The sequence below is a fragment of the Aedes aegypti genome, chromosome 1 (genome assembly GCF_002204515.2).
Source record: "Aedes aegypti strain LVP_AGWG chromosome 1, AaegL5.0 Primary Assembly, whole genome shotgun sequence".
NCBI lineage: Eukaryota > Metazoa > Arthropoda > Insecta > Diptera > Culicidae > Aedes > Aedes aegypti.
The window spans coordinates 212,878,426-213,022,604 of record NC_035107.1 but is presented as its reverse complement, the minus strand read 5'-3'; the positions used below and the strand labels follow the sequence as shown (position 1 = coordinate 213,022,604).

The window sequence follows — 144,179 nt, the reverse complement described above, 5'->3', positions numbered from 1 at the left end:
AACAAAATTGATCCTTAAAGCAGGATCTTTTGACAGCGTTAAGGACGCCATTCGTAGAGTTCAAGAAAATGGTTCTTCACAAAACCAAACTGTTCTATCATTCTCTACTAACAATAAGCAAGGCCAAAGTGGAAATAGGTCTTTACAATCTCAGAGCCAGTCGCAAAACAGATTCAACAACACTGGCAATCGATTCAATGAGAACCCGCAAAATTCATTTAACCGTTCATGACAAAAACAAAATTTTTTCAAAGGTAATAGCAGAGGTCGGTACCAAGGTAGTGGTGGCCGATATCAAAGCAATGATCGACAATTTTATTACCGTCCGAACTTTAACCGAGGGGAAGGTAATAGAAACCAGGTATATGCATTTAACTCAATGCCGATGCCACCAGCGCATATGAATCATTTTGCTGCAGTAACACAACCGCAACCGTTTCCGTTAGGAAATGTGATGCTGCAATCAGCTGCGCCGAGAATGCAGCCACAGCAAAATGAATATTTTTTAGATCAAGTGTATGGGAGCCGAGTGCACCCGAACCTTCCTCAATTCTAGCTATTAATTTAAATGCTGTAAATTTTGTTACTATAGAAGTAAAAATGACTAATTCGAAATGCACGCTTATAATAGACAGCGGTGCTGATACTTCATTGTTTAAGATAGGAAAAACTTCGGCCCTTCAGAAAATAAATCCAGCTAGGAAGTTTAGGCTCACAGGTGTGACAGAAGGTTCTATGGAAACATAAGCTGAAACTACTACAAACCTTCGATTCCATAATGGTTTAATAGTCAATCATACATTTCAAATCGTCCCGAATGAATTTCCAATCCCGACCGATGGTATACTCGGTCGCGATTTTTTAATTAAGTATAGATTGAATTTAAATTATGATACGTGGATTCTTAATTTAAATTTTCAAAATCAATCTGTAGATATTCCAATAGAGGATAACCTTAATAATGCTTTCGTTATCCCGGCCAGATGCGAAGTAATAAGGCGTATTCCTCTGGTTAATTTCAAGGAAGATACTGTAGTACTTTCACAAGAAATCCAGCCAGGAGTTTTTTTGTGGAAATACTATCGTATCTCCGGCGTTAACCATTGTAAAATTTGTAAATACCACTAATAAGCAAGTTTTAGTTAATAATTTTATCGCTAAAACGGAACCTTTGAAAAATTTTCTCAAACTTGATAGTACTAAGAAAGAAGGTGTATCTAATAAGAATAAAAGAATCAATGAGATTCTAACGAACATAAAAATAGAAAATATTCCGACTGAAGCGCGGAAACCATTATCAAATCTAATAAGAAATTTCGAAGACATTTTCTGTCTTTCAGATGAACATCTTTCAAATAATAATTTTTATTCTCAAAATATTCCGTTGAGTGATAGTTCTCCAGTTTATATACCAAACTATCGCACGATTCACTCACAACACGACGAAATTAACATGCAGATTCAAAAGTTACAACGAGATGATATAATAGAACCTTCAATATCATCTTATAATTCTCCAATATTGCTTGTTCTTAAGAAGTCAGAGGGTCAAGATAAGGAATGGAGACTTGTTGTAGATTTTCGTCAGTTGAATAAAAAAATACTGGCTGACAAGTTCCCTTTACCTCGAATTGATGAAATATTAGATCAGCTGGGTAGAGCTAGATACTTTACTACTCTTGATTTAATGTCCCGTTTCCACCAGATACCATTAGATCCAAAGTCAAGAAAATGTTCAGCTTTTTCCACATCATCTGGTCACTTTCAATTTAAAAGATTACCATTTGCTTTGAACATCAGTCCAAACAGTTTTCAACGGATGATGAATATAGCCATGGCAGGTCTCACCCCTGAAATAGCATTTATTTACATCGATGATATTGTGATAGTTGGATGTTCAATTAATCACCATCTAAAAAAATTATTTGAAGTCTTCAGACGTTTAAGATTCTACAATCTTAAACTTAATCCGTTTAAATGCAAATAAACGGTCATAAGATCACGGACAAGGGTATTTTACCCGATAATTCCAAATTCCACACCTTGATAAATTACCCTATTCCAAAAAATTCTGATGATGTTAGAAGATTCGTAGCTTTCTGTAATTATTACAGAAAGTTCGTTGAAAATTTTGCAACAATAGCTTATCCCTTGAACCAACTTTTAAGAAAAAACACAAAATTTGTATGGTCCAATAAATGCCAGCAAGCATTCGATTATCTACGACATTAATTGATGTCACCAAATATTTTACAATATCTAGATTTCAGTAAAAAAAAAATATTTTTATTACGGACGCATCAGATATTGGATGTGGAGCTGTTTTATCTCAAATCACTGAAAAAGGCGATCTTCCAATTTCTTTTGCAAGCAAAACATTCACTCCGGGCGAGAAAAATAAATCAGTAATATTAAAGGAACTAACTGCTATACACTGGGCTATGAATTATTTTAGACCCTATTTGTATGGTAAACGATTTACAGTGAGGACTGATCACAGACCTCTTGTTTATTTATTCAAGATTGAAGACCCATCCTCAAAGCTAACAAGAATGCGTCTTGATCTTGAAGAATTTGATTTTGACGTCGTATATATCAGAGGAAAAGAAAATGTTGGAGCTGATGCGCTCTCACGTATTGAAATTACTTCTGAACATTTAAAATTAGGTAATATATTACCATACACGTTCTATGGTTAGAAAAGCGAAAAATGTTGTAAACAAATCAGTGATAAACGAGGAGAATGATCAACTTCAAGTTTATTCCACTGAAAATCCAAATGAAACTAAAAATATGCTAAAATTAGTTTCGACTGTGGATAATCATTATTTGACATTTACAATTTGAAAGAAAAATAAGCACGTGAAAATTGTCGCACAAGTGCAGCAATCACGTCACAATGGAAGTCAAACTTTAGAGTTTGCTCTCTCAAAGTTAGATAATCAAGCCAAGGCAATGAAAATAACACATAGGTCAAAAAAGATTGTAACTCCGAGAAATTTATGTTTGGAAAAACATGAAGAAAACTATTGCAGAATTTGTGAAGTCATGCGAATTATGCAAGAAAAATAAAGTCATTACGCATACTAAAGAAAAATTTAAGGTAACAACTACTCCTACTAAACCTTTTGAAGTGGTCTCAATAGATACAGTAGGACCTCTTCCTAGAAGTAATCATAATAATAGATACGCATTGACTTTACAGTGCGATCTTACTAAATATATTGTCCTTTACAAACGAAAGAAGCGAATGCAATAGCACGAGCTTTAGTCGATAACTTTATATTAATTTACGGAAACTTCTTAGAGTTAAAATTCGATCAAGGTACTGAGTTCAGGAATGAAGTCCTTGATCAAATTTGTCATTTACTACAGATTAAGCAGACATTCTCAACCGCATATCACCCACAAAAGATTGGATCGACCCCAAGAATTGCACAGTGGTAGAGTTGAACCTGTTTACAATTTAGAATCTTACAAAAATGAACTCCGATACATAATTCAAAAATCAAATTATTTAGCAAGAGAGAAATTAATTGCACAAAAGTTCTTTAGAAGTCAAAAATCAGAACATATATAGCAAATCCGATTGAAATAAAAATAGGAGATAAAGTTTATTTATCGAATGAAAACAGAAGAAAGTTAGATGCATTTTATATTGGTCCATATTTAGTAACGCAAGTAGACAACCAAAATTGTGAAATCCGAAATGAAATCACAAACAATTCAATGATAGTTCATAAGAATAGACTGATTACATAAAAAAAATATATTGTAATTGGAGTTTAGACTTGTCCAATATAACTTTGAATGCTTTCGTGGTACTACACCATTCTTTTAAAGAGGGGAGGTGTACTGTACCTAAAATTCATCATTAAAAATCTTTACCAAATTTCCTGAAAACTGACGTTTCCCGTAAGGTTAGATTCAAGTCTAGTCTGACGTTTCCCGTAAGACAATAAGTCCATAAATTTGCTGTGTTCTTCAAACACTTAAGTTTATACATTGTACTCAGCAGACCCGAATAGATATAAGGTCAAGTTACAGACCTCCACTGTTGCTGCGTGAACCAAAATGTGATATGCAGATGTTGCATATCTGTACAGTAAATATGCAGTACACACCGTTATCGTTATTGATTGGCCCGATCGAAGCTAAGCACCTCCTCCAGTCAGAATGACTATCAATGTATTAGTTTTGAAGACTTTAAGAAATAGGTTAGCTGTAAGATGGAATGCAATAAACGCGGGACTCTGATTTTGAACCTGAAACCGTTCGGGTGTTTCAATGCCAAATGTCCGAACGACACATGGCGACCGTGACAGGACAGACAATGAAAGTACCAAATAACGTGATAATTGTGTTAATAGTTTCGCTGTTAGGATTTTACTTGATAGTGTATATTTATTATCAACTACTGGTTGAACTAAAGGCAATCACAAGAAGTGCATCACTAATTAACCATGTAGCATGCATAGCAACAAACCCACATTGTGAGAGACACTTGAAGTCCAGATGATGTAACCATAATTCATTTACCCAACTTAATGAAACAACACAGAAGAATATAACCCATGAGCCAGTCAACCTGGCAGTGACTCAGACAACCGAGCGATATGAACTTCAGTTCTATCGCTGCCACGTGGAATCTCGTAGCGTTATGGGAAGGTGTGGGAAGTCAATTGACACAATCCACCATGCTGGATTGTTTTCAGAAATAGTTCGGATCGGGAGGCACGAATGCGACACCATGCATAAGAAGAAGGTCTTCCGTATTGTCAAGGACGGATCTTTTAGCGACATCCAGCTAAGCTCAAAGGGTCAGTCACTTCTGACGGGTCGTGTACTCCCGGGGCCGATATGGTACGGAATGGCCGAGAGTATGACCGTCCTCTCATCAATGAAGAACTCACCATAACTATCTCGTCCGGAACAGCAATTGTCTCGGTTGAGGAGAGCTTAATAAAGTTCCCAAACGGAAAGAACTGCAAACTTCAGGACGAAACCTGCTTTGACGCAGATTACGGAGATATCTTCTGGACTGTTCCAACCCCATCATGCGAAGGCTCTGAGTCTGAGAAGAGCCTTGTATATGAAGGCCCAGGTACACTGGTCAGATGTGTTGCAGGAATTACCTCTATTGAGTATATCCATGTACACTACTCGGGATATGACTTCCAGGTACTCCTAAAGAATAGGCAAGAAATAATCTGCGGATACAGATCGTATTACACAGAGCATCCAAGCTTGTTTGTGACATTGCTATCTTCCAACGGACCTAGATTTCCACTGCGTAGGAAAGTTACTGCTGTTGATGTTAGTCAACTCAACTTCCTCAATTCCAAATTAGTTTATTCCTTCCGGCATGTCCGGCAAGAAGTTAGCAAGCTCTTTGATTTATTTAACCACGACCGGTGCCAAGCCCACAATAGGATAACACAGAACCTATTTTCCATTGCGCTCTTGTCTCCCCAAGAGTTTGCATACACATATGGAGGGCCCGGTCGCACTGCAGTGGCTCGAGGGGAGGTTATCTACCTAGCTAAATGTAGGCCGGTTGCTGTGATCCCTGATCTTAACACAACCGGGTATCATAACGAGCTGCCCGTAGTCTATAATAATGGGACACTCTTAATGACTCCTCGCAGCAGGATTCTAATCAATGTAGGGACACCCTTGCAATGCTTACCTGACCTGCTACCAAAGTATTTCCTCAATGAAAACTGGTACGTCAAGACAGGCCACGGGCTTATCGAGACACGCCCACCCCAATCCATAGCACCTATGTAGCATATCAAATTACCCAATAACATTTTTAGTTAAACTTCTTAGAGTTTCCCACAGTCTAGAAATCTATAGCAACATATCAGAATTCCCAAAACCTCTATCATTCGCACATACTTGAATGTTAAGAGTTTCTCACAACCAAAATACTTGGTATGCATAACCAACGTTCCAATGAACGTTGTCAAGTGCAATCCACTTCAAGCAAATTAATTGCTAACCTTTCTATATTCAAACCAAAGACGATGACCCATTCCATCGACACCTATCCAAAATTCAAAAGCATTCCCATACCATCGATAAGTGCGAGACGTCATTCGATCTCACTAATTGTGTAGAGTTAGAAAATTTCATTGTAGACTTAAGGTATCTTGTAATCTAAATTTGGATCAATAAATGACTTTTGTTTTAGATTTCAATGAGTCGGTTTGTCAATTCTGATGACAAGCCAAGTAAGCCAAAGTTAGTAAGTATTAAACATATTAAATGGCGACCGGTGACTTATGAACAAAATGCAATGTTCGGTGAATAAAAATAGTGAAGTTTAAAAAAAAATTACCAAGTGGACTACGATCGAGATAACAAGTTTGGCAAAAACAGTGAAAAAGTTGAAGATTAAAATAGCCAAAAAGTGATGATGGGTCTGTTTCAAAAGACTCAACAGTTCATCAAAAAGGTGACCAACAAGTTATTATTGAAAATTCCCTAGAAAGTCATACGGAATTCCGCGAAGGACATAATGTAAAATTGTGGTTCATTATTGGTATAATAATATGTGTATTAATAGTTAACGTGATAAAAAAGATAAGAAAAAGTCTGCGAAACCAGGCAATACGCGCAGCACGCTCAGTAACCGTGCTTGACGCATGAGTGAAAAATAAAACACATCGATAAGACTAAGTCCCCTTAAACGACTAATGGACTTGTAACGCACCCGTTAACGCACTCAATTAGTGATCAAAGTTTAGTGAAAATTACAATTTAACTATTTCGCACTCGTTAACGCATTCAGTTAGTGATAAAAATTCAGTGCAAATGAACATGAACTAGCAAAAACAAAAAAAAAAACGATATAATTCAAAATTTCAATGGATGAACAAGAATGGGAAGATTTTTTCGAGTTTTTAATCGAAATTGAAAAGGGTAATGGGCCAGAACCATTTGCACCCTTCGAAAGAAATACAACTCCCCGAATGTGGGAGGAATTAATTATGAGAATCGAATATTTTCCAGGTGATGATCCTATAACATGGTTGCCCCTGAGTGCAAAACGAAATTAACATTAAAACTTTATGATTAACATAAAAAATTTCAGTTTAACAAAATTTCTTATTTTGTCATGATAAATGACATAGAAATAAGCATAAACAGATTACTACATATTCATTCTAATTTTAAAAAATCAATTAATACTAGATTCAAATATATGACATTAATTAATAAGAGAAAGAAAGTCGAGAATTTATATACTAAAATCGAAAAATTACTCGCAACCCATTTATCAGAAATTACTGATAATCAATTTAATAAGGCTGATACAAATATTAATTTTCTTTTATGTCACCCCCCCCCCCTTCAAAAATCCGAAAAATTTGAAGGGGAGGAAAAAAAAAGATTCATCATTTTTTTGACATCAGTTAGGTTTTTTTTTATTTTTAGAGTAAAAACCAGGTAAAATAATGATCCAGATGACGATTGGAAAAAGTTTAATATATATCATTAAAAATAAAAATTTGAAAGAAATAACTTTTTTTTATCGTTTTTATTTTTTTGTTCCTTATTTATTTTTATCCCCCCCCCCTTCGTACTTTCCAAGTGGTCTCGGACATAAAAGAAAATTATTATTTGTATCAGCCTAATTACATATCAATTATTTGATATGCTACACTAATGCACTGGAGTATGAATTCAGGGAACTGTCCGGCATATCCGGGGGCCGACATGATTCAAAAGTACCAGGCAGCACTCATATCGCCCATGGTAGAGTCGGTAATATCGACACGGGTTGTTGATTCTCTGAGGGGGGAGGTCCAGCTCCCATCTGGTTATCACTATACCTCCGCTTTCTCCCACCTGGACTATGAGAGTATCAGGGCCAAGGTTGGAGGTTTTTGGGATAGGTTCACAGAATCTGCTGTAAGAGCAGGTGGATGGTTCGGGTTTGTACTTATCGTTTTCGGTCTCTATAAGTTTGTCCTGTATGTAATGACCTCAATTATCAACTTCATGCACGTCCGGCATGAAGTCGGGGTATTATGGGCAATACCGATATGCCTATTTGATGTACTGTGCAACTTAGTATTTCACGGAAAAATATGGAAAACCAGTCCTTCAGAAGATGCTAATGAGCTGCAGGAATAGAGGATATATTCCTATCCGTTGGAAGAGGAGATAACTGCATCATCAGAAAGAAACGCGACCGACGGCTATCCGCCCTACCAAGAGGGTCTAGCTTGGGACGGCAAGACCATCGAGATAGAACCATTGTGGATAAGGGTGAGTGAAGACAAGTCTATCTATCGAAATAAAGAAGAGCCAAATTTATTTATATATATAAACACACGCACACACACAAACAAAATGGATATTATATTTAAATTCAATGAAAAAGGAAATTGTCGTCTTTGTCAGGACAAAGATGAAGTGTGTAAGCAAAGCTCGTTAGACAAACATTGAATTACTCATTTAATATTCATTCTACTCTCAAATTACAATTGCTACATATGCTAACCATGCACTCTTCAAGTGCCGGTCAATAAATCAATGCACCCTGCTGAGTACATTGTACTCAGCAGACCCGAATAGACAGAAGGTCAAGTTACAGACCTCCACTGTTGCTGCGTGAACCAAACCAAAATGTGATATGCAGATGTTGCATATCTGTACAGTAAATATGCAGTACATACCGATCGTCATTGATTGGCCCGATCGAAGCTAAGCACCTCCTCCAGTCAGAATGACTATCAATGTATTAGTTTTGTAGACTTTAAGAAATAGGTTAGCTGTAAGATGGAATGCAATAAACGCGGGACTCTGATTTTGAACCTGAAACCGTTCGGGTGTTTCAATGCCAAATGTCCGAACGACACATGGCGACCGTGACAGGACAGACAATGAAAGTACCAAATAACGTGATAATTGTGTTAATAGTTTCGCTGATAGGATTTTGCCTGATAGTGTATATTTATTATCAACTACTGGTTGAACTAAAGGCAATCACAAGAAGTGCATCACTAATTAACCATGTAGCATGCATAGCAACAAACCCACATTGTGAGAGACACTTGAAGTCCAGATGATGTAACCATAATTCATTTACCCAACCTAAATTCTTAGAAGACCACAATAGCAGTCAAGTACCCCGCGGAGACAATTCTCACGCGAAGGAAACGCATATGCAACAGTGCACAAATCAGTTCGATGGCACTGAACACATTATGCAATTCGAATATCTCAAATTACATTGCGACCCAAGCGCACATATCGTGCTGTTACCATGGCGCATCAAATTTGCCTTCTCCTTTACACACGGTTACTCACACATCAATACCGACTTCAAGTGCCTCCCGTAGGTCAACTGTAGATTAAGAATTCTACAATAAAATCATTATTAGTTTAACCACCAAACTGAGCGTTTCAGTTGGGTGAGAAAGAATGCCTCGGTGAAACATAACATAACTTGAAAAATGCGTTTCTTCGTCGTTGCTCTCATTACCCTTTGGGTATCATCTTTTATGCCATCGTTGACCTACGGACTCACTGCATTCGATTGCAAGTCCAAGTCCGTGAAACTGACAGCACTATCGCTAGTAACCACACCGAGCTGCGAAACAACACAGAAGAATATAACCTATGAGCCAGTCAACCTGGCAGTGACTCAGACAACCGAGCGATATGAACTTCAGTTCTATCGCTGCCACGTGGAATCTCGTAGCGTTATGGGAAGGTGTGGGAAGTCAATTGACACAATCCACCATGCTGGATTGTTCTCAGAAATAGTTCGGATCGGGAGGCACGAATGCGACACCATGCATAAGAAAAAGGTCTTCCGTATTGTCAAGGACGGATCTTTTAGCGACATCCAGCTAAGCTTACAGGGTCAAACAAGATACGCATACGTAAGCCGTGGGTCAGTCACTTCTGACGGGTCGTGTACTCCCGGGGCCGATATGGTACGGAATGACCGAGAGTATGACCGTTCTCTCATCAATACAGAACTCACCATAACTATCTCGTCTGGAACAGCAATTGTCTCGGTTCAGGAGAGCTTAATAAAGTTCCCAAACGGAAACAACCGCAAACTTCAGGACGAAACCTGCTTTGACGCAGACAACGGAGATGTCTTTTGGACTGTTCCAACCCCATCATGCGAAGGCTCTGAGCCTGAGAAGAGCCTTGTATATCAAGGCCCTGGTACACTGGTCAGAGATGTTGCAGGAAATACCTCTATTGAGTATATCCATGTACACTACTCAGGATATGACTTCCAGGTACTCCTAAAGAATCGGCAAGAAGTAATCTGCGGATACAGATCGTATTACACAGAGCATCCAAGCTTGTTTGTGACATTGCTATCTTCCAACGGACCTAGATTTCCACTGCGTAGGAAAGTTACTGCTGTTGATGTTAGTCCACTCAACTTCGTCAATTCCAAATTAGTTTATTCCTTCCAGCATGTCCGGCAAGAAGTTAGCAAGCTCTTTGATTTATTTTACCACGACCGGTGCCAAGCCCACAATAGGATAACACAGAACCTATTATCCATTGCGCTCTTGTCTCCCCAAGAGTTTGCATACACATATAAAGGGCCCGGTCACACTGCAGTGGCTCGAGGAGAGCTACCAAAGTATTTCCTCAATGGAAACTGGTATGTCAAGACAGACCACGGGTTTATCGAGACACGCCCACCCCAATCTATAGCACCTAATGTAGCATATCAAATTACCCAATAACATTTTTAGTTAAACTTCTTAGAGTTTCCCACAGTCTAGAAATCTATAGCAACATATCAGAATTCCCAAAACCTCTATCATTCGCACATACTTGAATGTTAAGAGTTTCTCACAACCAAAATACTTGGTATGCATAACCAGCGTTCCAATGAACGTTGTCAAGTACAATCCACTTCAAGCAAATTAATTGCTAACCTTTCTATATTCAAACCAAAGACGATGACCCATGTCATCGACACCTATCCAAAATTCAAATGCATTCCCATACCATCGATAAGTGCGAGACGTAATTCGATCTCACTAATTGTGCTAGGCGCATCGGTGAATTGGCGCATCGTTTCCTACGGCGCAAGTGGCGAGTTGATTTTTCCTGCTTACGCATCGATGTATAGGACAGCTGTATATGAACCGTGTTGTATACAAACTGTAAGAGGGTGAGGCTACTTTTCAATATATCCAAACATAATTAAACAAGTGGAACTCCAAGCACCTCCCACTAGGTTATATTTTGTGTAGAGTTAGAAAATTCCATTGTAGACTTAAGGTATCTTGTAATCTAAATTTGGATCAATAAATGATTTTTGTTTTAGACTTCAATGAGTCGGTTTGTCAATTCTGATGACAAGCCAAGTAAGCAAAAATTAGTAAGTATTAAACATATTAAATGGCGACCGGTGACTTATGAACAAAATGCAATGTTCGGTGCACAAAAATAGTGAAGTTTAAAAAAATTTACCAAGTGGACTACGATCGAGATGACAAGTTTGGCAAAAACAGTGAAAAAGTTGAAGATTAAAATAGCCAAAAAGTGATAATGGGTCTGTTTGTTAAAGACTCAACAGTTCATCAAAAAGGTGACCAACAAGTTATTATTGAAAATTCCCTAGAAAGTCATACGGAATTCCACGAAGGACATAATGTAAAATTGTGGTTCATCATTGGTATAATAATATGTGTATTAATAGTTTACGTGATAAAAAAGATAAGAAAAAGTCTGCGAAACCAGGCAATACACGCAGCACGCTCAGTAACCGTGCTTGACGCATGAGTGAAAAATAAAACACATCGATAAGACTAAGTCCCCTTAAACGACTAATTGACTTGTAACGCACCCGTTAACGCACTCAATTAGTGATCAAAGCTTAGTGAAAATGACAATTTAACTATTTCGCACCCGTTAACGCATTCAATTAGTGATCAAAGTTTCGGGAAAATTACAATTTAACTATTTCGCACTCGTTAACGCATTCAGTTAGTGATAAAAATTTAGTGCAAATGAACATGAACAAGTAAAAACAAAAAAAAAACGATATAATTCAAAATTACAATGGATGAACAAGAATGGGAAGATTTTTTCGAGTTTTTAATCGAAATTGAAAAGGGTAATGGGCCAGAACCATTTGCACCCTTCGAAAGAAATACAACTCCCCGAATGTGGGAAGAATTAATTATGAGAATCGAAAATTCGCCAGGTGATGATCCTATAACATGGTTGCCCCTGAGTGCAAAACGAAATTAACATTAAAACTTTATGATTAACATAAGGCGGCATCCACAAATTACGTAACGCTCTAGGGGGAGGGGGGGAGTAGGCTCAAGCGTTACGGTCCATACAAAAATTTGAAATTTTTCATACAAAAAGCGTTACGGAGGGGGGGGAGGGGTCAAAAATTTCAAATTTTAGCGTTACGTAATAAATGGATGCCGCCTAAAAAATGTCAGTTTAACAAAATTTCTTATTTTGTCATGATAAATGACATAGAAATAAGCATAAACAGATTACTACATATTCATTCTAATTTAAAAAAAATCAATTAATACTAGATTCAAATATATGACATTAATTAATAAGAGAAAGGAAGTCGAGAATTTATATACGAAAATCGAAAAATTGCTTGCAACCCATTTATCAGAAATTACAGATAATCAATTTAATTAGTACATATCAATTATTTGATATGCTACACTAATGCACTGGAGTATGAATTCAGGGAACTGTCCGGCATATCCGGGGGCCGACATGATTCAAAAGTACCAGGCAGCACTCATATCGCCCATGGTAGAATCGGTAATATCGACACGGGTTGTTGATTCCCTGAGGGGGGCAGCCCAGCTCCCATCTGGGTATCACTATACCTCCGCTTTCTCCCACCTGGACTATGAGAGTATCAGGGCCAAGGTTGGAGGTTTTTGGGATAGGTTCACAGAATCTGCTGTAAGAGCAGGTGGATGGTTCGGGTTTGTACTTATCGTTTTCGGTCTCTATAAGTTTGTCCTGTATGTAATGACCTCAATTATCAACTGCATGCACGTCCGGCATGATGTCGGGGTATTATGGGCAATACCGATATGCCTATTTGATGTACTGTGCAACTTAGTATTTCACGGAAAAATATGGAAAACCAGTCCTTCAGAAGATGCTAATGAGCTGCAGGAATAGAGGACATATTCCTCTCCGTTGGAAGAGGAGATATCATCAGAAAGAAACGCGACCGACGGCTATCCGCCCTACCAGGAGGGTCTAGCTTGGGACGGCAAGACCATCGAGATAGAACCATTGTGGATAAGGGTGAGTGAAGACAAGTCTATCTATCGAAATAAAGAAGAGCCAAATTTATATATATAAACACACGCACACACACAAACAAAATGGATATTATATTTAAATTCAATGAAAAAGAAAATTGACGTCTTTGTCAGGACAAAGATGAAGTGTGTAAGCAAATCTCGTTAGACAAACATTGAATTACTCATTTAATATTCATTCTACTCTCAAATTACAATTGCTACATATGCTAACCATGCACTCTTCAAGTGCCGGTCAACAAATCAATTCACCCTGCTGAGTACATTGTACTCAGCAGACCCGAATAGACAGAAGGTCAAGTTACAGACCTCCACTGTTGCTGCGTGAACCAAACCAAAATGTGATATGCAGATGTTGCATATCTGTACAGTAAATATGCAGTACATACCGATCGTCATTGATTGGCCCGATCGAAGCTAAGCACCTCCTCCAGTCAGAATGACTATCAATGTATTAGTTTTGTAGACTTTAAGATATAGGTTAGCTGTAAGATGGAATGCAATAAACGCGGGACTCTGATTTTGAACCTGAAACCGTTCGGGTGTTTCAATGCCAAATGTCCGAACGACACATGGCGACCGTGACAGGACAGACAATGAAAGTACCAAATAACGTGATAATTGTGTTAATAGTTTCGCTGATAGGATTTTGCCTGATAGTGTATATTTATTATCAACTACTGGTTGAACTAAAGGCAATCACAAGAAGTGCATCACTAATTAACCATGTAGCATGCATAGCAACAAACCCACATTGTGAGAGACACTTGAAGTCCAGATGATGTAACCATAATTCATTTACCCAACTTAAATTTTTAGAAGACCACAATAGCAGTCAAGTACCCCGCGGAGACAATTCTCACGTGAAGGAAACGCATATGCAACAGTGCACAAATCAGTTCGATGGCACTGAACACATTATGCAATTCGAATATCTCAAATTACATTGCGACCCAAGCGCACATATCGTGCTGTTACCAGGGCGCACCAAATTTGCCTTCTCCTTTACGGTTATCGATTACTCACACATCAATACCGACTTCAAGTGCCTCCCGTAGGTCAACTGTAGATTAAGAATTCTACAATAAAATCATTATTAGTTTAACCACCAAACTGAGCGTTTCAACGCATCGTACTTCGTGTAAGTTCTTTTAGTCACAAAGCCTTCTCCGGCACCATGCCACGATTTGGCGACCGTGAACAGTGAGCCCGAGTGAAAAACCAAAAGCCAAAAGTGTCTAACGATTTTAGACCGGTGAAGAGCGTAGCAATTTTAAGAAAAGTTACTAAGTGTTCTCACTAATAGTACTAATCAGTTCAGTGAAGAACTTTAATGTTCAGTGCCATAATTATGAGCTGGTTTTCAGACACTATTATCAACAAGACTGAAGTAAGCCTGAGCACGACGGAGGCGAGAATCATCGCCGGCACCATCGTATTTATTGCATCAGTGTTAGCCCTGTTCCTGTGCTTGCGTGCAAACAGTAAATTCGCGAAAGCAAAAATGCGGCAGACGGCACAGCGAGAAATTCGTTTAAACAACGTGAACAGCCAACGGTGAAGAAATCTGTGAAATCAACTCAAGATCTAGTGCACTTTAGTGCACAAAGAAAAAAAATACTAATCGATATCAACTGCAGGCGAGACCACTGCCGATAACCATCGGCAGGCGGGTTTGAAGGACGAAATAGTAGTGGAGGATGCAGTTCGACGACGAGGGTACTTACCAGGCCGCCGATGTTCAAAGCAAAAAAAAAAAAAAAGTAAGTGGAGTGCAATAATTTTAGTGCCCTAATTAATGGAAGTAATAGAGGCCAACATCGAACATTTGAGGAGAATTGAAAACAATTTCAAAAAGGCCCCAATAGAAGCTATTCAAACCCAGTTCTAAATCAAAAGTTAGACCGAGTTAGAGAGTTAAGGAACATAATTGTAGACGATCTTGCTACCCTAGAGGATGTTTTATCTCAAAAATACGTAGATTCCAAGTACGTTGAAGTAAGAACGGTAACTAGCCGAATTTTTCACTTTATCGAGTTACGTATTGGCAGTGCACGAAATACAAACTACACATTTAAAACCCTTGCTCGTCTTGCGATAATCTGTAAAAAAAACTTACAATCCAACACAATGGCAGAACAATTTGACATTAAAACAGCTACCGCTGTCGTACAGACGTACGACGGAAGCTCCGCCAATTTAAATACATTTATTGATGGAGCTAACCTCCTCAAAGAATTTACAAATCGTAATCATATGGAGATGGCAGTAAAATTTTTAAAGACACGCTTGACTGGTAAGGCAAGACAAGGCCTACCTGAGGATGTAAAAACAATTGATGATATTATTACAGATGTCAAAGCACGCTGTACCGAAACTATCACAGCACAAAATATCATGGCCAAACTTAAAGCAAGTAGCCAAACGAACGATCTAGAAAAATTTTGCACGGATGTTGATTCGCTAACCACTCAGCTCCAAAATATATATGTGTCCCAAAAAAATACCGACAGAAATTGCTAAATCAATGGCTGCTAAAGCAGGTATTGATACATTGATAAACGGTATCAAAAATGCCGAATCTAAAATAATCCTGAAAGCTGGCAATTACTCATCAGTAAGAGAAGCCATTCAGAAGGTGAACGAAAACAACAATCACAACAATAATAGGCAATATTCTGGAAACTACGGACGGGATCAAAATCGTTACAATCCAGAAAACCGATACCGTAACCGGTCATCGTCGTGAAATTTAAGTTAGCCCGATCCGGATAAATTAATATCAGAATGGGTTGGTTTTCGGCGGACGAGGTCGTCGCCGCGCCAACCAGCACTGTGTCGAACACGGAAGAACACCATACAACCCAGACAATAGCATTGTGCATTATTGCCGGAGTGGCTGGGAGTTATTTGGTCGTGAAAAACATAGTGCGATGCCACCATCAACAGACAGTGCGTGTTGCTGAGCGCACAGCCCGGTTGGCGAATTTACCGGCCTAAATGAATGAACAATAACTAACAAATGTGACAAGTGTAACAAACTAATTCGAACTAATCTACCTTATCCAAGCAGATAGAAGAACATTCCATCAGGACGTGTTAACATTCAACAGTTCTTGAAAAACAGCGGCGTACTTGCACAAGCCGTTTAACCAAATCCCACTGTGCAGTGCGCGTAAATGCAAAGCAGTCCATTATGGCTGAAGGAGTGACGGAGCCATCGGACGCGAAACGATGCGAAACATGAACTGTTCCGTCACGAGGAGCTACTAATGGCAATTACCAAATAACGAGTTGAACAGTACCGAGGAACCTAGTAGTTTATTTAAAAAAGGAAAGTATCTAAGTAAGTTCAAATAGAATAGACACTAAAGCTTGTCCTATTTTTTAGCGCAGTGAAGCCCAACAAACGGCTCAAGATCCAAAAGCCATTTATTAGAGAATGGTTTGAATTCCTCCAGATAGCGGATGCAATTAATAAATTACACATCAATCTCCAGAAATTCTGTAAGTACAAACCAGAAACTACAGAACGAAAGATTTTGGAACTACTCAAATTTAAAAGTGATGCTAAACTAATATTGTCCGACACAAGTTTAGGTAGACCAGTCAGTTTAACTTTGTTGAAGCGGTATAAAATTTTGAGACAAACAGTACATAGCTGTATAAATATTTTAAAAGGAGAGGTTTTAGAGGAATCAAATTTAGAAAGTTTATTTCTTGAAGAGGAAGAGAGTACTGAACGATCAAATCTTTTCGAATCTGATGCGGAGCTTGAAAACGAAATTACGATGGCAAAATTGGTTTTAAATTTGGCTATTAAACTTGTCGATAAGTTTGACGGAGATCAGTCAAAAATTTCTACTTTCCTTGAATCCATTGATTATTTACGATCAACTTACCCTAATGAGACGGAACAAAATATTGTTAATTTCCTTAAAATTCGATTGATTGGCCCTGCTCACGGAGCGATCAATACTGCCAACACAATAGTAGCAGCGAAGGACCTGCTCAAGCAAAAATTTCGAGTAAAAATCACACCACAAGCCATCCAGAATGAAATGCTCAACGCTAAACAGAAAAAAGAAAGCATTTCTGAATTCGGCGAGACTATTAATGCGCTTGCGAGTAAACTTGCAGCCGCATACGTCTCGCAAGGCACTTTTCAAAACGAATCCGCAGCATCGGCCATAGTTCAACCGATAGCTGTGAATGCTTTTACAGAGGTGGCTATGGAACCGGAGGTGGTAATGGGAACAGAAACGGTTATGGAAATAGAGGTGGTTACAATAACCAAAATAATTTCAACAATCAAGGGAATCAGAATCACTTTCGGGAAAATGATGGGAGTAACCGACATACAAGAGGAGCCAGGGGACATGCTAATTTAGCAGCTTCTCAACTCAAGCAGCTCCGGAAAACACATCAACCCAACCTGAAGATCAAGAAGCGAATCTTATCGATTTATTTCGTTAATTTTAACGATAGCATTATCAATTTATCCCCCAGAGTAACATTGAAGTTGTTCAATAGAAATTTAAATCTTATTGTGGATAGTGGCGCAACTTGTAGTTTAATTGATCAAAATTATCTACCTTCTGGAATTCGCATTGATGTGGGCGTGAAGATTGTCATACGTGGTGTAAATGGCACAACCAAATCATTAGGATATATTTTCACTAGCCTACAATATTTTAGCTATAAATTCTTTATATAGCTACATGTAGTTCAGAGCTTACCATCTCATGTAATAGGATTGGTAGGCACTGATCTATTGACGAAATATAAAGCAAACATAGATTTTGAACAATTATCATTAACTCTTAAACAGAAAAGTGATACTGTACATATTCCATTACTTTCTGGAAATATCAATACCACTCTTACATTACCTGCTAGAACTGAACTGGTAACGTTTGTAAAAACTAATTCCAATGAACCTTGTGTAGTTTTGAACCAACAACTAGCGACAAATGTTTTTGTAGCTAGTTCACTTGCAATTCCCACCAATGGAGAGGTACCAATTAGAATCATTAATGTGCGTAATCATCCTGTGAACATAAAATCTTTTACCCTCACTGCAATGTATTTGAATACGACGTTGATCCAAGAAATCCAAAGCGAGTTAAACAACTTGTATCCGAACTAAAACTGGATCATTTAGCAGAAGTTGAGCGAAAAACAATATCAAAAATCTGCGTCAAATATTCCGACATATTCTGTCTTAAGGGTGACAATTTAACAACGACACATATTTATAAACCTTCTATTAACGTCAAATTAAATACTTTTCCAAGTTATTCAAACCATACAAAATTCCGCAATTCCAAAAAGCTGAATTCACAAATCAACAAAATGCTTGCAAATAACATAATTCAAGAAGAACAATCGGAATGGAACAGCCCAGTGTTACTGGTGCCTACAAAATCTGCAAATGATAGTAAGAATTGGCGTTTACTGATTGACTATAGGAAAGTCAACGAAACTCTTCAAGATGACAAATTTCCTTTGCCAAATATTGAAGAAGTCATAAATTCTTTATCTGGAGCCAAGTATTTTTCTCATTTGGATTTATCTCAAGGCTATTATCAATGCGAGATAACACCTGAGGATAGGGCAATAACAGCATTTACAACAACCAACGGGTCAGTACCAGATGACCAGGCTACCGATGGGGCTGAAAATCAGCCCATCGTCTTTCTCAAGAATGATGACGATTGCCATGTCGGGATTGAACATGGAGAGATGTTTAGTGTACCTTGACGACTTGATAATTTTCGGAAGACTTAGAAAAGTTAATCTAAAACTTAATCCGGAAAAATGCATTTTTTTTTTTCAAAAAAGAGTTAGTATATTTAGGTCACTTAATTTCATCGCAAGTGTAGCATGATAGACTTGCATTACAAAGTTAATATTCAAAAAACATAAATAATTCATCTCAAGCATTAGAACATGTTCATGTTCCGATGTTCATAAAGAATATCAAATTACAGAACGTTCCCTAGCTCTCACAAATCCTTAAGAGTGTGAAAAGCATAAAACAGTAAAACTAAATTTCACATTAACTGGAATGCTGAACCTTCCCACGATCATAAAAACCTTACTTCACAATTCCCAAGCATTCATATCATGCTAACATTCAAACCAAATTATTGCCAACCTTTTCCAAATTACAACTCAGGCAATGACCCATGTCATTGTCACTACACTCTGCGCCAACGATCATTCCAGACAATCGATATATGCAATAGCGTAATTCGATCTCCTTGCCTACGCCAAGTGCATCGTTCTCACGATGCAAGAGGCCAATGGTTATATTTCTTTTCGCTTATAATGCATAGTGCTAAATTCTGATTGGCTTATATTTACATACCAAAAGTTAACTCCAAGTACCGCCTCTTTTAGAACACCACTTTTAGAACACAAGCAATTCAATGATTGTAAGACTTCTTGTAAGTTAAAAATGATTCTAAATAAACATTATCTTGTAGACGGCCGAGCAACCAACAAGACTAAATAATTCGTACAGTAAAACAGCATTCAGCTGTTGCTAAATGACCTGAAAGAAACAGTAAACAATTATAACGGTCAAATTAGTGTTAGTCAAGTCGTGTGACTCACGCATGCACTCCATAATTAATGAGTCCAACTTGGCGATGTCGGGTCCACCCCATCTGGAAAATGGTAATAATGCCATCGCTGCTCTATTTGCTGAACGTCGAGCAAAGTTTTCCAATTCAAATGCAGCAGCTCAACTAAAAATTAACACTTCTCGATCTGGTTGGCGTACCCTAGGAAACAAACGATGTTGCAGGCAGGATTGGTCTGCATACGACTTAAAGTAGACTAATCTACAGTTTCAGGAAAAAGCTGCCGAAAAAGCCAGACAAAGGAGAAAACGAAGAAAAGAACAGATCTCCCGAGTCAGTTATGAGCAAACCGTAGACAGTAGAGCTAAACCTAAACTACAAGAACGAAATCAGGGCTTGGTTTTAGACAAAGAACTACTGGCGATCGCCAAAGCCGAATTTTCCACTCCACCATCTGCCACCGACCATCCTATTTCCGGTCTATCCGTCCCAAAAGAAAATCAACTTCAGAAAGGGTGAAACTATAAACCCTTATCGGGCGGAAAAGCAGAGCCAGCGTCTAACTCAGCAATCTACGGAGGGTGATGGCCGCTTCCTAAAGGCAAGACTTCGTGATCCCAACATCATGAAGATCGTCCGGCTGTACCTGGCATACATGAAGGACCAGTCTGCAAATATCTGCATCGATGGCAACACACCAACTAGCATCAAGATGGTACTTGCGCCGGAAGGATTGCCAACGGATCCCGATCATCTTCTACGAATTTTCGCGGACGTACACCAGGAATATGGAGTTGGCCAGCTGAAGCAGCAGCGGATCTGGAGGCGTATCGTCGGTATCTATCGAGTGAGCGTACTAACCGACTTCAGCAATTGCGGGAGAATTCGCATAAATTCTTCTCTCCACCACCAGGACCATCAAATTTTCGCAATTAAAGACGCCCACTTCCACGGAAGAACATAGTATAATTTTATCAAACGACGTGCCTCCAAAAACTTCTTTGCGATGTAAACAGAGTGTGGCTGAAATCTTGATATGCAGTACACTTTTTTTTTTAATTGTTATTGCTTACGTTTCGTTTTTTTTTTGTACGTGCTAGATACCGGTGTAAAGTGTTTTGTGAAAATGAATTGCGAAATTTGCTTGTTGGACTCTGTTACCGACTCAATTATGTGGTCGTGCATTGGGGACTCACGTAAATTCCACCCTGCTTGCGTGGGAGTCAATATTCAAAGAGGATCTCTCCGGAAGAAAGATAGAAGAAAGGACACTTCATCTTATGTGTTACCATGCTGCAGTTCATGTCAAACCATGGTTACTGCAAGCTTTGAATTTAAGTCGCTTGCTGATCAACAGGCGCAACTAGCAGAACAAATCAACAAGAACACAGAGGTGATCCATCGTTCGATTCAACCGAACAGTTTGGGCGTGATCGATGAAGCCATTGACCGGTTGGAAGTTTTAGTGACCGATGTCAAAAATCAGCTCGCGACGGCAAAAAGCAGTTGTTTTGCTGGCAATGTAAATGCTGTTAAAAACCACATCACTGCGATGTTTGATGTTGCGCTTGAGTCGTTTAAATCAAGCATATCAACGGCAGTGCAGTCAATAGCAAACAATATCACTGACGAGGTGAAAGGTCTTAGCAAAGATGTAAGAGAATTAGCATCTTTGACTTTAGACATAACTTCGCTGGAGCCTATGAGAAACAACCCATTACTGGAAATAGATATTTTGAATGAGCTGAAAGCCATATCTGCAAATATTATGACGAACTCCAGTTACGAAGTTGAATCACTAGACCCCACCTTGGATTCACCTCCCAGTTTAAATACCGAATTCAATGCAACAAAAAGAAGAAAACTCTGGATGGCGACTTTTGGGTACGAGGAAAGTATGGAAAGCGAATTGGGAGGAATACGACAAACGCCAACTCCGCCGCTTGGATCAGCAAAAGCAGGCCGAGAAGGCTCGAAGGCAACGTAAGCGGAACGCAACACAAAATTCTACAACCAGCAGAAGCAGCCGTTTTGATAATAATGTAAACAACGATTGCAACAACAATTGCACCAATGCCCCGCGCCGCACCGTTTTGTTTTCGTCGAACTTGACGCTCTAAAACAATACTTCCGCACATTATCTTAAGAAGGAAAATTAGGTAATTGAATGTAGTAGTGTAACTAGCACATAAGAAACTCTCTGTAATGGTCTACAAACATGATTGAAAAGCCCAGCAAAACTGAAGGAAATCTATAAAAACATTTTAGGCTCATCCTTTTCGGTTATCCTGGCAACTGAAACAAGCTGGGATGAAAGCGAAGAAGTCTTTGGAAGCGGCTTCAACGTATTCAGAGGCGACCGGAATTTTTCTGAGTCCGGAAGAAAATCATGCGGGGGAGTACTCGTTGCTCTTTCAACTGATTTTGATTCTGAAATTATGAATACGCAAAATTTTAAAGAATTCGAACAGGTCTGGGTGAAGTCACACATAGCAGGTGAAACACACTTGTTTGCCTCAGTGTATTTTCCACCTGACCATGCACATAAAGGCACGTATGAAAATTTCTTACAATGTGCCGAACAAATTTTATCACAAATCTCCCCAGAGGTTAAAGTTCACATCTATGGTGATTTTAACCAACGCAATGCTGATTTCATTCGGGACTCTGAAAATGAATGTATTTTACTCCCAGTCGTCGGGGACAATGAAACATTTTGAAGTTTATTTTCTATAAAACCGCAAATTTAGGACTAAATCAAATTAATCACATTAAAAACAGACAAAACTGTTAACAAACATTTACGAAGATTTCTGTGTAACTGAGTCATTGAATCCATTATGGAAAAATGAAGCGTTTCACACAGCAATCGAATATTCCCTATTCATCCATAAGAATGCAAGACCCAACGACTATGAATACGAGGAAGCCTTTGAATACAAATCAGCAGACTATGAAAAAATTAAATGTAGATTAAATAGTGTTAATTGGCAATAAATAATCAGAAATGAAGGAAATATTGAAACTGCTGCATACATATTCAATGAGATTGTACTAGAAATCATAAAACAAGAAATTCATTCCAAAAAAATACGGCGAAACCTCAGTACAAAAAATCCAATATGGTATAACAACCACATAAAAAATCTGCAAAATCGGAAGCAAAAGGCACACAAAATTTATAAGAAACACCAGAAAGATGAAAATTTAGCAAAATATTTGGACATTTGCAATCAATTGAATCTTGCCATCAGTGATGCTTTTGAAGAATGCAATTCAAAAACTGAACTTGAAATAAAGTCCTGTCCAAAGAACTTCTTCAATTACTTAAAAACAAAACTAAAATCTGACAATATTCCATCTGTTATGCACCTTGATGAAAATGTGGGTGACAACTTTGCAATCTATATGCAATTTTTTTCCAAGAAATCTATACTACATTTTCGGAAGAAGACCGCGATCGCAATTAGTTTGCGTTTTATCCGGAATTTTCTAGAGATATTGGTGTAAATCAAATCCATGTGCGGGAAATTTCAGACGCTGAATTTGGACGCTTCAAAAGGTCCCGGCCCTGACACGATTCCACCAATATTTATGAAAAATTTAACAAAAGAATTTACAGCGCCATTGTTTTGGCTTTTTAATAAATCCCTTGAATCCGGAATCTTCCCAAAAATATGGAAAAGCTCCTTTTTAATGCCTATCTTTAAATCTGGCCGAAAATCTGACATACGTAATTATCGTGGCATTGCCATTATCTCTTGTATTCCTAAACTTTTCGAGTCAATTGTCAACGAAAAACTATTTCTTCAAATCAAATAAAGAATTACTGACACACAACATGGCTTCTTTGAAGGTCGCTAGACCTCAACAAATTTACTTCAATTTGTTGACTATTAATTGAATGCAATGGACAATGGAAACCACGTAGAAGCTCTTTATACGGACTTTAGCAAGGCATTTGATCGCATAGACATACCAATGCTACTTTTCAAACTAAAAAAAATTGGAATCGAGCCAAACTTGATTCTACAGTCGACTCTCCACATCTCGATGCTCTACATCTCAATATCTCTCCCTATGTCGATGATTTCATAAGTCCCTTCAGTCTGCATGCATTTTCACTTTCCATATCTCGATATCCTCCTTATCTCGATATCTGAAATGGCTTGAATCGTATTTAACTGACCGCCAACAAATAATAAAATTCAAAGGAAACAAATCAAAACCAATTCAAGTCACTTCGGGTGTCCCTCAAGGCTCTTATTTGGGACCTCTTCTTTTTATTATGTACACTCCCGTGCAAAAGTTTGGGTTCACCCCTCAAAAACATACAAAAGTGTTCTGTCCATATCTCTGTGATTATACGTCCAATTGAAACTCTTTAAGCCGCATTCGAAAGGCAAAGAGTTATTCTTACTTCGTATGTATTTTTCCAAAAACATTTTTTGAATTTTGTATACTATTGTTTTACTTAAAGTTGTGACATTTTTCAAAAAACACACTGAAAAATCATATTTAATTTCCTCAGCATTGGGTCGACCAAAATTTTAAATCAAAGTGTCATTAGAATCGTAATCTTATATTCTTTGAAGAGACCCCACGAAATTTTGGCGGACAAATCTGAAAAGTATTCAAAATCAATGAAACAGTCAGTCAAGTCATCGTGCAAAAGTTTGGGTTCACCCCTCAGTATGATGCAAATCGTGTAAAAGTTTGGGTTCACCTAAGCCGCACGCACATCATTTTTGTCAATATCTCTGCCATTTTTCAACCGATTTTAATAGTTTAAAGCTTTTTTGAGCGCAAATAATGGTGCGTACATGATTGGTTTGAGATTTCACAGATTTAAGTAAGTTCAGGTGAACCCAAACTTTTGCACGATACACCATACTGAGAGGTGACCCCAAACTTTTGCACGATGTCTTGACTGACTGTTTAATTGATTTTAAACACTTTTCAGATTTTTCCGCCAAAATTTCGTGGTGTCTCTTCAAAGAATATAAGTTTACGATTCTAATGACACTTTGATTTAAAATTTTGATCGACCCAATCCTGAGAAAATTAGATATGATTTTTCAGTGTGTTTTTTGAAAAATGTCACAACTTTAAGTAAAAATTTAGTATACAAAGTTCAAAGAATGGTTTTTGGAAAAATACATACGAAGTAAGAATAACACTTTGCCTTTCGAATGCGACTTAGAGAGTTTCAATTGGACGTGTAATCACAGAGATATGGACAGAACACTTTTGCATGTTTTTTAGGGGGTGAACCCAAACTTATGCACGGGAGTGTATGTAAACGACATTTCCTTCATTTTCAATAAACTCAGTGTTAATTTATGCCGATGACATGAAGCTCTACCTGGAAATAAGAAATGAAGAAGACATCAATGTATTCCGCAATGAAATAGAAAAATTCTACATATGGTGCAAAAAGAGCCTATTAGAACTGAATGTAAAAAACTGCAACCTAATATCATTTAGCAGAAAAAGAACAACACCACGAATTTCAATTTCATTAGGAAATCAAAATGTGAAAGAGTAAGGGACTTAGGAGTAATCTTAGACTCTAAGCTTTCTTTCGTAGACCACTACAATACAATAATTCGCAGGGCTAATAACATGCTAGGGTTCATAAAACGCTTCTGCTACAACTTTCATGACCCATACACAATTAAAACTCTATATATTGCATATGTAAGATCAATCATGGAATACTGCAGCATTGTATGGTCTCCTTTCTCAATGACACACGAAGAAAGATTAGAATCTGTACAAAAACAATTTCTAGTATATGCTCTTCGTAAATTAGGTTGGACATCATTTCCACTTCCACCCTACAGAGCACGCTGCATGCTTATTGACACACAAACTTTGAAAGAGCGGCGTGAAATCGCAAGAGTTTCATTTGTAAATGATATCGTTTCTACAGAAATCTTATCAAAATTAAATTTCTACGCTCCTTCTAGGCAACTACGAAATCGTAACTTATTTTTGACAAATCATCATCGAACAAATTATGCCAAAAACGGGCCTCTAAATCAATCTAATTCTGGTAATAGTGTATTTGAATGGTCTTCATGGATACCTTGTTTTCAATTTGCTTACAATACCACCTGTCATACTGAAACTGATAGAACTCCATTTGAACTCGTCTTCGGAAAACAATACCAATTACCATCAAATCTTACAGAATCGAATAGAATTGATCCTCTTAGTAACATATATGACTACAGTAAACTTTTGAAATTCAAATTACAAACCATCCAAACAGAAGTTAGAGACAAACTGTTAGCCTCTAAACGCAAAAGAACCGAAAAATACAATGCGAACAAAGTGTTTTCAAAATTTATACCATGCGAGCCCATATTAATAAAACAAGAAACAGGAACAAAATTAGATAATAAATATTTTGGACCTTACAATGTCATTTGTGACAAAGGACCGAACGTTGAAATTGATGTTAATGGAAAACCTGAGCTAGTACATAAAGATCGAGTGAAAAAATACATTAGATAGAGACGTGTGGTGGATCACACAGAAAAATGTAATACATAAATAAACAAAACCATTTTTAAATAACAAAAACATTTTTCAAAAACAGTAAATCAAAACATTTAACATTTTTATCTATAGGCAAAAATTTTAAAAGTTATAAATAGGGCGTGTGGTGGATGCGGCCCTGTCCATAGCACAGTCTACAAACAAAGCAAATTTATAAGATCAGCATAAATCGCTATCGCGCCACCGTCGTCAGTTGGACGATAAACAAGAGATTATTATTTATGCTGACGACAGCGAAAATGATCACGTAGGCACCACCATGCGAAGGAAGCTAGTTATAAGAACAAAACGGAAAATACATTCTACAGTCAACCACACTCGAGAGTACACGTCTTTCAGAGTAAGAGAAGAAGTCCCGAACCGTTATGGTATAACACCCCACCGGTAGTGGTATAGCAGTATGCTCGATGACCGGAGCGCAACATTCAGCAGATTATAGCGATGACATGTTCATTATGTCCTCGTATTTACGCATCAGATCTTCATTAAAGAGGGTCCGGACTCCGGACAAAATTGAAACTACGCACCCCTTTCCTGATTACACTAGAATAAGGATCTATTTGACCAACATTAACGAAAACTCTATTTTACAAATTCTAAAAGAGCACGTAAACAAAATATGTTAAAAATCCACTTCACTCAGAAAATGCTCACACTATCGAGCACACCGTGGCCTAGAGGAGAACAAAGCAAATTCTATTTCCCACAGCTGAATAGCAAACTTCATGAATTCACAAGAAATTGTCGATTGTGTCACGAAAACAAACACGATACTCGAGACACCTCCCATTAGACTAACAATATCAAAAAACATGGAAAAGATACAGTAGAACTAAGTTACCTTGCACGAAGTGCACACTAGACCATTCCCTTCCCTATCATCCAACTGCTTGAAATCTATGAAGGCGTCGGCGAGTCTCTGGCCTCTCTTTAGGTAGGTGTAATCATTATCCGTTCCTTTATTTAAAACAGAGCAAAAGGACGTGGCCGGCAATGGAAATTGTCATGTCCTATCATCCAAAATAGTTTTTCATAAGTAATTGGAATAAGAGTGGTAAAGTAAGTAACGATAACAGTTTTCAGTATGCAATCTACGAAACACAACGTTACCACGCTACGAGATGGGCTTCCAAATCCATACAACTAACCTTTTATCAGCCTAGCACTTAACTTAACTTCGACTTAACATTTTCAAATTCAACCATGAGAGAATGCATTCTTAAATTTATTGCTTTCATTCCATTCTCAGTAGGTCATAAAACAAGGTCGCCACGAACCTTCCTCGTTTACATTCTTTCTTTTGCTACATGTGCACAACAGCTTATGAACAACAGTCAACCTTTTGCCTTCCGCCATCTGGTTTACATTAACTATTTTGGAAACATCGTTGGTGGCTTGAGTTTGAGTCAACACTAGGAATAAGCTTCCGCGTACCAATGCAAAAGGGTACGATAGTCTATAAGTTATTTGGTAAGCGAAAATACACGAACAGTTCAGAACATCAACTCGAAGTGATCGCCGGTTTTTCTATCCGAATGAAACCCTCAGCAGCGGTCGTTATTTGGCGACCAGTGACAGTGTGGAACCAGGACGGAACCGAAAAAGTGAAATGAAAACTGTGCTGGCGATTACGTTAGCAGCAGTGATTGTGCTAATTTACCTGATCACTGTGATCAGAGATGAACTTATGAACATGTCTGTAGCGAAGTACGCTATTCTAACAAACTAGGAAAATGTTCCTGAACGCTTATTAATTTGAGAAACTAGTTAAGTGTTTTGTGAAGATTGGGGTAAAAGTGTACAACGAAAACTGAGTAGAAAGTGTCTTAACATTATTACAAACATGGGTAGCGAAGAATCCAAGACACAAATGAACCACCAGAGTGACGCTGAAGTGACGATTATTAATAATCAAAATGAGAATGCAGAGAAGTTGGAAAATCATGCATTCATACTATGGGTCATCCTTGCAATAGTGGCTACTCAATTAGCTATAACACTTGTGGGTGTAGTGAAACGTTACATGAGTAGGAAAACAATGAAAAAAGCCGAAGAACAATTTCGCAACAAACCCAATTTTAGTGCAGAAAATCAGAACAAATACATGTCACAAACGAAACCGTTAGTCGAAGAAAACGGTAACACATTTATTTTCGATGAAAAATCCCACATCAAAACTGACCAGGATGAGAGTAGATCTCGAAGAGTTTGACTTTGATGTACAATATGTACCCGGAAAGACCAACTTTGGAGCTGATGCTCTATCTAGAATCAAAATCAATACCGAAATCTTGAAAGACATGTCTGTTCAAAATCAGTCTGTCCTTATGGTACAAACCAGAGCAGCATCGAAGAAAAATCGAAATGACACCAGCAGCGACTTACAAGTGATTTCCAACGATGTAGAGACTGATCACCTCAATATCCGAAAATAACTCGAAGTGATCACCGGTTTTTCTATCCGAATGAAACCCTCAGCAGCGGTCGTTATTACATGGCGACCGTGACAGTGAAAATACAGAAATCCAAGTAATGAGCCCCTTATTTCTCTTGATCGATACAGTATAGCTTCGTAACATGCAAGGGCACGTTGTAAGTTTAATTCGTATTGTATTGAGTTCACTTTAGATTCGATTTTGAATGCCCAAAATCATTCTATACTTTGGTTTGATAATAATATCCCCAACATAAAATTAGAAACGTAAAATATTCTCATAATATTTAGAAGGGATTGTTCACAAACTATGGTGGTACATTTCTTACCACGTAGATTTTTGTCCATCTAAATGGGATATTCCCAGAAAAACTTGAATGACTAATCCGAAAAAACACTCAGATCATATTTCAAGCTGTTTCCCCAGTATTCGGTCTAGATTTTTAATAGATTGTGTAACGAAACATTTATCTGGCAAATATAAACCATATCCACTTGCATACTCAGCTTAACGTGTTACCATAATTGTTAAACATCCATCTTCGACACTGAAAGATGTTCAAGAAAGCACAACGGAATTGTTTGTTTGTTCTGAATATGATGACTACTAACAACATTCACCGTACAACGCCGTCATAAACCATCGCCTTGTTATACACAATTTATTTCAGAAACTCGACTTTGGCAGATCGGAGGACAATATTCTTGCATGTTTCATGGAGTTTTCCGGGAAAACTTTTTTCATCAAAAACTATGCGTCCATCTTGAACTCGATCGATAAACTAAAATGTAGCAAGTAACAGAATAAAAGTGTTTTTAACCGATTTGTTTTAAAACTAACTAAACTGGAAAGACGACGGAAAACGTTTGCGCTGAGAATCGCGTAGACACTTTTTCATAAACCCACACAATTGAATCGGGAATATAGAATCAAAACGTTTACGGAATAGCAAATAAAAATTGTTCGATAGACAGACAAGAACGTAAGCGAAATCAAGTATAGATTTAAAAATTGTACAACTGTAGACACTTCTAAGCTCCGAAAAATTAAAACTTTGGGATGGTACGTTTCGCAGTTCACGAAGCATCCGGTAAACTATGTTAAAATCCTTACAACCTAGGAGACGCAGTTTTACCTCAATGGTGTTGCGTTTCGTTTAGCAGAAGTAGCGTGTGCTCTAGGCATCCACGAGAGAAATGGAAATTCCGTCATCCGAAGCGGCAATCTTGGCCTCGATCAACGCTCCGTGAATGGAGTCCGGTTTGCCGTCCGTCATCATCGCCTTCAGCTTGGGGAGATCTATAAGAATGAAAATTGAAATGATTAGTGTATTGGTATTAACTTTTTGTCTCTGACCTGGGGTCAATATGACTCTAGAGCACGTTGAAGGCTAGTGAACCGATTTATTAACTACCGTAAAACGGGGTGAATAGAAAAAGTGGGGCGAATAGAAACAAAGTGACCTACAGGTAGAAATGCGTCTATTATGTAAAGATAAACTTAAAAAAACCTACTGAAATATATTTTTGCAATTCGATTGCGTATCGGCTTACTTTTTATCAAGGAAATGACCTACATAACAGCCTACTTTTCCTACCAATAAAAACAGTGCTGAAAAGTGTTACTTTTCAGCACTGATAACAGTATCGAAAAGTAGCACTTTTCTGTTCTGTTTTGGAAGTTACCGAATCGGCGTCGGATCACCTCCATACGTCATTTATTGAAATGCTGTGATTTTCTCAAACCATTTCTGATTCTAGGATCCGAATCCGATTCAATTCGGTTCGTCAAATGGATGTAGAATCAGAACTTAAGATGAAGATGAAGAATCAATCCATTTGACGAACCGAATTAAATCGGATTCCTAGAATCAGAAGCTGGTTGACCGTGGGGATTCTGAGTCTTGCGGAAGTATAGGATTTATGAGTTCACTATATAAAAGGACGGGAGCGTTATGGGGCGGTTCTTGTAATCTTGGCAATTCAGCATATACAATATGGTTGAAAATTCTAAACGGGGCGTCCTTACCTGTAGGCGAATTCCGGCGCGTATTTTCTTCGAAGAAAAGAAAATTTTCTTGCTAGTGAGTAATGAAAGAAAATTTCTTGTCTTCGAAGAAATTGTTCGCCGGAATTCACCTACTGGTCTGCCTTTAAAAGTAGAATTAGCAATGAAAGTGTGAAAATTTGGGACAGTCATTCCACAGCCTACCTGATTGAGAAACACTGAGTTGCTACAACGCATGGATGGCCATGTGGATATTCTTGAAATATCCCCAAAAATCCAACTTTACCGGCATTTTTCGTTATTGCAAAAAATGTTGTATGCAACTCGTTGCAAAACTCGATTTTTTCAGCACTCTTCGTATTTATCCAACTCGGCGAGCCTCGTTGGATAAATGTACGACTCGTGCTGAAAAAATCATCATTTTGCAACTTGTTGCATAAATAACTATTTTCCATTAGTTCAATAGTAACAGAGTATCGACAGACTATTTTCAAATCATAAATTTTGCTACATTTTGCTGGGGACGGACCTGGTGTAGTGGTTAGAACACTCGCCTCTCACGCCAAGGACCTGGGATCGAATCCCATCCCCGACATAGTCACTTATGACGTAAAAAGTTATAGTGACGACTTCCTTCGGAAGGGAAGTAAAGCCGTTGGTCCCGAGATGAACTAGCCCAGGGCTAAAAATCTCGTTAATAAAGTCAAACCAACCAACTACATTTTGCTTATACAAAATAAGAAGAAAATATTGAAATCTCAACCATTTTTGATAGCTTGAAACATCCGCCATTTTTGACGATTTGCAACATGATCAAAAATTGAAATTGTTTTTTTAATAATTTCAATTTTTTCTTCACTAGGTGAATTCGTTATGATATTTTTTTAAGATGCACTCGAACAAGTGTTTATTTTTCCATTTAAATGAAAAAATATTGATATTTACTGAACAGTGTTTCTATTCGCCCCATTGCGGGGTGAATAGAAACATACAACATTTTCACTAATATTTGTACGAAATAATTTTTGTTTTTTAACGGCAATTGGGGTCTCATACAGAACAGATTGGAAATATGACAACAAAAACAGCTGCTAAAATTAACGCGAACACTAGCGCACCTGGTGGCGGCGGGCAAGCTTTTTACACTGTAAAGTTTTCGAAAAATGTACTGAATTAGACAAGAAAACTCGTCTAAATATTTTTTTGAGATCTCTACTCCAAGGTTGTTGTGAAAGAAAGGTAATCTCCAGAAAAAGTGGAATTTTTTCATTTATAGTCCAAGTCTAACTCTAACGATAGATGGTTTTGAATTTCCTCCCTGTTTTAGTAATAAGATCGTACAATAGTTTATAGAATTGAATTTAAATACGAATGAGATAAATGTTCATTAAAATCATTTTTTAGATCTTTCAGGAATATCATTACCTTTAATTTAAGGGGGCAGGATCCGTCATTGATTTCGAAATTTTCGAAAGCAGTTTTTTCGTTCTAAAGCGTGATTTGCTGCTGACAAGTAATTTCTCGGCCTATCTTGATGCATGGAAAATTTCTGCAAGGAATCGATCAAGAATGCGCTTTTTTCTGATCGCAGTACGCAGTTGAAAAGAAATGTCAGTTCAAATGCACGATGTACAAATATTAAGGGGGCAGGATCCGTCATTGATTACGGAATTTTCAAGAGCAGTTTTTTCGCTCAAAATCAAGAAAATTTACAGGAAAATGTGTTCACTGTTTTCTATTCTCCAACCTAAACACAGTGAACAAATTTTCACCGAATAATTTTAAGTATTGAACAGAAAAACTGCTTTTGAAGTTTCGATGATGACGGTGATTACGATGACGGAGCGTTGAACGTTAAGAATGTGATATATTTCGAAAACTGACAGCTACTTGACGACGTCATTCCTATCCTCCTCGAACAAATTTCTCAAAAAAATGATCTAGTGGTCCGGAAGGTATATGGTACGTATCATAGGAGTGACGTCACATGTTTACAATCAAACTTGATATTTACATCAGTAAAGAGCCTGCTTTGTTAATGTTTATGCCGTGTTCAAATGGGAGTCGCTGTAGAAAAATTTCTTCAAGGAATCGGCGAGAAATTTCTTTAGCGATTCCTTTTCAGTAGCAAATCAGGCTTAAATCAAGAAAATTATCAGGAAAATGTGTTCACTGTATTCTATTCTCCAACCGAAATACAGTGAACACATTTTCATCGAATAATTTTTAGTTTTTAACAGAAAAACTGCTTTTGAAATTTCGATGATGGCGAAGATTTCGATGACGGAGACTTGAACTTTAATCTGCAATTTTTCCGAAATTTAAATTACAGTTACTAAGCACAAAATGGTCAAGTTTGGAAGCATAGACCTCGGCTTCTAGTGCTCCGATTAACTTAAAATTTTAATCGTAGCTCAGACATAACTTTTCCTGAAATAAAATTCACTATTTTTACACACATTTTTGTTCAGTTATTGCAAATATAACATTGAGCAAAAACGGCATATAATATTTTGAAAACATGCAATTTTACTGTAAAATTTTATTAACAAATTTGTAAGTATCAACAAATGTATCATATTTGCAGAGGAGGATTTATTGCCATTTTCGTCTTAATTTGTGTTTTGTTATAACTCAAAAGATTTTTTTTGTGAGATACTGTAAATTTCCAACTAAGCGATTGTCAAGTTATTTACAAGCTGTGGTGAAAACTTCAGGTCAAACAAAGCTCTAGTAGTCTTCAAACTTGACAATTGTGTAGTACTGTATTGAGAAAATAATACCATGCAAATTTCGCACAATATTCCAGATTTGGAATTTATTTTTCTTATACAACAATGTGTGTAGTAAGTTATTTTACAATTTGAACATAATTTTCGATAACATTTCCTCAACTTTTTCGGGTCTTTCTTTTCTTTGATGATCAGACTTAGAAGAGAGTAAAGGAAGATTTCTTTAAAACTTACATTTTTTAAATTAAATATAAATGGTAGGTGACCTAAACGCTTGGTGTATTTGTTCAAGAGTCTTCAGATTTTTTTTTGCGATTCAGAGGATTTTGAACAAAAAAAAAACTTCTCTTCATCAGGTCTATTGATTTTTAATTCGCCTAATTCGGCTAATATAGTGATACTTGGGATGTCGGGTCAGCGATTGTACGTAAATTCACCAAAAACTATATTCTAAACTTTTTCTTATATTGTCTCTTGACTCGAAACATTTTGACGATTGATCGGCCTGCTGGTTTACTGAACTAGGCTCATGTTCATCCATGTTAATATCAGTTATACAAACAATGATTATTCTGTACATATTGAGAAAAAAAAACAATGAAGCGGAGTTAGATTTAGAGTTGGCGACCATTATGATACAACCACAAATCATATTAGAAATATCGGATTAGTTTGGTATCTACACCACGCTTAATGCTCATATCACGCTCAATATTGCGGTTAAAGGCTGGTTTCCTACTGACAAGAAAAGGAATCGCCTATTTCGATGCGTGGAAAATTTCTTCCCCAGAAGTGGTCAAGAAAATCACATTTTTGATCCCAGTACGTAATTGAGAAAAGAAGTGCGATTTAAAAGGGAGCTCCCTGTAGGAAATTTCTAGACCCATTCAGTCAGGGAATTTCTTTACTTTTCTTGAGCGAAACAGCATACTTAGCTTAAGACGCCTAATCGGTTCGATATAATTCCGCACTTCGACAAATTAATCAACCTTGCACTCGTCTAAAAACTTGCACAACAGACTGACAGCTATTTTTTCTGCTTTACTTACATCATAGCAAACCTTTGATGGAAAACAATAAAGAAAACTCTACTCATAGGAATGAATGAATAATGTCAACCACATCCTTCACGAGAGTCTAAATGCGATCGTGATGGAAGTGCCGCTGCTTGTTTCATTGCACTACACATGAAATTTTAAATGCGTTCATAGATTTCCATGAAAATTGGCTTTAATTCGAACGAAATTTTGTTTGATGATTGCTCATGCTTGAATGGTTGGTGCTTGAGCATTGCACGATGGAAGAAAAAGGTACACATGATTGAATTTAACGTTTTTTTTATAACAAATTCATTCACCGTGTCGCAAGGGGCTGAAGAAGGTTGGTAGTTGTTAGTTCATGTCAAAAACTCCGAAAAAAGATGTGAAAGATTATCAGGGGAAAACTGTTTATATTTGTAATGCTTAAAGTTTCGGGCCTTTGTTGACAAATGTTCCGATTTAGGTTCAAGGCTTACTGTGATGGCAGATCAATAATGTTTATATAACGTCAAACAAATTATACGAGCGAAGGAAACCATTTTAGACGAAATTAACGTCAATATCCTGCACTCTAAATTCCGATGGGGCAAACAATGTTTTATTCGCCTACTCTGCTACGTATTCCTCGTATTCTAGCCGAAAATTGCTTTTTGTTCTAAGATGGCTATCTGGGTCTCAGCTAAGGAAGACGGGACCCATATTTGAGAGTAATAAAAATGGTTTTTATCTACACGGTTTAAGTTGTACACATTCAAACATGTCGGAGAGTGTTTCTATTCGCCCCATTTTACGGTATTGTTTTTTTTTATTTTCGCAAGATTTTTTTTAATATCTTGTAAAAAAGTTTTCTATAATAATTTTCTTGGAAATAGTACGTTATCTGTGCCTTAGGGTCATATTGACCCCAAATTTAAATCGCGGTAAATTATTAAGCTTGTTCTTAAGACAAAGTTTCGATTTTCTGTTATTAATCAGATACAGAAATTTTATATATTTGTTGCATTGAAAGCATTCAATTCATTTCTATCTAGCATGAGTCCTAGATACTTAACTTCATCTGACAAATTTATTGGAACCTCTCCATGTCTACTTGAACAATTTGAGTTTTTATAGCATTAGGAAAAATCTTCCATTTTTGCAAGTATGAAGAAAAAATATCCCAACTTTTTTGCAATCTATTACAAATGACACGCAGGCTTCGTCCTTGGGAAGAGAGACGTGTGTCATCCGCAAACAAAGATTTTTGACATCGAGAGGAACATCAGATTAATCAGATGCAAAAATATTGTATAATGTTAGTCTCAGACATCACTGCCCATAACTGCATATTTGTAACATTCGACAAAAGTAGGCATTGAGTAAATGGGATACCAAGTTTGCATTTTATTGCAGTATGGGAGGGAACTGATATTTCAAAAAATCACTACGAATTCAAAAGTGCTTATTAAATTTTGAGGCTGAAATTTTGTACAACTCATATCGCTTATTGAGTGAATAGTCAGAAAAAAATTCTGATAGAAATTTCGTTGCCACTGCATTATGAGGCTCATATATAATCTCAATGTGACTGTTATGCGGTTACAATTGCCAATGTGACAAAACAACTTGGTACTTTTTTTCGAATTTTCTAGAACAATCTCACAGATTTTAGTAAGTGGATCGAAAGGATTTGTTATTTGATGACTCTCCCCGGTATTAACTCTAAATTGTCAAAAATGTCGAATGTGACTGTTATGCAGTTATGGGCAGAGCAGTCTTGAGGAACACCAGCTCATACAGGAAGTCTTTCACACTTGGAGTTCTGATAATTAACCTGACGTGTATGATTTGTCAGATAACTTTGGATTATTATAACAATGTTTGTTTTTTAATTAATGTTTTTTAGTTATACAATCAAGCCAAACACTGCCGAATGCGTTTTCTATGTCTAGAAGAGCAATAGCCTTTAGATTTGTTGGACCGAATCAAATTTGTTACACGTACAAGTCCCTACCCCACTTGTTATGCAGTAAATCAAAACGCAATACTCACTTTCGACGAACACCTCATTGTTGTACACCATGTGGCTCAACTGCGGCGGGAATCGCCGAACGTTAGCCGCCGGAACGCTGGTAATGATGCCCACGTCCAACAGCATATAGCTACCGTCGGAGATGTCGTACAACGCCCGGGACCAATCATCCTGGTGGAAGACCAGGCAAACTTCACCCTCCTCGACCGGTTTGTAGACGTTAGAGTCCTTCGCCCCGGCAAAGCTACAATGCTCCAGGATGGCCGTGTACTTCCGCGCATTCTCAGCAGCCACCACCGAAATTATGCGTGTCTCCAGCACTTCACTGGCATCGATTATAAGCAGCTTCTTGGTTGTGCCACACGTTAGTTGACTGGTTTCCATTGATTCCTTTGGATAAAACATATATAATGTGATTAGTTTTATGGTTTAGTCATTGCTGTTAGCGACTGAGTGTCTTAAAAATAGAAAAAGATCATACGGAAACCAAAATGAGACCTAGATTTACTAAGATTTTCTTCAGTACCGTGGACATACCATATTTAACGCAGTTAAGGAAATTTATGAATTCAAATATTTGTTTGAGATCAAAACTTAAAAGTCAATAACCACGCTGGCCACGTCCTCACGATCATCGGGGAAGGGAATGAATGTTATTTAGACAGCTATCGTTAGTAGAGACCGCGTATACCTCTGCATCTCCACAGTTGTCATGGAAAGGATATTAAGTTAGTGGAATAAGGATCTAGCAGCCACCTTTGGTTGGTGATGCGATCCATTATATATTCACGCCTAACCGGATTCGCTATATTATTAGATAACCACATTGTACGCCGAAAAAGTGTTCATCTGGTTATCCTGATTCTGGAAATGATGTTATAATTCTTAAAACTAGTTTATTTGATAATTTTATTGCAAATTCAAACTTAGTAAGTCAGTATGATCAGTAGGGGCCCAGATAGCCGTAGCGGTAAACGCGCAGCTATTCAGCAAGACCAAGCTGAGGGTCGTGGGTTCGAATCCCACCGGTCGAGGATCTTTTCGGGTTGGAAATTTTCTCGACTTCCCAGGGCATAGAGTATCTTCGTACCTGCCACACGATATACGCATGTAAAAATGGTCATTGGCATAGTAAGCTCTCAGTTAATAACTGTGGAAGTGCTCATAAGAACACTAAGCTGAGAAGCAGGCTTTGTCCCAGTGGGGACGTAACGCCAGAAAGAAGAAGAAGAAGTCAGTATGATACGCCTATTAAGTCCATTTATTTTGAAATAAGCACGTTTTTCAAGAAATAAGGAGGTTTTATTGAGTGAAAACCTATGCTTGCAATGCTGTATGATTGCAATAATGAGTTCAGAACTTACTTAATATTTTAAACTCTCAAAGATTGCGTGCAGGCTTAGCACCAACGCACATTGGGGAATTCCGATCCCAAAGGTGGAAAAAATTGATAAATTTCACAATAGAAAGATAAAAAATAAGTTTTATAGCTCATTCGAAAGGAAATTTTCTCAGGAATCGATTGGTGATCGTTTCATGAATGTGGGGCCAATCTGGGATAAGCTATGGTGCCCGTTTTGCCCCAATTCCTTGATAATTTAAGATTTTCATGTTGTTTTGAGTAAAACTATTTTATTGTGAAGATTATTTCCCATGAAATCCATCATTTCTAGTCCATTTAACAATGTTTCACAGAGGACGTTATAAAAAGATGGAAATTTAGGGGATTATGGGGCCAAATGTTCAATGAAATATTTTTGAAGAGGAATTTTTGTTTTAAATTTTTTCAACGTGTTTTTTTATTGAAATAAATTCTAAAATAATCAAATAATCATGAATACAGCTTGCAGAAATAAGTTGTAGTAAAATTTGTAGAATATGTATGATCATTATTTATGCTCTATGCAACATATTGTGAATAATTTACCTTCTTATATCACAAATTCCAAACATTTCCAAACGATGTGCGATAGTTTGGGTAAACTATATTGATCTAAATGATCGATTGCCGTTAGCATTGATAGGAGATAGTGGGAGCATATAGTTTTTTGTCTATTTTTGCCCCAATTCCCCTAAACACGATTTCTTTCGTAATTAATTCAACTTTTTTTCCCAAATCAAAGTTATTGTGTACTGAATTGTTTATTCTGTATCTGATACAATATTTACACATAAACAAAAAAATAACCAAATAAAAAAAATCAAAAATGAATCTATCAAGAAATCATCAGCCGTTTTTTTCTGATTGCAAAAAATTACTCAGGATCAGGTTAGTTATTCAATCATTACTGAAGCAATTTCGTGAGAGTCAAAATGCATTTTACAAGAAATTATTCGGGAAATAATTTTGTCTTTTTATGGATATTTGGTATTCAATATTCACATTGCCATCATACACTACAGAAAAAGTTATCATAAAAGTGATAATGCAGTTGTTTATAATGCTCAATTCTAGTTTTTTCCAAAATCGATCATTCATTTCATTAGTATAATTTATAGTTACTATGTTTGTTATGTTGCCTCTACATTTGCTGTTAACAGATTGCTTGTTGGTTGACATCAATGTTCCTCATGGTGAACCATACTTTGTTAATATTGTAAACAGTAATTATGGTTACATCTGTTTGACTGAATTTCAAGCATGTTCAAGAGCCTTCTAAAATGCATAACATGAAGAAATTTATATTAATTAACTCATTACGCGTGGTAAAGATGGACAAATTATGAGTGGCAATATGAAAAAAATCCACGAGCTCGGCTGGGTTTAGAAGCCAAGACTTTTGTATACTAGACGAGCGCTTTACGGGCTCGGTAGCTTAGTTGGTAAAGCGCTCGTCTAGCATACAAGAGTCCTGGGTTCAAATCCCAGCCGAGCACGTGGATTTTTTTCATAATTTCGCCCATGATTTGTCCATCTTTACCACGCGTAATGAGTTAATTAATTTTATAACCATGCGGATTGGATTACTGAACAGCTCAATATAAGCGTCAATTTATTTTGAATTAAGCATTATTAACTACTACATCTTCAATAAAAATGTGCCATATTGAAATATATGGAAGATTTTGTTTGTTTATGATCACTTTTTCAGTAGTAGGGTGCAGGCAGAGCTACTTGCGCACTTCCATGCAATTTTATTCTTATGAAATTTCTTCAAAATGCAATTTTATTCTCATGAAATTTCTTCAGGTTTGATTGTGTAACTAATTTAATTCAGAGTGATTTGTTTCAATCAGAAAAAAAAACTGCAGATGATTACTTAATGGATCCATTTTTGAGTATTTTTATTCTTTTTTTTTATTTATGTGTAAAGATCCCCATAATCTCCTATGTTTTAGAATTTAAATACTGTATCAACTACTGAATAAACTATTTAGTACATAATAAATTTAATTCGGAGATATCTGTTCAATTAATTATGAAAGAAATCTTTTTTAGGGGAATTGGGGCAAAAATAGACAAAAAACTATATGCTCCCACTATCTCCTATCAATGAGGCTAACGGCAATCGATCATTTAGATCAATATAGTTTACCCAAACTATCGCACATCGTTTGGAAATGTTTGGAATTTGTGATATAAGAAGGTAAATTATTCACAATATGTTGCATAGAGCATAAATAATGATCATACATATTCTACAAATTTTACTACAACTTATTTCTGCAAGCTGTATTCATGATTATTTGATTATTTTAGAATTTATTTCAATAAAAAAACACGTTGAAAAAATTTAAAACAAAAATTCCTCTTCAAAAATATTTCATTGAACATTTGGCCCCATAATCCCCTAAATTTCCATCTTTTTATAACGTCCTCTGTGAAACATTGTTAAATGGACTAGAAATGAGGGATTTCATGGGAAATAATCTTCACAATAAAATAGTTTTACTCAAAACAACATGAAAATCTTAAATTATCAAGGAATTGGGGCAAAACGGGCACCATAGCTTATCCCAGATTGGCCCCACATTCATGAAACGATCACCAATCGATTCCTGAGAAAATGTTAAATTAAGGGCTAAATGCTGAGAAAATTGAGAGTATTCCTCACTGCTTGCTCTCTGTAACAATCATAATCCGCGAGAGGTTTCAGAAATTTCTTAAACAATACAATATCGCCCATTGTCCTCTATAAAAATTCTGAACACAATTCTCGATAGATATTTCTACGATGAACAACGGTGCCGAAGACCGCAAAGCAATCCGATGCTTGAGAAAAAAGATATTAAGCATATACTATTCGGAAATTTTGCCCGATTTTGTTATTATTGTTATTCCTTTACATGTTAATCAAAGTAGCCTTGCCAATAGGTTCACATTGAATTAACTTTTCAACAGGTGTTGAATTGTTTCGCGGTCTTCGGCAATATTCTTCATCGTAAAAATACCTATTGAGGACTGTGTTCAGAATTTTTATAGAGGTCAATGGGCGACCTCTGGCGATTTTTCTTTCCAAAAGTAAGTTTTCCCATAGTAAATCCCATACAAACTTTGAACGGCTGGCGCTAAAATATAGTTTCACCGATCGAGCTGAAATCTTGCACAGTTGTTATGGGACCTAAATGCAATCTAAAAAGTGGACTGGAGAGAGAATCTAAATTTTGTCCCACACTAGTATGCACACAGATCTTTTTTTTTTTTGACAGGGCGAGAAGTCTGTGTATTTGATTTATTGGATATTATAAACTTTTTAGATTAGCGGGCTTCAACAGTTTTATTCCAACTGGTATTTGCCATGGCCTTCTCCCAGTTCCTGAGTTACATTTTAATGGAGCATGGTGAGACTCCACAGAAAGGCTCTGGCCCTTGTAAATGTTGTAATCATCCAACTCTTGCCAATTCATCTGTTTTTTTTCATTTCCTTCTATTCCCTGATGCCCAGGCACCCAGTAAAGAACTATAGTATTATTTACCGACAATTTTCGAAGTAAGAGAGTACATTCCCAAACCAGTGAAGTACATGTGTATGATTTCGAAGCAGCGAGCGCTGCTTGGCTATCAGAAAAAATGCATATGTTGGAATGCTTGTATTTTCTTTTTAAGCAAATAGAAGCACATTCTAGTATAGCTTGTATTTCAACCTGGAAGACGGTTGGCCATCTACCCATTGAGACTGATAAACATACACCGGGACATGTAACACCAGCTCTCACTTGATCGTTTTGTTTGCAACCGTCAGTATAGAAGACTACCCAAGTGACAATTTCACAGCATTTTGGCATTCGTGTGGATTTATTAATGCTTTATGACAGTTACGTGAATGCTATGATAGCTAGAGGCGACATTTAACGTTGCTAGAAGATGATATTTTGTAAGTCGACTCTTAGTTGTTTTCAAAACATTTCAGAGACAAACTATAAAGTTAAAATTTTGTGGCTACAAAGCCAGCTTTATTGCAGCATATAATACCTCATTTAAACTGCATATGGTGGCTGCAGGGGCCCAGATAGCCGTAGCGGTAAACGCGCAGCTATTCAGCAAGACCAAGCTGAGGGTCGTGGGTTCGAATCCCACCGGTCGAGGATCTTTTCGGGTTGGAAATTTTCTCGACTTCCCAGGGCATAGAGTATCTTCGTACCTGCCACACGATATACGCATGCATTGGCACAGTAAGCTCTCAGTTAATAACTGCGGAAGTGCTCATAAGAACTCTAAGCTGAGAAGCAGGCTCTGTCCCAGTAGGGACGTAACGCCAGAAAGAAGAAGAAGATGGTGGCTGCATGAAAGCTATTTGTGACGGCTATGGTAAAAGATTGATATAATACACCTCGTTGTCATAAAAGCTGCTTTTAAACTGATTGACTTGCACTTGAATCTTGATAACTTACCTTATTTATACCTATTCAATGAGTATTTGGGCTCTTCAGATGCGTTGCAATGCATTCCGAACACTTATTCCTGACGAAAAAACGACAAACTTATGTCAATTTTCATTGTTTCTGCGTAAATTCTTCATAATAGCATACCCAAACTGTAAACTTTATTGAATGCTGACTTGGTTACCATGAAAAGCGAAAAAAGCTGCATCATCTTCAATCAGCATTTGTTATGGCAATTTTACATCCACAAATGCCGAATCATAACAATGTGCCCTTATTTGTGTATTTATGATGACAAAACAGCATTTGTCGATGACAATCAAAAAAATATGGTTGCGCCATATTAATTTCACTCTGATTGCCACAGTTTCACTTTTTCAAATCATATTATCTCCATGAATCCGCGCTTTTCATGCTATGGTGTGATGATTAAACTGACTGAATATAGTTTAAAGCTCAATTACTGCCCAATCAAACCAAGAATGGTTGAATATGTTTTATTCTTCACCTGGCGGTTTATTTTAGCAAATGCTAAATAACTCTTAATATACCACTTTCAGAGGAGGCACCCACAAATTCACTTCTTTCTTATCACATTTAACAGTAAATCTCACTTGGCACTAAATATTTGAGCACTATATCCACATAAATCACATTAAATATAAAGCACTACGAAATTAATTATCACGTGAAAACACGTCTTTCAATCTTATTTTGTTTTGTTTACGTTGTAATAAATTCAGCAAGATCGACGTTATGATAAAATCATTTTCAAGATGATGTGACATTCATCTAGAACAAGAGGCCTTAAAATAGCTACCATAAATGCTATTTTGCTTTATTCGTGTGACATAATTATACACTTCATAGCCTCTTTCAGAGTGGGCCAACTAGTCACGTTCTAATCTACAAGAGGTTTTGGGGATGCGATGAAGGCAACAGTGCCTTGAACGTGGTTTTATGGGCGTTTGTTTATAGCACCCTGGAAGTAATTCGTAAAACTAAAATTGTTACTTGGGTATTGAACCTGAGCATATTTGTGGCCCTCCCACATCCCAGCCAGACCAATCCGGCTCTACTACATTGTACCTACGATCAAAATTAAATGTTGTTTCCATCCAGTCATTGTTGACTGTAACTAATGGATTACCCCCGTTGGTTTGACCACATTTAATCTGAGCACTTTTTAATCTGTACCCCGCTAATTTGCCCATCGTTCAGATTGAAAATGGTTCAAACGTCATTTAGCTTATGGAATGGAGTGGTGAGATGGAACGCTGTGGAACGGAACGCAGAGTCAAAACAAAACAGTGAAAGAGGTAACCAGAAACACGTTTCTAGGGCGACTAGATGTTCAAATTAAAAATGAACCCCGATGGTTTGCATGAGGTACTGTTCAAATTAGCGGGGGTGTACGGTAATTAGAACTTTTTTCAAATTTTCTAAATGACCTTTTATGTCACCATCATAAAAAGAAACCGTAGATCGTTTAAGCCGTAGTGCGGCTTTCCAATAGACATATAAGAAATTAGACTGCTATTGTCGTTGTAAATCATGTGACCAACATCTAGTACGCGAGACTTGGAGATGGTACTCAAAGTGTCAAATTGTCTCCAATATAACCATAGTAACCAGTTTTGGAAACCAAAGCAAACATTGAAACAGTTGTTTCCATCACACGCGCATTGCGTTTTATCGGAACAATTCGATACACTTTGAAGAGTTTGAGCTCCACATGCAGACGAAAGTTCCGGCAAGGTGTGTCGTTTCACAAGTGATTTATTCTTTTGTGCTTGTTAATCGCTTAAGAATTAAAAACGGGGAAGGAAAAAGGGATGAAAAAAAATTCAACTCGAATTTCAAGCAACTTCTAGTACCTACCTTTCTCTCGTCGTGTATATCAAAAGCCAAATACAATTATGAGGATCTCATGGCAGATTTCTGAGATAATAATGAAAATGTGCGATTTTTGACGGAAATGCAAAATGGGGTGTTAAGGAATTTGAGTTTCGTAAATAAAACCATATTTTACCAACAGCAAAACAAAACCTTTTTACCATCAGTGCACCAGATTCCGCTCATTTAAGGGAAGTTATGTGTCCAAATGTTTATTATAAAATAACCATTGTGTCGATCAATACTATTTTTATGTCACAGTGTAGCTCCAAGTATAGGTAACACAGCGTAACAAAAAATACACTTTCGCGTGTCTCAAGGATCAAATTGTGTGTTTCTAGTAGATTTTGGGTCGCTGAATCCGATGCCGTTCTCAGAAATGTTCCAGCACGTCAGAATTTTTAGCTACAGGTCGCCAAAGTTGTATAAAACACTGCTTTTATTGATGTTTACATGAAATTTAAAATATGATTTATCAAACATTTTTGTGATATAATCTACCAAACATGATAAATAGGACTTGAACATTCAATTTAGACACAAATCAGTTGAAATTTGACGATAAAATTAAGGCTAAATCGATTTTTTTCAACATGTTTGCAGTCTTCATATAAAATTCTTCGTTTCTCTTATATGGCATAATACAATACTTTTCTGAACCACCAAAAAATAACTTTTTACCATCGAAAATATTATGAACTGCGTTGATAATTATTGTTCTATACATAAACTTTGAATTCTGTGACAAATTGAGCAAACAAATTGCCGTACAAGTTGGAAAACTTGCATGCAAGTTGGCTGAAACAGTCAAATTTAGCATTTTCAACCGTCAATATCTCAAAAACTAGACGTGCCATGATATTTCTGAAAACGGCAATGGACTCAGCAACCCTTAATTTAGTAAATAGTGGTATTTTGGTTCTTGAGACAAAACCGTGTTCTGCAGTGTAATCAGCGGCAAAATAAAAAGAACTTGAAAAACTTTTATAAAAAAAAAATATTTAATTGCATTTGTTACTGCATGTAAGTGTTCCTATTTCCGCTCACGGTAAACAGATTTTGTGACGAACTTACTAGAAAAATGCTTAATTTATAATTTCGTTAATTATCACGATATTTTCTGTGGTCAAACCATATCTACTAATGCAATAAAGAAGGCTGTATACTAAAATCAACATTTCTTTAACATTTTGTTCAATTTTTCGCATGAGCGGTTATTGGAACACACACAAATTCCTAGTGGCCCAATAACCGCTCACGAGGTCTTATGTTTTCAATATAAAGAATTATTCTATCAAATGAAAATAATGTCAGACGACTTCATTTGAGAGTTGTTAATTTTGCTAGAATTTAACCGTGCGAAAAATGTTGATTTTTGACACGAAATATCAATTTTTACACTAGTGAGCGGAAATAGGGGCATGAGCGGATACTGGTACACTGATGGTACTTGTTTTTAATTATGAATCGTGGTTTTACCGCTAACCAGCCGAGTGGAAGTTTAACAACTACCGAAAAGCTAAACATTACATATAATCTGCAATTGGATTAGATGGACAAATTGATGTGAAGATTTGCGAAAAAGTTACACGTCTTCTCAGTGAGAATCGAACTCACGACTCCCCGATCTCTAGTTGGGGCGCGTTAACCACTACGCCATGAGAGGACTCATGAACCCTCGGTCTGGCTTTTGCCAAGTTTCCCCTCTACCAGGACCAATACTCAGACGGACTAGGCAATGGCGCCCACATGAACACTGTTTTTTTATTAGTATTGTGACGTGGTAGTTTTTGAAAAGTACCCATATTCCCTTGCTTCTGAGAAAAGGAAGCATTATGAAAATCAGCAGCTCCAATAGAATTTGTTTGAAATAGTAGTGCATTACTAATACTGTCTAGTCGAAATGGTTTTGAATAATTTGTCATTCAAGTGCTATTCTGATTACTCCTGTCTTTTACGTAAGATTAGAGTCTTAAATGTCAAGTCTTAACAAAATTAGGCTGTTTAGTAGTAGTTCTAGTTAATTTCATTTTTTGTTGTTATAAGTATTTATTGGTCATTACGTTCATATATCCTTAAAGAAAAAAAGTCGCTTTCCTTGTCTGTTCAACAATTTTTCGAAACTAGCAAGTGTACCCTAATGATCGATCTCAGCGTCTTACTTTCCATAGTCATTTTTATAGTGAATAATGAAGAGTAAAGTTACCTTAGGCTTCTATTACAGTCTCCTACAAGATTCACTTTTCGGTGGCAAATGCAATGCTTCACAATGCCTACTTTCTACTTGTAAATTTTGCGAAAATGAAGCTGGAATTAGATTATTTATACCGCTGTTACAAAAGAGGTATTTCTTATTATGGCAATGTAAAAATCATATTAAAATAAGATTGTCAGTGAATCTACTAGTCATTTTCCTAAGAGTTCCTAAGTATTCCCTACGTCGTATATGATAACGAAGTATCTAGCTAGCTAATAGTAAGAGTGGCTACGGATCATTCTGGTTAGCAAAAGGCAAACTGAACGTCACCAATAGTATTAATGTCCACTTCGAATAGATTAATTATTTGAAATGGGCATCAATTCTATCAATGACGCAGAATGTCCGTTGGATCACATCCGAGATATTATTGCGTCTATGCCATATGAATTATGACGCGGCTTTAAGCAAAAAATGCCAAAATGTGATACCACCACTACAGTTTACGCCTTTGGTTTCCATCATATGGGCTAATGGATTATGCCCTCCCATCGCGGCAAGGTCGCATAACCAAGGAGAGGGAAATATACTTCCCAACTAACATTTAGTGCAAATGTAAACATTCTCTAGGCCCTCTTTATACGGCTTTATGCTGAGTAAAGGCGCTGTACATACGAACGAAAGCTTCTATGCGATCCTTTTACCAACAAATCTGGCGAATCTACTCAGCTACTTTTAAGCTGTGTTGGCAGCTCTTTTTCATACCGATCATTGCTCTATCTCGACAGTTATACGACAAGTAGCTGTGTAACATCTTCGGAAGGCGCTTTCTCAACCATTTCGCAACTGTTGAATAATTATTATACAGCTTAGCTGTATTATCGATTTAATATTATTTTCAAGCTGTTTCACAGCTTCCGGAATTCATATCATAAGTATCTGAATTTAATGTTCCCAACGTTACCTGCCACCGCTTGGAATCGAACTCACGATCTCTGCATCCACAAGTCTCGACGCTGTCCTTGTTGCCACCACAGTCTATATCGAAAGGTTTCTTTGCCACACCGTTTTGTTCTACATCGAAAACGGTTCACACAATATTGTATAATGATCGTAAAAGATGCCATAGCCTCGCTTACACCACTTCATCAGGCTATAAAAGGGTGCGAAACGTCAAACGCAATGTTTACATCCAACAAGCTGAGTAGATGCGCCACAAGTTGTTGTTTTACAGCATACTGCTGTATGCTCGCTGTATAACTAACGACAAAGCGCTTCTTAAAGCCGGATTGATGATGGCGAGTTTTATTCCACATCATTAGGTTGCTATCTTTTACAGTGTTGAGTTACAGCTTAGTGAAAGCAGCAAAAGCGATAACTGACGAAATTTATTCAGCTAAGATTTGTAGCTGCAAAACGTTTAGGTTACAGCTGTATTAACGCTAATCGTTCTATTTTTGCGCAGTAACCCACGGCATGTCGATGAAAAATAATATCTCCACTATTGGTACATTGTTCCTTTAGTTGCGGTATATTTTTAATTCCGAGATGAGCCAGCCTCGGGCTGCAAATCTCGTTAATAAAGATAATAATAATAATAATATTTTAAATTTGTGTTCCTATAGTTGCGGTACAGTCAACTTTCCCCGACCAACCAGTCTTCATAATTCTTTATAGATCTTTAACCAACGATGGCGATCGCTAACGGTTCAAAACGAATCTATATCGATCGCTATCAAAAATCACTGACTGGTTGACCGGGTCGTTCGTTGCACTAAGCCTGTAGCCCACTTAGTGAAAGACTTTCACTAAACGGGCTGAGTTTCGAGCTGTCATATATCATAGAACAAAAGAAAAACAGAGCTACCAACATTGATAAATTGCGTTTTATGTCAGAAAATGACGTTTGCCTTCGTTTTAGGTGGGCTATAGCCCAACTAACGGGAGCCTAATTAAAACGTAGCCCACTTAAAGATAGTGCAACGAACGGGATTCGACTGAATCCGTAGTTTTCTTATGGGATCCTCCACTATAGGCACAGTTTACCGCAACTATTGGTACAAGTAAGACAAGTTTTTGCAATTTTAGTGATATTTCATCAGTTTTAAAGCAATTTGAGCTCTTTTCAACTATTCGGTGTATCAACAAGCCAATACGTCGATTGGCAGTGTCGGTTCTGTGACTAATGTAATAAAATCAGTGAAAATGACACTACCGTAACTATAGGAACACCCAAAACTAATGGATTACTTACCGTAGTAGGAAAAATGGATAACCCACCGGCTTTTTTTTACCTTATCTTCCCATATTCGCAAGAATAACGCAAGCGTAACTGTCGCTTTCAGCACATTTTTGTTACTTGAATGACAAATAAGGAAAGCTATGAACTTATGCACGGGTTCACCATTTGACGTTTTAGCGTTGCCGTGTTATTTATGTGCATATGGGAACCAGTGAATTCGGCACCGCTAAAAAGTCAAATAAGTGAACTCGTGCATCGGTCCATAAGGTTCCATGAAGGTATCTAGATGAGGGTTAGAACAAACTCCCTGCAGATATCAAATCATAATACTTGCAATCATACGCTAAAAAAATGGAATTGAAAAGCTGCGATTGTCAATGGCGCTTACGTCGACCTTGCGACCCAAGTTACCAAATAGCACTTTAATTAGCTCTGTGTGTTAATATAATGCTATAATACAGCTGACATGCCATATGTTAGCTGTTTAATAGCCCTATCAAGTCAGAAAGGGGGATTTTTTTTATTACCGTACGGGTTTGGGCCGAAGGGTCTCAGATTTTCATGAAACTTTTTCCACAGGCAGGGCTCATGGATATATGAATAAAAAAAAAATTGAGAAAAATTCAGGCTCGCCTATTTTTCCGGAAAACTCAGGTGGAATTTTTTTGTTTTCCCTTGACACTACTTAAAAATCATAACTCAAGAACTTGAAAAATCATAACTCAAGAACGAAGCATCGTAGAAACAAAGTTTTTATATGAAAATTTAAGCAAATTTTCTCAAAAATCCAAAAAAATATGAACTGGAAAAAGTTTTCTACAAAATTTTCTACCGTTGGGAAAATTCGTAAAGAAAAGCCGGAAAAACTATTTTTTAATAAAATATTTTTAAGAAAGAAACTTTATAAACTGTGAATCTCATAACTTTTCCCAACCCTGATTTTGTTACACCGGCTTTTGTTTTGGCCAATCGAATTATTTCGCTTATTTCACATATAGTATTTAATATCGATTGATTTTATTCATATTTTACACATTTCAAGTGAAGAAATATGCGACATACCCAAAAAATCACTAGCATGCTACTTCGCCTTTGGGGATTTTTTTTATTATCGTACAAATTGGGCCGAAGGGTCTCAGATTTTCATGAAACTTTTTCCACAGTGCACATTTCAGCAGATCTATTATTATTGATCAATTAGAGCGCCGGCCAAGTCCTTATAGTCGATTGGGAGTTCAGTTGCTTCTAGAGACCGCATCTCCACAATCGCCACGGGAAGGGTGTCGATTAATAAGGGAGGAAAAAGATCTAGAAGTGTCACCTCTGGTCGGTGATGCAATCCATGGATAAGGAGGAAAAATACGATCCGTACTTAAAGCTAGTTTTACATTTTTGTCTCGCTGTGAAGAGATATCGGTTAAAGATTAAAAGAGAACATCGACATTCATAATGTCAAACTATTCAAAGGTTATTTTTTGTAATGGCAAAAAACAATGAATATGAAAAGAATATGTAAACAGAAAAAAGGTGCTTGTAGTGACGAACCACCCATAGTTTGTTTGGAAACTACAGAACATAACGTTGTCACGGTAAAATGTGTTATCATAAGCATAAAACGAGCTCAACAGTTGGTAATCCATTCACGTCTACATACGAATATATTTTCGCACTCGGCCAACACGAAAGCGATACGATTGATCGTGATTCTATCGCTCACCCATGCAACAGGGCATGCAACAGGATAAAAAAAAAACACACACACTACTGACGCATTTCGCGATATTAATTTAGCCCTTCAACGAGCTCGAGGACTTAGGCTTCGTACACCACTGCTCCGTAAATCGCAAATCAAAGTCCTTGAGTCTTCGTACAACACTGCCCAGCAAACGAGAAAAAAAAAAACAAAATCACTCCGAAGTCCGGACGCATGAAAGCAAACACGATAGCTTGGTCCTTCGTACAACACTGAAATAGAATGATGTTTAAAATAAAGTAGGAAAAAAGTTCCACTCGAACTTGTTTTTAACTTTCTAGTCGTTGATAAGTACATGACTTACTTTTTCGAGAATCAAGTTCTGTTAGTATCTGTTGGGTTCCCCTATTCAGCGATATAGTTTCATAGGAACTTGAAATCTGAAGTGATTTTTTAAGTTCACTGCTTAAGCTGCTTGGGTAGCGACCAAGTCTTTAAGAAGAGACTTGCTACCAGCTACGTTTAACCCTCTCTTTCCCATGGTAGCACAGGTGATCCACCGATTTTCAACGAACGCGGGCTAAACCGAATTGGTACGAGTAGCTCAATAATAATTGCAATATATTTATATACTCATTTGTCTTATCAAACATCAAAATAAGTGACCTAAGGGTCAAACTATTGAAAAACAATCAACTAACTATTGAAAAACAATCAAATTTTTTTATTGTGGATTTGAATAATATAGCTTATGTGGAACAACTTTTGTTCAAGCACTTTTTTTAGAAATGCCATTTTGATAGTTAAATTGTCGAACAAAGCTGTGGGAAAGAAAGGGTTAACGGATATTGAAAACTTAGTTCTAGTTTTCGGGTCAACTGAGGAAATCGAACCATAATCTCATGAACGGAACAAAGTTTATTAGTGAGAAAACTAAAACATGCACAGCAAACCACCTCACTTTCACACCATTTCTTCATCATGGCAATCCACATCTTCAATCATTCTACTAATCATTGCATAGAAATCTCGTCCGACCTTTTCCCCAACACCACAGCTACTTACATCGAACAGCACCGGTTTATAGTTGCTCGGATCGGCAATCTCCACATCCACATCCGCCGGCAGCGTAGGTTGTTCCTGCTTGGCTTTCTTTTCCTTTTCCAGTCGCTCTCGCTCACGCTCCTGTCTCTCCCGAAGCACCCGTTCCTGCACTTCCATCAACTCCATGTTAAGCGTTAGCGATTTCTTCAGGCGCTTTAAAACCACCGACTTCATCTCTGAGTTCGACATGGAATTCGCTTTTACCATCTCGAATTCTTCCACATGTTCCAACGTTTCCAGCAGCTTGAGCATCTCTCCGCTGAATGTCTCCACGCCTTCCAACATCACCGGATAGGTCAAATACTTGGCCCACTTCAGGCCCTCGTCGGCAATTTCCCTCGATTCCTTCCACTCGACCTTATCGATGTTGCCAAAGTCGACGTAGAACACCTGCAACTTCTCGCCGTTCACCGCCAGAACTTTGGCCCGGTAGTATCCGCCGAGGAAGGGAGCAAAGATGACGTCATCCACCGAGGGAACCTCCTTCAGCGGTCCCGCTTCATTGGCCGCCTTGTACATACGATTCGTCAACAGGTAGTAATCACTCTGCTGGCCATCTTTGCCGTTGTTGTGATAGATGTATATCACCCCGGAGGGCAACGAGGCGGTAATCTTGACCATTGCACCTTCCCGAGGGAACGGTCCAGCCTGGAGGATGCCTCTGCTCACCGCACCGGAACCAGACTTTGCAATCTTCAGCCGCTGCAGCTTAGTTCCAAGGCGACTGACCTTCTCGGTTGGGCTGTTTTCTTCCGGTGAACTCTTAGGAGACATTTGCCGTTGCTTCGGTGCCGGTGCAGATGGCCGAGGGCTTTCCTGCTTGTGGCTTTGTTTCTGCTGTTGATCCGGCGGGCTTTGATTGCCCTTGGTCTGACCGCGTTGACGGTTGTTCTGATTTTGCTGTTGCTGCTTTTGCGGTTGTTGCTGTTGCTGCTTTTGTTGATTTTGTGGCTGTTGTCTTTGTTGTTGCTGCTGCTGCGGTTGTTTTTGCTGGTGTTGCTGCTGGGATTGCGACGAATCCCTAGGAGACTGAGCAAAAGGAGATCCAGACGAGTGCAAGGAAGCGGACAGCGCTTCCTGGAGGATGCGATTGTTGGAATAGGAAATGGGTACCAGTCGACTGTGTATGGAAGAAGCAGACGTTATGATGTTAGCATACAACGACTATTCACGTGGTTAGCGACATTCAAAGGATACTCACGGCATGCAGATGTCCTTGTGGACGGGCCAGTCAGCACGTTGGCATTCCACATCGCAGTAGAAGGCACCGCAGCGGCACTCATAGCTAGGCATCTTGGTGCAAGACCAGCAGCCAAGGCTGAACTTCGGTTGGTAGGTGTCCTGTTGGGAAAGCGAAAGATGAATTTATTATCGATTATTGTTTCAGTGCACATCGTACCTTCGTGCTGTGCGTACACAAATTCTCTCTGCTCTTGGAAGTTTTCTTAAAAACTACCTTAAGCAATAAAACAGTACTTTTCAGTGCTAAAATTCAAAACAGTACTTTCTAGTGCTACTAAAACAGTACTTTTCAGTACTATTTTTTCTACTATTGATCCCTTTACGATCCTTGTTTGGACCCGTGCCTTCGATTTTTCGTTGGACCCGTTGGCGAAAGCTAGCGGTGGTAATCCTTCTTGGACACCGTCTTGGGAAAAAACCTCTCGAAGGTCACGTCTTCTTTCGTTTATTAACTAAACATGGTATCAACAACAAACAAAAGGAAGGGTGAATCTCTGAATTCACTACTTCCTTCCAAAAAAGTGGGTTTTAAAACTGTCACTACACGTGGCGAGAATGGAAGAAAGGACGTTTCCCCGGAATGCGAACTTTCTTCCAAGGGTTAAATGAATAATTGTATCGAAATGAGCAATCAGTTCGATGCTCTAGACAAATTTTCCGAACACCAAATCGAAGCAGCCTCTAGCCCAGGCTCTTTGATTCAAGTGAGGAAGCAAAGAGTGCCGCCTATCGTGGTCAGTTGTTCCGAATTTGGGGGATTTAGGCAGGAGATCTTGAACTCCATTAGGGGAATCAAGGTTTCCTTCCAAATCGCAAAGAAAGGAGACTGACGCGTTTTGCCGGAAACTCTTAGAGATCGTGAACTTCTTCTCAAACATCTTGAAGAGAAGAAGCACAAATTTTTTACTTATGACGACAAAACTGAACGTTTGTTCAAAGTTGTCTTGAAAGGTCTCTCAAGTGACTATAAATCACCTGAAGAGATCAAAAATGGAATAAATGATATACTTGGATTTTCCCCAGTCCAAGTAATCATTATGAAAAAGAGAACCCAATCTGGCATTGTTCGGAAAGGGCTTTCTCAAGAATTTTATTTAGTTCACTTTAACAAAAAATAACTAAATAATATTAAAGCTTTAGAAAAAGCAAAACTTTTGTTTGATGTCCGTGTGACATGGGAACATTTCCAGAAACATGGAGGAAATTACCAGAACCCCACTCAGTGCCGTCGGTGCCAAAAGTGGGGTCATGGTACAAAAAATTGTCGCATGGATGCTAAATGCATGATTTGCGGAGGTTCTTCTCACGCTAAGGACGTCTGTCCAGTGAAGGAAGATACCACCAAATTCATATGCTGTAATTGCGGGGCTAACCATAAGTCCAATTTTTGGAATTGTCCTTCACGCAAAAGGGTCATTGAGGCTCGTGCCAGGCAGATGAAAGATAATATCCGTTACGATAACGGTCGTTTCCGGAATTTGCCTGGTAGGGTATCGAACAATACTCATTTTTCAGTTAACGATCGCTTGATCATGAATCATACCCATCAGGATCATAATCATGCTCATTCACAAACTAATTTTAATCCGTCGGGTAGCCGTTCGAATCTTTCAATTTCGAATGTATCTACCCACGGTAAATCCTTTGCCGATATCGTAACAGGAAATTCGAACTCCTCCCCTGTTCGATCCATGATTATCCATTCTACTTGTTTCAAATCAAATGGAAAAAACCCTACCGCCACAGGTAACTCCGCATCTTCGTCTACCGGAAATTCCAATGGGAAATCACATGACATGTCTGCCTCTGATTTTAATTTTCTAACTGAACAATTGAATCTAATGATTGATGCAATGTTCAAAGCCACCACTATGACTGAAGCAGTCCAAGTAGGTGTAAAATTTACAAATCAAATTGTTATTGGATTACGTTTTTCTAATGGATCCAAATAATAATTTAAATATTTTAAATTGGAATGCTCGTTCTCTGAATGGTAAAGAGGACGAGCTGTTTAATTTTCTTACAGCTAATAACGTGCATATAGCAGTTATTACCGAAACGTATTTAAAACCTGGATCTAAACTCAAAAGAGATCCTAACTTTTTTGTTTATCGTAATGATCGACTTGATGGGGCATGTGGGGAGTTGCAATCATCATTCGTAGGCGTATAAAACATCAACTGTTTTCATCATTTGAAACTAAAGTTTTTGAAACTTTAGGTGTTTCTGTTGAAACACACTTTGGTAAATATACTTTTATAGCTGCCTATTTGCCTTTTCAATGCTCTGGGCAGCAAGTTAATTTGCTCCAAACTGACTTGCGTAAATTGACTCACAATATGTCAAAAAATTTTGTCATTGGTGACTTTAATGCCAAACATCGGTCATGGAATAATTCTCAATGTAATTCCAACGGCAGAATTTTATTTGATGGGTGCTCTTCAGGATATTTCTCAATTCTATACCCTGATACATGTTTATCCTCTTCTAGAAATCCATCTACGATTGATTTGGTCCTTACCGACTCTAGTCATCTTTGTAGCCAACTGATTACTCATGCTGATTTTCATTCTGATCATGTCCCTGTTACATTTCAAATATCCCATGAAGCGATTCTCAATCCTATCAGCTCCACTTTCGATTATTTTCGAGCCGACTGGAATATACAGGGTGTTTGGTTCCATGTTTTTAATAATTTGAGGATCGATAGGTCTCCATGAGATATGAAAAAGTGCCCATGGAACATAGGGTCGCAAATCACTGCTAAGTGAGTTAATCACGATTTTAAGATTTTCAACTTGTTCATCTTTGAAACCTCATATCTAATTAATTATGCGTCATACATTTAATCTCAGCGCATGAATTGAAAGCTTATGATCTAATCTATCTTAGTTTCTTGGACGTAATTTTTGTAGAAAATGATTCAAAGGCTCAAATTACGAAAAGTTTGCAAAAAGTGACGGAAAAATCAGCATTTTTCGACGTATTTTTAAGAATTTTATTAAAATTATCGTAATTAATGTTGAAAAAATTCTTCTACAAAATATGCATTAACTTGTTAGCTACCAAAGTGTCTTTGAGAGCAAAAGTGTATCTCTTGTAGATTCGTCACAATATCATGTTGAAAGTTGTGCTTCAAAGAGCAAAAAAATCAAAATAAATATCGGCTGATAACTCTATTCGTTCGTCCGTTCGTGTGTTGATGCCTCCGCGTGTGGATGAAGTGCTCGGAAACGACAGATGTCGGTCGTGCCGAAGCGAAGGGGAAATGAAATCGCTTCGCAACATGCGCCATTTATTTTCTTCTCTTCGCGGCGTTTGGTTTGCAAACAGACGCATAAATAGATTTAGTGCGGTCGCCGCACGACCACCGCAGTAGCGAAAGTGTGTACATAAAGACTGATCCCTTTAAATTCCTCGCACTAGTAGCTGAGCTACGGTGCAGAGAAGATGGGGGGTGCGCTTGCGCGTGTAGCGAGGACTCAATTTATGCATTTCTCGCCTATGACGTGGAACTTTTGATGCATTTTGAAGGGTTTTAGGTCGTCTATTAATTACATAGAGGTGGAGAAGTGAGAGTAGAATTTATGACGTGCCATTCACGCCGTTGTAAAAGTACAACACTACCAAGTAAACCTCGCCCGTGATACACAGCACGAGCGAGGTGAATTCTTAGGTTCAATAAAGTTATCTAAATGTATCGCACTAATGCTCAGCGTGAACTGTTGGAGCAGCAGGATGAAATATCTCACAAAATTAGTGACCGTCTATCCTACTACAGCTTGGTTTTCTGTATAAGGTTGCTTACAAATTATGTTCAATAGATCAATAATCTCTCAGTTAACTATTTTAATAAAATCAAATAATAGACCTACATGTAATATTTCATATAATTTTCAGTGTCGTATCCAGAAAATTGCTCAGGGGAGACGAACGACGCAAAAAAAGTGAATATTTTTTACAAAAATTGGGATGGCTTAAGACGGTTCAACCACATCATTTTGTTTTTCTTTTATCCAGCAAAATAATAGAATAACTGCATAAAATTAAGAATTTCTTTTGAAATTGAGACTTTGGCAGTTTAATAGGTTCTATGTGCAGTCACAACAATTAAAAGTCACAATTTGTAGATCAGAACTTTTCTTTTAAAAAAAGCCTGAAGCCTTGCAATGTTTGTAATATGAAATCAAATATTTTGAAAAAAAATCAAATAATTCATCAAATTCCAACATTTTTACTTCATTATTGAAACAATTTATGATAGATTGAACGAAAACGACACAATTTTATCAAGCAGGTTGATGCGGTTCTTGTACAAGAATAATAAAATATAAATAAACCTTTTGTTATGCTCTAAATCAAATAGTAATCAGATCAGTACCCAAATATTTGTAGTTCAAAATTTCATTTTTTCTCTCTCTCTCTCTCTCTCTCTCTCTCTCTCTCTCTGTTGAGTTACTGAGTCTTATTTTTTTAAATTTGAATTAAAAGAGAAGTGTTAATTTTGAACGATAACATTTGAAATATTTGCAGTTTGCTCTAATAGATGGAAAATTAGAAATCAAATTGAATATAATTTAACAATTAAATGTATTAAAATGAACTTAAAACAGTCACAGTCACAATTAGAAATTGAAGCTCTTTCCAAACTTTAGTCAAGTTTTAATCATCAAGTTAACTGTAACTCTAGCGATGGCAAAATCATTTGAAATTTGACTCATGGGACATATTCAAAGCATAAATGTGTATGATTTTACACGAATTAAATTAAAAAAAATACCTGCTGGTAACCCACCAAAACCCGGAAATATGAGAATATGTCATTTTTCAAACAAAACTAGTTTCATGTTATTTAAAGCTCCCACAGCAATTTACGGATGCTAATGGTTGTCACTATGGCAAGCCTGTAAAATTTCGTGAAGGGAAATATCCTTCATCATTTTAGTAACAGAACCTCCGAAATGTCAAGAAGGCGAAAGTGTTAACACGACACGTAGCAAAACATTTTTTTGGGATGAACAATATTTCATTAATAGTATGTCTCACTATCAAGAACTTTGGTGATCACTAAGACCTCTCACTAATTTGAATTTCAAATCCAAATGTTTAATTTTAATAATAAAATTCAATTCACATTTTCAAAACTGAATAAGCCAAACATGCTTTTAAGAGCGTTTTTCGTATTTCAAGTAGTTTCACACCAAAAACTTACTCCAAAATCCACTAAGGTGGATAGGGAGGGAGGGTTGACCCTCAAACACACCCCCTCCCACTGATCACTTGTTTCTGTTTTGTAGACAATATGATCTTAATTTTCTTTCTGGCGTTATGTCCCAACTGAGACAGAGCCCTGCTCCTCAGCTTAGTGTACTTATGAGCACTTACATAGTTGTTAACTGAATGGTTTTCTCAGGCAAAGTTGCTGTTTTGTATGTGTATATGGGCAGAGGCATATACGTTTTAAATATTTTATAGCTTAGCTTAGCTTAGCTTAGACTGACTACACATATCAATGGTTGCTATTCCGTGATTGACCGAGGTCAGTGAAAATGCACAAAGAATCAACTAGAAGATCGGCTGGGATTGGCCATAATCTTCTTCAGTGTGCATAATTCAGTGCCTCTTTTTATACATGGTCAATAACGGCGCCGGCCACGTCCTTGCAGTCAGGTGGGATTGGGGGAAGGAATGTTAGTGTGTAACCTTTGCTATTTGGAGACCGTGTTTGCCTCTGCATCTCCACAAAGGTTACTGGGAGGGATGTTTGTTAATGGGAAGGATCGTTGGGTCACAGGATTCACTTTGATAAGTGATTAGACCATGATAAATAATTATTTGTGAGCTATAAATATGCTTATATGTAAATATAACATTTTCATTTGGTGTGAACAATATCTATGTAGGGAAAAATTATGCCGACACTTGAGGTGACGAACTTATCAAAGTTTGTTGAATAAAGTGAACCTTTCGCAAATCTACACTCGTAGTGTCGAACCATTCAAAGTTTTTTTCTAATTACAAAAATAAAAGTAAAAGGAAAAAGATGTTTTGAGAAAAAAAAAATTGGACGTAAATAATTTTTGAATCAGAGTTTATGTCGACACTCACAGTGACGAACCTTTCATAGTTTGTTGAAAATTAAAGGTGCAATCATACATATTTTATAGATTAGATATAGTAGCATGAAACGAGCTCACCAATTGATCCGTCATCCTTGAGCAGCAACAATCCACTTTCAGCTTCACTCGTTTGCTCGGCTATATAAAAACACACAGAGAAAATAGGCGCGCGACCCGAGAGGGAAAACAACTGACGACTATTCGGGCTTTCTTGACGCACTGCCAAGGAGCAAGCGTCAACGTCGAAAGATCAAAAAGAACTTATCGAACGCGGCACTTTTTCACTTTACTCGACCGATGCGCGACATGTTTGATCCTGCCCTCATCGCCGGCCCCCGCAGGAGCAAGCGTCAAGGTCGAAGGATCAAACACAACTCCATATACGTTTTAAATATTTTATATGGGACAAAGTCCACGAGACCCCTTCCAGCTCTGAAATTCTTTGGAAATGAGCATGTAGCTTAAGGACAGCCATAAAAGCACTGCAATATTAAATAAATGAGAAAAAAAAACTCTAGTGGAATTAAATGGTATAGTACTAGATTCGGGTTTTCTTTTATTTATAGGTATTCCACTAAACAGCTCGAAGATTTAATACAAAATATTTTTAATTTTTCTCATGATCTCAATTAAATGCTTTTCACACAAAACAAAAGCATGATTACTGCATTCAGATGAAAATATTAATTTAGAAAATATTCAAGATCTATCCTGCAATTTCCTAGTTGTTCCAATAATTTCTCCACAAATTCCTTCAGGAATTCTTTCAGTTAATGTTCTCAGGAGTTTCCCAGGGATACCTTCAGACTGAGACCACTTGAGGAATCCTTTGTCGGCCAATACCAGGCTGGTTTTTGGGAGGGCCGATCCGACAACGAATCAGATATTACCAGATACATCTTGCAAATAAACTTAGATAAATTCTTGGAGTATAACTAGCAGATTCACCATCTGTTTGGATTGGAGACGAGGTTTCAATGTCGTGTGTGAATTTAGATGGAAGTAAGGAGACGCACTTTGGAATTCATTGTTCAACATTGCACTCCAGGGTGATATTAGGAGACCAACGAGTAAAGAAATGACACTATCATGACACGGTCACATCTTCTTCTTCTTCTTGACATTACGTCCTCACTGGGACAGAGCCTGATTCTCAGCTTCGTGTTCTTATGAGCACTACCACAGTAGTTAACTGAGAGCTTTCTTTGCCAAAGTTATCATTTTCGCATTCGTATATCGGGTAGCAGGTACGATGATACTTTATGCGCAGAGAAGTCAAGGAAATTTCCATTACGAAAAGATGCTGGACCAACCGGGAATCGAACCGAGACACCTTCAGCATGGCTTTACTTTGTAGCCGCGGACTCTTACCACTCGGCTAAGGAAGGCCTACGGTCACATATGGTCCTTGGTCTTGTGGACGATATCGGCCTCATTTAATTCGATCGCAGGTCAGTCGCAGGTCAGTGGAGGAGGTTTTCGAGGCTCTGAAGAAACTGTATTCTTAGGGATTACCCCTGATACTCCTTCAAGAATTATTTTATGAATTTCTCCAGGGTTTTCTCCAGAAATTGTTTGGTAAATTCTGGCAATTTTTTTTCAGGGATTTCCTATGAGAAACATCAAAGGATTCCTCTAGGAACTCTAAAATTTCTTCGGGGATTTCACGGATTTCACCTAGCACTCCTTCTCTTAGGAATTCCACTAGGGATTTGTTCAGAATTTCCTCCAAAGATTTTAACAGGAATTCTTCCAAAGATTCTATCAGGAATACCTCTTTGAATGCCTCCAGAAATATTTACAAGGATTTCTCGTAAAATACTTCCAGAGCTCCCTCCAGGAATTCCTTAAATTACATTCCTTCAGCATTTTCTCCAGAAATACCACCAAGAATACCTCCAAGAGTTTCTCTGAGGATTCCTCTAAAAATACGTCCAAGGTTTCCTCCACGATCTACACAAGAAATAACTTTAAAATTCTACTAAGAATAGCTCCAGGGATTCTTTAGGATTAACTTCATGGTTTCTTCCAGGAATACCTTCAGGTAGAGGAATATCTTTCAAGATTCGTCCATAAAGGGGGCGAAAATTTGTAAAACAGAAATTGGGGAGCGAAAATCTAGAAAAAGCTGACATGGGAGCAGTTGAAAATTGTTACTTATAACCTTTGAAGAACACACTCAAGTACAACTATACAACAAGAAACTATTACTAATGCATCTGAAGGAGAATCATTTCTAAACTAAACCATTTTCATGATTTCCTTTATCTTAGACTGCTTAGAACTCTAAGCATGTTCCGTTTAAAATTATGATAGAAAACACTGAATGATTGTCAAAAACAAAATGTTTGTAATATGCATTCATTTTTTCCATATCATGTGCATGATCGGTATTTGAGATTTTCTCTGAATCGAAAAGATAAATCACTGATATCATTGAGAACACAGATAACATGTTTTGAAAGTTCAAAACATTTATCTGAGAATTTAAAGTAATTATCCCAATGTTCAATATTGAACACCAGGAACTTTTTTGTATGGAACTTTGAAATTAAGGACTGTTTATAAAATGGACACTTTGTGCATGCTGTAACTTTTAAATTTATTAATGAAATTTCAATCGGGTTTCTGTACATCGTTCGACTAGTATTTTACAATGTTGTGATAATAAAAAATCTCCAAAATAATTAAATTTCACACGAATATAGAACAACGATTAGAACGGTCGATTTTTGGAGGTTATCAAAACCAATGATTGCTCAAATTAGCTGAAAAATACGACAATTTATATTTTTTATTTTCATAAAAGGCTTGTTCTTAGAAATCATCATCAATCAGAAGCCTGATGGTAAAAATCAAGTTATTTTTGGAGCAACAATTTTACAGATATCATAAAATCATTTTTCCCCTATATTTTTTAGAGAAAAATATTTTAAATTTGAAAGGAACTGATATGATTAGATTTTTTTGGATAAAAGTACGCCCTGACGGAAGTGCTAATATAGTATTAATATGAAAAATAACTTACGCCTTCACAGAGTTACTTATTAAGTCCCAATGTCACATTTAAAGCACAATAGAAACACAATTGCTTCATTCTTAGAAGACCATTCAAAGTACATTGACAATCATCAAAATTGGCAACACTGCTGTAATGAAATGGATTCTATTTTTCACATATTGTTTTCATAATATGTTATTCTGAGATTACCTATCGAAATATTCGAAGAAAACCGTTAACAATTTGCTGTAGATCGATAAATATGCGTACAAAACAGAGTTGTTAACGTTAATCAACGATTAACGTCGTTTCGTTAATTCGTTGACGTTAACCTTAAACAGTTTACGAAGCATGCGTTGATTGCGTGGAAATACGAAGGAAAATAAGCAAAATAATAAATAAGCAGACGTCATCTTATGCACCTATATTATTTTGAATCACGAAAATTTGAACTAGTATCCTTTGATAATGGGCATAGCGACGTGCGGAAAGAAAATCAGGAATGAAAAAACTACAAGACTAAACTATCCACATCTGCATATTTGTAACATTCGACAAAAGTAGGCATTTAGTAAATGATATACCTAGTTTGCATTTCATTGCAGTATTGAAGGAAACTAAAATTTCAAAAAATCACTATGAATCCATAATTGCTTATTTGAGGCTGAAATTTTGTACAACTCATGTTGCATATAGGAAGAGTAGTCAAAAAATAATTCTGATAGAAATTTTGTTGCTACTACATTATGAGGCTCATGTATAATCTCAATGTGACTGTTATGCGGTTACAATTGCCAATGTGACAAAACAACTATGCATTTTTTTCTAGAACAATCTCATAGATTTCGGTAAGTTGATCGAAAGTATTTGTCATTTGATAACTCTCCCCGGTACAAACTCGAAATTTTCAAAAATGTCGATTTTGACAAATATGCAGTTATGAGCAGTACATCGATCGACGAAGGTATCGACACATGGAGATGATAATTATATGCAGAATAAAAGGACCGAAGAATTCATCGACATAGGGTGAGATATCGAGATGTGGATAGTCGACTGTATAAAATATTGTTCAGTTAATCGTTTTTAATCATTGTCCGATAACCGACAATATTAAGGGATATGCAAATCGAAGACATTTTTTGGCATACATATGTGTTTCATAAATTAAAGTGGCGATTCCAAAAAATATTAGCCTAAAGGGGGCGAAAGTTAATAAAGTTTGGGAAACACTGCTCTAAGAAGTTCCTCCAAGAATTCCTTTAGGGTTTCATCCAACAATTTCCTTAGGAATCTCTCCGATGATTCCGTCCGGAGCTTCTTCATTGGTTTCTCCAGGAATTCTTCCAGAGTTTCTTCCTATTTTTAAGAATGGATTGATTCCTGAAGGGGTCACTGTAGAAATCTCCATAAGAATTCTTGAAAAGATCATGAAAAATATCCTGAAATTATTCTAAGAAGGATTCTTTGAAGTTCCAAGAGAAAATCCAAATCGTTATTCTTAAAAACAGGGAGAAACTCTGGAAGAATTCCTGAAGAAACCAATGGAGAAGCTCCGGATGGAATCCTTGGAGAGATTCCTAAGGAAATCGTTGGATGAAACCCTAAAGGAATTCTTGGAGGAACTCTTTAGAGGAATGCCTGCAGGAGTCACCGAAGAAAAGTTTAAACAGAATTCTAGAAATACTCCCTGAAGGAAATCTTCATAGTTTACTTGGAGCAATCTTTTAAGATATTCATGGAGGTAGGATATTTCTGAAGAAATCTTTGAACGTTTTCCAGTAGGGATTCATGGGTTTATAACTGACGGAATCCTTGGAGGTATTCCTAGAGAAAACCCTAGTGGTACTCTTGAAAAAAATCAATGGATATGTTATTGATTGCTAGAGAAAACCCTGACGGTTTTCCTAACAAATCATTGGAGATATTCCTGGAGGAAAAAATGAAAGTATTTCTGGAGGAATTTCTGCAGGAATCTCCGGAGGAGTTACAGGATGTTACTAGACAGCTCCTATACAAATCCACGGAGAAATTGATAAAAATATCCTGAAGTTTATCAGGAGGAACCCATGGTCAAATTTCAGGAGGAATCTTAGAAGCTATTGCTAGCGGAATCTAAGCAATAATTTATGGACGAATCCTGAAAGATATTCCTCTACCTGAAGGTATTCCTGGAAGAAACCATGAAGTTAATCCTAAAGAATCCCTGGAGCTATTCTTAGTAGAATTTTAAAGTTATTTCTTGTGTACTTCGTGGAGGAAACCTTGGACGTATTTTTAGAGGAATCCTCAGAGAAACTCTTGGAGGTATTCTTGGTGGTATTTCTGGAGAAAATGCTGAAGGAATGTAATTTAAGGAATTCCTGGAGGGAGCTCTGGATGTATTTTACGAGAAATCCTTTTAAATATTTTTCTGTATGAGTGAAGAACTAGCCATATGTGTTAAAATTCACATTAATAAAGAAAAAAAATGTAAATATTTCTGGAGGCATTCAAAGAGGTATTCCTGATAGAATCTTTGGAAGAATTCCTGTTAAAATCTTTGGAGGAAATTCTGAACAAATCCCTAGTGGAATTCCTAAGAGAAGGAGTGCTAGGTGAAATCCGCGAAATCCCCGAAGAAATTTTAGAGGAGTTCCTAGAGGAATCATTTGATGTATCTCATAGGAAATCCCTGAAAAAAAATTGCCAGAATTTACCAAACAATTTCTGGAGAAAATCCTGGAGAAATTCATAAAATAATTCTTGAAGGAGTATCAGGGGTAATCCCTAAGAATACAGTTTCTTCAGAGCCTCGAAAACCTCCTCCACTGACCTGCGACTGACCTGCGATCGAATTAAATGAGGCCGATATCGTCCACAAGACCAAGGACCATATGTGACCGTAGGCCTTCCTTAGCCGAGTGGTAAGAGTCCGCGGCTACAAAGTAAAGCCATGCTGAAGGTGTCTCGGTTCGATTCCCGGTTGGTCCAGCATCTTTTCGTAATGGAAATTTCCTTGACTTCTCTGCGCATAAAGTATCATCGTACCTGCTACCCGATATACGAATGCGAAAATGATAACTTTGGCAAAGAAAGCTCTCAGTTAACTACTGTGGTAGTGCTCATAAGAACACGAAGCTGAGAATCAGGCTCTGTCCCAGTGAGGACGTAATGTCAAGAAGAAGAAGAAGATGTGACCGTGTCATGATAGTGTCATTTCTTTACTCGTTGGTCTCCTAATATCACCCTGGAGTGCAATGTTGAACAATGAATTCCAAAGTGCGTCTCCTTACTTCCATCTAAATTCACACACGACATTGAAACCTCGTCTCCAATCCAAACAGATGGTGAGTCTGCTAGTTATACTCCAAGAATTTATCTAAGTTCATTTGCAAGATGTATCTGGTAATATCTGATTCGTTGTCGGATCGGCCCTCCCAAAAACCAGCCTGGTATTGGCCGACAAAGGATTCCTCAAGTGGTCTCAGTCTGAAGGTATCCCTGGGAAACTCCTGAGAACATTAACTGAAAGAATTCCTGAAGGAATTTGTGGAGAAATTATTGGAACAACTAGGAAATTGCAGGATAGATCTTGAATATTTTCTAAATTAATATTTTCATCTGAATGCAGTAATCATGCTTTTGTTTTGTGTGAAAAGCATTTAATTGAGATCATGAGAAAAATTAAAAATATTTTGTATTAAATCTTCGAGCTGTTTAGTGGAATACCTATAAATAAAAGAAAACCCGAATCTAGTACTATACCATTTAATTCCACTAGAGTTTTTTTTTCTCATTTATTTAATATTGCAGTGCTTTTATGGCTGTCCTTAAGCTACATGCTCATTTCCAAAGAATTTCAGAGCTGGAAGGGGTCTCGTGGACTTTGTCCCATATAAAATATTTAAAACGTATATGCCTCTGCCCATATACACATACAAAACAGCAACTTTGGCTGAGAAAACCATTCAGTTAACAACTATGTAAGTGCTCATAAGTACACTAAGCTGAGGAACAGGGCTCTGTCTCAGTTGGGACATAACGCCAGAAAGAAAATTAAGATCATATTGTCTACAAAACAGAAACAAGTGATCAGTGGGAGGGGGTGTGTTTGAGGGTCAACCCTCCCTCCCTATCCACCTTAGTGGATTTTGGAGTAAGTTTTTGGTGTGAAACTACTTGAAATACGAAAAACGCTCTTAAAAGCATGTTTGGCTTATTCAGTTTTGAAAATGTGAATTGAATTTTATTATTAAAATTAAACATTTGGATTTGAAATTCAAATTAGTGAGAGGTCTTAGTGATCACCAAAGTTCTTGATAGTGAGACATACTATTAATGACATATTGTTCATCCCAAAAAAATGTTTTGCTACGTGTCGTGTTAACACTTTCGCCTTCTTGACATTTCGGAGGTTCTGTTACTAAAATGATGAAGGATATTTCCCTTCACGAAATTTTACAGGCTTGCCATAGTGACAACCATTAGCATCCGTAAATTGCTGTGGGAGCTTTAAATAACATAAAACTAGTTTTGTTTGAAAAATGACATATTCTCATATTTCCGGGTTTTGGTGGGTTTCCAGCAGGTATTTTTTTTAATTTAATTCGTGTAAAATCATACACATTTATGCTTTGAATATGTTCCATGAGTCAAATTTCAAATGATTTTGCCATCGCTAGAGTTACAGTTAACTTGATGATTAAAACTTGACTAAAGTTTGGAAAGAGCTTCAATTTCTAATTGTGACTGTGACTGTTTTAAGTTCATTTTAATACATTTAATTGTTAAATTATATTCAATTTGATTTCTAATTTTCCATCTAGAGAGAGAGAGAGAAAAAAATGAAATTTTGAACTACAAATATTTGGGTACTGATCTGATTACTATTTGATTTAGAGCATAACAAAAGGTTTATTTATATTTTATTATTCTTGTACAAGAACCGCATCAACCTGCTTGATAAAATTGTGTCGTTTTCGTTCAATCTATCATAAATTGTTTCAATAATGAAGTAAAAATGTTGGAATTTGATGAATTATTTGATTTTTTTTCAAAATATTTGATTTCATATTACAAACATTGCAAGGCTTCAGGCTTTTTTTAAAAGAAAAGTAATGATCTACAAATTGTGACTTTTAATTGTTGTGACTGCACATAGAACCTATTAAACTGCCAAAGTCTCAATTTCAAAAGAAATTCTTAATTTTATGCAGTTATTCTATTATTTTGCTGGATAAAAGAAAAACAAAATGATGTGGTTGAACCGTCTTAAGCCATCCCAATTTTTGTAAAAATATTCACTTTTTTGCGTCGTTCGTCTCCCCTGAGCAATTTTCTGGATACGACACTGAAAATTATATGAAATATTACATGTAGGTCTATTATTTGATTTTATAAAAATAGTTAACTGAGAGATGATTGATCTATTGAACATAATTTGTAAGCAACCTTATACAGAAAACCAAGCTGTAGTAGGATAGACGGTCACTAATTTTGTGAGATATTTCATCCTGCTGCTCCAACAGTTCACGCTGAGCATTAGTGCGATAAATTTAGATAACTTTATTGAACCTAAGAATTCACCTCGCTCGTGCTGTGTATCACGGGCGAGGTTTACTTGGTAGTGTTGTACTTTTACAACGGCGTGAATGGCACGTCATAAATTCTACTCTCACTTGTCCACCTCTATGTAATTAATAGACGACCTAAAACCCTTCAAAATGCATCAAAAGTTCCACGTCATAGGCGAGAAATGCATAAATTGAGTCCTCGCTACACGCGCAAGCGCACCCCCCATCTTCTCTGCACCGTAGCTCAGCTACTAGTGCGAGGAATTTAAAGGGATCAGTCTTTATGTACACACTTTCGCTACTGCGGTGGTCGTGCGGCGACCGCACTAAATCTATTTATGCGTCTGTTTGCAAACCAAACGCCGCGAAGAGAAGAAAATAAATGGCGCATGTTGCGAAGCGATTTCATTCCTTCGCTTCGGCACGACCGACATCTGTCGTTTCCGAGCACTTCATCCACACGCGGAGGCATCAACACACGAACGGACGAACGAATAGAGTTATCAGCCGATATTTATTTTGATTTTTTTGCTCTTTGAAGCACAACTTTCAACATGATATTGTGACGAATCTACAAGAGATACACTTTTGCTCTCAAAGACACTTTGGTAGCTAACAAGTTAATGCATATTTTGTAGAAGAATTTTTTTAACATTAATTACGATAATTTTAATAAAATTCTTAAAAATACGTCGAAAAATGCTGATTTTTCCGTCACTTTTTGCAAACTTTTCGTAATTTGAGCCTTTGAATCATTTTCTACAAAAATTACGTCCAAGAAACTAAGATAGATTAGATCATAAGCTTTCGATTCATGCGCTGAGATTAAATGTATGACGCATAATTAATTAGATATGAGGTTTCAAAGATGAACAAGTTGAAAATATTAAAATCGTGATTAACTCACTTAGCAGTGATTTGCGACCCTATGTTCCATGGGCACTTTTTCATATCTCATGGAGACCTATCGATCCTCAAATTATTAAAAACATGGAACCAAACACCCTGTATATGAAACATTTATTGACTCTAATCTTGATGTTAATATTCCCTTACAAATAAAATTTGATATTGACAATGCTCTTGAAACTTTAACAAATTCCATTGTTGAAGCCAGGAGCATTGCAATTCCAAAATCTCTCTTACCATCCTTACCATAAAAATAGTGTTCTGTGAAATTTTCAGCTTTCTAGGTGGTGATTTAAAGGTGACCCAAAGACAAAGCAGGTTTATATGGAAATTAATATGGAGAAATTTTGAGAAATGTCCCAAACACGCTAGTACTGTAATTTTAGTAGAAACTTATCATCCCATATTGAAAACTCATTCTTCAAACCTTAATGAAGGATGTTGCTGGAGAAACAAATCACTTTTGAGCTAATTTTGTTTGTGATTTTTGTACATGTTTGCAGGGCTATAATCCCATATTAAGCTAAATAACAGCAAACAAACTCATGAATATCTCTTCTGCTATCCGTCGGATTGAATTTCTCTCTTCAGCAAATTTCTTTATTATGGTTTGAAGAATGAGTTTCTACTATGGGATAATTAGTTTGTTCTTACATTACAGTACTAGCGTGTTTGGAACATATCTCAAAATTTCTCCATAGTAATTTCCATATAAGCCTACATTGTCTTTGGGTCACCTTTAAATCACCACCTAGAAAGCTGAAAATTTCACAGAACACTATTTTTATGGTAAGGATGGTAAAAGAGATATGGGAGATCTGATTCTCAAACATTTTTAAATTTTGAACCGCCCTACTGTACACCCGCCTGAAACGCGAGGCAGCAAAGGTTGGACTGGTGGTGAATGCGTCCAAGACAAAGTACATGCTATATGGTGGAGTCGAGCGCGACAGGGCCCGCCTAGGAATCAGTGTCATGATAGACGGGGTACCTTCGAGGTTGTAGATGAGTTCGTTTACCTCGGATTCTTGCTGACGGCTGACAACAATGTTAGTCGGGAGATATGAAGGCGCATCATCAGTGGAAGTCGCTTCAGACGAAACTGCGGTCAAGAAAGATTCACCCCCGCACCAAATGCACGATATACAAAACGCTCATAAGACCGGTAGTCCTCTACCGGTATGAGACGTGGACTATGCTCGGGGAGGACTTGCAACCTCTGGGGGTTTCCGAACGCCGAGTGCTAAGGACGATCTTCGGCGGCGTGCAGGAGAATGGTGCTAGGCGGCGAAGAATGAACCACGAGCTCGCCCAACTCTACGGCGAACCCAGAATCCTGAAGGTGGCTAAAGCTGGAAGGATACGCGAGGCAGGGCATGTTGCAAGAATGCCGGGCAACAGCCCTGTAAAGATGGTGTTTGTCACGATTCCGGTCGGAACAAGAAGGGGTGGGGCGCAGCGAGCTAGGTGGATTGACCATGTACACCAGGACCTCGAGAGCGTGGGTCGCATCGAGCATGCAGAAAAGCCGCCGTGAACCGAGAGTGATGTAAAGCCAAATAAATAAATAATAATGGTCCATGCGGAACCGGTTCCTGCAGTCCCGGAAGGTGGAATCGAATCTGGAAAATTCGATGGAATCACTCGGATTTATGCCCCAAAACCAAATGAATTCTAATTCTTTACGATTTTTTATGTTTGGATGTATTTTTCCAACAGGATAAATGTATGGTTATTCTGTTTCTTTTGGAGCACCGGAATAGTCATCGGGAAACCCGTAATATGGGACCACAAAGTTTTAGCACCAAAAGTAGGCATGCGACGGCTCAATCTTCATGATTTTGAATACCTGTGACTCTTCTAGTTCAATTATATATATGAATGACCGAAAAAAAGACCGTAAGTTTACACAAAAGTAAATTTCGACAAATTGCGACGTAAAATTAAGAAAAATAATGGAATCGTTCTGGTGGCTTCGATCCCACTACTCCCAATACGCTAGACTGGGCGCATCAACCAACTACGCCACAGAACGCTTTCACTCACTTATTTCGTGAAAAACGTTATGTTTAAGGAACAGCTGTGTATTATATGAATTTATTAAATAAACTGTTAGGTGAATAAAATTCAATTTGTTTATATTTGTCAGTTAAGCCGTATTTCTGGTACTGTATTCAGAGTGTCGACCCAATTTTGAAAATAAAACTCCCTGACTTTCCCTGACCAGTCGTGAGTCGTTTTCCAGAAAAATTCCAGACCATGTTGTTTTGTTTGTTTGGTAGTTTATATGATAAAACTGAGCACTTGGACATTTACTATTCAAACTTGATAATTCGTTTTAATAAAGCGGTAAAAGCTGAGTAGAAGCTAAGTAAATTCTGAGTCATCTACTGACCATATTGAAATCTTCAAGCGCAAAAGCTACTTTTAAAATTGTAGAAAACGATGTATTCGGTTCAATAACCTCAGATATAATTTCACAAGTTTCATGCATGAAGGACAATTTAGGACACCTTCCGCAACCTGATTATACTATTTGTCATACATAAGACGTCACTCTATTAAGATCATTACTAAACTTTTTTATTGAAAGGACTTCCTGAAACTTGGCTACTTCTTTTTCAGGTAAAATTACAGCCATTTTCAAACATCTTTCCTTGAAAAATGCATCAAGGAATTCAGCAAAAAAATCTCAGGAATTCTAGTTTGAATTCTTAAATTATTTTTCCAAGTATTCCTCCAATACTTCTTTCTCTAGGAACTCCTCTAATATTTCTCCCAGAACCTCCTAAAATGTTTTATCAAAATATATGACTTTATTATCACAAAGAATTATGTTTTAAGAACTCTTACGTTGTTCCTCCATAAACTAGTGCAAAGATTTTTAAGTAGTTTAATAATTTTATAATTACACCTCTAGTTGGCGAATTCCGGCGCGTATTTTCTTTGAAGAAAAGAAAATTTTCTTGACGGTGAATAATGGAAGAAAATTTCTTCTCTTTGAAGCAATTGTTCACCGGAATTCACCTACAGGAATCTTTAAAAAATATTTAAAAAAATTCTTTCAGTTATGATTTTTTTCCTAGAAATTAATTTAGAATTCATAGGTATATTACAAAAATACTTCAAAAAAATGTTTAGGGATCACATAGACACTTTTTCCAATATGTATTAATTTTTTTCTTAAAATTCTTCATCATGATTCTTTACAGGTAATTTATTTTAGTTAGTTTTTAGAATCCCGATTTTTTTAATTTAAGCAACCGTTTTCTCCGAGAAATTTATTAAAATATTTTTAACGGAATGAAATCTGGAATTGAATAACGGGCTAATAATAAGTTTTCAGATGTTCGTTTTAATGTGTCGTGTCTCCAACAATCCTCGATTTAACTCCACTAAGAATGAGTATTCAATGAGTATCTTCCAAGTACTTTTTTCTGGGGTTTGTGCTAACGTAAGAACTTCCCCAAGTAACCGTACAGCTGTATATAGTTGCATCAATATCACTTTATATGTTACTATAAAATATGGCATATAAAGTCATACTGCATTACATGTCTCATTAATGCAGTATTAAAGTGGAAAAGGGCGCTATTAAAATGTAAATACGGCTACAATTCCTAGCTCTATGTTGGCAATTGCTAAAGTATAGTTACGGTCTGTACCGTATAAAAGCTTTAGCCAAAGTGTATTTAATGCTCAAAGGAAACCATTATTTTAAGACCCAAAATAGAAACACAAAAATATTATTGTACTCTTTTGTTCGTTGGATGTCAGGTCAGCGTTGCTTATTTGTCTGTCTATTTTTATTTTTTTGGTGTGATTGGTGGGATTCGAACCCAAATTAAGTGAGATGTTTTCGATGACTCGCCGCGCCTATCCTCCGGACCATGAATGCTGCATGTCTTGGCCGGGAAAATTGTACAACTTCAAGCAGCACACTTTCGCTGCCGGTAGGAAAATATTGTCGATTTCACTCGTCGGATACGTCGAATCATGATGTTTTTAGAGCACTTATTCCTTGTGGTTCAAGGAACAAATGTCAAATACGTTGAGATGATCCGTTTTTCTGCACTCTACAAATTTCGTGATAGTTCAATTTGGGGTGAAGTGCGCAATTAGTTTGGTGAACACGAGTGTTGCACTTCCCAGTTAACCGCGGTTGTCGCTCTTTTGTTTTGTTGTCATTATGTGGGGGTAAAACGGTTGCTCATCTTCACGTTTTATGTATCGTTTTAGCATCTTGCCACATTGAATCGGCGATAGGCGTGTGGTGTACGCACGGTCCTAACAATCGTAAGGTTTTTGGTTCAATTCCAGGTTGATGTAACTTTTTTTTTTTGTTTGTTTTCAAATTCTGGTTTCTCATAAGACAAATCTACGAATTTCAACCAGATTTCTTGTGGCGAATTTTCATAAGGGATATTTAAGTACTTCTATAATCTATTTGCCTGAGTGAATGAAGGATCGACGATAAATACTGCATTGAAGTCTTGCCGTTTTTGTTGCGATGAAGCATTGAGTAAGATGATGCAATGAAGCATTGAGCGGTGACCGTATATCACCCATTGATGCACATTTCATTGCTACAATAAAGCAATGCTACATTGCATTCATAAAATGGAATTAAAGCATTATTACACGCATATTGCAGAATAAAAGCAATGATGCATTGCACTCGTTGAATTAAAGTTAAAATACGGTTATACATTAATGCTTGTGGTTACTTGGGTCATGTACACTCACAGAACGCAATACGAGAACTTACATAACACATATTGTTCTCACAAAGAATTAAAAAGGATTTAAATTTACTTTTTTAGTCGACTGGTTTCGAGCTCGATCTAGCCCATCTACGGGACGATGTCCGACTAACCTTCCAAGTAATCTCACAAACTGTCAAAGGATTGTCGAGTAGATTCCTTCAAATTAAATTCTTGAAATTTCTGCTTCTATGGATTTTATGGATTCACGAAGATATCTTAGATAATGATCTTCATATGTTTTTGGAGAATTTCCTGGTTTTTCTTATAACAAAAAATAAATTGGATATATTTGTAAGTAAGCTCCTGAATAAAATCGTGAAGTAACGCTTGGAACACACGATATTTTCATAAAATCCTGGAAAATTGAAATTTAAAAATCAAAATTGAAATAGATAGCAAAATGGACAAATATCCATATTAGAGTACTTTGCGGTATTATCTTTATTGTTTCCAGAAACGACATGATAGAAAAAAATCAAGAAATATCCTGTCTTGCAGATTCGTGATCTTGAAATTTTGAGATACGGTTTTCATCTTCACCTAAATACGAGAATCTTCATTGGTTGTTCTCTATATTTCGTTCTATCACTTTAACTTGGATATTTTGGGAAAACTTGTAAAGATTGACATAATTTGATGAAGTGGAATCCATTTTTTCTCAAGATTTTGAAGAGAAGACAATGATCTAATCTAGGAAACTAAAGAACTAAATATTAATAAAGCAAACTACGCCAACATTGAAGAAACTATTCAGAGAGCACTGTTGATGCTTTTCATTTCAGAAAGTTTTGAATTCTAATAATAAGTATAGATAGTAAAGTACAGCTTACTCTCATATGCATTAAAGCGTTTTCTCATTCAACTTGTTTGATGCTGTAGTATTGAATATTTTTCCCTGACCTCTAGTGAAATTCCCTGACTTTCCCTGACTTTCCAGGTCAAAAATCGAATTCCCTGACATTCCCTGACTTTCCAGGTTTTTCCAGGTAGTCGACACCCTGCTGTATTGAATTTTCCGAAGGGTTAAATGAACTCGTTACTCAGCCAATAAATTGAATCTAGACGCGTTTCGACTACCACACACATCAGAGCTTAGGCTGGTTTGAGTGGGTCGTCGGTGGTGTGGCATCCCCATACTCCCAGAGTAACCTTCTCAGGGGTCAGATTACAGATTTTCAAACTCTGTTAGACACTACACGTTAGGAAGCATTAACTGGGCTATTTGCCCTTTGAAGGAAGCACCACACTAGACAACGGATTAGCATGCAACGCTAGGGTGGGGCTTATTTCCAAAAATCTTTAGTAGTCAGGATTTGCAGAGTGGAAAATGATAATCGGTCCCAAAATAACATCCTGTGAAAAAATGAGAATTTTTGGGGAAGGTTTAGAGGTGGCGCAAAGGGCGTAAGTGCAGTTTTCCCATTTTAGTGAACTCTGATAAATTTTGGTATGCTTTTCAGCTTGTTTTGGTGATTTTAGGACCCTTAAGGGCAAAAAATCACCTCAAAAATGCGATACCTCCACTCCTTTAGATGATATTTGAAGAAATATATTTTATGCCTGCGATTTTCGGCCCTTGAATAGGTTACGCTGACTGATTACTATGAACCCGAATAAGCATTTGAATATCTGAGGAGGATTCCTATGCTAGTAGAATGGAACAAAAAGCAAAGAAGAATAAGAGAAAGAACAAAGAACACAGAAAAATGTAAGGTAAACAGGTGGTAGTGATGTCTTGCGCAGTTCGAACGAAACGTGTAAATTTCTGAGTCATATAATGCACATAATTGGAGCGTGGAATATCATGGATATTTACATGATATGTCATGTAAATTTCAATTATATATCATGCTATTCAGCAGGATCCTAAGTGATTACATGACATATAATACATTTTTACATAATTTCAGACTAAAATTTACGTCAGGTTTGCATCGCATAAATGAAGTTAACATGACGTGTAATCTTCATTATTTTCAACAGTGTGAGTGTAACTGAGGAATCTTGAAAAATTACGATTTTGCGCAATGGAGAAAAGTTCCAGTAGAAAACGATGATTATATTCACTTCTATTTAATATTACCTACTTCAGAAATATTTCGAGCAATTTTTCTTCAAGTAGGGGAAGAGCACCAATTTTTGACCCATCTCTAGTTTTTTAGCCATGCATACGGTTTTAGATTACTATTTATGGGAAAAATGCAGTAACGACTAAAATGTCCTCAACTCCATGCGAAGTTCATTATTCTCCTGGTAGAAATAGATAAATGCATGTCCATAAATACACTTTACTACTTTAGTTCAATCGTTCGATTGTTTTTTTTTTTCTGAATGTTGATAGCAATTTATCGAAAAGGACCGTTGCAAAATATACATCCTGGAAATTTGGTTTTATTCGAGAGGTTTTCAACCTGAAGTGCTTTATCTCTCGCATCCTATAGACGCTCGTGCACTAATATGAATTTTGACTATCGATTTTTCACTTCTGCTGTTTTTTTTTATATACATCCATTTCAAATACAGGTGTAGAACGATGTATTGAATTTCAACTGCATTTGTTTGTCCAAAGTAGTGTTGAAGGTGTTGTGGCGAAAATGAAGTATTGGAAGACCAAACGCAATTAATTTCTGAAATGGCATCATAATCCAGAAGGAAGAGGAGGAAGTGTTATTGCTAGAGAGCAGAAGTCGTTTATGGATTTACCTAATAAGGATATATCGTGCGGGATCAAAATGAAGAAAAATGAATCTAAACCCTTCATATAAAACGCCTTCTATTTGTATGAAGTGTACGGATTTTGAGCCTGTATGGATTTAGACCCCCTCTGTAATTTCTTTCAGATTATAAAAGCAATTGCTGGATTTATATCAAACAGACATTCTAAAATACTAAATTAGTGTTAAACTTGCACATAACCACATCTCATACATCCAACCCAGATATTTTCACGGTTCCGCAGTTCATTCTGGTATAATATCATCAGTTACACCCTCCCACCTGTTTAACCCACCCCACCTTACATTCTTATGTGTTCTTTGTTTTTTCTCTCATTCTTCTCTGCTCTTTATTCCATTCTACTAGCATATGAATCCTCCTAAGCTATTCATATGCTTAATCGGGTTCATAGTAATCAGTCAGCGTAACTTAGTCAAGGGCCAAAAATCGCAGGCATAAAATATATTTCGTCAAATATCATCTAAAGGAGTGGAGATATCGCATTTCTGAGGTGATTTTTAGCCCTTAGGGGTCCTAAAATCACCAAAACAAGCTGAATAGCATACCAAAATTTTTCAGAGTTCACTAAAATGGGAAAACTGCACTTACGCCCTTTGCGCCACCTCTAAACCTTCACCAAAAATTCTCATTTTTTCACAGGATGCTATTTTGGGACCGATGATCATTTTCCACTCTGTAAATCCTGACTACGGAAGATTTTTGGAAATAAGCCCCACCCTAATGCAACGCCCAGTGGCACAGTCGGAAAAGATTCCTCTCGAAAAGTTTTTCGGCCTGAGGCGGAAATCGAACCCACACTCCTTAGCACGATGTGGCTAAATGCCTCGGTGACATTAACCGCACGGCTACGAAGCCCACTTCGATGTTAACAGATTTTTGGAATTTAAATTTTTCACATGTACGATCGCATTTTAATATATATTTTTTTTTTTAAACTTACCATATTCCTAGGTTGAGACCTCTGCGGCGAATCAAAGTCCATAGTCATGAGATTCACATCACCGTAACTTCCTCCGCCATTCATGCTGTTATTGTTGTTCTTGTTACTTTTGTTGTTATTGGAATTGTTACCTCCCCTTTGCTGCCGATTGCCGCTACCCTTGTTCATTTGGTTGTTCTGCAAATACACACCGATTTCGCATTAGTTGGATATTTGGCTTGGGATATTAGGGTGATTCTAAATAATAATGATAACTACTGATTCTAATCTACCATGGACATAGCACGATGATTCAAAATGGGACCCAACGATTCTAGCAACTGTGGACAATCGACGTTTTCCAACAGTCGGAGCAGTTCCGGATTCAGTGGAGGCAATGGCGGTGGCACCGGAAGTGAGCAGAGCCCCATATTGGAGCGAAAGCTATTGCCATAGGAAGCCAGGATGGTTGCATTGGCGCTTGCAGCCTGAATAAGCTGCTGCTGTCGAACGGCATAGAGCTGAAACCAGGGGGGCAAAAAAAACGATTTCACCGTAGCTTACAATAAAAACACGTTGAAGATAGTTTCTCCCTTTATATAGTGGCTTACACAATTGTTAACTCATTTACTTGCATATTTCTAGGAATCGTGTAACTTTTGAGCAACAGCACACTAAAATCAATTTCGTCATTATGCGCCTTACCCAGCTTAAACCCACGTTAATGAGTAGTTATAAGTTAACGTGAACAATCCAAAACTGTCAGATTCCCCAAAAGCGTCAAATTCCCAAAAACGTCAAAATCATGTTGGCCACGGTTCATATATATAGGGCTGACACGCTTGGAGGGCCCGTGCCTGAAACGCTTGGCCGCGACCGAGATGTATGTTGAATGAATAGACTTGATTGTATAGAAGAAGCAGTGGTGCCGGAGCAGCAGCACTACCACCAAGAAGGCACACACTCTGCTGAGCGGAGCTAAAACCAAAACTGCCAGTTGCCTGCCCGCGAGGAAATAAAGTTGGAAATTCCATCGGATGAAATTCGAGATCTTGGAAACGCAGCGTAAGCATTCATACACTCAGCGAAATCAAAATAGCACCACCCTGATTTGTTTCTGATGTTGGTGTCCTCCCAAAATTTGAGCTCATATGGATGAAAACTGAGACTGCCTAAGTTGAAGGGCTTGTATGTATATGGGAATTACTATGAGAAAAGCAAGCAATTCATTCAATCGGTCATAGGCTTTGCCCATGTGCTCTTGATGGTTGGAGCAATGTTTTTAACGCAACAATGGAAACCAAGGTGTCACTAGTTTGATTTCGCTGGGTGTAATGTCAATATGTTTTATGATGGAGCGGAATGGGTCAACGATAGAAAAAAAACCTGGCAGAACCTGCCAAAGGACTTACCATGCTGGAATTTCTCTGCTGTTGATCGTCGTTGTAATTGTTGTTCATGTTGCTGCCGCCGACATCGGATTTTTCCTTCGCAAATCTTTCGGATTTTATGGCCGGATCAACGGCTTTGAATATTGGTAGGTTTTTCATCATGGCTATGGCTTGCTCGGCAACACTACAATCGAGAGGGAAGAGAGTTCAACTGTTAAATGGGGTTGGTAGTATGGTAACGTTTTTTGCAACAAATTTCCTTTTGAAATAACGAAGGAAAATCCAACAGTTCTATCTGTACTACATCAAAGTTTGCTACCTTTATGAAATTTTATAGTGTAGGCTGAGCACAGTCTGTCGGGTAGAACTTTCGGATCCAATCGAACATGACAGGTAGAGAGTGCTCGATGTGTGCTCTATACTTCTTTCTCTCTTTTCTACAATTTCGTCCACACTTATGGCAGCACGGTTTGTTTTAGTTTCAGCATCTTGCGGGCCAGGCATTAATGACTTCTGATTGGTTGGAGAAAAAATGATGTCAGAAATTATTCTAATGCAGCCGCATCTGTGCGTAGCGTACTCTACTTTTATCTCTCTTTTCAACTATTTCGTTCGCACTATTGGCAGCACGGTTAGTTTCAGTTTGAGCGTTATCCAGGCCAGGCAGTAATGTTTGTAAACAAAACGGCCAGCAAGTTAAAGATGGCCTCCTTCCCTCCTTGCCCTTACTAAAGCTTGCCATGGAAACAAGTGTTACATCGGCGGAAGTAATTGCTATATCGATAGCAACGCAAATAATGGATCATTGAAGATAGTTTTTGCCAGTGCTCACCGCATCAAAACAAAGGCGCCACTGTATATGGGATTTAACATTGTGACAGCATTGCTGTTCTGTCAAACACACAAGGCTACGGTGGCGCTATCTACCCTTTTGATAGCGGCCGTTTTGGTTATTTTAATGATCCATTGAAAGATCAACTTCAGAACTATGTGATCTACACAGACTCTACATCAGCTTGCCTCGTGTTAGCAAAATGCCAAAGATTCAAAGTCAGACGAAGCAATCCTGGTCGACATACTGGATAAATGCTACAGATGGAAGACATCTGTACAATGGATTCCGAGTCATGTATCGATTTGCAGATCAATTAACTATAGCTGGCGTTACCTCAAATGTTGCTGTAAGCCACAAAATTCCACTGAAAGATGCTTTTTTGAATGCAAAAAGCTCATTGGAAAGAAGAACTAATCAATGGTATGATGCATATTCGGAATAAAAAAGGTACGAAATTCTACGAGCGCACACTGTAGCCGTCGCTGAAAAACACGTGATCGAAATTGTTTTGACCTTGAAAACATGATGTTTGCACTATAGTGTCTTCGGGAAAGGTTTTCCATAAAATATTCGCTATTTTATGAAAGTGTCAATTTGGTGATTAATCCACCTAAAAGTGAGAACGAAATTTTATTTTTCGTATTTATGAATTTAAAAATAAAGTTTATTCGGGAAAGTTGTAGGTCATATTAAAAGAAACAACTTTGCTGAAGACACCATATGCATATCTTTTGATTTTCATTTACATTTGTGGAGTTTTTCGTGGAACGCTCCCAAAAATCACTTTTTTCATCAGGGGTCATGCACAAATTATGTCACGCTCCAAGGGGGGGGGGGGGGGTGGGAGGTGGTCGAGCCAAGTGTGACAAGCCTTACAAAATTTTCGGAGGACTCACACAAAAAGTGTGACAAAGGGGGGGGGGTCGAAAAAGTTGAAATTTAGCGTGACATAATTTGTGTACCATCCCTCATAACATGGTAGGATGATTTTGTTCAATTTTCAATTGTTCTAGTGTTATTTGTTACTTGTAAAAACGCATAACTTTCTCGAACAGAGCGTATTTTTATCTCCAGGGTGGCCGCCAAATTTCCATTTTGAAATTCCCGCTTTTTTCCCGGTTTTTTATTTTGTTAATTATACTTAATTTTGCTGATAATGCCTTCAATTCAATTTTTATCTTTCATTTTTTTTCCATGAGAATGAAGGGTTCTTTAAAGCAAATTAATTGAAGGTGAAAATGAAACAAAAGCCATACGTGTAGCAGCACGTATCTGTATCTTATTTGTTTAACGCTTTGTCGATTTGTTAAAGAATGACTCTAATACTTTTATGAATAATACTTTAGTAAATGAAGGATTTTTTCAAGAATATATATTCGACTCAATTGTGGTATAAATATTCAGTAACTGAAGGTAATTTGCCAACACATTTCAATGCCAAAATCTTCTGAAAGAATTACTGAACTTTGATTCAAAACAGTTAGGAAAAAGTTCAAACAATATTATCCATGACAGAAGTGAAAAGACTCAATAGCTTTGTATGCAACAAGTTGTAAAATGATGATTTTTTCACCACGAGTCATACATTTATCCAAAGAGGCTTGACGAACTTCAACTTACTGACCGAACTATATTCTGAATTCAAAGACAGACCAGGTAAGATCTTCTTCTTCTTTCTGGCGTTATGTCCCCACTAGGACAGAGCCTTGTTCTCAGCTTAGTGTTCTTTTGAGCACTTTCACAGTTATTCAGTGAGAGTTTCCTTTCCAATGACCATTTTTGCATGTGTATATCGTGTGGCAGGTACGAAGATACTCTATGCCCTGGGAAGTCGAGAAAATTTCCAACCCGAAAAGATCCTCGACCGGTGGGATTCGAACCCACGACCCTCAGGTTGGTCATGCTGAATAGCTGCGCGTTTATCGCTACGGCTATCTGGACCCCTAAGAAATTACCAGGTATAATACCGCAAGTAATTTCCGACTATTCATTCATTTCTCATGTGCCAAACCTGATACACGAACCATGTAGGACCACGAGGTAATGTTCCGGACACTTTAGCAATGATTCAACAGCCACCTTTTTGTTTATTGGACGATTCGCTTCCAAATCAAAATTGATCACAGGGGCCGCTTGAAACTGATAGCTCAATATGGATTCAAAATACGAACCTAGTTGATCAAGTCTGAAAGATATACCACGATATACAGAGACTAAATAGAGATTTAGATAAATAATTGACAACTTCCTAAACAGAACTGAAAAGTACCGTTTACAGCGTTGAAAAGTAGCTCTTTTCAGCGTTGTTTTTTTGCGTCCGGAAAAGTAGCTGATCATATTGATCATCTTCTTGAGCCTAATAAGACGCATAGTGTAACAAAATAGAAAAAAAAATAAAGTACTCCAATAAAAGTTACTTGCTTAAATTTACAAACACTAATAATACAATATTCAAACATAATGATTTTCCATAATTTCTGGATTGTAGATTTATAGCTTGAAAATGTTTGTTCAAAAGGATTTTCCCGGTGACCATCTCGAATTCCCGCTTTTTCCCGTCTTTTTCCCGCTTTACCCGTTTTTCCCGGTTCGGTGGTCACCCTGTATCTCTCATACTTTTCGAGTTATTGAGGGTTTTATATCAAATTTTGCTCCTTTTTGACACTAAAAATCATTAGGTTGCGCACATTTCCGCAGTCTTAAACTTGCACATCCAATAGTTTGAAACTAATACTATAAAATGCAGAGAAAGCCACTATTAGCCTGCTTTAGCCTGACGGTCAAAACAAAGTCTGAAAAAAATGTTTACTTACATGCATATATAGTTTGCACTTATTTACAATACCCTATATTGGCTTAACTTGAATATCTGGCAACCCTGTATCGAATCTTATGCAACCGAATCAACAATGTAATCAATCAACAACTGATCGGAATAATCTGTTCAGATGGGTTTATCATTTTCAACTTAAACGACGAATTCAGTCGGTAAAACATATTTTTACTAAAATCTCGTTCATATTTGACAGATGAGCGACATTGAAAGATGAAAATCAACGAAAATCGGTAGTTTACATAAATTACTGAGACTCGGTAATCTGTTTTGCCACAAAAATCAGCAAACATATTTTTTACTGAATTTCGTCAAAACGCATCTGTCAAAACCGAAAAAAAACAGAGCTGCAGTTATCAACATGTGCTCGGATTGTGTTGAAACGTTCTTCGGAAGAACGCCTACATGTAAGTATTTACATAATTTATTGTATTATGGCATATAATTTTTCCTATAAATTAATCATTCATTCGATTCAGCAATAATTAAAGCCTTTTTACATTTTTAGGAATATTCCCTGGATCTTCTACTCTTCACAATGAAAGTGCGCAGCGAAAGTAGTCGTGTCGTATTCGCTTCAAACGGAAAAGCCCAACATTCCTCATATTGAATAAAAAGTGAGATGTTTACAATGGCGGTATATACTTTTTTAACGCAATAAAACATCTAGTTTCAATAAATTTGTCTTTAATATTAAAAATTATGAGTTGCTTTTTCTTCTTGTTCTTCTTCCAATCGAAAAATAATCATTTGGCGAATTTTGGTAAAAGTGTGCCGAGATTTTCGGCAATGGACTACCGATCTCTTCGTCGATTTAACATTTAACATTTTACAGAACAATCGGCACACTTTTAACTTTTACCGAGATTTTCGCCGAAATCTCAGCTGTTGGGTTCTCGGCGATTATTTTTACCGGCCTCGGCGAAACAAATTAAGTGTGTAGAGGATTGCCCAAAGATTCAGATTCTTAAATTTCTTCAGGAGTACATTTAGTGATAATTTCCCATGGAATTCCTTCGATACATTTCCTAAGAAATTCATCAAAGAATTTTGTTTTGGATATCACGAGAACACAACCTGGTTTTTGCAAGATATAATCTTAGAAAATAATGAACTTCTTCAAAGATTCTTTCATTTTTTTTTAAGAAATCCCCAAGTCCTCCAGGATTTTATCAAAAGATTCTTCCATCGATTTCAATAGGACATCCTCAAAGACTTCTTCAAAAATTGAGTTTCTCCAAAGATGCCTCCAGAGATTTTTTGAAAATTGTCCTTCAGAATTTCTTTAAGATCTTAACTAGGACTTCCTCCAAGGATATATCCAGGAACTACTCAGATAAGTAACCTTGTGTATGTTTTAAGTCACTCTTGATAAATAAGAATTACTAGAAGAACTCATAGACCCTGGGTAAATTGTAGAAGAGTTTGTAGTTAAATTGTTATGGTGATTGAAAACAAAACCAATCAGTCAAAACTAAGGATAGTAGGTATCTTGTAGCATTTTCGGAAGGAACTCCATGAAAAGTATCGGACAGAATCCCTTAAAAAATGTGTAGTAGGATTTTCCGGAAAAATGCTGCAGTGTTAATTAGTATGGAACCCTTAAAAAACTTTTGCATATTCCATGGGATTTCTTGTGAAATGTTTGGAAGAACTGCAGTTGTAATTCTTCGATGAAATTCTGGAGAAATGGCTAGAAAAACATAGACAGGAACTCAATGATGAAGCACAGGATCGAGTTTAAAGAATTCTTCGAAAAGTTTATAATAGATTTTCTCAAAGAACCCTTCGGCGATTTTTGTAGAAATTCTTTGGAGTTACAGTGGATGAAATGACGTAGAAATTCTTGTCGTTTTTTTAATCTCTGAACAACTTTTTCCAAAAATTGTGGAATTAATCTTTGCGGATTTTCTTGAAAAAAAAATGTAAAAATCCTTGGAAGATCTCCTAGAGGAACAACTGGAAAATTCAGTTGAAGAAATAGTGGAAAAATATCTGGAAGAAGTCCTACGATAGTGTATGTAAAAATTTTCACAGCAATCCCTGAGTAATTGACTAAAGATAGGTAACGCTGAGGGACGTGGGTTCGAATCCCGCTGGTCGAGGATCTTTTCGTAAAGGAAATTTTCTCGATTCCCAGGGCATAGAGTATCTTCGTACCTGCCACACGATATACACATGCAAAAATGGTCAATCGGCAAAGAAAGTGCTCATAAGAACACTAATCTGAGCAGGCTTTGTCCAAGTTGGGACATAACGCCAGAAAGAAGAAAAAGAAGGTAACGTTGAAGTGCTCGAGAATTTCCTGCAGCAAATTTTGGAGAAATTTCTCAAGATAATCTTTGAAAAATCACCGAAAGATTATATGGGCGAATTGGTAGAGGAATCTCTAGAAACATTTCTGGAGATATTCCTGTAGGAGCCCCTAAAAGTATTCCAGATGAAATCACTGAAGAAATTACTGGTGGTAGGTCATTTGGCATAAAGTCGTTTGGCATAATGAGTCTGAAACCAAGAATTTCTCATTTTTACGTTTGTATTGAATCTTTCTGACGACATCAGGCTTGTTTTGGAGTCAATTGATACAAAATGACTTTTTATTCAATAATCATTCGCTTTTGAATAAATTTAAGCATATTAGGAAAGTTATTGCCAATAGTATTTTATTATTTATCCTTCTTTCAAATATTTATTCTTCTTTTGAGTTTCGCGATTGGAACAAATTTTGCACTAAAGATTTTTATATATTTAGCACAAATTTGCCCTTATTTTAATTGTACTATTTTTTTCTAAATATGATGTAACCATAATTATAGTTATGAAAACTGTTGATTTAAAATTTCAACAAGTTTCTCCTTCTTTTATGCATAGACTGTGCTTTGGAGCTACATTTTTTAAGTATTTTTTTGTTTCTAACTGACAAAAGGGCGGCAATTGATAACATTGATCTGCTCAAATTATCAGCGAAAAGAGAAATCGATTACTGCAGTTACTTCGATGGGTTGAGCTACTTTTCCCCGAACGCCAGTTCCCCGAATATCCCGTTTCCCCGAATATCCCGTTTCCCCGACTAGCCCACTTCCCCGAAAAATTTTTAGCACTCATAATTGTCGTAACTTTCTGCATTTCAGGGTGGTGAACGAACTAACTATTTAATATGCACGCTTCTTTATTTAATTGGCGGTTCTTTTGAGTTTTACCGTCCTCAGCATTTTTGCCAACATGTGTAGCCGAGAATGACAGAATACTTCCTTCTTTTGACTGTTTATCGTTCTTTATCGTCAACACTTTTCGGGGAAATCAGTCATTAGGGGAAAAGTAGCACAATCATTTCAATGATTCTGCACGCACTTTTTTATGTCTTTTCGTTTTATTATGCCGCAATAATTTTTGGCGTCCATTCTTCTATTGGTTTAATCTTAAATGTTGCCTTCTTTTAAAAATAGGCTTTATATTTATACTGTTAAATTTTATTGTTTAGTAAAGCTTAATGTTAACCATTTTTATTTTTTGCTGCTTTATCAATTCTTGCGAGATGTGTTGTTAGAATGATAATTACTCTAGAATCCGCCAATATTCAACATATACTTATTTTGGGGCAAACGCGTGGTCTCCTTCCGAGACATGCTGGAAAAAATATTAGGGGGAGATCCCCCAGTACCGGACACTTAAGCCACTAAATTCATAATTCGAAAACTATTGATTTTGTGGGCTCGTGTTACCCATTTATGATAAATATTATCATATTTATTGTGTACAAAAATAAATTTGAAAATATAAATATGAATTTTGACAATGCATTTTGATGATGTATTTTAGCACCAAATTGATCGATCTTGAAAGGTGGCACCCAATACCGGACACGATCTGGAAATGCCTCGAATTCTGTAAATTTGAACATAATTGAATGTGAACACTATAGGAATAGTTTATAATTACCAATTCAATGCATTTGCAACATTTACAAGAATAATTTGAGTCTTTCTTAGTTTGCAAGATGCCTATCAAAAACCTCTTCCATATATTATGAGAAATAGCACATTTTACGATGTTGTTCTGAATGTTCATTCTTCTTAATTTTATTGCATGTTTGATACCATGATCGACGGAACCCATGAAAAATGAAAGTTTTTTGAGACTCTGACGCAATAATTACAAAGATATCATATAACAAATCAAGCTGTCCGAAACTGAGGGACAGGAGGTGCTTAACGAAAATTGTAATTTGTCCATATTTAGTTCAATTATGGTACAAAATACATTCATACTATCAAATAAGGATTATGTTCGATCATGCTTGCGTGATCCAAAGTATTTTTTTCGTATTCAAAATAATTACTAAATAGGCTCAAAATTAAGAGAATACGTCAATTTTTTATAGATTTTCAAACCTTTCTACTTTTTTAAAAAGGCATGCATATTTCAAGGATGTGTTATTCTACGCAAACATTAGTCTACATAAAAGCTTTCTTTTCTACTAATACACCATCTTGATTGGACCACGATTTCTCAATCTTTCGACTTTGTCCGGTATTGGGTGCTGTCCGGCACTGGGGGATCTCCCCCTATTTCAATCACAAATTTTCCCTTCTCTCGATAATAGACGGTGTTTTGTACATTTCCAAAATTAGAATTTAAATTGAACCGTTGAAAAGTTTTGCCACAAAAAATTTCTTCTAAAGATGTGTTGTTTATTTGAGCTATACTGTGAAAAGATTTTTTTTTTGCGTTAGAGCCTTAAACATTTTAAACGAAAAATAATCTACTCACGTATATAGGCTATTTTTGCATTAAGTCGCATTGATAGATCTTTGGATTAGAGCTTTTGGTATTTTGCAAAAAAAATCCATTATTTTATCAAGTAATTATCATCGAGTGTTACGTCCAAACTGGGACAGAGCTTGATCTGCAGCGAAATATTCTATGAGTGTTCCCTTGATGAATAACTGCGAACTTTCTTTGCCAATTTAATGTTTTCAAATATGTATATCGCAACAAGCTCAAAGATACTCTATGTTCTGAGATATAGAGACTTGTTTGTCACGAGTTTTATTGAGTAATGCTCTTTAATGTTACAACAATTTTTGAAACTATTAGCTTGGAAAATCCCTGAACGAACACCACACTTGTTTAGAACCTACCAAAATTGTTTGTATGGGCTCGGTGGTGATGATCTCGGTAAAAGCTTAAAAAATGCCGATATTTATTTTAAGACAATCATTATGCCAAATGACCATTATGCCAAACGGACATTATTCCAAACGGACATTATGCCGAACGACCTTATGCCAAACGACCTTATGCAGGGCTGGTAGCAAGAATTGGTACCGAAAAAAGTAATTTTAGTTACCAAATTTGAGAAATAAGTGACTAAAAAGTGACTTTCGATTCTTGAAAAAGTGACTAAAAGTGACTTGAAAAGCAAGCTGTAATTTTATTTCAATTCTAGTATACTGTTTTACGATCAATATCAATTATGATTGGGAATATTCCATATGATCTTCTGCTGGTAGTAGGTGTACACAGAAAAAAATCCGTTCTCGTATCCGTGAACAACAGGCGTGAACTCATCAACAACAAAAATACACCGTGAACTAGATCATGTATACGAGACCAATCATGGTAGTTCATGGTGTATTTTTGACAGTTCACGTTTTCCAGAACGCTTTTTTGAGCGTGTAGTTGAGTACCATATTTGGACATTTTTATTGTGCTTCCAAAATTACAAGATATCGCCTAGAATTTTTTCAAACAGGGTAGTTTATATTTACGTAAATAATCCTTTTTTAGTAGATTTTCAATCTTTTAAAAATGTTGTGTCTTTTATATTACCAAAGTATTTTAATAAGAATTTTGAACATTTGTAAAATTGAAATTTTTGTCATTTCACGTTTCCATTTAAATTCCAGCTCTTTTACCTAATAAGGTCAACATTTTTATGCACTAATCAATATTTCAAATAAAAAATGATGACAGAAGATCGAATTTGATTGAAATACTGCTTATACCGCGTCCTTTAAACGCCGAATAAGAATGAAATTTTCCTTCAGTAAGTTTAATGGAAGGTATTCACATTCTAAGACTTCCTCGTGAAATAACAACAAGTAACTTTTCGTTTTGCCGTAAATTTCTTATTACTCCGAAGACCTCTTCAGGAGTTTTTTTTGTGATTTTTACGAACTTTTTATGTAATTCTTCTAAGAATCGTTTATACACCTTCATGAATTCAATCTGTTTTTTTTTTTTTTTTTTTTTTTTTTTAAGAAAGACCACGTTGTTTCATTAAAATACTCTCCTACATTTATCACGGATGGTTTTCTACAATTTTCTTGATGCGAGCCATGGTTTTAGCTCAAAAAATCATTATAGTGGTTGGTTCTTTATCATGGTAAAGAAATTATTTCGATGATTCCATTAAGAACTGCTCCAAAGATCGTCTCAGACATTTTTCAAGGAAGTCCCAAGTTCCCCGGAAATTTATCAATTGATTCTTTCATTGATTTCCCTAGGACCTGCTCCAAATAAAAAAAGCCAAGTAAATCTTCAAACAATTTTTCCAGTTACTCATCCTGGATTCCCGACCAGTGGATAACAACAAAATTATATCAAGAGTTGTTACAAATATTTTTTTTTTTTGTTAGAAGCACTTTGAGTTGATGGAAGTAATTATAAGACAATTAAAACAAAATCAGTTATAACAAAAGCTATTTTAATTTAAAACTGAATTAATCCACGGTTTGTTATAAAAAAAAAATTGATAGGAAAGAAAATAACAAATTTTGTAATAATTCAGTAATGGAATATAACAAAACAAGTTATATTTCTATTTGATTTGAAACATAATGTGTAATATTTTTGCTTAAATTATGACAGATTTTGTTTCAATTTAGTATAGTGTGGAAGAAATTGTGTTCTAATTTTTGTTATTTTAACTACAACCCGCCAAAATTATAACATATTTTGTTAGAGAAAATGCGATGACTAACCCTTTTGTAATCCACTAGTCGGGTTGTCTTCAGGGAAATATCAAGAAAAAAATTCATATTTTTTTGTGAAAAATTTTGAAAAATCCGCGTGGAATTTCTAAAAAAAAACCTAGTGTAATTTCTGATTAAACTTGTGTGAGTTATAATGATGAATACCTACGAGGATCACTGAAAGATCTCTCGAATTCTTGATGAATATATTTCTTGATAAATCGCTATGATAATAAAAACATATTTATCCATCAATGGTCGGAGCAATAACTGTAATAATTGCTGTAGTATTAACTAGTGTAGAAGCTTGAATTAAATTTTAAAGAATCTATGGAGGTTTGGAAACTGTATTTGAAAAAAATATCAGTGAAGTGCTTGAGCCGGCGTAATAATATTTTGAAGGAATGCTGGAGAAATTTCTAGAGGAATCTAATGAGGAATCCCAGATGCAATTCATCGAGCAATTCTTGGAAAAGATTTTATCCAATAATACCTTAAGTAAGTTTTTAGTAATTATGGATGAATTTTTGAGAGAATTCTTATAAAAAGGCCTGGATTAAATGAAAAAGGTGTAGAAATTATTGTAGGGTTTCTTGTAAAAATGTCGATTTTTTTTTTTCGAAAACTCTGTACTAAACCTTTGAGAAAAACTTCTGTAGAGCCTGCGGGAATAATCCTAGAAGTAGCGATTGAAGAAATCTGTGAAAGAATCAGTAATCTGGAGGAAATAATGAGAGTAATCTCTGTGCAAATTACTGGAGCTAGTAGCGTAGGAATGCTCTAAAAAATTTTAGTACCAAATTAAGAAGAAATTCCTCTAAGCTTCTATTAAAAAATTGCTGGTGGCATTCCTGGTGGAGTTCTTGAAAGTATTCCTTCTCTGGATAAATAGTTACGTAATAGTATCTGAAGGTTTGTCTGGAGCCTCTAGAATGTTGCACCAGAATTCATTGCAAGCAGATTAACCATCTATTTCCGACGACTTTAATCGACAGTTTCTTTATGAAAAAGCGTTTTTATAAAAAGTATTCAAAAAACAATATTTAATAGGGTCAATTTTTTGCAAAATCAGTTCAAAAATTTGTTGGATGTTTCACAATAGTAAACTGATTGCTTACCAATAGTTTTACAGTTAACTCTCCCTTACTCGATATTTCGTATCTCGATATCGAGTTGGAGAACCCTAGTAAGTCTGGAGCTACCATGAGAATGAGAGGGTTAAGGCAAAAAAGTGACTTTAGATACCATATTGATTATGTCTTTAGAAACCTTAACTAAAAATGAACACTTTTTAGAAATATGCATTTAAATAGTATCCAAGCCTTTAAAAAATATCTGCTTACCTGAAAATATACCATTTTTTCGTATCTGTTGTAAGCTTTAATCTTTTCCTACAAATATTATTTATTTCATATGCTAATGAAAGATACCCAACTAGAACTGGAAATCGTACTTGCCTTTCCCATTTTAGCAATCCTGAGTCCTACTTCCTTGTTTAAACAAGTTTTATTCGGAATATTAAAAATAACTTAAAATGAATTGACTGAATAGTCAAGTTATAACAGCGGCGCAGCCGAATTTTTTTTTTTTTTTTTTTTTTTTGATTGAAGAAATTTTGTGTTACAAAAAGGACACATTCTGCCATAATAATTACTGGTTCGAAGTATTTTCCCTGCGTATGGCCGAAATCCTATAATTTCAGGTTTTTTCCAGGTTGAATAAAATTCCCTGATAATTCCAGGTTTTTCAGGATTTTTTAAGTAGTAGACACCCTGCTAACTTAAAACTTAGCCTAAATTAAGAAGGCCGATTTAAAATTTTCTCCCAAAAATTAGCTCAAAATAGTTGAAAAAAGTGACTTTTTGACGAAAAAAGTGACTTTAGTTGAAATTGCTTCAAAAAAGAGACTTTAAAGTGACTGGCCTCAAAAAAGTGACCAAGTCACTAAAAAGTGACTCGCTACCAGCCTTGCTTATGCCAAACGGGGTACAATCTAAATTACTAGGATAATTCCTGAAGCTTTCCCTCGAGAAATCTGAGATGAAATTTTTGAAGATTAGGTGAAAAGTCTCGTAACAGTCTCTGAAAGTTTCTTTGCAAGCAAAACATGGAAAAATAAAGAATTTACAGACCATTCAGCAAAAATAGGGACTTTTTAGATAATTACATTAAAATGAAGACCAAGTCTCTAAAAAGCATCTGCTACTAGCCCTAACATCGACAAATTGATTGTTTCGTTATTTTAAATTGAACGTTGTTTGAATTCCAGATTACTTTCTTAAAATCAGTCTTCCAGTTTTTCAAAATTTGAATAATTCTGAAAATCATGCATTCTTTTTCTGGTAGTAGACACCCTGTTATTTGATGATAAACACTTGAATTATATTGTATATGTTTTAATGGAACATTAACAATTTAAATTTCTCCCATAATAAATAATTTAATATTTTTTCGCAGTAATTTAAAATTAAGTCTTCTGTAACCAAATATTCGTTGAACTGCATATCTAGGTAATCGATATTTAAAATAAAATTTGTTAAGGCGAACATTTCTGCATAAATCAACAGCAGTGCTCCATCATCAAAATCATCGAAACTTCAAAAGCAGTTTTCCTGTTCAAAACTGAAAATTATTCGATGAAAATGTCTTCACCGTGTTTCGGTTGAAGAATAGAATACAGTGAACACATTTCCCAGTAAATTTTCTTTATTTTGAACGGAAAAACGGTTTTTGGATATTCTAAAATCAATGACGGGTCCCGCCCTTTTAAGTTATGGGTTTTTTTTTTGCTAATGCCTTGCATAATGCACAATCAGCATAAACATGTTACCCCTTTTATTTGTGTATGTACTTATTAGAATATTAGAATTTCAAATCATTAAACAATTAAATTTGTTTTGTTGTCTACTCTTGGACACGGCAACATGTTGGCTTGTATCTTGTATGGTTTACTTTTTTCCTACGATGAAGACGAAATGCAACCAGTGCAAATCGTATCGTGTTTCATTCCTGCATTGAGTGCACAAGCTATTGCCACTTCTGCTTAAAATGCATCCAGAGAAAAGTGCTAAAACAGCATGACGATTACTACTTGGTCATATACCTACTTCATCGTTAAGGGGCAGGATCCGTCATTGATTTCAGAATTTTGAAAAGCATTTTTTTCGTTCATTATCAAGAAAATTTACAGAAAAATGTGTTCACTGCATTCTATTCTCCAACCTAAACACAGTGAACACATTGCGATGATTAAAATACATACACTTTTTGCGATTTTTTCTATCCAGAGCACAAGTTTCCCTTCTATTTATTTACCTACTTGTAGAAGTTTTATCCGATAAGCTCTACTCAAAACGTCGTCGTTTCTCGCACTCACCTCGCATCTTCATACTGAACAAAAACCCACTGGGGGTTGTGCTGCGGTCGATAGAAATTTTTTACTACACCGACCAGCTGTGCGATTTGGCCAACCACATGGTCATCAAACAGAGGATCCCACAGGGTCAACCTTATGCGTCCCGGCTGGACACGACTGACGAAAGTGGCGCTGGCGTCATCCGCATTGACAGTACTACCGGTCGTCATTTTACACGGCACTCAAATCAACAAGTATTCACCACTCAAAGGACCAATTTGAAAAACTCTCAACACTAGTTTTGTCAATTGGAGCAATTTTTCACAGTTTGTTAATTATTAAAAAAAAATCTATTAAGCAAAGACACACTGAGGGAAATCAGGAAAAAAGCGGAAAGAACGATGCACACGACTCGGCAGACGAGAAAAGACTGATTAGAAGAAAAAAATGTACGTTGCGCCGTCAACTGAGTGCACATCTGCATTGAAACGATTAACACATCAATACGCCTGCACAACATAGTTGAGAGGCACGATAAGCTCAGTAAGGCCGGAACAAATCTTAAAATCTTCTTTTGTCATCTTACACCAAAATGTGTCAAGGGGGGGGACTTGAATAACTTGAATGAGCAGAGAGCATTGATATACTATTTAATAAATTATATCCTGTTGTTTTCATCATTTTAAAAAACGTTTGTGTTGCGGTTATGGCAATAATATTTATTCTTTAAATCTCTATAATCATGTTTGGTAGTAAAATGTAAATTAAAAATGATAATTACGCAATGTTTTGATAGGAACATTAAGTATGGATTATGTAGATACATTTAGGAGCCAAACATAAAGAAATTAACTAAAATTTTTGGTTTTGGATTTGTTATAAATGTTATACTACCTAAGATTCAAAAGTATAAGTTGTCGATATCCACTCCTAGCTACTCTAAAACTGATTATAATTTTTTGAAACTTGTGCAATATTCGCAGTTATCATTCTTAAGGAAGTGATGTTGAAAAAAATGCAATTTATTGTTCGACTTACAGAATATTTTAGCAAAAAACATGGGAAAACTGGTATTTTTCTTAAATTTACTTAAGTTTCAAATATGTCCGCTTTTAAATTTTCCAAATGTATTCTACTGCATCTGAACAACACAACGAAGAGCTTAAGTAATCATCTAGTCCATTAAAAATTAGTTTTGAATGCTGTATATTTCTTTTTTGCTAGGTGTACGAATATGGAATTGGGTCAATTATAGACACAATCTCAATACTTTTCCATTATTCTAAAGATTTAAGCAAATGAATACAGTTTGTCATTGCCAAACAATAGATGACACCTATAACCTTCATTATTGATAAAGTATATCGAAGTCCATGCACCATTTAATAGATTTATAACAACTTGATATGAAAACAGTGCCCCGTACGAAAATGAGATTGAGTCACTGTATATACAACTTGAAATCATATTTAGATTATTTCAATTTGGTCTAACATATATGTTATATTCCCGGTCTTTTCGTTATGGAAATTTCCTTGCCTTTCTTGGGCGTTAAAGGTCATCGTACCTGCCGCATGATATACTTACGAATGCGAAAATGGCAACTTTGGCACTAAAAGCTCTCAGTTAACAACTGTGGAAGTGCTCATAAGAACACTAAGCTAAGCTGAGAAGCATGCTCTGTTCCAGTGGGGACGTAATGCCAAGAAGAAGAAGAATTCATATAAATCATAAAAATCTATTTTCATAGGCCACACTGTTACAGTAAAACAAACAAATTGAGGACTTGTAATCCATTAACACATGTTATCTCATGTAATACAGTAAAGACGAATAACAAAACTAGCAAAAAACACGAAAAATAATGAAAATCAACACTGAAAATAAGATAATTTATTTATTTTCCCCTTCTGACTTTTTGAAAAATTTGAAGGAGGGGGAGACAAAAGTAAAATTTCAAATTTGTTCCGGCCTAATTTAATGCACGGTAAAAAATCAGCACGTTCTATTGAATGGATTGAACTCTTGACTTGATTCAAAACTAATAATAATAACACAGCGTAGCAAAAATGAAATTTTTGCCCGTCTCAAAGTTGCATAAAACTCTGATTTCATTGATATTAACTTAAAATTTAAACAATGATTTATCAAAAATATATGTGGCCTAATCTACCAAGCAAGCAAAATAGGACTTAAAATTTAATTTCAGATGTAATTTGGTTGAAATTTGCACGACTAAATTTAGATTAAATCGATTTTTTTAAACATGCTTGCAGTCTCCATACAAAATTCTTCGTTTCTCTTATATGGCAATACACAATACTTTTCTAAACCAACAAAAAATAACTTTTGAGCATCGATAGTAGTATGAACTTTGTTGATAAGTATTGAGTTCTGAGGCCCAATTAATTGCCATACAAGTTGGCAAACTTGCATGCAAGCTGGCTGAAACAGCCAAATTTAGCATTTTAAACAGCCAATTCAATTCAATTTAAATTTAAACTTTAATGACTTTTGTTTGACGTAGTTAAGATATTGATTTTGATATTGATTGGATGCTGGAGGGATTCTTCTAGGAATTTATCCAATGATTCCTCCAACGATTTGTCAAATATTCTTCCAGTGAACGCTCCGGGAATTCCTCCAGGCATTTCTACGGCAATTATTCCAGGAACTTCTCCAACATTTTCTACAAGACTTCTTCCAGATTTTTTTTTTGTATGGTATTCAGTTGGAGCTGCCTGACAGCTTAACTTGTCAAGGCTGAACCCTCGGTCTGGCTTTTGCCTAGTTTCCCCTCTACCAGGACCAATACTCTAGGACTAGGCTATGGTGCCCACATGAACACTGTTTTTTATTAGTATTGTGACGTGATAGTCTTTGAAAAATACCCATATTCCCTTGCTTCTGAGAAAAGGAAGCATTGTGAAAAGCAGCTGCTCCATCAGAATTTGTTTGAAATAGTAGTGTAGTAGTGTCATTACTAATACTGTCTAGTCGAAATGGTTTTGAATAATTTGTCATTCAAGTGCTATTCTGATTACTCCTGTCTTTTACGTAAGATTAGAGTCTTAAATGTCAATTGTCGTCAAGTCTTAACAAAAATAGGCTGTTTAGTAGTAGTTCTAGTTAATTTCATTATTTGTTGTTAAAAGTATTTATTGGTCATTACGTTCATATATCCTTAAAGAAAAAAGTCGCTTTCCTTGTCTGTTCAACAATTTTTCGAAACTAGCAAGTGTACCCTAATGATCGATCTCAGCGTCTTACTTTCCATAGTCATTTTTATAGTGAATATTTAAGAGTAAAGTTACCTTAGGCTTCTATTACAGTCTCCTACAAGATTCACTTTTCGGTGGCAAATGCAATGCTTCACAACACCTACTTTCTACTTGTAAATTTTGCGAAAATGAAGCTGGAATTAGATTATTTATACCCTTGTTACCAAAGAGGTATTTCTTTTTATGGGAATGTAAAAACCATATTAAAATAAGATTGTCGCCACTTATTTCTACTCAGTGAATCTACTAGTCATTTTCCTAAGAGTTCCTAAGTATTCCCTACGTCGTATATGATAACGATGTATCTAGCTAGCTAATAGTAAGAGTGGCTACGGATCATTCTGGTTAGCAAAAGGCAAACGTCACCAATAGTATTAATGTCCACTTCGAATAGATTAATTATTTGAAATGGGCATCAATTCTATCAATAACGCAGAATGTCCGTTGGATCACATCCGAGATATTATTGCGTCTATGCCATATGAACTATGACGCGGCTTTAAGCAAAAAATGCCAAAATGTGATACCACCACTACAGGTTACGCCTTTGGTTTCCATCATATGGGCTAATGGATTATGCCCTCCCATCGCGGCAAGGTCGCATAACCAAGGGGAGGGCAGACTTCTTCTAGAAATTTCTCTAGCAATATCTCCTGGATGTTTTTTTTGTATTTCTTCAGGCATTCTTCTCATGCTTTTCTCCAGGAACTCCTCAAAAATACCTACAAAAATGTCTTGCAAGATCCTGTCAGGATATAATCCTACAGATATTCTTTAAAAACATCTCCAACATCAACCAGTAATTCCTTCTTAGATTTGTTTGGGGATTTGTCGAGAACCCCCCATAAATATTTGCAAAGGTAGTTTGGATTTTTTTTTTTCAGAAATCCCTCCAGTTGTTTCTCCAGAGATTCCTTTATCTTCTTCTTCTTTCTGGCGTTACGTCCCAACTGGGACAAAGCCGGCTTCTCAGATTAGTGTTCTTATGAGCACTTCCACAGTTATTAACTGAGAGCTTTCTTTGCCGATTGACCATTTTTGCATGTGTATATCGTGTGGCAGGTACGGAGATACTCTATGCCCTGGGAATCGAGAAAATTTTCTTTACGAAAAGATCCTCGACCAGCGGGATTCGAACCCACGACCCTCAGCATGGTCATGCTGAATAGCTGCGCGTTTACCGAGATTCCTGTATATATTACTTAAAACCAGAAACTTCTTCGGGGATTACTTTAAAAATTCTTTCAGATATTTCTCTACGAACTTCTACAATAATTCCTCCGTGAAGATCGCAAGGGGTTCCTCAAAGATTTCTTCCACTACATTTCTCCAAAAAATACTCTAAAGATTCTTCCAATATTTTCCCCACAAAATTCTTCAAAAATTTCTTCAGAGATTTATTCAGCGATGTCCTCAGAATTTCCCTCAGGGATTTATCCAGTAATTCCTATGGGGTTTCCACTAAGAATTTGGATTTCTACAGAGATTTTTTCAGGATTTTTTCCAGTAACACTTGTAAGGATTGCTTCAATATTGTTATAAAGGATACCGTTAAGTAGTTCTCAAGCAATTCCTCTAGTAAGTTTTCAGGTATCCATGGAATTTCCCAAAAAAACAGTTATTAGGGATAACTCCAGGAACTTCTCAGAGGCTTACTTCATAAATATGTCCATGGATTCCTTCAAGATTTTCTCCAGAGATTTCCACAGTATTTTTTATAGAAACTCCTGATATATTCATAAGGAATTCCTAGAGGCATCCATGAAGGGATCTTTGGGGATGTCTGCAGGGTGTCCATTCAAAACTAATTTTCTAATTCCCGGTTGCCCAAAGTATTAACAAACTGGTGGCAAAAATGATCTTTGGACTTGATATGTTCGTATGTATTCGAATCCTCTGAGCAGAATCTCAATAGAGAAACTTAAAAGTAGATGGAGTACCGTGTACCTTTTAATTCCGCTCCTAAATGCTTATCTTTGACAGATACGCGTTTTTCGACTATCACTTGCAAACTTCTGTCGAAGATAAGCATTTAGGAGCGGAATTAAGAGGTACACGGTACTCCATCTACTTTAAAGTTTCTCCATAAACTATTTGTTTGAATATCTAAAGACTGTCTACTAGATTGATGCAAATTTTGAAGTTTTTGCTCCCCTATGCTTAAACGATGTCAATTATGATGAAAATGATCCTTCCGAAATTTGAAGTGATTCGGAAGAAATCTGGTTGTGCACACGCTATTTGAAGTTAATATGGCGATTACTATGGAAAACGCCAATCTTTTGTGTTCAGTCCTCTAACACGTCATCATAATATTTTAGGTTAAAGTGAATACACTCATCCTATGTGAAAACTTCCCAGCTACAACTTTGCCGAAGACCACATTTCGATGGGACGTAAGGATTATTTGTTATTATTGATAACAAAGTCCAAATCGTGCTGAGATGATCATTCAATTACTTTCAGAGCAACACTGCTTTTTTGCTGTAGAACATAGTAGCCTGGATTACTTTGATCTATGCTTCCCGCCAGGAGCACCGCTGTTGCCTGCCGAACAGTTGGTGAAGCATGCTACATGCAAACCAACTTTATGATGAAGAATAACAATTTATCGTGAGGTCCAATCAAAAAGTGGTCTTTGGCAAAGTTGTAGCTGGGAAGTTTTCACATAAGATGAGTGAGTTCACTTTTACCTAAAATATTATGATGACGTGTTAGAGGGCTGAACACAAAAGATTGGCGTTTTCCATAGTAATCTCCATATAAACTTCAAATGGCGTGTGCGCAGTCAAATTTCTTCCGAATCACTTCAAACTTTGGGAGGATGCTATTTACCATAATTAAAATCGTTTAAGCATAGGGGAGCAAACATTTCAAAATTTGCATCACTCTACTGTCTACCCATTAGAACTCATCGAAAGTTCAGAGAGAATACGAAATTATATGAACAAATTTCTGCTCTGTGTATCCAAATGTAGAATATATTTCCACAAAAGGGCAAAGTTCAATAGTCAATCTATTGCATTGTAAGAATGCCTTCGGAAATATGCGTAAGGCCCTTCCTTGATAAATTATTTGCCTGGTGAAACTCATGTTAGATCCAAAGTGAGATTAACAGAAACTATATCCTCAAATACATTTTGTTGATCTCCTATGAACTGCCCATAACTGCATGTTTGGCACATTCGACATTTTTGAAAATTTTGAGATAATACCGTGAAGAGCCATCAAATGATAAACACTTTCGATCAACTTACTGACATCTGTGATATTGTTCTAGAAAATTCGAAAAAATACCAAGTTGTTTTGTCACATTGGTAATTGTAACCTCATAACAGTCACATAGAGAGCCTTATAATGTAGTTGCAATGAAATTCCTATCAGACTGATTTTCTGATTATTCAATTAATATGCTGTATGAGCCGTACAAAATTTCAGTCTGGAATAAGCACTTCTTGTCATTTATTTTAGAAATATTAGTTTATTTCCATACTACCATAAAATACACACTTGGTGTTCCAATTACTCAATGCCTTACTTTTGCCTCGAATATTACAAATATGCAGTTATGGGCAGTGAAGTTGACTAACACTTTTGATATATATCGAAAATTGCATCTTCCAAGAATCGCGTGAATAAAAAATCTGTCTAAGAATACCTAAAGGCCCTCGTTATTTATTTATCCATCAGAGAGCTTGCCATGAATTTATAAAAGAATAATTCAAGAAATTTGTAAATATGAAGAAATCCATACATAATATCTTCAGGGGCCTCATTATTATAGATCAAGGACTACTCCAATTAGTAATCGAGATAAGGCTTCATCAAAAATCAGTATCATCAATAACCAAAGAAATCCTCCTATCGGAGTTCTTAATTAATCTTACAATGATTTCAAAAAAAACATATTTGGCAAGAAATATGCCAAATAACTTTTTGGTTTGACTTGACATGGAGCGAACTTCAAGTTACAAGCAGTCATACACTTTGTGGAAAAAAATCTTTCGTCCGTGAAATTGACCGGTTTTTCCGGAAATACCCCTAATATTCTTTCGAAAATTCCTCTGGAGATCTTCCGAAAATGTTTCTATGATTTTTCAAGGAATTCTGTTGGAGTACTTAAGGATGTTTCTTGAATACTCTTCATAAAATCCTTCGGGAATACGGCTGAAAACGTTTATTCGGACTTTTCTGGAATTACTTTTGAGATTCTTCTGGATATCCTATTCCTCTGGAGTTCTTCCAGAAATCCTGCTAAAAATCTTCAAGATGCCTTTTGAGGATTAAAAAAAAAATCTGGGATTCTTCAAGAAATACTTCTGGGCAGCTCCACAAAACCTTCGGAGATTTTTTTTTTCGGAAATGCCACTGCAATTCTTGCGTAAATCTTCTCGAATTGTTCCAAAAATCACGATGAATTTCTTCAGAATATATTCCGAGGTTTCTACCGTGTAACCTTCTGGAATTCGTCCGGTAATCTGTTAAGGATTCTCCCAGAAATCCTGCTGCAATTCTTCAGGTCATTTTTCGATGATTTTTCCGGAAGTCCTCCTGAAATTCTTCAAGAAATCCCTCAAGGAGTTTCCCGGTGTGTTCTCCTAATTCCCGGATATTTCACGTATTTTTCCCGGACATTTGTTATTCCGGGTTTTTCCCGCTTTTCCCGGATTTCCCGGATGGATGGACACCCTGTGTCTGGAACATCTGGAATCCCTGAAGAAATTCCTGGAGAATATGGTAATGAATGGGGCCCAGATAGCCGTAGCGGTAAACGCGCAGCTATTCAGCAAGATCAAGCTGAGGGTCGTGGGTTCGAATCCCACCGGTCGAGGATCTTTTCGGGTTGGAAATTTTCTCGACTTCCCAGGGCATAGAGTATCTTCGTACCTGCCACACGATATACACATGCAAAAATGGTCATTGGCACAGTAAGCTCTCAGTTGATAACTGTGGAAGTGCTCATAAGAACACTAAGCTGAGGAGCAGGCTCTGTCCCAGTGGGGACGTAATGCCAGAAAGAAGAAGAAGAAGAAGATGGTAATGAATCTTCGAGTAGTTAGTTAGAATTGGGGTCGAAATACCCGTATATGTCCATGGAGGAATTTTCTTGGATGAATGCTTGCAGGATCCTTGAAGAATTATCTGGCAGAAGCTACAGGGATCACCTTTGGCGGAACTCCTGTAGAAATCCCTGAAGAAATTGCAAGTGGATTTTTTTTTTTTTTTTTTGAGGAATTTATATAGTAATCCTTGGATAAATGCCTGGAGAAATTTCTTGATGAATCTCTGGAGGAATAGATTTTTTTTTGCAACACTAGAAAAGAATGAATTCCTGGAGGAATCCTTAGAGAATTTTCTGATGTGTATAAGAATTTTTCTTGGCGAAAACTTCGAAAAAATCTTAGATGGTATTATTGGAATCCTTGGAAAACTGAATTACTCCCTGGCGAAATACACCCAGAAAAATTCCTTGAGAAATATCTGGAGAAAAATAATCGCTAATAATATGTTCGTCGAAATTTGTGGTGGAATCTCTATTGAAGATTATTTTCTTGTCAAAATCTTTGAATAAATCCTAAATAAAATTATTGCAACTCTTGGAGGAATTTTCGAAAAATCTCTATTTTTTTGGCAAAACATTTCTAGAAAAAAATACTTGTGAAATCTCTGAAGAAGTTTGTTGGGAATATCCTGAAAGAATTCTCGGAGAAATCGCTGGAGAAATCTCTGAAAAAAAACTGGAACAAATATGAAGAAGGTTTTTAAGGCGAAATTTATCGAAAAATCCCATGAGGAATTCCTGTATGGATTTGTGGTGGAATCCAAGGAGCAATTTCTTGAGGAATTCTTGGACTAAATGTTTGGGGGAATTTTTGAGGGCATTATTGAAGGAATTTATAAGGAAGCTCTTGAAGAATTCTTGGATAAATTTCTTGCAGATACGCTTTTTTTTTGGTGAAATCTTTAAATTATTCCCAGATGGAATTAGTGGAATCCTTTTAAGAACTTTTGAAACAATCATTGAATTATTTCCTGGCAAAATATCCCCATAAAATTCCATGGGAAACTTCTGGTAAAATCCCTAAAGAATCCAAAGGATATACTGGATGAATTCTCGGAGGAATCCGTGGAGGAATTACTGGAAGAATCCCACGAAGAGTTCATAGAGTAACTTCTTGAGGAAATTCTAGGAAAAAATCCTGGAGGGAAATTTCTGGAGGGATATTTGAAGGAAAAATCTCAGGATTTTTCTTTTAAATCCCGGCAGGAATTATATTGCTGGATTGATTTGTGGAGGAATTCCTGTGAGCAATTTTGAAGGCATTCTTGTAGGAGTTCGTCAAAACCCCGGAAGCATTACTTTAGAAAATGGTCGATAAATCTAGTGGAACAATTTCTGGAAGATATTTGAATGATTTTTAGGCGAAATCTTTTATGGAATTATTGGGATCCCCGCTGGAATTTTCAAAAATATATCTAAATATTCCCTGGCAAAATATTCATAGAAAAATTCCTGGATAAAGATTGCAGCGGATTCCCTGAAGAAATTGCTAGAGGAATTTTTGGATGGATCCCTGAAGTAATCCCTGGAGTATTCCTTGGAGGGATTCCTGGAGGAATCCCAGGAAGAAGTTCTAGCAGATAAGTGATTTTTTTCTCTATGAATCCTAGATGGTAGTTTTGGAGTTCTTTGAGGAAAAATCCTGGCAAAATATCTATGCAAAAATGCTCTAGCAGATTCTAGAGAATTTCCAGGAAGAATTCTTCCTGAAGCTCTTTATGCCTCTTGAATCTTTGGAGGCAGGACTTTTATGGAAGCTCTAGAAGAACTATCGGAGGAATCCTTGGAGAAATATCTGGCGGATATAAGATTTCGAAAGCTCTGATTAATTCCTAGATTTGAATCCTTGGATGAATTTTCAAAAAATATCTTAATTATTTCCTGGCAAAATGTCTCTACATAGAATGCTTAAGAAATCCCTGGAGAAATTCTTAAAGAAGCTACTAGAGGATTTCCTAGAAGAAATCTCGGAACAATTTCTTGAGAAATCCATGAAAAAAAAAACCTGTAGGTGAATTCCAGCGAACAATTTATTCGAAGAGAAGAAAGTTTCTTCCATTACGCACCAGCAAGAAAATTTTCTTTTCTTCGAAGAAAATACGCGCCGGAATTCGCCTACTGAAGCCATGAAAGATTTTCTCAAGGAATTCCTGGATAAATTCCTAGAACAATCCCATGAAGAATTCCTAGTAATATCTTTGATGCATTCCTAGATGAATTTGTGGTGGAATTCCAGGAGTAACCCCTTGAGGAATTCTTGAAGGAATCCCTGGAGAAAATGCTGTAATTCTCGAAGAAATTTTTAAGGGCTAACGGAAGGAAGATCTTGAGAAATTCTTGAAGTAATCTTTAAAAAAAATTCTGGCAGATATGTGATTTTTTTTTTGCGAGATCTTTGAATAAATCCAAGATGGCATTATTGGAATCCTTAGGGGAATTTTTGAAAAATTCTGACTTTTTAACCATAATACAAATTTGTTTTTTTTTTGCAGAATATTTACACAAAATTTCTTAAGAAATCTCTGAAAAATATCAGAATACGTTTCTCAAGGATATCCGAGAAAAAATTTCGTCGAAGGGTTATTTGGAGAAACCCCTGAAGGAATTCCTGAAATAACCCCAGGAGGAATCCTTTGAGGAATTTATTGAGAAAATCCTACATTATTGGAATTCGACGTAATGTCATTCGGGGTTATGCGTCGTTCGGGGATTTAGAATTCGCGGTAATAGTGTAGAATCGTGAGGAACATTATACCCGAATATCCTTGTTTTACTATGAAAATGATAGTCTTCTCGTCTCTCATAACCGGACCACCGGTTGGGAAGCCCTGTAATAGGTAGTTTTATATTTACACTTACCCTGGATTTTCATACTGGACAAACACCATCTGCCGGTTGGCCTGTGGCCGGTGGACACTTTTCACTTCGCCGGCCTGCAGGGCGATTTGGTACACCAGCTCGTCGTCGACCAGCGCATCCCGGAGAATCAACATAACCCGGCCCGGTTGGACACGGTCGGCACTGATACTGCCCCCCGGATTGTAACCGGCGGACATCTTTCCGGCGGAATCGTTACGAGGCATGGCGATTTTAATTTTTTGTTTATTCTCACAATGTGTTCACTCTAGAATCTCTCGAAAACTCAGATAATCACAAGAGAAGACAAGCTCTTTGCACTAGACTTGTTGGTTTTAGACAAAATTTCACAATTTGAGAACTATTTAGAAAAAATACTCTATTTAGACACGCAAAAGACTGTCCACAAAATGCGGATAAACGATGCACACAATTCGGCTGCGGAGACAAGACTGGAATCGACTGACAGCGGCTGTCAAAAGTGGAAAGCGGAACAAGAGGAAACAAGCGATGGGTTGATCCAGGTAAGCTGTGGGTAGTCGATGTTTGGAAGGTTTGGAAAACCCGCCGAAAATAATCTAGGCGAACTTTCCAATTGGGTCTAATTGTGTATTAGCACATGAGCCTTTGTACGTGCCATAATTTCTTTTGTTCTTTTGAATGTTACTTTGCACTGGGTGTTGGTGCATGGGATTCAACTTAATTTTGGGTTTTTTTTTCAACGCAATTCCGTAGTTGAGTAATTTTGGCTGAATTTCCAAGGTCCCCACTAGGTAGTTTGCCTTTAATTCCATTAGAAAAAGATACTCAATCTTGGGTTGATTAAACACAAAATTGTGTTCCCTCAACCCGAACATAAGAATAGTTGTATTTACCCAAATTCGGCTTATTGGGCCAAAGTACCTCCATTGGCTCTCTATTTTTGACAACAGTCGAAGTCAAGAAAAAGAATACCGAGAGATTTTGGATTGAAAGTAGGTAGAATAAATTGATATACTTATTTTTGGACAAACTCAAAATGTAGGTAAAAAATAAAATTCTCCGTGTGCTGTCTCGCTCTCACGTGTAATTTGAAAACAGAGGACACAGTAAAAGTCCAACATTTTATAACATGCATGAGCCTATACATGCTATAAAACGTTTGACTTTTACGGTGCGCACTGTTTTGAAGTAGCCCATGAGAGAGATCGAGACAGTACAAACAATAGAAATATTAGTAGTAGAACGCTAATGACGCTGTTCTCACAAAACTGAATTAGTTTATTATCACCTTTAACTGTATCTTATCATTGTTTGTTCGATGCCATGTTGTAGTGGATGATTTTAAAATTTATTTGACACTTTGAGGACCGGTACTCAAGCTGTCAGCGCGTGGCAAACTAGATGTTGGTAACACGAACAGTAGCGACATTAGCATTCTTAGGTTAATTCTTCTACTGTACCAACACACGGCGCACAGTAAAAGTCAAAAGAACAAAAGGATTTATGGCACGCACAGAGGCTCATAGGCTAATTCTGATCTAAAATTTAAAAAAAAATAGGAGAAGGTTGTATACAAGGCACGACCGCATGACGTTAACTGCGCCAAGTGATTTTTGCATTTGAATTTTAGTCGATTGTCTTAGTTGCAGCCTTCCTTTAGTTCAAAATCTAACATACATAATATCGTGACGGTCGCAACATTTAAGATTTTCAATTGACACCCAGTATATTGCCGTAAGACGTAAGATGCTGCAGCGGTTTCGTCAGTATGTCAGCCAACATGAACTAGGTAGGACAATACAGCAGAATGATTTAGTGCTGCTCTTGGAGATAACGAACGTTGAAGAGTGTCGTGGAAATATGCCTCAACCTCTTCTCTATTTTGCCGTTTTCCACCAGAGGCATACAGCTTTGGTTGTCTTCGAATATGATAACTGGAACTGGAATTTCTTCACCCGTTCACACCCAGATCGATTATCAACCTCTTCAACTTGCTTAGCTCTTTGCACGGCTCGGTTAAAGCAACGAGCTCCACCTCCGTTGATGACAGCGCCACACAGGATTGTTTCCTTGACGCCACCCCCGAGTCGGAAGGAAACCGGAATTGGACTTTCTATCCCGATGGTTGCCAGCCCAATCGGCATCTGCATACATCTGGAGCCCGTCAGTTGCAGATCCTAGAAGCAATTTGTGGTTACTGGTCGTTTTCAAGTACCTGAGCACCCTCTTGGACTCGTGCCAGCCCAGTGGTGTCGGGTAGCTTGATTTTTGAGCCTGAATGGAAACGTTCACTGCTATGTCAGGCCAAATATGAACTGCTACATACTGCAGACCACCGATGAGACTCAGATATTGAGTGATGTTCGAGAGGATCCCTCTCGATTTCGATTCCCAGGAAATGATTAACATCTCCTAGTGCTGTTGAAATGTTGCCTCAACGCTTGATGAATAGGCTTGAACTCCTCCTCTGTTCTGCAAATCACATACTAACATGTCATCGACATAGAGTAGTACGTACGTGTGTTTCCTTTCTTCTGCACGTATAGACAGGAATCTTTGCGGCACAGCAGATTGCATCGATGCGATTCCACACGTGTGCGGATTTTTTGAGCCCGTATATGCTCCGTTTTATTAAGCTCACCGTGTTTGGCCCTCCCATGGAGTATTCTTCCGGTTGCCTCATGTTGATGGTTTCATCCGGCTTCCCATGAAGTTAAGTCCTTGCTGCCGGTCACTAGCTACGGGTCCAGGAAAGTCGATGATGCTTCCTGCGTACAAGTAGACATCAGACTCGGGATGGTTGTCTGAAAATCTATCAGAAGAGAGTCCTCTACACGGAAAGAAAAGAAAAATCGTTTACCTTGCCTTTTGGATAGCGCTCCGTCTGCTGCGCCTCAATGTCTGTGACTCGAGAGGGAGCGCAAAGTTTGTCACATCAGAAAATGGGATCAAGAAATTCTTCATCTTCAGAGCTTGATTGATGTTCTTCCACAGACATTATTCCATCTTCGACGTTAGCTGGTTCTGTTCGTACCGGTTCGGGATACTCATGAACCGGAAACGGATCACCGAGGTCTAGTCGTACGAATTTTCGCTCCGGGGCTGCAATATACATGCTGTAGGGAGACAACTTACTTTATCGATCCTACGTGGTTTGCAGACAAAATTCTACACGTTCCGCTCTAAACTAACTCGATTTTCACTTTTATTATGTTTAATTTCCGTATTTAAGAACGACGTATTACAGACATGTATGTGGACGTATCATTTTCAACTTTCGCAACCTAAGCGCTACTTTCACCGCTCCGTTGTATGGAGAGACAAAGTGGCTTAACCACGAATTAACGTTCAACGCGCCGTCATCGTAATCATCGTCATCATTGAAACTTCAAAAGCAGTTTTTCTGTTCGAAAGCAAAAATAATTCGATAAAAATGTGTTCACTGTGTTTCGATTGGAGAATAGAATACAGTGAACACATTTTCCTATAAATTTTCTTGATATTGAACGAAAAAACTGCTTTTGAAAATTCTGAAATCAATGACGGATCCTGCCCCCTTAAAACAAAACACTACTTGAGTCGATTTTACACTACACGAAAACGTCGTAAGTAACTGAATAAAACGGCTTATCATTTTGTCATATTTTTTGTGGAAAGTAGTGGCGAAGTACACGGCTAAAAAATGTTAAAAAGAGAGTACATTTTAAAACAGTTTTAGAAGACAGATTGGGATTTTTCCTAATTATTTTCTCAGAATCGTATGAAAGTTACGTACGTTGATTTGAAACAGTAATCGAGACTTTTACCATTTTCGAAAATGTTTAAGGGTGGTATGGCGCATTTAAAAGCGACAATACATTGTGACAAACATAACGTAACGGTATTAACATGTAAACATAAATGAAAATAACAAAACAAGGTTTATTCGAAAATTATGAAAACTACACACAGGCAAATGGACTATCGGAATACATAGGAACCCCTTATGAAAATGCGCCACAAGGAATCGGGTTGAAATTCATAAATTTGTCATATGAAACCAAAATTTGAAAACAAAAAATGTTTACGCGGCGATCGATAGCGGTTAAATAGCTCGAGATCAACGTCGGAGGACACGCAATCTCATCTAAGCGCTCTTTCAAGCACCTTGGAGTAATGGTTGACGACAGGCTAAACTTCAACAGCCACGTAGACTATGCCTGCGAAAAGGCAGCGAAAGCAGCTAACACCGTAGCTACCCAGATAACCAATAAGCTCTGTCATAGACGGCATATGAGCCGCTCAACAGGTTTTCAGTGCCAACAGGCTTCATATAACATTTTCAAGTGCTTTTAGACACTGTCACCTTCGAGCACTGAAATTAGCCGTATATGCGTATATAACGCCATACCGCAGTGTTTGTAAGCCCTGTGCCCACAAGCCGCATACAACGGCTGTCAATGCTGTTGCAAGGCTGTCAATCGGATCAAATTCACCCAAAACAAAGCCGGTGATGATTGAATTCATTCAGAATTACAAAATAAGAACTGATGCAAATTAAATAGCAGGATAATCGTTGCTATGGATGATTATCAAAAAATACTTGCGCATGTTCATGATCTTCTGATTCCTGATGGTCTCCGAAACGACGGAAGCCCTTTTACAGTGCGAAACTCAGGCTGTATTGGTCCCGGAGGCCATCTGGATTCCAAGAACTGCGATCTACTTTACGACGCCTGGAATTATTAAGAGCCAGTTTGCGAGAATCGCAACCCCCTTTCCAAGGGAAGTTGTATTGATGTTCTCCGATCAGGCTGAAATTTTCAGGGATTGTTCTTCTATATAAAAGAAGATGTTTTGCAAAATTTTAGATTTCTATATTAGGGGAAAGTGGGACAAAATGACCCCCAATGATTTCATGTCACTAAACATGCAAAATCACAAAAACTGATACAACTATAGTAAAAGTACACGGATTGTGTTGAAATTTGGCATGATTACTCTACGTTATATAAACTTTTAGATTGGCATGGTATTTGGATTTTAAAAGTACTTCAAATCGAAAAAAAAATGAGTTTTTAGTAAAAATTTTAGTGACTTTCAAATCGATTTTTTTCTTACCAACCGAACTAGGTCAAAAATCTAAATATGACGTTTTGTAGGACAACTCATGGGCTTTCATTTGAGGTGTAATCCAGATATGCCGTTTCAAAAATTTTCGAAAAAAAAAATTTTTTTGCGGGGTAGTGTTTGAGCTTGAGTTTTTTTGCGAGTACCGCAACCCCGTTGCATAGAGAGGTTGTATTGATGTTCTTCGATCGAGCTGAAATTTACAGGAGTTGTTTATATTAGGGGGAAGTGTTACAAAACAACCACTAATGATTTAATATGAAAACAAATATACAAAATGAATTAAACTGCTATAGGTATAGTAAAAATGCACGAATTTGTATGTAATTTGTTTACTTTACGTTACATGAACTTCAAAATAAACAAGATATTTGGATTGAAAAATGTTTCAAATCGAAAAAAAAACTGTTTTGACGGTATGAGCAGCATGTGAAGGCCTCCTATCATATCGTGTTGCCGTTGCCATATCTGAAAGAAATGTCATTTCCTTGCAAAAGTGATTATAGGGATAACTATAAGGCATTGCATTTTTCAAGATATCAATACACTCTCAAATCTACATTATATTGCAGTATATGGCTCTGTTATGGTTTTTGTTTTACCGTATGAGCCTTTAGTTTTAGTTTTGTTTTTGTTTTGTAACGTTATAAGAAAAGATAAAGAGGTTTTGTGCCTCTTTAAGAAAGATTTCGAAAGGAAATCACTCAAAGGTGTTTTTCCCTCTTTCAAAATTATTGGTTAAAATAAATAAATAAATAATAAATAAATAAGGCATTGCACCAATGTTTTCAGTCAGCAGTAAGCGTTGTTTCTTCTCACGCTGTTTGGTTGAGAATCAACTAGCACATTTTATCAATTTGGGTAATGTTTTGATGGGTTCGATTGGGAGGGCCACATATGTGTGTACCTTATATGATGGTATGTTTGCTAGAGATCATTTTGCAAATAATTGAGTTGAGCTAAGTTTAGACTGACTGCACATATGGCTGTTATGAGACATTGTACAGTTTATATCTTAAATAGAATTTTGACTTTTACTGGCCTTGATATTTACAAATTTCACGAAAGAGTGAAATTGCATTTTCTCACGAAAATTAGGTATTTTTACAAAAAAAAACTTAAACGTTACAGTAATTCTTATGACTTTGTGTATTTTTCGAGACTAATGAATACGGGCTAATTGAGTCATTTTGATTCAATTTTAACTTATGAAAAATGTAGTTCTGCCAAATGTGTTCCATTTTGAATAGTAATGAAAACATATTGAAAAACTATAGATTATTATGAGATAGTTGACAAGCTTTAAATTGTGCTTATTGTAACGTGGTTACCTGATTAAGTTCAAACACTACAACGAAAAATGCAGCAAATCATAGCTATAAATTCAAACACTTTCAAATCAAAATCCGATCAACTTTGTTTCAACATAAAATTGTAAAATTGCACCATGCAAAGCTTTTCAAAATCAACTAAATAACACGCATTTAATAACTTGTGGAATGCATGTGTTCTGTATTCGTTTAAAAATACAAAAGTAAGCAATGTTTGTGATTTAGTTGTTTGGACAGACATGTTTGTTGTTTAAACTGCAATCATCACTGATTGGTTCAATGAATCCGCATTGAACGACGCACAGTATTGTTCATATTGCATATTACTCATGTGTTGATAATGATCAAAGTATTATTTCAGTTTAATTTGAAAATTGTGTACTTACGGCATTTAAACATACGATTCCAATACAATGTCCGGATTTAAAAAATATTTGGCTCTATTCCGGACAACCTCTTTATACTATTTTAAACTGTATTTACATCATATTTTTGCAAAGTGGTGTCACTAAACTTTTAAACTATAACTTTGTTTATAATTTTGTTACAATCACTATATAGAAAGCATATTTTTCATTCAATATAGTTGTATAAAAGTTGTGGGTGTATTCGTTGGCACTATCACTAATACAAGTTCACCACGGAAAATACACCACGTCTGGAGTAACTTTTTCATTTTTATTAATTATTTATCAATGTGCATTATAAACGCGCGTAAAATAAGTTATCATGTTTATAACAAGTAAAGAATTAAAATAAACATATTAACATTCATAGCATTTTTTTTGGTAAATATTATCAGAATGTCCGGTTATTTTGATTCACCACGGTACACCGCCTATGAGCCCTTGAGTTAACTTAACATATTTAGTTTTTTGACCTAGTTCGGTTGACAAAATATAAGTTGATTTGATAAGAAAAAAATGATTGAAAAAAACAGTTTTTTTTTCGATGTGAAACATTTTTTCCAATCCAAATATCATGTCCTTTTTACAGTTCATGTAACGTAAAGTAAACATGCCAGATTCCAAACAAATTCGTGCATTTTTACTATAGCTATAGCAGTTTAATTCATTTTGTATATTTGTTTTCATATTAAATAATTAGTGGTTAATTTGTACCACTTCCCCCTAATATAAAAATCTGAGATATTGCGAAATAACTTCTTTTATATAGGAAAACAACTCCTGTAAATTTCAGCTCGATCGAAGAACATCAATACAACCTCTCTAGGCAAGGGGTTGGCGGTACTCGCAAAATGGCTCAAGTTCAAACACTACCCCGAAAAAAAATATTTTTTCGAAAATTTTTGAAACGGCATATCTGGATTACACCTCAAATGAAAGCCCATGAGTTGCCCTACAAAACGTCATATTTAGATTTTTGACCTAGTTCGGTTGGTAAGAAAAAAATCGATTTGAAAATCACTAAAATTTTTATGAAAAACTCATTTTTTTTCGATTTGAAGTACTTTTAAAATCCAAATACCATACCAATCTAAAAGTTTATATAACGTAGAGTAATCATGCCAAATTTCAACACAATCCGTGTACTTTTACTATAGTTATCAGTTTTTGTGATTTTGCATGTTTAGTGACATGAAATCATTGGATGTCATTTTGTCCCACTTCCCCCTACTATAAAAATCTAAAATTTTGCAAAACATCTTCTTTTATATAGAAGAACAATCCCTGAAAATTTCAGCCTGATCGGAGAACATCGATACAAGAAGGGGTTGCGGCTCTCGCGAACTGGCTCTTAATACAAGCAATTATTCTTGATACTTTCACGGTCATTTCGAACTTTTCATTCTCCCAAACATTCCCCATACCGTGCACCCCCTCTAATTTGAACGGTACCTCATACAAACCATCGGGGTTCATTTTTAATTTGAACATCTAGTCACCCTAGAAACGCGTTTCTGGTAACCTCTTTCACTGTTTTGTTTTGATTCTGCGTTCCGTTCCACAGCGTTCTATTTCACTTTACTCCGTTCCATGAGGTAGATGACGTTTGAACCATTTTTAATCTGAACGATGTGCAAATTAGCGGGGTACAGATTAAAAAGTGTTCAGATTAAATGTGGTCAAACCAACGGGGGTACCCGGTACTTCATTTTACACTCCTTTTTGACTCCCTTTGCAATGAAGTACAAATTAATCCAAATTAAACTGCTGGTATTTCCAGCCTCCAATAATTCTCTACCTTATAAACGATGCTGAGCAAGGCAACTCATAAAAGCATAGATGGGGCAGATGGAAAAGGGGGCCGAATTATCTAATAGGAGCCTAGAAAACATCAGTTCGAGTCTAAGATACTTAACAAAAAAAATAACTTGGAACAGGTCAAAGAAAGAGAGAAAAGTACAGGAGATAAACAAACTTTTTTTTTCTCTTTCTTCAACCAACCTGCTATAAAATTTTGACGTCTCTCGCTTCAGATACTCGGTACGAGTAGGCAGTATACCAGCCAAATAATTCGCCAAAAGTGGCTTTTTAACAACCCTTAATTACGATATAGTTCCTATTAGCCCTGTTAGCCATGTCTTTTATTCGACTATAGAACCGACTTGGTGCCAAACTTTACGGCTTATCGGTTACTTGGTTATCATGCCCAACATTGGATGACCAAGAAGCAGTACCGTGCACCCCCGCTAATTTGAACGGTACCTCATCATGGTTACCTTTTTCACTGTTGTTTTGATTCTGCGTTCCGTTCCACTGCGTTCCATTTAATTTTACTCCGTTCCATGAGCTGAATGACTTTTGAACCATTTTTAATCTGAACGATGTGCAAATTAGTGGGGTACAGATTAAAAAGTGTTCAGATTAAACGTGGTCAAACCAACGGGGGTACCCGGTACCAGGCGTCTTCTGGCGACCATATCATCGTTTATATTGAGGTACGGAGTCCCGGCTTAGGCTGCAGCGTTGGGACCCAAACTTAACCGAGAGAAGCTGGCAGGTACGTTTCGGCTCATGGCTATGAGATCTTCCGCCATCGGGGAAATCTCCGTCGGAGTAGAATAGATCCACCGCCAGAGACTACTCTGAGTAGTACGTAGCGTATCACCGGCTTGAGTCGTCGGAGCGCCAGTGAATTGAAAGCTATCCTCCAACCGGAATCGCTGGGCCGACTTCGGCACTCCACCGGCCAGTATCGAAGCATGAAGAAGCGCGTAGCCGGAGTAGGCTAGCTCCACCGTCGGGGACTAGGCCGAGTAGCATCAATCGTCACAAACTAGTTTTGGGTCGTCGTAGCGCCAGTGAACCGGAAGTCATAGTCCAACCGGAATCGCTGGACCGACCTTGGCATCCAACTGGTCAACCAGGAGAGCTCGAACAGCAGCAGCGGAGAATGAGTCGTCGTAGAGCAACGAAGCGCACATGAGCGTCCAGAAGAAGTTCAACAGGGCTCTGACTAATGGGGTCCCAATTTTAGTGCCAAACGCTTAAGTTTAGGCCAAAAATACATGTTTAATCAATTGTTTAATGTTTTTCGTTTGTTTAAGGCCAAACACATTTTTTGTTTCTTTAGATTTTGTCACACCCCTTGCGTTAAACTTAAATTTTGGGTTTATTTTGTATTCAATGTCCCTTCCGAAATGACAGATAGGAACAACCCCAGTGTTAAAACTTAAAGCCCTGTGGTGTTTTTGTCGACTAAGCGTCAAACATGATCATAAGTGTCAAGGTTCATTTATGGACCAAATTTTTAAATTAAAGTTTGAATAATAGGCTGATACAAATATTAATTTTCTTTTAGGCCAACCCCCCCCCCCTTCAAAAATCCAAAAAAAATGAAATGGAAGAAAAAAAAAGATTCATCATTTTTTTGACATCAGCTAGGTTTTTTTTCAATTTTTAAAGTAAAAAATAAGTAAAATAATGATCCAGAGGACGTTTGATAAAAGTTCAACAGTGATCATTAAAAATAAAAATTCGAAAAAATAACTTTTTTTTATGTTTTTGTTCTTTTTCTATTCCCCCCCCCACCTCGTACCTTCCCGTACCTTCCAAATGGGCTCGGACATAAAAGAAATTTAAAATTTGTATCAGCCTAATATAGCCGATATTTGAGTGGAAAAAATTGCTAAAGTGGTTGCAGTAACATGCTCTTTCGTGTTAATAAATAAAAACAAGATTTCATTGAATATTTTAGGACCCTATTGGACAAAGCAAGTAGTCGCAGAGACACCGTAGAAATGTCGTAGTGAGCAGCGTTTTTGTCGAAACTAAGCTACAACAGCGAACTAGCAGAACAGCTAGAGGCTGAATTGACGAAGTGCATGAGCACAGCCCTCCCCCGATGAAGTAGCCTGATGTAGTTCCGGAAGGGGGGGGGGTATCTAGGCACATTTCAAACACAACGTAGGAAGAAAGATTTATCCCTTGCGCGATCATAGACGTAGTAGGGTAACATATATAATTTGGACTTGCATATAATTTGGAAAGGCTGGTCGTTCTATGCTCATTTACAATGAGATGATGAGGAATTTATGTACGGAAAATCATGTATTGCATTATTAATACACTATGCTACTTATTAATGATGGCCATTTTCATAACAATTCTAAATTGGCTTCAAAAATATCAAAATTGTAAATTGTATCAACAGAACATCTGTGAAACCTATCACTATCGTATACGAATGCAAGAGGATGTACATTTCAAGAACATACATTAAATGCAATAATAGCGCTCAGAATTGGCATTCATAAAAAGTTTAAAGGCGGCAATATGATAAAATATGTCTAAAATTGAAGCTAAGTTCATCTAAAATCTTAACATGAGTATATAAGGCATAAATCAGGTGGTGTCCAAAATAGATTACAGAATGCATACTTGCAGGCGTATTTCGTGGATCTGATGATATTTGCATGCATTAAATGAAATTATTGATTATCACTAATATACACATCCAATAAGTGAAAAAATTCATAAGTCACATTTAGGGGCCTATTTTGTAAATCGAGCAGATTCATGTGACTCGTCTGTATTCATTGTCAATCAAAGCAAACATGCATATTTCAGATGTCACCCGTCGACTCCCATATTAATCCAGTTACATAGAGTGACAACTGTCGAAAAACTCGAGTGACAGAGCTGAGTCGAGCGAATTTTTCGGTCGACAGTCGTGCTTATTCTGCGCGGCGTGTGAGGTGAGACGAGTCGAATGAGGTGACAATTGTTGACTCGCTCCCATTTGATTAACATTAGTCGTCTCACGTCACTCGCGGTGAGAGCGACTCGTCTCGACTCACACGCCGAATAGGCACGAGTGACTCCAGTCGAGTCGATTTGATCGACTCGACTTATGAAATAGACCCCTTAGGGGCCTATTTTGTAAATCGAGCAGATTCATGTGACTCGTCTGTATTCATTGTCGATCAAAGCAAGCATGCATATTTCAGATGTCACCCGTCGACTCCCATAATAATCCAGTCACATAGAGTGACAACTGTCGAAAAACTCGAGTGACAGAGCTGTGTCGAGCGAATTTTTCGGTCGACAGTGAATCTAGTCGAGTCATTTTGATCGACTCGACTTATAAAATAGACCCCTTAAACTCTTAAAACATTATGATATGACCGTCTTTTTAAGAAACCATTGAATAGTTAATCGATCGCCGTTCAAAGACATTATCCTTAGCCTGTCCAAAATACATAATTTACCCTAGTCGAATTCTCTTTTTTTATAAACCTACAGGTTCGTTAGTATTAAATGGTACCGAGGTACGTCCATATAAAATTTCAACGAATATGGTAATATTTTGCCGTAACAAAAACCACAGAGGCTTAAGTAGGATTCCCAAGTAATTTCCATATTACTCTCACAGAACTCCAATAGAAATCAAACAAGATTCCTACCGAATTCTTAAAGAATATTAGGATTCCTACAGAATTTTCATTGGAATTTCAACGGGATGCTCATAGAAATCACAAGGAATTCGGATAGGATAGGATTCTCACAATGCCCGCAGTATTTGTACACAATTCCCAAAATATTCCTAAAGACTTATGGATTTCTCACATGATTCCCAGGGTATTTCTTCAGGATTTTCCCAGAAATTCTAATTGTTTGCCACATAACTCTCACAGGATTCCCTCCGAAGTCACACTGGATCCTCTTAGAATTTCCAGAGGATTTTTTTATGGCATTCACAGGAATTCCAAAAATTCCAATGTGTTATCAAACAATTTGTTCACTATTTCCGTAGTATTTCCACAACATTTGCTCAGCATTTCAACATAACCCTTACAGCATAGCTTCCCAAACTCGTTTTTCGCGGCGCACCAGCCATTCGTCGGATCGCTTTTTTGTTAATCCTCAAGCGAGCTCGCAACAAGCTGGTGCGCCGCGAAAAGCGAGTTTTGGAGCGACCTTACAGCATTCCCACTGAACTCTTAGGATCCACACGGGAATCTCGAAATCCAAATTAGAAATCCATGATCCATACTTTAATCTCAGGATCCGCCTTGAAATCCAAGGATTCACACTGGAAATTCAAAATCCCCACTGGTATCTCAATATCCTCACTGAAATCCTAGGACTTACATCGGAAATCCAGGACCTTTACTGGAGTCCCAGGAACTACACTGGAATCCGAGAATTTACACCGGAATACTAGGATCCATACTGAAATCCCAAAGTTAACCTTGGAATCCATGTTCCAATCCCAAGATCAACACTGAAAAATCACTCCGGATCCACAATGAAGTAACACAATCCACACTAGAATCCAAGGATACACATCAACCCTAGGATTCAGATTGAAGCATAAGGATCTATAGATTGAAACATAAGGATCATAATGGATTCCCAGGATCCATACTGAAGTCCAAGGATCCAAACAGGAATATACACAGTGTAAGATCCACACTGAAATATAAGTAATCACACTGGAATCTCAATATCCACACTGGAAACCCAGGATTCATACTAAAAGACCAAACCCCACACTGAAATCCCAGGATCCACACTCGAATCCCACGATCTACGCTACAAACTTAAAACCCATACTGGAATACCAGCATCCATACTGTAACGCCAGAGTCTACACTGGAACCCCAGTATTCACGCTGGAAGCCCAGCATCCACACTGGAATCCACATGGCTTTGTAGGATCCATACTGAAATTCTAGGATTCACACTGGAATTCGAGGATCCACACTGGAATCCCAGAATCCACACTGGAATACTAGGATCCTTACTGAAATCCTAAAACCTACACTGAAATCCGAGGATCCACATTGAAATTACTCGATCAACGCTACAATCTTAGGATTCATACTGGAAAAACCAGGATCCAAACTGTAAAACCAAAACCCACACTGGAACCCCAGGATCCTCATTGGAATCCCAGCATACACATTGGAATCCCAACATCCATACTGGACCTCTGGAAATTGGACGATCAATACTAAAATCCTAAGATCTACACTCGAATATCAGTATGCAAACTGGAATTCAAAGATTTACACTGAAATCCCAGCATCCACGCTGGAATATCATGGTCCAAATCCCAGTATTAACATTGGAATACCAGATTTTACACTGGAACACTAGGAATAACACTGGAGTCTATGAATCAACACTAGATTATCTTATCCCCATGGGAATCTAAGGAATCACGCCGGAAACCGAGGATGCCTGTCTTAATCCACTGAAATCTTGTGCTTCATAACAATCCCAAGATCTACATTAAAATTCTACGATCCACGCTACATTCCCTGGATCCACACTGGAAATCCAGACTCCACTCGGATATCCCTGGATCTCCACTGGAATCCCAGAATCCATTATGAGGATCCACACTTTAATGTCAAGATTTACACTGTTATCAAAGTATCCACACTGGAATACCAGAATCCAGGCTGAAATCTCAGGGTCTGCATTGGAATCCCAAGATCCACACTGGAATCCCAGGATCCACTCTACGATTCACATCACAGTCCAAAGATCCACTATGAAATTCTACGATCCACCTACACTACAATACCAGAATTCACACTGGAGTTCTGGGATCCACACTGATATCCCAAGATCCACCCATTTTGTCAACAAATGTACATAGAAGTCGCATAATAATGAGTGGACCGAAATTTTAAATCGGTATATCTCAAAATCCAGATAATTTCGAAACATGGGGCACGGTGCTCCAATTACCGTTATTATCAAATAAAATATACCATTCAAACGGCAGTCAGCAGTTGATTCCTGACGTTGTTCTGCACCTCTGGGCCGATTTTTGAAAAAATCCTTAGTCAGAATTTTGAGTTACGCCCTTTTGAAGTTTATATGATAGAAATCACACGAAATATGCCACTTTAACTAGTTTTAACAAAGAGATTATAATAAAATTTTGTGGTTTTAATTTTTTATCTGGTTTTAGATATTGATAAATATTTTCATAAAAAAAAAATCTAGACCGACATTTGAAAAGGGTCAATGCTATGTTTAGTTATTTCTTATCAACCAATACACGAACAATTATATCTAACAATCTAACGCCTGATAGTGATTTTAAGAAATTGTCCAAAGCATTCAAATTTGTATGAAAAATTCTTGAACAGGATATGCAGATACGCCCTTTTGAAATGTATGGAAAGAATATGGAATATGGGATATGGTGGATTCTGCTCCATCTGTAATCAACGGTTAGCTAGATGCATACATAATCATTACACTTTTGCGGTTGTTCTTATTTCATTCAATTTAGCAAGTTGCATAGAAGTAATGATTCAAATTGTATTCAAATGTAACGCATAATTTTCCAATTTGAGACCCCCTTTCTTGCACCACGTTACAGCTTTTGTATGGAAAATGTATGAACCGTAACACTACCGAACCTCCTCGTTACGTAATATTTGAACGATTCCAAATTTACACGTACACATGTTGTCTATACTGACATTGAAAAAGGACCAAAGTATAATTGAAATATACACATTTAAATATAGCTGAATAATGACTGTATCAAAGTTGACCTAAACACTCGAATATCACTTATCTTTTTCTATATTATACTAGTGGTCCCGGCAAACTTCGTCTTGCCATCAAGTAGGCTGTCGAAAACGTCAAGAAATCCCCCATACAAAATGACCTATTAGTCTTCTCACATTCTCCCGATTATTCCGGAGACTTTGCAGAACTTTTTCCTCACACGAACACGTCGCATCGCTTGTGGAGTGCAACAGTGAAAAACTTGCGTTAGAACGTTGACCCGTTCTCAAGCCATTTCGTGACATACAAACACCACTCCATTTTTATTTATATAGATATTCATACATACATACTTCAATTCTAATCTGTTCTATTCTATTAAATTATACTCTACTTAAATTAATTCTACTCTGATCAACCCTACTTGTTCTTATACCTATTTTTACAAATGGACACTGTAAAAATTAACAACTGCGCGCAAAAGATTGGAACGGTGCTCTTTCGACATTTGTACGGCTTTTTAGTGCTCCCAGCTCTTTAAAAAATTGCTATGCACAGATTCTGACTCCTAATGCGTGCTACTCATATGATCCATAAAAATGAAGATTTGAATTATTATTTCACAGTAAGTCCAAATAAGGGTTTCAACTTATATATGATAGTTTTTATGTATTTTAAGGAACTTCAGCATTTTGTATTAAATGCTTTTCATTTGAGCTGGATCCTCGTTTTAAAGGTAATTTGAACAAGTTTGTCGAGAGCTGGGAAGAGCAGAGTCTGACAAAATCTTCGAAATATCATATCACCATGTTTAATGTAAAAGACTTCTGTAATTCAACTGGTCGAGGCTGACATAATGAGCTGGCATCGGAGTCTGTGCATAGCGCTGTTTCACAAACCTGTCAGCGCTATAAAGTCGAACAAACATCGAAAAATTGTAAAAATATGTATGAGAACAAGTAGGGTGGATCAGAATAGAACAAATTTAAGTAGAGTAGAATTGAATAGAATAGAACAGATTAGAATAGAAAAGAATTATATAGAATTGAATAGAATATTGAATATATACTTATGTAGATACAGATATGTTATGTTCGAATGTTGCGATCAACTTTGATGTTCAGCTATATTGATGTGTATATATTTCAATTATACTTTGGCCCTTTTATAATGTCAATCTAGACAATATGTGTACGTATAAATTTTGTGCGACTTGCTAAATTTAATGAAATAAGAACAACCGCAGAGGTGTAATGATTATGTATGCACCTAACTGTTGATTATAGATGAAACGGAATTCACCATGCAATATTCTTTACATACACTTCAAAAGGGCGTATCTGCATATCCTGTCCAAGAATTATTCATTCATATTTGAATGCTTTGGACAATTTCCTAAAATCACTATCAGGCGTTAGATTGTTAGATGTAATTGTTCGTGTATTGGTTGATAAGTAATAACTAAACATAGCATTGGTTCTTTTCAAATGTCGGTCTAGAATTTTTTTTATGAAAATATTTTTCAATATCTAAAACCAGATAAAAGATCAAAACTACATTTTTTTGTATAATCTCTTTGTTTAAACAAGTAAAAATGGCATATTTTAAGTGATTTCTATCATATAAACTTCAAAAGGGCGTAACTCAAAATTCTGTCTAAGGATTTTTTTCAAAATCGGCCCAGAGGTGCAGAACCACGTGAGGAATCAACTGCTGACTGCCGTTTGAATGGTATATTTTATTTGATAATAACGGTAATTGGAGCACCGTGTGGGGTCTTCAGTAAAGTTGTTCTGGAGGTGGAGCGCTATCTGATGGTATCTCATTTATTTTGGAATTTAACCGCTAGGTGGCACTAGTGGGCATGGAACATGTACTTTTGTTCTGCAGATATTTCAGGATCCTGACCATTTAGAAGGATGGCATCTTCGGCAAAGTTGTTCAGTAAGCTAAGGACTATCATTGTTCGAGCTATTTCATTCAAAATTTTGCCACCAGGCGGCGTTAGTGAGCATGAAACTTTTGTTTTGAGAATACTTCAGGATCCTGACCTTTTAGAAAGATGGCATCTTCGACAAAGTTGATGTGTAGCTCAAAGATCATCATTATTTTAGCTAATCTCGAACTTCAAGGATTAAACAAAGAAAGCATTTGAGCTACTGAACAACTTTGCTGGAGATGCCATCTTGCTAAGTGATCAAGCTGCTGAGATCTGCAAAACAAATGTTTCATGCTCACTAGCGTCACCTGTTGGCAGAATTTAAAATCAGCTAACTCGATCAATGATAGCCCTTGAGCCACTGAACAACTTTGCCGAAGACGCCATCTTTCTAAGTAATCAGGCTGCTGAGATATTCGCAAAACCAAGCGTGTTGTACAAAGTACAACGCGCGACTACTCGCGTTACAAAAATTCGCGCGACAACCGAAAGGCTATGGATCGAGGAAGCTTGGAATTAACCGCGAGCTCGCCCCGGAGCTTTCAAGCATTTCGAGATCTCATATAAAGTCACCAATGATCATGTATAGAATCTTACACAGATAGGGTTCATCAAATAGCGAACAATTCAGTAATGGAACTTAGCTTAGCTTAGCTTAGGCTGACTACACATATCAATGGTTGCTATTCCGTGATTGACCGAGGTCAGTGAAGATGCACAAAGAATCAACTAGAAGTTCGACTGGGATTGGCCATAAACTTCTACAGTGTGCATAATTCAGTGCCTCTATTTATACAAGGTCGATAACGGCGCCGGCCACGTCCTTGCAGTCAGGTGCGATCGAGGGAAGGAATGTTAGTGCATAACTTTTGCTATTTGGAGACCGTGTTTGCCTCTGCATCTCCACAAAGGGGGGGGGGTGTTTGTTAATTGGGAGGATCGTTGGGTCACAGGATTCACTTTGATAAGCGATTAGACCATGATAAGCAATTATTTGTGAGAACGCCTTTGAATATAATATTTTCAATTGGTATGTACAATTTCCAAGTAGAAGAAAATAATGTCGACACTTAAAGTGGCAAACCATTCAAAGTTTGTTGAACAAATATCGAAACGCATCATTTCTACAGCGGTAAGCACGAAATCATGTGTTATCATATTTCATATGCATGAACAATTCAGTAATGGAGCTTGATAAAAACTGACCCAAATCTCGTCAAAAATCTATCAAAAATTTTACAATATTCTCCTAAGACCCAGTGGCGTAGCTAGGGTTTTTGGGGCCCGGTGCGGAGTTCGATTTTGGGGCCCTCAAAATTGAGGAGAACGCTGTATATATGTAAGATACTAATTTGAAATCGACTGTTGAAATAAACATTAAACGAACAGCTTTTATAGAATTATGACTAAAGCAGGCTGTTGAAACTGTTTTCTCTTAGCAGTCCCGTGAGTAAAACTCGATGTTGGTTGGGACAGCTTTAGCTGTAATAAATTTATTGCATGAGGTTCAATGTTTTAATTAGTTTAAGTTACAAATTTTACTTACGATTTTAACAGTTTCTCCGTACTATTCCTTTAGTTTTAACTAGTTTTAAGTATTTGTGATCGTATATTGCAACTAGAATAACATTTTTGTTTATATATGTTGCTAGCCATACAGTGAATACTGTCCAAAGCTCTAAACTAGACTTTAGATAGTAAAGAGGACGTAATCCTTCTGAAGCAGTTCACCAGACGTGCACGGAAAGATAGCTTCCAAGAAGACACTGTTGCGATCTGTCGCAGAAGGTTACGGTAGAAGGTGGGAAACGTTCTTTTCACACTATCACTTCACTTGATAACTATTAGATTACTTCATAGCACTATTCACTGGTATTGATATCACCATCTTCATTATCAACAGAATTTCTACTAACAACGTCACCATTATCTATATCAATTTTGTTATTAACATCACATCTATAACCCAGCCACAACACAATACTACTGCTTCATCAAGTTTAAAGTATAGAACTTCTCATTAAAAATAATCACTGTAATAAACAAATCACATCAACACTCAATATCATTATCTTCATTAAAAGAAAAGTAGGATTCTCGTTTCTTATATCACTAATATTCAAAATATCACAAACTATCATCACTCTAATAATCACAATCTTAGTAGCTTACTACCATTAACCACACATAATTATTCGACACAATAACGTCATCTCACTATATTATCACATTATCACTATTTTCTTAGTAACATGATCAAAACCAGCAACGGAATTATTCATATATCTTCTTAATGTGATCCCGCCGAGGGCTGAAGGCCGTATAATAATGAGAACAATGTCCTGCAACAATGAAGCGCATCGCACAGCAATCACAAGTACAGATTATACTATAATCCCTTACACTTACAAAAATTCAACCTCGGCGAATAAACTGTTTCTATTTTTTTACCGCGCCGATAATATGTCATTACTAGGATTTATTATAAGAAGAATTTGTTCTTGACGTTGTTCGAAACTCTAACCGACACTATCAGATTATTAAAATTGTAGTAATCTCTGATAATTTGGTGTTTCAGGGTAATGGAATATGATATGTGCTTACCTTTTCAGTGTTGGGGGTGTTAGTGATTAGATCGTACTCACTTATATCCTAGTATTTTTCTCATGAGTTACTATTCCTATTCACGGTTACGGGTACCTATAAATAGGGATAGCGATTAGTCACACTTTTTTTTAGTCTTACGGCATTCTTATAATATATTCAATGCTATAATGAAAAACCTAATCCTGAAATGACGCTTGTTGATGAGAAGAGAATGATATAATTAGTAAATTAGTAAATAGTGATATTATTATTAAAAGAAACGGGTTTAATAAGATTCTGTTGTATCCTTGTACCGTTGGTAGTTCGACTGTAGTTCCTTGTTGGTGATATATTGGCTTTTCAGTCTTGACAAAATTAAAATCTGTTATTTTATTTTGTCCAACGTTTCGGTCCGTTTGGGACCTTCCTCAGATTTAAATTTCGTCAAGACTGAAAAGACAATGTATCCTTGTACGGCCATGCGTGTTCCTGTTCAGCACGATTTCTTCAATGTTAGGAGGTTTTGATTAAACTGTTACCGGATGAGTGTCTGGAAGAATAAATAAAAAACGTATAGAAAAAACAAACAAGGACGGCTTCATCATAGACCACGTAAAGTATCGGTTCACGGTGATGCTAATCAATAGTGTTCATTAGAAAACACTTTTGATTATTATCACCATTGGCACCACTAGTGTGCATCTTTCTCTTCAGAGTAAAGATACATTTAAGCCCCGAGACCTGACAGCAGTCAAGCTGATCACAAGGTTGTGCCTTTGCCCAGGGATATTGCAACTAGAATAACATTTTGAATTTATAAGAGAATAAGTTCAAAGTTTGTAGTTTTTAATTTATCCTTATATTTAAGTTCACAACCCCTTCACAAATTCAATAATTAAGTTTGTTTTCCGAAAGGCAAGATTTTCTTTTTACGGAACTATCAATTTCACCTACTCTTACCGAAACCGCAATCTCATTGATATTGACATTTCATTTTCATAGAAGTTTCTCGCATGACGGATCACCTTGCACGCCCTGTGGTGTTTTGCAACCATAACGAGCCGAGGGGTACTCGTCGTCACACAGGCTTGGTGGAAAGATCAATCCAAGAGCGCGTTGGAAAGATTCTATCTTTCGATCATCTTCAAATCATTGAGATCTTGAGATCACTCAATTGATTGAGTAATGATTTACTAACGCAATGGACCTATGCACGAGTTCACTAATTTGACGTTTGAGCGGTGCCGAATTCACTGGTTCCCATGGTCACATAAATAACACGGCACCGCTAAAACGTCAAATAGTTAACTCGTGCATAGGTCCATTAGACGTAAGCAATTTTTTTCTGACTAACTTTACTCATGACGAAATGAAGATTCGTGAATGCTGGTGAATTTCAAAGCCAACAATAGTGAAAAAAGTGGAATATTAACTTCTCTATGGTGGCGAAAATGAGGCACAGGCTGTGTTTATTGAAAACTTATAGAAACGGACACTTTTCACTTATACTGGTTCCTATAAAACTGGTCTAATGAAAACTCTTACCTCATGGGGTTTGTGTAAAGGCAATAATCTTGATCTAATTGAGAAATTCAGCGGAATCTGTGAAATTTTGCGGATCTATGATAATTTGGACTACCAAACTGTTCAACTGTTGAGATTGTAGTGGAAATTCATCGGAATTTGTAATATAAGCTTAGTGAGTAGAATTGCCAAAATATTCCTGAAATATTCCTCCACGATGCGTTCATCTCAATGAAAGCCTGTCCTAGAGACTTACATGCTTACCGATACAAACAAATAATTCATTGCAGTTTTTGTATAAAAATAAACATATTTTTGGGGGCATGGCTAAAAACCATCTCAAACTAAACGAATGTATAATGAATGTCCTACATGTCCTGGGATGTGTGTCCATTTCTTTAAATAAGATGAACACATAAGTTTTGGGTAGAACGCACATCGAACCATATTTTCACTTCTGTAACGTGCTGAAAGCCCTGTAAAAAAATGAAATGAAGAACTTCTTTTCTTATCAATCTATTTCATTCACTTACTTCCGTTGATTGTTTTTCGATTAATGTTATCCTCTTTGTTAGATAAGGTACCGCGGGGTAAGTGGGTAAATGGGGTAAGCGAAAACAATTGATATATTTTACTGAATATGTGAATTAACCTTTTAAACTCATGCGTAAACCTTTGAGGCCATTCAGAACATTACGATAGGTAAGAGATTTCTGAGATTTTTCAGCCATTTTGCATAATAAAGCGAAAAATTGTTAACCTGTCAACTGTTACTCCGTAAGAAGTTGGCGGCGTACAATCTTATTTTAATATTTTCAGTGGAAAAAAGTTGCGGAAAATAATTTCCTGTACCACTTCTTAGTTGTCCTCTGTGACAGTTTCAAACCGCAATAAAAAAAGTTTTAGTATTAATTCGATGTAGACCTAAAAATAACTAAATTTAAACACCGTCAATTTTCTTATCAGGTGGGGCAAGTGAAAAGTTTATCATTAGAGATTGAATTTGTGTTTTCTCTTCAAGCAGCCATAAGTAAACATGGTTCGCAATTATCATAGAAAAACATAATGTGCCGATAATTCAAGAAACACTATACTCAAGCGTTAAAAGCTATTAGAAATCATGGAACTTCTCTAAAAGATGTTGCCAAACATTACAATATTAATATGTCTACTTCGAGCAGCCAATTAAAAGGAAGACGTTGACTGAAAAGTTGCAATATTAGAGAACACACGGAAATCTCGTGGAATGTCTATGTAAGCTAGTGCAAAACATAAAAATGGGGTATAGTTCCATCCACATAAAAAAGATTCTAAATACGTTATTGAAGGATTCCGTTTGATTTCTCCCGAAGAGTTCCCGACGTCATATTCGACTGTCTCAAAAACAAATAACGAGCGGTGGAAATTCTACATAGTAGAAATGCCATTGCTGTCCTATAATGTAAGAACTGACATTGGAAATGTTGCAGTTATAATGTTGTCGAATCATTTCAACTAACATAACTTGTAGCCAACAGGGTGATCCGCTTCAAAAAACACGCAGCTTAAGCGCCACTCCATTAGGGAGACCACGCGTCCAATTTCTAATTGCCCGGATGAGACTTCCCTGAGGGCGAGTCCATTTAATCTCCTTGAAAGGATTTATGGATCGTTCCAGCTGGCTACGAACTAAAACGGCCAAACGGGAAAACCCTATTATCGCAACATAACCGTATACGCACGACGACACTCAGAGAATCGGTGAGAGACCACCCGTACCCCTAACATCACTGGCACAAAGAGCACATCTAGAGCACAAATTCTCACCTTGATTATTAGGTTCTAGCTTCTACCTTCGCACACACAATTCTTCACGCACACTTTTTGGCCTACTACTAGAACGAAACATTAATTTAACTATTTAACTATACTTAACATCACTTTTCTAACACCTACTTTGGCACACGAAAACACTAACTTAGCAAACGCGGACACTTCCAACTCTTTGGATGATCACGGACGAAATGATCGAGTCTGTGAAGCCTCAGATAAGGGAAAGTGTATCTCGAACGTACCCGGAAGTACGTCATTTCCCGAAAGTCTTCGTGTACTGTCGTGACTACCCAGTTACATTGGACAACTTGTATGCTAGTCGTGCTGCCTTCCCTTTCCCACCTTATCGAGAAAACGAATAGCTTCGACCTAGGGAAGCGTTTGCAAGTTGTTTAATGCTCGTTCGCCTACGCTAAGGGAATACTTTTCAAAATTCAAATTCATTCTTAAAGACTGCATGTTCTTACAACCTATTCTATTCACATTATTTACACAAAATATATACAAAATTATTTACAAAATTCCTGACTGCTACAAACTGACAGAAGAAAATTCAAGTGAAAATAATAACATTTTCTTTGTTTACATGTTACTTATGTTATTGTTCATTGGGAAGCCTTAACAAACGTTAAAGCTAATAGAAATCGTGAATATAACTGTTTGTTTTAAAATTGTTGTTCAAAACGTTGTTTGTTTTAAAATTATTGCCCCACTTTTGGGGCAAATGAAAAGTAGGAAGACATTTTTCAAAAACTTTTTCTCTTTTTTTTTTTTCAATTTTTCATAAAAATTAATTTGAGCATGCTGCTTATATTTGGTGGGAGTCAAGCTAAAAAATATACACGACCTCATTTGTTGCAATTTAAAGTTTCTAGAATTTGAAGAATCTCAACTATGCGAATTCCATTACCCACTTGCCCCACGGTACCTTATAAGAATATTCCTACGTCCATGTTTGCACTTTAAATTCATTGACAACCAGTGTCGTCATCCAAACTTTTTCCCATAACCACACGGATTACTATGTTAGAAAGATTTCATCTAGCATCAAATGAGTCAAAGATATTGATCACAGATCAAGATGGTACTATAGATCCTTATTCTTCTCAGATGATCAGAGTTTCACGTACGTAGGATTTTTGCTAAGGATAACCATAGAAGTTTCCTCCGAGTTTCCATCATGAATTCTTTCAATGATCCTTTCAGATTTTTTTTCAAGAAAATATTAAGTCCTCAAGGAATGTATCCAATGATTTTACCATCATTTTCATATAACTTCCATCAAGATTTTCTTTTACAACATCTTTGAGATTTCAACTATTATTTCCTTCAGGGATTTTCTAGAACTTCCTTCAAATTTATCGTTCAGATTTCAACCAGAGGATTCCTTTAAGAAATACTCCAGTGATTGTTGTTAAGATTTTTTTCAGGAATTATTCTAGAAATTATTAATAAATTTCTCACAGATGTCTTCAAAGAATTTCCTCGGTAATTTTCTCAGAAATATCTCCAGAAAGAGATCAAGGATATGTTTTTTTTCAGAAATTATTGGTGAAATTTTTCATAAATACGGGAGATGTTTCAGAATGCAGTCTCAAAGTAACATCTGATGAAACTTGATTTAGTTTGAAAGTAACTCTTGATGAACTCTATGAAAGAACTATTGATAACATCTCGAAGGATTTCGTTAGTGAATTGCTAAGATGATTGTAATTACTTGAATATTTACTGTAGTACAGGTCGGACTAGGTAAATTTGAACGGAAATTATGGAATGGTATAAATTATATATCCTCGGATAATCCCAGGAGTAATTTTAGGATCAGCTCCTGGATGTGAATGAATGTTTGAAGTAATCCATAAAATACCTGAAAGGATAACTGGATGAAATGGCATAGGAATTCTCGTAGATCTTCCTGGAAAAATTCCCAAATAAATTTCATTAAGGACTGTAGAATGATCTTTTTTTCTTTCTTGAGATAACTCCTGTAGTAAACTTCGAAAGATCTTTTATAGTTACAACTGGTGAAATCAGAAGAGTCGAGAATGGCGTCGGATTTTCTGGAGCAAATTACGAAAAATATCCTCTAACCATCCCTTGAAACAACCGTTCCGTCGATTTGCTTCCACGAACCCAATGGCACCTTCCGCTGCGTTGTTTATGGCTGCTTTGAGACTACTCCAGCAGTCCTCAAGAGGGGCTTCGGTGAGCTCTCCCTCTTCCGGCAACGCTGCCTCAAGGCTTTGCGCGTATTCAGTTGCGACTTCGGGTTGCTTGAGTCGCTCTAGATTGTACCGGAGCGGGCGTCGGTACCGAATGTTGTTCACAACGGAGAGTCGTTGGCGCACTTTAACCGTCACAAGGTAGTGGTCCGAATCGATGTTTGCGCCGCGATAGGTTCTGACGTCGATAATGTCCGAGAAGTGCCTTCCATCAATCAAAACGTGGTCTATTTGTGATTCAGTCTGTTGGGGTGATCTCCAGGTGTACCGATACGGGAGGCTGTGCTGGAAGTAGGTACTACGTATGGCCATGTTTTTGGAGGCGGCGAAATCGATCAGTCTAAGGCCGTTTTCGTTCGTAAGCTGGTGAGCGCTGAACTTCCCTATAATCGGTCTAAATTCCTCCTCCTGGCCAACCTGAGCGTTGAGATCTCCGATAACGATTTTGACATCATGGCTTGGGCAGCCGTCGTATTCACGTTCCAGCTGCGCGTAGAAAGCGTCCTTATCGTCATCGTCACTTGCTAGGTGAGGGCTGTGCACGTTGATTATGCTGATATTGAAGAAACGGCCTTTGATCCTCAACTTGCACATTCTCTCATTGATCGACCACCACCCAATCACGCGCCTCTGCATTTCGCCCATCACGATAAAAGCTGTGCCCAGCTCATGTCTATTGCCGCAGCTCCGGTAGATGGTATAACCATCCCTATACGTATGTACCGTCGTCCCTTTCCAGCAAACCTCCTGCAGCGCTACGATGTCGAACTTGCGGACCATCAATAATTCGGAAAGAATGCAAGTACTTCCCAAGAAATTGAGAGACTTACAGTTCCATGATCCTAGTTTCCAATCGTTAGTCCGTTTTCGATGCCTGGGTCTATGCCGATTGTTCCGGTCCGAATTTACATTGTATGCTTCCTGTACTGATGATTTTTACGGCTGGCTTGTAAGGCCTGCACCAACCCCCTGTCTCGCCGGAGTCCCACGCTGGCACTAGGACGATGATCAGCCGCTCCTAACATGGAGAACAGACGCTGTTTTGAGCCGCCCCTAACATGGAGAACAGACGCTCTGATAAGCTACACCCTCAGAAGAGAGGAGCCCCCCTTCCCTGTCAGCATACGACCAAGGTTCCACCAGGGTTGGTTACCCGATATTCCCTACGGTTACTCGTATCCCAGGCGGCACCACGGGGAGGTAGGGATAGGAGTTACTAGACAAGAGGCTAAGGACCACAAATGGGGTTTATTTTATACCTGCAGGTACGCGAAGTACCAATGGTACGCATTGTTCAGTCATTTACCACCTCATTTACTTTAAAGACCATTTTGCCTGAAAAGGGACTTTCAAAACCTTTCGTTAAATATAGAGACTTGCATTAAAATAGAGACTAAACTTCTAAAACGAGATCCACTGCCAGTCCTTACTGTGTGCAAACCATGTCCCGAAGATGGCAACTAATTTATTTTTCCAACAATAATTGAAACAAAAATCAGCTAGGTAGTTTAAGAATATGGTCTGTAACATACCTCCAAATCAGTTCCATATCCAATTATGGGCCCCGCACTTTTAGGTAGATCCGTTAAAATTTACTAAATTAAACCGAGTTATCGAGAATTAATTTGAATAGGTATTTAGGCTAGTCTAATCACTAATAATATTGATCATGGACAGACATGGATAGACATTGTCGATCAAGGTCACTTTCAAACTGAATTTGTATTTGCTTGTTTTAGTGTTAGTTTTCTGGGAATCAATACCATAACGTTAAATGAAATTCTTGCCACAATTTGGGGGTCCCTTCAAACTCGGGGCCCGGTGCGGTCCGCACGCACCGCACCCCCTAGCTACGCTACTGCTAAGATCTCACCAACAACCTTGTGAAATCTTCTCTCAGAACTTCGAGAATAATTCTCCATGAATCATCTAAAACTCATCTTTGTTTTCAGCTTTTCTAGAAAGCTCAAACGATTAGAGCTTTACGGAGCCATTTTGATATCATTTTTTCCATCAGGGCATTTTTTTCGGATTGTTTGTTTTTCTGAATATTTGAAAGATAAAGTGGTAATTTTTAAAAACGTGTTTTCTTTATTTTCAGTCCAGAGACTCGACCGCCCGACAACGGCCTTGCGTTGTGCACTTGTGCTGAAATCTTTTTCATAGAAAAGAAATGCGTTATATGTACAGTCTTAGCATCGGACACAGGATGATTCTACACCCCGTTCCTCGTTTTTTTATACAGTGACAATATAAATTAAAATCTGGTCCATTTACTACACTCTAAACGAGACTATATCCGAAAATAATATTAATTTATACGCAGCAATTCGGCTGCTAGTAATTTTTTGTTTTTTTTTCTTCCTTTTTTACGTCTTTATCTCTCGCTTTTTCTTACACACTAATAAGGGTATCAAGCTATTTTTGCACTTATTTCGTTGTTTATAATTTGTAAAAAAACGTCGCATTCGTTACGGTTACTTTTTTTTAAATATATATTAATCTATGTGTTCGCTTTATACACATCTTAAAATTCAGTCGAAATCGATTGTTTTGAATTTTCATTCTTTGCTCACTCACACCCGTTCTCTCTCTCACTCTCATCCGTCAACTTTCGCTAGTTTTAAAACAAACTGAACACACAAAAAGAGAGAATATACGAAATCGCTTTGCGAAACGCGACCAACAGGAGCTCAGCCAGTTCCGACTCGAAAAGAGGGGGTTGTTTTGTCTAGGACAATGGATTTGGGGCTGCAATAGTCTTTTAGACGCTAATAGTTTGATCCAATAGGAGTGCATTGTACAGTTTGAAAATGTTTGTCGGAATCATAGCAGGCCCTGCGGATCGTGTGTTTCCATAGCGACGATCTCACACGCATACACACGAACACATTTTCACACAATATTACCTAGCTTTAATTTGCACTTTTTCACCTTGGGTTAAAAGTCGGTATAGTCGAAGAGAAGAATATGTGTAGGGTACATATAAAAAGATTCTCTCCAGAGGGGGAAAAACAATAGATTTTAAAGGTGTGTCTTAGAGGCTATGCGATAGTTCATTGGGCTTGCGTTGTCTCGATGCTCGTGTCTCGTGTTTAAATGTACAGTTGAGTTTGCAAGAAACGGGGTTATTTTTACCGATTTTTTATATTTATACAAATTTTCTACAAAGGTGATTGTTCAATAAGATTGTTTTACAAGGAAAGTTGTCACGTAACTGCTCCTTTCAGTCTAACTGCCAAACGTATTTTTGCATTGTTCGGTTCGGTTGAATTTTGCATAAGTCTTGACTAATTTGGCCTACTAAGGTTCGTTCTCTCTAAAAGTTTGCATTTTTGTTTCAGTGTATGCCCCGTCTCTTTTTCTCTCTCGCTTTTTCGTTATCAATAGAAAATAAAAGTATCGTTAAAATCCTCGTTAAATTCAAATCCAAGAAAAAGGCTAAATCACAGATAAAATATGTGGATAACAAACAAAAAAAAACTTCCTAAACTATTGAATGCGTAAAATATAGGGCGAAAATACAACTTTCGTTAATTTGTTCGCTGCTAATTTACGTCTCTTTCTCTCCTTACCACTACTACTATTACTGGTGCCTCCCGGAACGTTCTGTATTGCCGAAAAGAAGTTGCTGAACAAACTAAAAATGATCTTATAAAAGAAATCAAAGAAAAAGTTTTCAAAAAACTAAACGGAAAATGTCTAATTTTGCTCGAAGGAGCATTTTCTCGTATAAAATAAGTAAAAAATAAAATCAATAAACAAACAAAAAAAACTGTTCACTTCTTTGAACTTCCCTACAAAAAATAAACTAACAAGAAAAGTCGGCATCTAAAGCGGAAGTGGGGGCCTCCTGAATCAGTCTAACGCCTCTCACAGTACCAACCTCGAGCGGGACTTGACAAGTCGAGTACCACCGCCGCCGCCGCCACCACCGCCTCCCAGTCCGCCGGACCCACTGGGGCCGGGACCGGCCATGGCCGACCCTCTGACCACATCGCCACCGTTCCAGCTGCGGCTCTTGGACCGGAAGTGCCGATACGCGTCCCCAAACAGCGGATCCAGCATCGGCCGGTAGGCTACCGGGTCGCACAGGTCCGGGTGCAGGGCGAAGAAGTCTTTGTAGCCGCCGTGCAGCAAATAGATCTCCGGATAGTGCAACGCCGGGTAGCTGTCCGAGTTCAGGATCCGATCGTGATTGCGCAAGAAGCGAGATCTGCAGAAGAAGAAAAGGGTCCCGGATTAGTTCGGGTGTACGGGTTGAAGTGATGGGATTTGAATTGGGCACGATTCGGTAACGCGACGATTAGTTTGAATGAGTTGACAAATAGATGGCGCCACTGTTCTGTCTTCATGCTGGTAAAATGCTACTTTTCATCGATGTTACCTTTTTTTAGGGATCACGAAATCCTTTGCATTTCGATTCATTTTTTCTGCTTAAGTGGAAAACCGAACAGTTTTTTAAGATGAAATGAATTAAAAAACTAAAGATTTTGCTATTTCTCGCAAGAAACAATTGACGACGTGAGTAGCAATTTACGAGCGTGTTTTGCATCGCTACCGTTACCTCGTAAAATTACACAATAAGCGATCGAATACTTACAGCTTAGGCCCCCGCTCGGAGGAGAACTCGCAGTGGAACACGATGATGTGGCGCTTCAGGGGTGCTTCGGCGACGGAGGATTCCGCCACCGTGGGCGGTTCAGTCTTGCTTTTGATCAGTTCTTCCAGGATCTGCTCCTGGGTGTAGAGGTTCTTGGCGCCTCGGATGTGGCCGCCCTCGAATTCGTACGGGTACCGGCAGTCGATGATCTTGAACGAGGCAATCTGATGGTCGAAGGTACCGCGCAGCAGTTCGGCCATGATGGTCGGCGTGATGGATTTCAGGTCCCGGTGGCGGCCCTCGATCAGGGGCAGCACGTACGACTTGCTGAAGTCCCCGATGAGGTCTGGCTCCGTGGAGGACCGCGAGAGGGCACTCATGATGTGGGCATCGTTCATGGAGATGGACTTTTGCAGGATCGGTCGCTTCGACGGTACGGTCAAGAGGGAGGGGCTGTCACGTGGAGAGGGTTCTACGGTGCGCAACGAGCTGACTGGGGTAAGAACTTCGGTTTTGTGGCGCTTGCTTTGAATGGGGCTGATTCCCGGTGGTTCCGGACGTTTGAAGCAGCGTGTTGGGTCTGGTCGGGAGGCGAATGGAGTTATGCTGAGGTTTTCTTTGTCCGGAGTAGCTCGCAGGCGCTCCGGGGTCTTGGCAGGCGACTGGTAGCTGCTTGCGACAGGCGATCCGAAGATGAGATTGGACTTGGCGCGTCGAGCGATTGGGTTTTCTGAGAGGCTCAGACAACGTCGGAAGAATGGCCGCTTGGCTTCCGGGGTGGTCTTGGTCGCTTTGATGTCCCCGCAGATCAGCGAGTTGAGATTGCTGGGCAGTTGAGCATTATCGTCCAGGGTGTCCATCTCGAACAGCTCCATGTCGATGTCGTCCATGGATTCCATCGAGCCGGATGAGAGGCTGTGGAAGATCCGCATCGGGTTGGCAGCTGGCGAAACGGCGGTCGAATTCTGACGGGGAGCGGACGGCTGGATGAAACGAAACAGCGATTGACTCTTGTGGCCTTCGCTGGATACGCTCGCGCCATAGCCGGAGTCCATCGAGTTGGGGTCATAGTCTTCCAGGGGTCGTCGCAGCCGGTTGGCGCTTCCCGGTCCGGTGCCCTCGAGCAAGGTCGCACTGATGATGGTCTGTTTGTTCGGGGTGACCTCGGAGGGGAGCAGCTCGGTGGTGTCCTCGGGGCAGTCGCATGGGCTGCATGGCCGAGGGCTGGCTTGGGGGCTGTTGCCATGGTAGAACGAGAGCTCCTCCTCGGTCGGCAGATTCTCCTTGCCCGGCGATCCTAGGAACTTGTTGTCCATACGGAGCGGTGCAATGTGCAGCCGGCGCTGAACGCTGCGCTGTCGCTGTTCCGTCAGGCGGCTAGCCGGTGACCTGCCGGCTGAGTTCAGCGAGAAGGTGGTCGAAATGCGACTGTAAGGAAGAAGGAGAGACAAAGAAGACATTAGCCATTAGTTTCGTTTGTAAAGTTTGTGTGTGCGAGAGCAAGTTTTTCGCGGCGACGATCAAGGATAACCGGAAAAGAGGTCTCGTCGAGCCTGATTATCATATTTTTTGCGCGCATCTATATCTAGGTGCCCCTATGAATGTGAACCCCCTTTTAGTCCTCGCAGTGTGGAAATAGCGTGTAGCGTAATTATCATCATAAACATATTCCCCGTGCAAGCGCAGGGTTCTTCAGCCGTCAAGCAGACAGACAGACGAAGGGATCTCCTGCAAACATAGCACACAATACGGGAGACCTTCTGGAGCGCCTGGACAGCAGGAGAAGGCGGCGGGGCGATGCGAAGAGTTTCGTTTCCCTCCATCTACGCACACATCTGGCATCGCTTCTCGCCAAGAGTTTTGTTCGCCTCTAGTAGGCGCTGGCTGCGCTAAGAGAGCTACGACCGGAGTCATGGCTTGCTACGCTACGCAATGCAACAACAACAACATCAAAAATGAACGTGTGAATGCAGAGCTGCAAAGAGGGCATTGAATGCTTCTTCGGGGAGTCCGGAGGACGAGCGAACGAACGAACGGACGGAGGAAACAAGAGAGAGAGGACTAAAAATAGACCCCTTCCCAAGCCAGAAGCCCTACGAGAATCGATCGAAAACCGAGGGAAATGCAAGTCGTCTTCGATCGATCAATCGTCGATGCCAAAAATTATGACAGTGCGCTGAAACGCACGCGAATTTCACGCGACCGCGCGTAACCCTAACCTATCCCAACGTTGATGAATGAACGGCGACTCCCGAGTGACGACACGGCGGCTCATTAGCGCGAAAGTGCGTGGGGGCCGCCGCCCGTCCAAATTTGGAGACAGATTGGAGACGGTGATCGCCATCGTGCGAAGCCGGCCGGTCTCGTTAGACGAAGCCAAAAGCAAAAAAACGTAAACAAGCCGGTGTCTGAAATCTCACCGGCGACGACGACGACGAAGTAGTAAAATGAATGAAAGTGCAAGTTTTTCGCGCATCCGATGGGCACCGTCAGTCGATCGTGGACTGGACTCGCGAAATTTTTGCACTCTCCTCTTCGGCGGTCTGATTCGGCTTTTCCCGCGGAGTGCCGACTTGAAAAAAAAAATGCACACGAATAGACCACGATGAGCACGATAATGGGGTGGAGGGCGGAGTGAGGCAGAGATTTAGAGCGTTTGGTCTATTTCCTCTGGATTTTCGCGAAAAAAGCCTCGGCTTGCCGATCGTAGACGGCCTTGGCAAGGTGATTTTCGCGAGCACGAGCGAAGGCGGCGGCGAAAATAAAAAACGAATGAAGATCGGCGCTGCGCGAATCTCACTCGGACGGTGGAAATTAATTGTAAGTGGAGGAGAGCTATCATCATCACGGGAGAGTAATTGAGCGGTGATTAACACGTTTGGGGATCGGTTTCTGTATGTTAGATAAAAGCGAGCCGAACGGTGAGCTTGATTATGGGGAATCGTTTGCGCATTACTTAAGTAGTACTTAAGTTTGGTTGTTTTGAGGGAAAATTAGAGTGATTTGGCGGAGGCGGCTGTAATCGTTGCTAATTTAAGCAATTTCAATCATCATTTGGAGCTGATTTTCATTTGTAATGTTTAGGCGTTTGAAGTTTGAAGTAAAAAATGAGGCTTTGATTTGGCAGTGATGGAAAAATTCACTGTTGTTGCCATCAACTTACTTCGAAAGATAAATATCCCGAGTATCTGTAATAATCAGTTTCTCTTCAATGATTTTCTCTTTGAGTTGTTACGCAAAATTTAGTCTAATTTCGTAAGATTTGAATATGCATATGAGCGGAAGAGAAATCGAATATTGTAGTTACGTCGTTATGATATCAAAGTACGATTTTTGAGAGAATGTTTGCCCTACAATAATTTTCTTGAAGGTAATTAGCACAGTTCTACAAAACTTAGATGTTTTTGGCATAAGCCACGAGTAGACTTCAGGAAATCTGGATTATATCATGCTTCGTAAAGTTAAATTTACTTAGGAAAACGCTTAGAGTTTTATTATTTTCGGAAATTAGTTCAACTTCAACACGAATAACTTTCATCACTGATTATTGAACAGTCTATAAAACATTGGTTAATCCGTGAGAAAATGAAATTTGAAAAAAGAATCATCGAAAAAAGAATAATTGCTTCAAAAACTGATTGGCACGATCATCATAGTTGACCATGATCACTTGACATATCGAAGTGATCAGCTTATTTTCATACCAAATTGTTAATCGGTAATGCAATGATAAAAAACTGTAAATTACATTTCGATAGTATGATTTTAACAAATTCGTGGATGTTTTTTTTTTTCAATTTTAACATACCTTTGGTACTATAATTCAAAGAGTGCATACAACACGATTTTTGGACAAAATTCCATATTATGGTCGACTATTTTAATCAAAATCCGTTACGAAATGTTCTGCTATCAAAATCAAGACACTTTCAACCAAAGTTTGACGTAGCACTACGGTGAACCGAGTCACACGAGCAAACCATGTGCTTTTCTCCCTAGAATTTCATTTCATATGTTAGATAAAACTGTCCCCAGGGCAAGATCGAACCGCGAGCACTCGATTCCACACTACCTAACCATCACTTAAGTCAACTTTTCCCATTCGAAACGGGGCCACTCCGAGAAAGTTCACTGTCCCCTTGGACCCCAACGATCTAATTTGAGTGATTTTTAATCAACTTCCTGCATGCGCGCATGGATCGTTTCCCACTAGTTTTTTTTTTTGGTTTTGTAACGAGGGGGAATCGGCGCACGTACTTCTTCGACTAGCCGCAATACTACAGACGAGGAGAACATGCGGCAGTCGTCGTCGTCGTCATCGTCGTCGTCGTCATCGTCGTCTTCGTCACCGACGATCCTCGAGAGAAAAGTCAAAGGAGGAAGTGTTTATTTCTTCTCCCATGACTGCACACACTCGGGGCAAATATATCCACAAACTGCTGCAGTCAGACGACGAGGCTCTGAGGGGTACGGAGAATAGGTACAAATTTCAGCTGCCGTCCCTCGCTTTGTATTTTTGCCTCATTTTTGCTGCTCGATAAGCAGCTACGGGGCACAAAGTCCCGTTTGAGACGAATTTTTCCCTTCACTCAAATTTTGTGCTAGGACTAGTTGAATAAAATTTATTAAAGGACTTATCGCGCGATTCCGATCCTCGCGCTCTCAATCAATCATTCGTTCTAATTAAGGATAATCCGGACCATTAGGGAACACCTTTGTTCGATGGTTAGAGCCTTACCTTGTACACTCGGAGAGATCGAAGTCGATATTTTCCAACATCATTTTGAAAGTGTTCTTTTCGGCCGGCACTTTTCAATTAAGTCCTTTAGGTTCGATTCAACTCGATCGCACTCGCACTTTCGATCAACACACACACGCTTCTTGTAACTCTTGTCGACCGTCACTCGGCAACCATTTTCGATCGAATTCTCACGCAACGTTCACTTGGATCACTTTAATTTCCCGTAATCTAATCGGAGCAAGTCCTCATCTCATTGTCTCGTGTGTTATCGCTCTGTCAAAAAACAAGTGCACCGCGTTCACGTTGTTGTTAATCACTAATCTCTCTCTTCGTTATCATACAGTGATCCTCATCATCCGAAAGCCTGAGAAAGTTTCCAAAGTCCTTCACCGCCTACTCCCACTTATGCTACCACATTAAGGTTCGGGTTCTTTGGGCTTTTCGTAAGTCTCTGGAGCTGCTTCCGCTCGCCTTGAAGCGCTGAACTCAACTAACTTCCAGTTCTATCGGCTCCGATCAACTGCTGGCCCGTGTACCGAGGAGACCTTCTTCCCTTCTAGCAGCAGGCGATGACATACACAATCGAGAGCTCAACATAACACTCGCACAGGAGGTTCTCGCCCGTTCCTTGTCCCACTCGTTCGTCCTTGCTTATCGTGTTCTCGCACTCGCTCGACTGCTCTGTGCTCCGCACTAGCACTCTCGCATGGCATACTTGATCTACCCTCTTTTCACGTCGAGCCTACTTCGGCATACGCACGCACACACTCACACCCATCGCAGCAAACCAGTTATGCTTATGTTCGTTCTCTCCTTCGCATCGCGTTCTTATGTTGAGTGATCGCTTCTTTCCACCACCTCCACAACCCGTACACCTTCCTCCCTTTCCGTATTAACCTCCTGTAGTCTTCGTCGTCTTATCCATTCTCCAACATAGCCTTCGTAGTCGTCGGTCGGTTCGTGGATGTGTTGTCTTGCCGGCAAAGGTCCAGTTCGACTCGGTCCACTGACTGGACACTATTGTCGGGATCGCCGAGATTCCTGTTGGAGGAGGCTCTCCTCTCCTCTCGCCACCAACACATACCAGCTCCGAAAACCAGTATTGATGCTGGTAATTAAGACTAATCTTCTTCTGCCGCGCGGACCGGGATCTGCTGGACGACGGACTCCTCTCGGCTGGTGAGGATTTTTTGTTGCCTTTCTCTCGAACGACAAGGAGTTGAACCGCGAAAGGCAATCGATTCGATGGAAAAGGAGACAACACGTTGGGCAACTTTTGCTGATCAATATTCAATCCAATCTTGATGGATGCAGGTTCTTTCGACCTTAAAAAATATCTGGATATCCAATCAATTTTATTATCAAATTATCAAAGAAAACGGTAAAATTCAGCAACCTGCATTCTTCCCACCAATAAATCCCACATCCCTGCTAGGTGGATTTCCCCAAGATGATTTTTTATTCTTTCCTGTGCGCTACTCTCGGGTTTGAGTTTCTTCATCCTTGTGGTTGAGCCAGAGCTTGGAGGCGATCCGATCATCGTCTATACCTAGCTATGTACCTCTAGTACAGAACAAGTGCCGAACGGACCCTTTCTTTTCCTTCGCCTTGCCGGACGCCTCCCGCCTAATCGGTTGCTGCGCAGGTTAACCAAAAAAAAAAAAAAACAAGAAGCAAATCCCGGGATGTGGTTTATGAGAAAAAAGGCCAGTTTGGACTGATGGCTGGAAATATTGTGATTTCTAATCGTTTGATTATAAACTTTAAAAAAATTATATATCGCAATTGAGACTTCAAGTTGATAAATTTTTGAGAGATGGTCAGCTAAGTCACTTTTCCCAGAAAAATCGACGCATATATAACTTTTTCGAACCTTCACACTTAGTTTTATTTTACGAGCTCGGTTATGCGAATCTCCGTTTTACAACTTTTTATCGAGATTCACCTTACAAATTTTACGATTGCTAAGTAACGAAGCACGAATTACTAAAACTAGGCTTCTATTTCCTGAGATCTCATGAATTTTGTTTGTCAACTTCTCGACTGTATATGTAAATATCGGTCAGAATTAGCCGAGATTCAGCAGAGCTTCAAATCGTATGACAAGTCACGATTATTTTTTCTGTAGTTTATCTTGTATATGCTGGAATGGAAGGCTTCAATTTTAAAAGCTTGCAGGCTTCTTCTCCAGGCTTCTCATCCAGAAATTGGAAAGCTTTTCTCGTGAAACTTAAAAATCTTCTACATAGAAGCTTTTCCAGAAGCTAGAATGCCTCTCTCCCAGATGCTGGAAATGCTTTTCTGCCAGAAGCTGAAATGGTTGTGATAAGAAGTAGTATATTTTTCTTCCAGAGGCCGGATTACTCGGACAGCTTCTCTTTTAGTAGCTGGAATGCTTCTCTTTTAGTAGCTGGAATGCTTCTATTCCAAAAGCTGGAACGCTCCCCTTCCAGAAGCTGGAGTACTTCTCTTCCAGAAGCTGGATTGCTCCTCTGCCAAAAGTTGAATGCTTTTCTTCCAGAAGCTGGAATGCTTCTCTTCCAGAAGCTGAAATGCGTTTCAAAAGCTGGGATGCTTCTTTACCAGAAGTTGGATACCTTTCTTCCATAAGCTGGAATGCTTCTCTTCCAGAACCTATAATGCGTCTCATCCAGAAACTGGATTTGCTTCCCTTTCAGAAACTGGAATGCTTCTCTTCTAGAAGCTGGAATGCCTCTCTTTCAGAAGCTGTAAAACTTTTCATCTCTTCCAAAAGCTAGAATGCCTCTCTTCCAGATGCTGGAATGCCTCTCTTCCAGATGCTGGAAAGCTTTTCTTTCAGAAGCTGACATGCTTCTCTTTCAGAAGCTGAAATGCTTATCTGGCATAAGCTGGAATGCTTCTCTTCCAGAAGCTGGAATGCTTCTCTTCCTGCAGTTGAAATGTTTCTCTTCTAGATGCTGGAATACTTCTCTGCCAGAAGCTGGAATATTTCGCTTCTATGAGCTGGAGTGCCTCTCTCCTAGAAGCTGTAATGTATCTCTTTCAGAAGCTGGAAAACTTCCCATCTCTTCCAGAAGTTGGAAAGCTTCTCTCCTAGAGCCTGGAAAGTTTCTGCTCCAAAAATTGGAAATATATTTCCGTCCAGAAAATGTAAACCTGCTCTTCCAGAAGTTGAAAATCGTCCCATTCAGAAGTTTGAAAGTTTTAATTCTAGAATTGAACAGATTCTTTTCCAGAAGCTGGGAAGTTTCTCTTCCAGGATTTGGAAAGCTTTTCATCTAGAAGCTAAAATCTTTCAAAAAATGAAAGGCTTTTCTTCCAGCAGGGAGGTTTCTGTCTTCCGCAAACTTTTCTTCTTCTTCTCCGTTGCATTTTGTCCTCATTCGACAGCCCCGTTATTTTTTGAGAAAGTTGCTTTCGTAGAACGTGTGACAGGCTCGACAATATGCTATGCCCAGGGAAATCAAGGAAATCAGGATTACGAAAAGATTTTAGACCGACCAGAATTAGCATAGCATAGACTGATTGTACATGTCAATGGTTGCTACACCGTGATTGATCGGAACTGGTAAGAATTGCACTTCGATCCAAATGAATAAGGGATGGGAGTTTCCGCTTACTCTCGAAGTGCAACTTTAGCAGATCTAATATTATTGATCAATAACGACGCCGGCCAAGTCCTTACAGTCAGTTGGGATGGGGAAGGAATGTTAGGGTGTAATGATTGTTGCTTCTAGAGACCGAGAATACCTCTGCATCTCCACAATCACCACGGGAAGGGTGTTTATTAGTGAGGGACGAAAAGATCTGGGAGTCACCTCTGGTCGATGATGCGATCCATGGACAAGGGGGAAATATACGACTTATATTTAAAACTAGTTTTGTATTTTTTCGAGATGTTTTTGGTAGAAGCTTTAAAAAATACATCAACATCTATAATGTCGAACAATTCAAAAGATGTTTTTATTAATGACGAAAACTGAAAATTACTTGTATATATTTTAAATTATATGCAACAGGAATAATGCCGACACTTGTAGTGACGAACTATACATAGTTTGTTTGAAAATTACTTATGAGTATTACTGTGCATTTTGTCTCGATATGGTAGAAGTTTTAAAAATACGTCATCATTCACAATGTCGAACAATTCAAAAGATAATATTTAATAATGTCAAAAAGAGAAATATATATGTATATGGAAATTGTATAAGAAAAAAGCATAATGCCGACACTTATAGTGACGAACCATACAAAGTTTGTTTTAATATTACTTAAAAGTTACGCTTCCAAGAAGAAAATGTGTTATCACAAGCATGAAACGAACTCACCAGTTGGTAATCCATCCTCGATTGACCAAAAAACTGACACTGACAGCAAAACTTCTTGGCGTCCCGAAAACAAACCGTCTTGCTTGTGCCTTCCCAAATACCTACCCAGCAAGACGCTCCGAAAAAAAATCTCCGGCGACGAAAACACGCGCGAAACCGTGAGCAAAATCTATCGGACGACGCAAAACCGAACTGTCCTGCTTGGCCTTCACGAAGCACTACCCTAAACAGCTCGAAGATTTATTATATTCAAAGTAGATTTTCTCAAAACTAGGTTTTTGTCACTTAGGTAAACCCTTTTGCTTATTCTAAAAAATGTGACATGACGACAAGTTTTACTATATGTATTTTTTCATGACTTTCACTAGGAGTTTCATCACAAATTAATTCAGGCATTTGCCTAAATGTTCAAATATTACTCCGGAAATTTATGGAGAAGTTCATTTAGTGATTATTTCCCAAGAAAGTCCTCCACAAATTTCCTAAGGGAATTTCCCCAAGATTTCTAGATTACTTTTAGGATATCTCAAGAATTCAACCTGGATTTTCTCAAGATGAAGCACAGAAATGGAACCAACTGAGATACTCCAAAAATTCTTTGAGAAATTTTTCAAGAATTTGGTAAATCCTCCAATATTTTCTCCAGTTATCATTCATCCATTTTCCTGGGACATCCTCCAAAATTCCCGATCAAAAAAAAAAGTGTTACAGAAATTCCATCAATAGCTTCTCCAGAAGTTTCTAGGGATTGTCTTTCAGGCTTTATATAATATTGCAACTGAACTGGGGATTTCTCTAAAGATACCTTTAGCAATTCCTCAAAAGATTTCTTTAAAGATTTCTACAGAAATTCGTCCTGTAATTCTTTGAGACTTTTTCAAGTAAGTCTTCAGTGTTTTTTCTTCTCAGAAATTCTCCCAGGAATGTCTCCTGGGAAATGCCTAGGAAATCAATCCTGAAAATCCTAGAGTAACCTCTGATAAACTTGGGTAAGTTTTAAAGTCACCCTTAATGAACTCCAAAATAACTCCTAGACTCTTGCAGAAGTTTGAGAAGATTTGTTAGATAAGTTAATCAAAAATAAAAATCAATCGAATCTCGGAATAGTATTCCTCGGAATTTTCTCTAAAAAAATCTCGTCAAGCATTAGACTGGATATCTATAGAAGTTTGTGTAGAAATGTTCAGAGGAATTATTTCAGAAGTTTTGAAGATTGCATGGAATTTAAAGTTTAAAGTTTTAAAGATTGCATGGAATTTCATTTGAGTAACTTGTTTATGAAATGTTTGGTAAAATCAGAGACGAATAGAGACATAGGAGTCGGGTTGAGAATCGGTACCACTTCTAGTACTGCATACGATCCCTTGGTACTACAAAAGGTACCCAAGTTTGATAGATCGCAGTACACTTTTCACGGCATTCTAGATTTTACTGTATCACCTCATGTGCCATAAAATTTTGGGTGACTGCAAGCAACATGGAGGTCTTTATTTCGTCTTAAAAAAATCCTAGGATGAAATCCTGCAGAAATGTTTGGAAGATCTCCTAGAGTGACAATTTAAGAATGCGTTTGAAA

The 144,179-nt window shown here is 37.6% G+C and overlaps 2 protein-coding genes across 4 annotated transcripts; both read right to left on the bottom strand.

The window, feature by feature from the left end:
• Window positions 1-29,529: 29,529 nt before the first annotated feature.
• LOC5576294 (general transcriptional corepressor trfA) lies at window positions 29,530-103,957 on the bottom strand. 3 transcript variants are annotated; one of them, XM_001662534.2, is made up of 7 exons: window positions 103,500-103,957; window positions 78,319-78,481; window positions 76,928-77,104; window positions 52,861-53,000; window positions 51,621-52,779; window positions 36,725-37,094; window positions 29,530-30,213 (listed from the first exon to the last, which is right to left on the bottom strand). In XM_001662534.2, exons 1-7 carry the CDS (start codon window positions 103,721-103,723, stop codon window positions 30,092-30,094), a joined length of 2,355 nt encoding a protein of 784 aa, XP_001662584.2. In that variant the 5' UTR covers window positions 103,724-103,957; the 3' UTR covers window positions 29,530-30,091. The 3 variants fall into 3 exon arrangements, with proteins under 3 accessions (XP_001662584.2, XP_001662585.2, XP_021713170.1); XM_001662535.2 differs by lacking the exon at window positions 103,500-103,957 and adding an exon at window positions 92,319-92,720; XM_021857478.1 differs by lacking the exon at window positions 103,500-103,957 and adding an exon at window positions 78,617-78,722.
• Window positions 103,958-131,014: 27,057 nt separating this feature from the next.
• Window positions 131,015-138,889, bottom strand: LOC5564376 (M-phase inducer phosphatase). Its single transcript, XM_021857477.1, has 3 exons — window positions 138,288-138,889; window positions 133,550-134,977; window positions 131,015-133,162 (listed from the first exon to the last, which is right to left on the bottom strand). Exons 1-3 carry the CDS (start codon window positions 138,329-138,331, stop codon window positions 132,820-132,822), a joined length of 1,815 nt encoding a protein of 604 aa, XP_021713169.1. The 5' UTR covers window positions 138,332-138,889; the 3' UTR covers window positions 131,015-132,819.
• Between the last annotated feature and the right edge of the window lie 5,290 nt (window positions 138,890-144,179).

Bases quoted from the DNA above. Each gene is read 5' to 3' on its own strand.
- LOC5576294 (XM_001662534.2), bottom strand. From the start codon at position 103,723: ATGCCTCGTAACGATTCCGCCGGAAAGATGTCCGCCGGTTACAATCCG. The intron at 77,105-78,318 runs GTAAGTCCTTTG...GTGTATTTGCAG, and splicing joins AGCAGAGAAATTCCAGCATG to AACAACCAAATGAACAAGGG. The intron at 53,001-76,927 runs GTAAGTTTAAAA...CTTTCCCAACAG, and splicing joins GGTCTCAACCTAGGAATATG to GACACCTACCAACCGAAGTT.
- LOC5564376 (XM_021857477.1), bottom strand. From the start codon at position 138,331: ATGATGTTGGAAAATATCGACTTCGATCTCTCCGAGTGTACAAG. The intron at 134,978-138,287 runs GTAAGGCTCTAA...TCTTCCTTACAG, and splicing joins GATCTCTCCGAGTGTACAAG to TCGCATTTCGACCACCTTCT. The intron at 133,163-133,549 runs GTAAGTATTCGA...CTTCTTCTGCAG, and splicing joins TCCGAGCGGGGGCCTAAGCT to ATCTCGCTTCTTGCGCAATC.